The sequence below is a fragment of the Schistocerca americana genome, chromosome 5 (genome assembly GCF_021461395.2).
Source record: "Schistocerca americana isolate TAMUIC-IGC-003095 chromosome 5, iqSchAmer2.1, whole genome shotgun sequence".
Taxonomy (NCBI): domain Eukaryota; kingdom Metazoa; phylum Arthropoda; class Insecta; order Orthoptera; family Acrididae; genus Schistocerca; species Schistocerca americana.
In genome coordinates, this window is record NC_060123.1 from 441,832,305 (window position 1) to 441,976,483 (window position 144,179).

The window sequence follows — 144,179 nt, forward strand, 5'->3', positions numbered from 1 at the left end:
GGCATGCGAAACATTTGCACACTTTGTTGTCTGTAGATTGAGGAAGGGCAGAGTTTTTGTTTTGAGAACACCAACATGAAAGAAACATGTGAAAAACATTTTAACAAGAATGATTGTTGCAGTGGAATTTTTGGCACAAAAAAAATCACCATTTTGAGGTTCTTTGTCAATAATTTACCATTTTGACAGTGGAAATTTCCTGAAAGTGATAGAAATGATTGCATCTTTTGATGCACCGATGAAGGAACACTTACGTCATATTTATGATGAGGAGACTCATTATCACTACCTTGGAAGGCAAATTCAAAAACAAAGTGACTGAAATGTTAGGTAAGTTGTAACTGTATTTGTGTTGGGTCCAATAGCGAAATAACACATGTGAAGTATGGAAGGCAGTGGGAGGTGGAGGGAAAGGGGGGAAGCAGAATAAAGACTGAGTATAAAAAATTATGTGACAAAATAACAAGATTTATGCATCACCCATTATACACCCACCAATTTTTATGCAGTTTCATTAGATATTGGAAGTGTCTATTCATCCATAAAGTGCCATTTAAAATAAATGGGCACAATTCCACTCAGGTTTACTACCATTCAAATCTTCCATAAGAATGCATGCTATTTGACAGATGGCCAGCACGAACAAACAGCCTCACTCTTAAATATTTATTCTGCAACCTTTTTTGGAATCTGATTTGCCGCACTGATATTTATTGTGAGTGAAGGTCATGTTAACGATGGTTGATATTTACCATTGTCACGCATGACAGCCTGCTGCACTCATAATTTCTTTTTTTTACCATCATGCATGTTTCCATGTGCCATTTGAGGCAATGCTCTCCCCCACTTTCCTGTATCACTTTAAAGTAAATTTAACGATTTTTTAGTGGTACCGTAAAGATGTGATGTAGTATAAACATAGTGAAATAAGACACTGGAGAATAATTTTAAAATAAAGGCAAAAAAATTGTATGTTACTGATAGGATAAAGGCACCGAGCATATATGGTTCAAGTGCATCTGTTTGCGAGTGTGACAGCGCTTCTCTTGGCAGCCGCTCAGCCAACATCCATGCATTCAAACCATGCACCGAGTACATGGCCAGATGCGCTTGGATCGGTCAAGGCTGTGTACAGTCTTGGATCAGACACACTGTACAGTTCAAATGACCACATTATTTTCCCCAAGTATTACCTCCCTCAATGTTCTTTGAAACTAACAGAAAACCCTTAAATTCTTAAAAATATCCTTCATATTATTTTAATTATTTTTTTAATTTTTCTTTACAGGTATGACAACTAAGGGAAGGAATCTAGATGGAATAAGTTGAAAAATATTATGCCATCATCCTCAATTACACTCCAGACATTAGTCAAAATGTCTGGTGTTCCAGTTCCAACCACAGTCGAAAAAGTCATTCAGTTTTTAGTAGTGAGAGATACAACCGGAGAAGGACTAATGAAGGTTTTAATAGAAGTGCTGGAAGAAAACAGTTTAAAAATCATGGATTGTTGAGGCCAGTGATATGATAATGGAGCCAATGTGAAGTGAAAATCCACATGAGTACAGGTTCAAGTTTTGCAGATCAACAAGCAGGCAATGTTTATGCCTTGTGTTACTCACAGCCTGAACTTGGTCCTTGGAGACATGGCCAAATGTAGGACAGAGGCAACGACATTTTTCGTCAAAATATAGTGACTGTACACTTTATTTTCTGCATCTATAGAGAGGTGGAATATTCTGACTAAGATCTGTTCTGAACTAAGACATATGGGAGTCTCATGTTGAGAGCGTCAGACACTGGCTGGGGAAAATTTGTGAAGTGTTTGAAAAGGCTGCCAAAACAGCAAAGGATTCATCTGTCTGATCTGAAGCAATGTCTTTAGTAAATCATTCCCTCGGCCCTTTTGAATTCGTTTTAGCTCTTATGACATGGCACAACTTCTTACATGCTGTCAATGAGATCAGTTAAGTTCTTCAAGAAGGTATACAGTTAGACATTGCCCTAAAGAAATAAGTGGATTGAATGACAAGCCATTGATGGCAGATTTAGGATGGGACACAGTTTTCGACTCATTGCTGAAAAAAGCGCAAATGATTTTTTGACGGGACTGAAGGTAAGCCAGACATTGGCTCTGATGAGACTCTAAAGTACCACGAAGCCGAAGACAGATTTAGAATTGAATACTTCTCGGTGGTCATTGCTGAAGCTTTGAGTGACAAGAGATCAAAACTCAGAGAGCTGATGAATTATTCCAAATACTTTGGATTTCTCTTTCACCTGTTCATACTTTGTGACACAAAAAACGAGGAAATTGAAACGAGTTGTCAGAAACTAGTGAGTTATCTGGAAGAGGTGAACTAGCTGATCTACACACATCTGAACTTGTCTCAGAAGTAAAACTGATGCGGTTTACAATTCCTTCTACAGTGAAGACAGCGTTGGACACACTTAAATACTTAAGTCTCACTCAGAGAATGGTATGCCAATATCATCACAGCCTATCAGATTTTGCTGATGTGTCACTGTGACACCTGGAGAAATAAGTTTTTCAAAATTAAAACTTATTAAGAACTAACTAATATCTACCACGGCACAGGACCATCTCAACAAGCTCACTATTCTTTCAATCCAAAATGATGAGGTGCTTCAGCTGAAGAAAGAAGACATAATTCGAGAGCTTGCTTCATGTAAGGCATGCAGGAGTTCCATATTTGTAAGGAAACACAAGGGAAATTGTGTAATTCGCAGCTGTCAGGGTTTAATTTGCTGATTGTAAAATATTTTACTTACTGTACATGTTCTTGTGTTTGCTGAGATCTTAGTGTGATTTAAGACATGTTTATTGATAATGATAAGAATTCTACATGCATGCAAGTAAAGTGTTTAAGGTAGCCAAAAATAACAGCACAGGTTCCATCAGTTTTGTTTAACTTTCTGCTCACCAAATACTTTGCATACCCAGTGATGTCTTCTATGATTTTGTGTGTTTAAAATGAGGTAATTGACAATTTTACTTAAAGTTGTATTTAATTTTGTCAATAAAGAAAATGAGTTATTTTGAAGAAAGTTTTCAGTCTCTGATCCCCTTCCCATCATTCGTGGCCTCATCTGCCCTAGCATCAGGCCTTTACCACACACCATACAGTGTGGGCACTGAGCAGCCTGGTCAGGCTACACTGACAGGACAGTGTAGCCATGTGTCTTTGTTCACCTGAAAGCTGAGTCTTGTTTGCATCTGATTACAGCTCAGCATGTTAACTATATTGCGAGTGAACATCTTTACTCTTAAATTAAAGATATTATGTTGTATTGTGTTCTACTGAATGGATCTTCTTGGCTGGTGCAGTGACAGAGCACTTCATGTTTTGATGATTCCTGATACCTTCTTCATCACGTTGATGGGAGGGCGCGAATCCATTGTCCTCCAGGGGCACAGCTCCTTGACACTGTACTGCAGGATAGAGACAAACTGGCAGCGGCTCCATTATGCTCTAGGGAACATTTACTTAGGCATCCATGGTTCCTGTGGAGCTTGTGCAAGGCTTTATGAAGGCCAAGGAGTATTGTATACTGGCTGCAGACAATGTACACCCCTTCATGACTATCATGTTTCCCAATGACAGTTTTTCAACATGATTATGCACCATGTCACTATATCAGGAGCAAGACAGAATGGTTCGAGGAACACAGTGGCAAATTCCAGTGGATGTGCTGGTCCCCCAACTTGCCTGACCTGAATACCATAGGACACATCTGGGATGTGACCAAGTGTGGTGTCAGAGCTCATTGATCCCTTCCCAGAATTTAAGGAAATTAGGTGACTAGTGTTTGCAGATGTGGTGCCAACTCCCACCAGCATCCTACCAAGGCCTCATTGCTTTCATAGTCACAGTGTTCTGGCTGATTAGTGTACGCTGCCACCTGCCTTAACATGTCAGAAATGTAATGGTTGCTGTTCAAATTATCAGCTATGTAAACTAGATACAATAGTGTTGTGTGCTCAATAGCACACTATACCATCACTCCGTGGGTTGGGCCCTTATGATGATGACAAAAACAATTGGGGAATGTTCATTCTCTTTGGAGCCTCCACACATGGATATGTTCATCTTAAGGCTGTATACCAGGGGTCACCAAACTATTTTAACAGCCGAATAACTGACTAAATGATGAGTGCAGACCCCATCATCATTCTGTACAGTACCTAGACAGAGTAATTTAAAACTGAGCATAGTGAATTTAAAGCACATAGCAGTCAGGAGATCTCCACAGGTGTGAACACTAAATAGTATCATAAAGTATCACGGTCCACATGTTTTATCAGGCATAGTCAAGAGCCGTCGGTGGGCTGGATGAAGTGACTTCGCGGACGGGGTCTGGCCCATGGGCTGTAGTTTGGTGCCCCTGATACACACTAATTGTGACTTACCTGAAAAAATACTGTGGTGCCACTCCTGTGCCCAGTGTTGTCATACAGCGCATCACTGTCAACCTGCTTCCCTCCGCTGTCACATTAAGGGAAGCTGCAACAATCGTTACTATGCCTGGCAGCCCTTGGTGCTCCAAATGTTGTCTCTCTGTGTGGTTGTATTATCATGTGCAGCTGAGCAAACAATGTCCATTCCATTAGGTGCTAGTCCACTGAAATCCTGCATGGCATTGAGTTTGGTCCTTTCCAGGTTCACATGACACTCAAGGGATGCTGATCAATGCAAGCAGTAGTATCATGGAATGATAAATCCTAGTTTTGATAGGTCATGATCCTGATGCTGTTGAATTCTGAGGTGTGCCAATAGACGTTTTTCTCCTTAAGAAGGTGTAACACGATCCTCTCATACACAATCAAAATTGAAATGCAATTTCTGAATGAGAAACCCCCTGCGTAATCCCTTATATACAGAATGTAGATGCAATTATGCCTACCTACTTTGTGTGGTAGTGCTGAAATGCTTATCATTTGCATATCCAAGTATGTGGCACACTTTATCCCAGTTTATGTTTGTTGCATGCCAGCTTTTGGCACTGCTAACTTCAGTCATACATAATCCGTATGGAATTCCAGCAGAGTATTATTTCAAGATGGATACTCTTTATCAAGACAATTTTCATTTACAGCTTACAAAAAGAAAATTGTGCATTAAATTTTAGTATTGTTTACCGGTCTGCCTGATGCCAGGCAGATCCTGTCTCCAATGTCAGTTTATTAATTTGCTCTGTGACATTTATGTCATTATTGAAACTGATAATTATGATATTGTCTACTTTGAAAGGTAGGCAAATCATCCACATAGCCAGTAAACAGAAAAAGTATTGATACAGGAACCACCCTCCCCCCTCCCAAGTTCCTTTAATATGACAATTAGAAAGCCTAAACAACCATTTGTTTCTTGTTGGATAGGTAACATTGTAATAGTACCAGTTTTTTAAAAAAAAAAAAAAAAAGAAAGAAGAAGAAGAAAAAGAGAGCTGTGACTGAACAAAAACACCACAATATCACATAACATTGCAAATATGGTAAAACACTATGGATAAGGGGGGAAAGCAGAACATCGTACAATGTGAGACTTTTCATGACATTGGTTTAGGCATTGTGCAAGAATTTTGACACTGTAACTCTGGCACTGCTTCATTTGATTTGTTGTTAATGATATGGTTTCATTCAAAAAGAAGTATTTTCTCAGTATCTCTAAACAGACAAATAATTTGCACTGAAGCACATAATAATCTTCTATCTGCACTGTCAATTTAAAGATTTTTAGTGGAGCACATTTATTATTATACACAAAAGTCCCTTAATATAGTTTAGAACTTTATTGTTCTTGCGTACAGGTGTACCATCAGAAAGCTTGTTTTCCTATTTTTCCTCTCAAGTATATTCTGTTAGCAATGTTAATAACTGAAAGTTGGCCATAATCAGGTAAAAGAAGACAAGGTAACTAACTATGTAAATTACCATAAATATCAGACCCACTAGGTTTCTGATATCTGTGAAGACAAGAGTAGACTAATTACGGCATGCACAGAGAACTTTTAAGCCCCACTCCACACACATCTGGAATGAGAAGCAGCTCTAGTAAATGGTACAATGGGAAGCACCCCTCTTCCACGGACTTCAGAGTAGAGACGTAAATATACAACTTATATGCACCGTGTTCTGTAGTAATTAACAGAGCACGCATGTTAGTTGCTATTCTATTTGCTACAGAGAATGTGTGACAGTGCACCAAGTATAAAAGTCTACTACTTTTTTACCTTTCCACTCAGTTATGCTTTGAAACCTTCTTTCCTAGTGTACATCTCCACTGAAATATTAATTTTTTTAACCCTGAATATGTAACCTCTGACAGACACCATAACACACAAATAATTTTAGTCTACTAGCATGTTATGTATGGCTGTATTAGGCTTCTCATACAATATTTATACATTAAATAAATTAGGAACAGTCAATTTTGCAATTATGCAAGAGTTAATATACACAATATACCACAATGGAAAAATGCATAGGCTACTACAGAAACTAAATAAAACACTAAAAATAGTCTGTGCAGTGTACAGTTTGTCATTTAAGAATCACTGAGATTTCTGTTCAGTCCAACATTCCCTGTTAGCATACTGAGATTGACAAAAATGAAGTTGAAAAAGTGTCTCACTACATGTACTTCCGGTAAAAGTTGTTTTTAAATTATCACTACTTCACTTCAAGTGTAGTTGATGTCCTTTTAATTGCATATTACTGTGAACTTTTTTACCTTTATACAAAAAAATCCTTAACATTTTCCTTTCTCCATAAACTGCTATGCACAGTACATAGTAACATGTCACAGTCATATATACATAGTCTAGTACATCAGAGTTCCAAGTGGTGTAATTGATAAACACTGCATTACATACACTTGTATGCCTTTCACTGGTGACACATAATGTGGATAACCTACAATTATACTGGCCAGTGTCTCACTTGACAAGACCTAGGACTACGGCCATTCTGATGGATTACATTTATGCACACATTTAAAAACTGCTTCACAGCTGAAACTGGACAGTATGAAAAGAAAATAAGAGGAAGAGTAACTTCATGCAATGAATGCCAAGTGGTCACACACAGCATGTCAGCATATAAACTGAATCTGTGAGATGTAGTGAAAGAAATATAGTATTTGGATATTTCTGTACGTTTTTCTTCCCTGCTACTAGAGAAATTTTCCGATAACATACCGGTTTTTCTATTTTTCTAAACCATTACTATTTCACATATTGTATACCATGGGTGTTACAATTTCATTATGCACACTGATGCTTTTGCATCATATTCCTCACGTGCCAACATCTCCAGAGAATGATTTACTGCTGTTTCTTAAATAAACAAAGCCCTGCCCAAAAGAATGACAAACAAATTTCATTGAAGATCATGTAACTGCTGATATGAGGACTGGATATATTTTGTTTTGCCATTACAATCAACAGCTTTTATAAAGCACTGTACTGAGAGCAGAAGAATCCAATGAAATAGAAGTAGGCAGAATGAAATCTGGAAAGAAAAAATAAAGTAAAAAATACTGCCCTCCATTCAGACCACTGTAACAGTGTGTTCTGTGTAACCTGTCCCTTACTATTTCATAAACCGCTGAAGACACCAAAACAAGGATTACTGGAAAGTGAATACATAAAGGGGAAAACAGCTAGTAGTGTATTTAAAACTCTAAATATTTTTACATATCAAGTGTTTTCTTAACAAATAAAACTTAAAGAAAACAGGCTTTGAGTGCTCCTGATGGGAATGTTACAGTAATATAATAAAGTCAACATTTTGGAATGATTAAAAATCTCACTGGGTGCTAAATCCGACATTACGAGCTCAACAAACTATTGCCCCAATTATGTTCAGATAACAGGTCTGAAAATGCACTATGCCTGCACATTTTGTATATATGACAGTTACTTCTGTGAGGCACTGATAAGTTAATATGAGCTAACTGTTTTTCAGGAACTAATACTGACACAAAGAACATTTCATTATAGTAGTAGCTTTAATACTTCGCCAAATAAATTGTTTCTAATATTGACCACCCTCCAAAATTCTTATTTTTATCTCTCTCTCTCTCTCTCTCTCTCACTCACACACACACACACACACACACACACACACACACACACACACACACACAACACACTAAATTTATACTAGCAACATTTGAGAACTGCCACAAGACTTCCAAGTCTAAAAACTCGTCCGTGCAATACCACAGGTATCTAGTTCCAGAAATGAAAAAGATTGATGTATATTGTAACAGCAATTTTACTAACTCTGAAATACAGAAATAAATATCTTGCCTCTACATTAATCTCTTAAGGAAATTCAGTTAAAACTGATATACTGAATGAGAGGCACTGCACACTCAGTACCTGTTCTGAAACCACTACACAGCTATTTTGGATGGTTGAAATCATTAAGAATAATGTTTATAATGTGAGGATTTTTTCATGAAACATGTTCTACACCTAATAAAACAAAAATCACAAAATTTGTAATGTTAGTTTAATAAATGAAACAAATCACTGCCCATAGATCCTGCAATTTCAGTAAAATACATCCACAGCAAACTTCCTGCTGATAAAAGCACACACAATTTGTGTCAGCACAATTTTAATTGTGCTGCACAGTAACAATATTGATATTTGAGTTAATAACCGTAAATGGTATCCAAACATCTTAAACTAGAATTGGACCTACTTGCTCAATCAATACACAAACCTCTGTTCATCAGTTCACATATTTACCAACTAATACACAGCCAGTTAGTTCAGTCATCATAAAAACAATGCCATAATATTCACAGCTGGAATTGGGCCTACTACATGTAAATTCCCTCTACAACCACGATTTATTAAATGATTTATGCCTTTGTTTACAAGCTACGAAACATACCTGAGCAGATTTCAGAAAATGCGCTGCCCTTTATACACAATGAAGGTGTGCCACATGAGAGTCCCAGCACAAAATAAAACTGCACTCTACCCTTTTGAGCAATGTATGGCACAATAACAAATTGGAGTTTACACAAACTATCACTATGCTGTAATAGTATTTTCTCTGTCTCAAAGTTATGAAAATAAGTATTTTAAAGACAGCAATTTCGCAAAAAGTAAAGGAATATCATTTGATAAGCTTGTAGAATAACTTTTTTCTGAAGATTTTGGCAATTTCTACTAACAAATTTAAGACAACAAAACATACAATCTGTTTCAGTTCCAACCAAGTATTTCTTTACATGACTGTCATTTAACTTTGACAGTCCAATGAAAGTTACAACTGCATGTTAAATGCGTAACTCCTCACATGCTAATGGTGTTGACTGTAAAAAAATAATGGAAAACGGATTGCACGCATTTATTGTGGTATAAAATTCAAAACAAAAATGTATATTTACAAGTCTAATATTTATTAAATCTAAAGACATTCATCAATTTAAATTTCTTGCTGTGACTAAACATAAGTAATTAAACAGCTCCAGAAATAAGTTATATCAACACAAGGTCAAGACATTCTACAAAGCCTTTAAAACCAAAGGATTGCTAATTTTTCAACCACAAACTGCTCAGTGGCAAACAGGCACATATTGCTGGTAAAACAGATAAATCCACATAAATCTCTAGTCACATACAATACAATTACACAGATACTTTCAACGAATAAAATACATCAGTACAGTTTCTTAAAAACAAACTGGAAATGAAAGATCTCCTGTAAGTTGTTTCTGTTAATGTGTGTATGCACCTTGCCTGCCTAGAAGCCAGATAAGAGAGATCAAGTAGGTAAGTATTCACACTGGAACATTCATTCATTCGTAGTTTGACCGGCACTTGTTACGAAGGAAATAATGTTTTAATTCACAACGCCTGACAAAAATTTTATATAAAGGTGTCTTACTTACCACTACTCTTGGTGTTACACCAAGTCAGACATAATTTATAGCTGTCCATGACAAAAGGCTGCATCAATACCACAAAAACAGAAATCACAAATAATACATACTTTATGCAGCAAAATTATCAATATCATACTAATGTCTGCTCTGATAAAATTTGCCATAAACAAGGCGGACTTTACAATTAATATGGACATTATTACACTGGTAGTACATCAAGCCGCATTCACTAAATTGGTCTCTGGTGACAAACTGAAGCCAGGGCGAAATGTCAGAAGACTTAAGCTGAAGGTACTCTCCAATATTTACAGCAACAGTAGCTAAATGCACATGATCTGTAAGTGTGAAGTATTTCGAAAGATAATAAACACAAAAATGAGAGTACACAATGAATATAAATGGACAGATTCATGGAATAACATCTGAAATCACCGCTCTTTCTGTTTTACCTTATACTATACTCTCACGCGTAAATCATGATTATAATTAGCAACGTATGGGTTTCATAGGAAATTTCACATTTACAAAAGGTATGACAAGTTTAGTGTATTTCTCCTACCAGCGACAACCTAGCTTGGCAAAAAACCTTACTTAAAATATAACATGGTGATACAGATTCAGTGAAATAGTTTTCATAAAAAAAATAAACCCATACAACGCTCTTAACCTTTCCTTAGAATCGATGCATATCAATTGTCCATTGCATATCTTCTTGTCCACTCTTTCGCGTTACGGATGGCTTCGGCTTCATTTACTTTCCACAGTTCAGCAACATCGTTAGCCAACGGGTCATCTGGATTTGGAGCACTAAGAAGGGCTTGAATAGACAAAAGCACCGTTCTAATTTGAAGGGCCGGGCTCCACTTATCTTTTAGAATGTCCAAGCAAATACGGCCAAGTCTGTCAATGTTAGGGTGGTATATTTTCGTAATAAATCGAACCTTTGGCGCAGACATAGGATAATCCTCCGGTAGAAAAAGCTCCAACTTAAATAATCCTCCTTCGAACGGTGAATCTTCAGGACCGGTGACAATTACATGAAAGTATCGTGCGTTACTGTCGTCCGGCACAGCACTTATTCCTGGAACAGGCTCTTGCATCAAGCGTTGAGTTTCCTTGATAATTCTCCTAGGTAATGCTGTCATGTTGACGTAAACTTCTTAAAAATACAAGAGTTACGCCTTGTACTGCGTACAAGACAAAATGCTACCTAATCACAACTTGCCACAGCTTCTTACAACCGTAGGAATAAAATTCCGAATTCGCAACAGAGGTGAGTGTTTCTTTTTTGTCTTTGTAGCTCGTCCTGTCACAAAGATATCATTTTATGCTGTTCCGTTTTCGTGAGTCGAGTGGGTCCAAGTCACTTTGGTAAACAAACCGAAATTTTTTATCAGAGGGAAAAATTACTTATCACGGATACAGCCCAAGTCTGTAATTTATTTGAAAATTAATGACAACCACAATGCTTCTCGATTCTTCCGCTTCAATATCTTCGTGGTGAAGTTCATTGCATCTGTGTAGTTTAGTATATACTGTATACAGAGGACGGCAGGTTCAGCCGAAGTAAATATTAATATGTCTGATTGTGAAGTTGATTTCATGTGTGAAGAAGAGGAGGACTATGGCTTGGTATTGGATATTACTACATGTTGCTGCAGTTAATCATCTCGTGACATGTTAAGACAAATGAGCTTTGTTTTCATTTTCATCTCTTTTTATCTAGTCATCGTATAAACATTGTCGAATTGTTTTATGTTTTTCTTTGTAAATCTGGCAACTAACTTCTGATATTTTATAGATTGTGTCCACAATATTCTATAGTGAACGCAGTATTTCAAAAAGAAGCCAAAATAGAACGTTAAGCTGTAGATGTTATTGCTTGCCTCTCCATTAGGAATACTCCGAAGACAGCAACTCTGAGCCAGATGTCGATCTTGAGAATCAATACTACAATTCGAAAGCATTGAAAGAAGATGATCCAAAAGCAGCCCTTGCTTCGTTTCAGAAAGTACTTGATCTTGAAGGCGGAGAAAAAGGAGAGTGGGGGTTTAAGGCCCTTAAACAGATGATTAAGATAAACTTCAAATTGGTAAGTTTTGTACTAAGATTTCTCTTTGGAAATAGTAAGTCAGAGGACCAACATTGGTGTTCTTCCTTCATCACATGAACAGCTTGACAGATCTGTTAGAGGACAATTTTAATAAAGGAAGAACACTTGGGTGGGCATCTTGCTTTACTGCCTCCCATAGGAAACGACAAGGAGGGAGTCAATATATTCTTCAATGTGTGGCGTTTATGTAGAATGTTTTCAATCTAGATACTCATGAGCTGGACATTTAGTGTTAACTACCAGAAGTTCAATGCGTTTTTCAATATCCTACATGAAACTGGTGCTAGTTGTAGCTTTCCATCAGTAGCACCTCCTGTGAGAGCTTATATTTGGAAGAGCCTTTGAAATTCCTGCCCAGTTTTTGTAAATTTAGTCATGCAGGTGTCCATAATTCATTTCAGATGGCTAAATTTACCACTCCAGTTAAGTGACAAACCAAATTTGGACTCCACATTCACAGTCTGTGTAATAAAGTGCAAGCAAAAGTGAGACAAGAAAGGATTTAATGACTTACTGCTGCAGCTGCCAAGGAACAGAATGCCAGATCTTTATAAAAACCTTTGGGTGATAATTACTAGCTACCTAGTAATGTTAAACCAGTTGCTGTGCTCAGTGAGAGCAACTATGATTTACACTTCTTGGAAAAGATTTTAGTAAGATGAAAGTAATGGTGCAGCAATAGTTTGGATTGCAATCGTAATTACTCAATAAAAGATATCATCAGACACATTGCTGAGAAGACTACTTATAGTATACCTCAACCAGAATAACAAATGGATTAGCTGTTGAGTGTGGGAGGGGACAATATTCTCAGTTCAAATTTGTCTCCACACACAGTATGGCACTGAAGAAACACATAAACAGCCTTGTCTATGTGGATCCAAGCTTGAGTAAATTCTAGTGACCACTCATTGACTTTGAGCAATGAAGTCATATAGGTTGTGATCAAAAGTCTCCAGACACTCCCAAAAAAATACGTATTTCATTTTAGGTGCAATGTGCTGCCACCTACTGCCAGGTGCTCAATATCAGTGACATTAGTAGTCATTAGACATCGTGGGAGAGCAGAATGGGGCGGTCATACGTCTCTAAGTGAGAATTCCGCACTCCTAAACATCTTTAGGTCCACTGTTTCCGATGTGATAGTGAAGTGGAAACGTGAAGGGACACATACAGCGCAAAAGCGAACAGTCTGACCTCATCTGTTGACTGACAGAGACCACCGACAGTTGGGTCGTTATGTGTAGTAGGCAGACATCAATTGAGACCATCACGCAGGAATTCCAAACTGCATCAGGATCCACTGCAAGTACTATGACTGTTAGGCGGGAGGTGAGAAAACGTGGATCTCGTGGTCGAATGGCTGCTCATACGCCACACATCACGCCGGTAAATGCCAAATGATGCCTCGCTTGGTGTTACAGGTGTAAACATTGGATGATTGAGAGTGGAAAAACATTTGTGGAGTGTTGAATGATGGTACCCAATGTGGCGATTTGACGGTAGGGTGTGGGTATGGCGAATGTCCGATGAATGTCATCTGCCAGCAGGTGTAGTGCCAACAGTAAAATTCGGAGGTGTTGGTGTTATGGTGTGTTTATGTTTGCACACCTTGTTGTTCTTCATGTTGGTATCACAGCACAGGCCTACATTGATGTTTTAAGCACCTTCTTGCTTCCCACTGTTGAAGAGCAATTCGGGAATGGCAATTGCATCTTTCAACATGATTGAGCACATGTTCATAATGCACAGTTAGTGAAAGAGTGGTTACATGACAGTAACATCCCTGTAATGGACTGGCCTGCACAGACCCCTGACCTGACTCCTATAGAACACCTTTGGATGTTTTGGAATGCCAACTTTGTGTCAGGCCTCACCAACCGACATCAATACCTCTCCCCTGTGCAGCACTCCATGAAGAATGAGCTGCCATTCCCAAAGAAACCTTCCAGCACCTGAGTGAACGTATGCCTGGGAGAGTGGAAGCTGTCATCAAGGCTAAGGATGGGCCAACACCATATTGAATTCCAGCATTACCTATGGAGGGTGCCACGAACTTGTATCTCATTTTCAGCTGGGTGTCCAGATACTTTTGATGACATAGTGTACCTAAGGCAAAGATGCAGTGTTTAGGCAATCTGTGAAAGCAACAGATTATACTCACAAGCTACTGAATGCAGCATACGGTCATATTTCTCGCAGTTATTTACTTAGTCATGAATTATATCAAAACAAATTGAAGGTAATGGAAATAGTTAAGAACCAGAATTAGAAACAAATTTTCATGTCCAATAAGAAGTATTCTTATAATTTATGCGAGTAGAAAAACACGGAGCACCTTTAAATTGTATTACAGCGAAGTGCATGATGAAGTCGTATTGTTATAAAACAGCATTAATTTTACTATTAATTAAAAAATCTAACAGGAGAAGCACAGGAAAATTGTGGTTTTGGGTGGGGAGAAACTAAAATATAACAGAAAATCAGGAAAATGAAATGAATGACTGTTATGAAACGGTAGCATGAAATGTGGAGAAACCACACACTAAATTCTAACAGAAAAACCAATGCTCAGCTTGTGTGTGTGTGTGTGTGTGTGTGTGTGTGTGTGTGTGCTGACTTCCTTCCCTAATCCGATGACACCGATAACCTCGCTGTCTGGTCTCCTTCCCCAAAACAACCCAACCCCAAAAATATAACGAATATTGGAATCGATAACTAGAATTAACCTACATAGGTAATTTCCAGTTACCGATCCCAACCGCTCCATGATTCATTTGTAAATTATTTTTGCAGTTGTTGTTTTATGCTGAAACGTAATAGCATTCTGACATTTGTAATTGCACTGTAAAAGTACTGCAATATATAAGAGAAATTGGCCGGCCGGTTCTAGGCGCTTCAGTCTGGAACCGCGTGGCTGCTACGGTCGCAGTTTCGAATCCTGCGTCGGGCATGGATGTGTGTGATGTCCTTAGGTTAGTTAGGCTTAAGTAGTTCTAAATTCTAGGGGACTGATGACCAAAGATGTTAAGTCCCATAGTGCTCAGAGCCATTTGAACCATTAAGAGAAATTGGAATTGGTAACTAGAACTGAGTCTCTATATAGGTCAATTCTAATTTTAGAAACTTTTTTGCAGTGGTTCAGAGAGCAATTAAAAGTGCAGAAATGTTATTTGCGTAAATTCTTGTGCACACACCTGCTGAAAAAATTATCTAATTAGATGAATCATCGATTGGCTGCAATTGGTAACTAGAATTGACCTATATAGGAGGATTCCAACAGTTGGAATATACCGGAAGATCTACTAGTACTTTCGTGACATGTTATAAAAATTATAAAATGCAATATTGTACACCACATATTGTAAAATAAATTAATATGTAATGCAGATGTAATGTGTGAAGTCTAGTGTGCAAACGTAATGTATTACTGCAACTGTATTAATTAATTCCAGCTGTTTCATGTTCATAATTTTGGACATTTTTGCAGTAAACCTGTGGACTGTGTTTTTTTTTTTTTTCTAGATTTCTTGTTGATCCCAGACCTCCTATTAAAAAGTAACTAATATTGTAGGTACAACTTCCAAATTTTTCTTTTTTTATATAGTAGTGAAGAGAGTAATACCATATGTAGAAATCTTGTAACACTTTAGAGCACAAATTTGTTAATATGGTCTAAATAATGAACTGTGGGATGGTTGGAATCGGTAACTAGAATTAACCTATATAGGTTAGTTCTAGTTACCGGTTCCAGTATTTGGGAATTTTTGTTTCTTGTGTACTAGTCCCAAAAGCTGACGAGTGGAATTGGACACTTGAATTGACCCCAAGCTGGTATATCGTTGTAGAACCAGTAAAATGAAGCGGAGTGGCTGTGTTTACAGAAATTAAATGAAGTCCTATAGGATATTGAATATTGTGTTTAAAAGCTTTTTGAATGTAGGTCAAGAGTTGACCTGGCTACCCAAAAGCTAGAATTACTGGCAGTTTACAAGCTGACGCAGTAATTATCTTAAGAGTAGAACAGATTTATTTACCTTAGAGCATTTTCCTTGCATTTGATGTCACTGAACTTTACGTAAATTATGATAACAGAACTATTTTTATGTTTATATAGCAGACTTTGTGCATTACATTAATGTGCTTACAATAATTAATTAATACAGTTGCAGTAATACATTATGTTTGCACACTAGACTTCATGCATTACATATTAATTTATTTTACATTATGTAGTGTACAATACTGCATTTTATAATTTTAAATAACATGTCGTGAAAGTAGATCTTCTGGTATACTGGCTTTAAATTCATTCACTATGCTGTATTCTTTACTTATAATTCACTTTCCAGTCTTGTTTCTGAATTTATTTGTACACACTGTGTAGGCATGTTATGAATGTTTATTAAAAGACTAGTTGACCATGAAGTGGATAGATACATACCCAATAGAACAGTTCATGATGGGACTCTTCATGGTATACAGACACTGGAAGAAACTTTAAAACAAACAGGTTTAAAACAAAGCATGGGGCTATAAATAGATGCCGACTTGAGTTGCATAACTCCCTTGACTCAAGCAAATGTCACATGCTGTGATTTGTGGACATAGACTTCTCAGCAGTGTGGTTTCGAGTTACTCAAACATGAATGGGAATTGCAGGGGACAGTGGATGTGGAGCAAAGTACATGAAGTAGTAATGGAGAAATTGAGAAGACTGCCACTTTCATTGTGACCTATTCTGAAATACTGCCTAAACAGATTATGGCAGGTTTCCTTTGGCTTAAGGTTAAGCCTTACATAACTCACCCTGTGCAATGCTACAAATTTGGCAAACAGTGCTGAGTTGCAGAGGTGAATTGACCAATAGGAAGTGTGGAAATGCAATTCATGAAGCTGGGATTGACTTTATGTCCCAAGCAATCTGCAGCAACTGCTCTGGGAGCCACCCATTCTGGAGCTGAGACTGCCCTGTTTTTGCTGGGGCCTGCAGACTTCATGAAATAAATGGCCAAATGGATCTGCTGTCCTGGAACCAAAAAGGAATATAAGGCAGCGAAATCTCATCTTTTGGCCACTTTGAATACTTTTGTGGTACAGAAACCTGTTATCAGGGTTGATGCCTCAACACAGATGACATCCAGCTTACCATTATCTGTCAACAGCACCTATGCTGACAGCTGTACATGCCAAAGGCGTAGTGATCCAGGCAGCTACTACAGGACAGACCAGCAGCATTTTTGCAGCAAGCATTGTGAAGGAATCCTGAAAGCAGAGTGCCTCTCAACAGCCTCTTTCCCCATTGTCCTCAAAGGAAAAGGGAGCAGGGAAAGGGTCACAAAATTCAGGTCAGAAGCTGATCCAAGCACAGTCTGATATAATTCTGGAACATTTGACTAATGATGACAATGTGGATTTTGATGCTTCATCATCAGACCCTGGCAGCCCATCCACTCTCCCTCACTCTAAAAGTGCCTCAACAAGCCAGTGCAAGGATAGAGTAACTCGAAACCACACTGCTGAAATGGCTCCCATACTCCAGAGGAATACGAATGAATAAAAGACTCATCTGAAGGAATTGAGACTTCTCATACGGGACGGACCTCATTCATTTTAAATAGAATGGTGAACATGTACCTGGAGGCTATCAATTCTACAGAAAAGATGACTTTACTGGTGACGGGGTGAAAGGTAGAGTAGCAGTGCTCATCAATATCACTTTCCACTCCTCACCTGTGCCCGTAACCACAGCGCTACAAGTGATCGATGTTCAGATAGGGGCCCATGATGTGCTCTGTGTGCTTACCTCCCCATGAGCCCATTAACAGTTAGATCCTATCACATCACCTTGATGAACTTACCTGGCCATTTAGGGGAATTAAATGCATACAGTGCACCAGTGTCTTCTAACACCATTTGCCCTAGGGGTTGATTACTTGAAGATCTGACATGAGCCACAGGTGACATATTGATGAATGTGGGTCAAGCTGCACTTCAGCACTTCTGCAGCTTTGTCTATGGCTGTTGACCTCTCTTTCTGCTTGCTTGCATTTGCAGACACTGCTCAATGGAGAGTGAAAGATGACCTTCATGCTATTTGGATCCCTTTGCCGATGGAGCAGATCCTGGAGGGAAGCAGCCACAATGGCTCTGCAGGTCTAGCTGAATGTTTTACAGGCAGTTGGCTCTTTTAGAATATTGTTACAGTATCAACAACTGGGTGAATCATATTACAACTGTGAACCACCACGCTGCACATGCATTCATCCCATAGACAGCAGGAACATCTGGGAGGCAGCCTGTTACTTTGTGGGATGATGATTGTCATTCTGCAATCAATGCAGCAGGACTCCTATGCGAAGATTCAATCAGTGCTGTACAGATGTCACTCTTGCAACCTTTTGAGTGGCGTAGGCAAAGGCAAGGAGGAATAATTCAGGAGAGTAAGCAGAGGTTTTGACTAGAGATCGTGAACTCTGTTACTAGATCCATATTTGCAAGTAAAGCCATTGGGAAGATCTCGAGGCAGAAATCACGACCACAAATTGCAGCCATATGAGAGCAAGGGTGTCTCCTAACATTGCCGAGAGACACTACTCACTCAGTGGATCACTTGTATAAGTCCATTATAGCTGTTCAAAACCAGAATCCAGCTTTCCATAATTATTGCGATATGCAGTAGAGTGTTGAAGGGACTGATAACCTTGTAGGTTAGTCTCTATTATCTCCAACTAACCAATCAGGAGAGGGTTGGTTTTGATTTCCGTTCCACCAACATTGAGGAATACAACCAGCTTTTCTCTCTATGAGAGTTGGCTTCTGCATTGTCAGTAGCTCGTGATACTCCACCCAGTCAGGACCGTATAATGTCCAGAATGTTGGAGCAGCTGGACCTGCAGTCAGAGGTGGTCCTCCTTCAGCTCTCTAATGCAATTTGGATGACAGGAGACTTTAACAATTCATAGAAATAATCTATTTTAATCCTGATTTGAAAATCTGGGAAGGAGTGGACTAACGTCAGTAGTTATCATAATTTGTCTGACAAGCTGCATAGGAAAGACATTGGAGTGTATGATCAACTGGCACCTAGTGTGAGTTCTCGAAACCAAGTCCCTACTAAGTCGCTCCCAGTGTGGGTTCAGGTGGTGTAACTCAACTCTCAATGACCTAATGTTGCGGAAAGCAACAATTCACCAAGCTTTCTCCATAACCAACACCTTATTCGTGCCTTGTTCAATTTGGACAAGGCCTACAATACTACCTGGAGGCACAATATTTTTTTGCACCTCTATCGGTGTGGGTTGCATGGATGCCTACTCACTTTCGAATTATCCTTCCTTTCAGACAGGAATTTTAGATAAAAGGTTGGGAATGTCCTGACTGACTGTTGTAAACAGAAGGATGGTGTTCCTCAAGGAAGTGTTCTAAGCATCACGGCATTCGCTATTGCAATTGATAGTATTATGTCCACAGTAGGGCGTCATGTACTGTGTTCCCTATTTGTGGACGACTTCTCCATCTTCTACGTTTCCTTACATCTTGCAACAGCTTCTCAGCTGTTGCATATGACAATCAAGCAGTTGGAGGAAGAGTCTAACACCAAAGGTTTTAAATTCTCAATGGAGAAAACTGTTTGTGTCGATCTTAACTGCACCTGCTATCTTTTTAATATACCTGCTTTACGTGGGATACTGTGAATTATAAGGGCCTCACTTTTGATGAGAAGCTAATGTAGCTGCCACACTTTAAAGAACTAAAACTGAGGTGTCTCAAAGCTTTAGACACCCTTAAATGCGTCAGTCATAGGTCTTGGGAAGCTAACAGGGCACATGTGCTCCAACTTTATAAGGCTTTTGTGTGACCCCGGATGTTAGGTTTATGAATCAGCGAAGCCTTCATGCCTCAAAATGGTGAATGCGGTTCATCACAAGTGGATCTGGCTGTCAAGAGGGGTTTATCAAACAAATCCAGCTGCTAGCCTGTATGCAAGGCTGGTGAGCCTCTGTTGGCTGTTCGAAGTAATCTCCTCATGGTACGCCAAGGACACAGGGCTTTGACCATTTCAAAGTCACTAGCATCCATCTTAGTCAAATAGCCACCACAGGAATATCTGTTCTATCACCATCCACGGGCAGCAAGACCGTTTGGGAACTGTGCTAGGAAGAGCCTTGAGTTACTACTGTTAGGGGTGGGCATTAAGGCCTCACTCTTGGTCAGATGTACCCTGCAGATTGGATGGTACAAGAAGTGCAGGAAACTCTCCTTCTCTTGCGCAGGCATGACAAGGAAATATTTTTCTGCTGTGTTAAGGGGTGCATACGGATCTTGGGAAACTAACTTGTTGATGTAGCTGCCAAGGAGGCTTGTTGCCTGCCACCTCCTGCTCGCTGTTCAGGCCCGCTACAGGCTCTTAAGGCTCTTACCTCATCTGTGACCAAGACAATCGTGTGTTGGTGGGAGGCTCAGTGGATGGAAGTGAGGAGTAATAAGCTGCATTCTGTAATACCCTCAGTACAACCACGGCTTGCTGCTTTCTGACCACAAGGAGCTGAAGAAATGGCACTTACGCAACTTACAGGGGGACATTGCCTCTTGACATATGGCTTTCTCTTAAGTTGTTAGGAACTACCAGTGTGTCACAGGTGTGGGCACAGCTTTTGATAAGACAGATTTCAATTGTGTTTGTTTTATATGACAACCTGAGAGCTGATCCAGATCTCCTACAGGACCTGTTTATTTTAGCTGATAATGAGGTGAGTGTGGTTCGTGTATTAAGATTTTGTATGATGTCCGAAATTCTTCCAAAAATATTTAGTGAGAGATTTTAACGAGTTGCAGAATTCTTTGGTCAACCCATTATTTCTTGGTAGTCATCCAGCCACAGTCACCTGTCCCTTTTTTAACTGTGTCCCTACTGGTATTTTATCCTTGATTTTTATCTAAGTATTCTGCTGTGTTTCATCTGACATTTATTGAGGGCTTTTCTGATGCTCACCATATAGGGGTTATCTTCTCAATTCTTGTGTGTGAATGCAACTTGGTTTTCCAGTTTATTATTATTATTATTATTATTATTATTATTTTTAAATGAAGTGTGACCACGCATGTCTGCACACTGCTGAGCCAAAACATTATGACCATCTGCTTAATAGTTTGTTTGTCTGTCTTTGGAATGAAATACATCACTTATTCTGTGTATCAGGGATCCGACAGTTTGTGGGTAGGTCTGTGCAGATATGTGGCATTAGATGTCTACGCACAGGTCATGTAATTCCTATAAATAATGGGCCACTTACCTGCGTATGCAGATCGTGCTTGATAGAGTGACCCACATGGGTTCCACAGGTTTTACATCAGGTGAATTTGGTTGCTGAGACATCAGTGTGAGTTCCTCAAACCACTGTAGAACAGTTCTGGCTCCAAGACACTGACAATTCTACTGCTGAAAGATGACATCACCATCAGAAGAGACATCAAGCTTGAAGGGATGCAGGTGGTTTGCAGCTGTCAGCATGTTTTCGATTACTACCACAGGTCCAGTGCAAGCACAGGAGAATGTCTCCCAAAGCATAATACTGCTCCCGCCAGCATGCGTCCATGGTGCACTGCCCTTTCCGAGTTGCTATTCATTTCAATGATAGCGTTTGTGGAGACAACCAGCATTCTAGTCTAGCAAAAATGTGATTCACCCAAAGAGATGACACGTTTCCATTGTTCAACGGTCAAATCCTGATGGTCCCATGCCCACTGCAATCATAATAGGCGATGTTGTTGGCTCAACATGTGAACACATTGGGGTGGTCTGCTGCGGAGCTCCTTGTTCAACAATGTTCAATGAATGGTGTGCTCTGAAACACTTACACTTGCACCAGCATTGTGCTCTTCTGGCAGAGATACCACAGATCACAATCTATCCCACTTTACAGAGCAGACATGCCTCCGAACCCCATCTTTTGTGAAGAGTTGTGGACATCCAACCATTTAATACCTTGTGGTAGTTTCTCTACCTCTTTCTGTAAATACTCAGAGCAGTTGCATGTGAACATTCGACTAGCTTCACTGTTTGAGATACTCATTCACAGGCTCTGTATAATAATATCTGCCCTTTGTCAAAGTTGTTTATTTCAGTGGATTTCCCCTTCTGTAGCACATATTGTTGCTAGGGGGATCTCCTGTCCGTGTTTGCTCTGCCTACATACTATTATTACTGCGTCACATGCCCGCGGCACCAGCAGGTGGCATCCAACGTTGCAATAGGCCCCGGTCATAATGTTTTGGCTTATCAGAGTGTACCATTCATGCAAGGCACTGGTGAGTTTGCTCTTTAGTGCCCTCGCCCACATATTGTCGTCATCATCGTCGTCTAATTATAAGGCTTATGATTGTATGGGATAACAAGCAAAATTTGTTACTGGATTGAGACTTTTTGGTAGGGAGGACACAGCAAGCTGTCTTGGAAAGAGCATTATAGACAGGTGTAAGAATAACTCGGTGTCCCCAAAGCAAGTGTGTTGGGAAACTTATTGTTCATGTTGTATAGTAATGACATTGTGGATAACATTAGGCTAATAGTAAACTCAGACTTTCTGCATGTGATGTACTCTCTGAAAGAAGCTGTGCAGATATTCAGACATAGCTTGATCAGATTTCAAAATGGTGCAAAGATTTGCAACATGCTTTAAATGTTCAGAAATATAAAACTGTGCACTTCATAAATAAAAAAAAAAAACATAGTATACTATGACTGCAATATCTGTGAGTTGCAGTTGGAATTGGTTAACTTGTACAGATACCTGGGTGTAAGCTTAGTGTGGATACAAAATGGAATGGCCACATAGGCTCAGCTGAGGGTAAAACAAGTGGCAGGCTTTGGTTTATTAGTGAATACTGGGGAAATGCAATCAGTCAGCAGGGGACTGAGACAAATTACTTGTGTTCCCCAACATAGAATATTGCTCAAGTGTGTGGCTTCCATAATAAAAAGGACTAACAGGGGATTTTGGATGGATACAGAGAAGGGCAGCGTAATTAGTCAAAGGTTTGTTTGACACCCAAGTGTGTCATAGAGGTGCTGAAGAAACTGAACTTACAGAGTTCTGAAGACAGATGTAAACTATCCCGAGAACTTCTGCTAACAAAATTTCAAGAACGGGCTTTAAATGATGACCCTAGGAATATACAGGGTGGGTGAAAAGTTGTGCCCTAGTTTTAAATGCCCATATATATTTTATTAATGAATATTTGCATACAGAACAAGTTTCAGTTGGTTCTCATGACCATGAGAATATGTGAACTGCGCTAAAATCCCACATATTCTCCTGTGTTGTCATCCAAACAACGTAAACATATAGGAATGTCATAAGTTGATTTCTGTGGGAAAGTCACAGGTACATTTTCAAGGACAAATGAGGTCCTGTCCTCTAATTCATCCAGTGTGTGTGTGTGTGGGGGGGGGGGGGGGGGGGGTTCTGGGTCTGTTTGGTATACCTCTTCTCTCGCCAAACCCCACAGTAAATTGCAAGAGGTGAGGTCGGGCTTCTTGGAGGCCATTCTTGGGGTCCCTGCTGTCCAGCCAATATCCTGGAGAGTATTCGTTAAACCCTTTTGCGGCTCTACCAGGCGTTAATCCAGTCCCGTCTGGATTATGGGAGCCTGGCTTATGGCTCAGCATCCCCATCTGCATTACGGGTGCTGGACCCAATTCTCCACAGCGGGATGCGCCTTGCCACTGGTGCTTTCCGCACCAGCCCTGTGGACAGCGTACTAGTCGAGGCAAGTGTACCTCCACTGCGGTTCCGACGCCAACGTTTGCTGGCCGCTTATGCTGCCCATGTTCTAAGCTCGCCCGGGCATCCAAACTATCGTCTCCTGTTCCCGCGGTCGGTCGTCCGTATGCCAGAACGTCGGCCCCGGTCTGGTTGTACAATAGCGGTCCGCGTCAAAGAGCTTCTCTCTGGGCTTCAGGGTTTCACTGTTCCACCTCCTTTCCGGGCTACTTTGCATACACCCCCATGGTGTGTTCGTCGCCCTTGCCTTCGGCTCGACTTGGCACAGGGCCCTAAGGACTCAGTCCCTCCAGAGGCCTTCCGCAGCCGCTTTTATTCCATCCTGGCCACATATCAGGGCTCTGGTGTTGTTTACACTGACGGTTCGATGGTTGCTGGTCGTGTCGGATATGTGCTGACTCTAGGGGACCATTCCGAACAACGTTCCTTGCCGGATGGCTGCAGCGTTTACACTGCTGAACTGGTCGCCATCTTTCATGCCCTAGAGTATATCCGCTCCTGCTCAGGTGAGTCCTTCGTTATCTGTAGCGATTCCCTGAGTGGTTTACGAGCTCTCGACCAGTGTTTCCCTCGTTCTCGTCTGGTGATGGCTATCCAAGAGTCTCTGCATACTCTCGCCCGTTGCGGCCGCTCTGTGGTCTTTGTGTGGACCCCCGGTCATGTCAGTATCCTGGGTAACGAACATGTTGACCGCCTGGCGAAAGAGGCCACCAGTAAGCCATCTCTGGACGTTGGCCTCCTAGAGACTGATTTGCGGGCAGTCTTCCGCCGCAAAATCTTGGCGCTATGGGACGATGAATGGCGCGAACTGACAATGCGCAATAAACTCCGTGCTGTCAAGGAGACGACGGCTGTGTGGCAGTCATCCCTGCGAGCCACTCGCAGGGACTCAGTAGTTCTTTGCCGGCTCCGCATTAGCCACTCCCGGCTGACACACAGTTATTTACTGCGCCGGGAGGACCCTCCTCTATGTCGCTGTGGGGCGGCTTTGACAGTGGCCCACATTTTGATGGCCTGCCCCCTTTTAGCTGTGGTCAGGCAGACATTTGCGCTACCTGCTACGCTCCCTGCCCTTTTAGCAGACGACTCCACTATGGCTGGCTTAGTTTTACGTTTTATTCGGGCAGGGGGATTTTATCATTTAATCTGAGTGTTTCTGTTTTCTCTTATTGTTTTGTGTTGATTCTGGCCTTTGGCCTATGATTTTAAACTGCTTTTTTAATGTGTTTCTAAGTGGTTGGCTTTTCCTTTTTTATTTCTATGGTCGGCCAACCACCGTCACACTCTGTGTGGTTTTAGTTCGTTTTGTCTTTTCTTTGTCTCAGTTTCTCTTGTTCTCTATCGTCTGTGATCTATTCTGTTCCTCGTTTTTATTCTCTGTGGGTGTTCTTTGTATTTGGAAAAGGGACCGATGACCGTAGCAGTCTGGTCCCTTTCATCCCCAAAACCAACCAACCAGTATTCGTTAAGTCAGTCATGAACGATGCTGTCAAAATAAGGTGGTGCTCTGTCTTGCAGAAAAAGGAAATCTGCAACATTGTCCCACTGTGTTGTCAGTGTCCTTACGTATTCATTCAGCACCTGGTGATCCTGGTTCATGGTGTCTTACAGTATGAATGGGCCAGTGAGACAATCCATTGTGTACTGCACCAGACTGTCAATTTTGGCCAACTCTGTGATTTTTCAATTGCTATTCCTGGATTTTTCTTCCCAATAATGGTAGTTGTGTGGATTGATGAGGGCCCCAATTTGAAACACCAACTCATTGTTCCAAATAATGTGCTTGAACAAATAATTTGTTATGCCATGACAGCATTATTTCCCCGTATACCATCTGCCTGTTATAGTCCTTCTATGATAACTTCTAAGTATAACGAGGTCTCCAGAGCATGTCCTTTAACACAACATTCTGAGAATGATGGATGAAGGGCAACATGCAGATTCCATATTTCTAGATTTCCAGAAAGCATTTGAGACAGTGCCCATTGCAGGTATGTGCATATGGAATAAGTTCACAGATACTCAAGTGGCTTGAAGACTTCTTAAATAATAGAACCCAGTATGTTGTCCTTGACGGCGAGTGTTCATCAGAGACAAGGGTATCATCAGGAGTGCCCCAGGGAAGTGTGATACAACTGTTGTTGTTCTCTGTATCCATAAATGATTTGGCCAACAGGGTGGGCAGCAATCTGTTGTTGTTTGCTGATGGTGCCGTGGTGTATGGTAAGGTGTCGAAGTTGAGTGACTGTAGGAAGATAGAAGATGACTTAGGCAAAATCTTCAGTTGGTGTGATGAATGGCAGCTAGCCCTAAATGTGGAAAAATGTAAGTTAATGCAGATGAGTAGGAAAATTATACCTGTAATGTAGGGATACATTATTACTCGTGTCCTGCTCGACACAGTCAGATATTTAAATATCTGGGCGTAATGTTGCAAAGTGATAAAAAATGGAATGAGCATTTGGGAACTGTGGTAGGGCTCATATCGAGGCATACAGAAGTTTTTTCCCTCACTCTATTTGTGAGTGGAACAGGAAGGGAAATGACTTGTAGTCGTACAGTGTGCCATCCGCCACGCACCGTACAGTGGCTTTGGAGTATCGATGTAGATGTAGAACTTACACTGTGTGCATGTTGATTCCATTCGCTTGAGCTGACTGGAGTGTTGATTTATCAGGACCTAGTGTGCAAATGTCCTTCACTGCCACTACATTTTCTGGAGGTCACACCGAATGTCATCATCTTTGTGGTTTATCAACAACTGAGCCAGATGTCAATAGCTTGGTGTGATTCCTAATAGTTTCAGCATCAAGTGTGGTCTGAGGGCCATGAACACCCGTCACAATCGTTGAACAAGGGCTAGATCACCACACTTCAAACCACGAAGCAACCTGGGTGAACTCTTGTAAAGTTAACTTTCCTTCCATCTCGTCATTCACCATAAGTAGATGCTATGGATGGTCAAAATATTCTCAGGTGTCTTGTAACTAAACACAACTATATTCATTAATAAATATCAACAATCGCAAAACTTATGGGCATCTAAAACTAGGGAGCAAAGTCTCACCCACCCTGTACTACAAACCCCCTATTTATCACTCCCATAGAGATAGTGAGGATAAGATTAATTACAGCATGCACAGAGGTATTTAAGCAGTCTTATCTCCTGTGCTCCGTACACAAATGGAACGGGGGAGGGAAGGGGGGGGGGGTGTTTACATTGGAATGTACCCTCTGCACTGCCATCACTTCAGTGATTTGCAGAGTATAGACATAGATGCAAAGATGTTTATAATGGTGGTAGAGATTTGTTAGTGTAGCGTATGACATGTAAATTGTATTTGCTTTTCTTGTGAAGCTGTGTACTGGGTTCCTACGATTAAGCTAAATAATACTTTCCTTAGTATAGACCAGGCAACTATAAACACAGTGGTAAATGCTAGTTGTTTAGAACACATCACAGTGGTGTAGAGGAAGTTGAGACGAATGAGTTGATACAGGACACTTCTGGAAACTACCACAACTGGCATGCACAAAGTTTTCACTGTTCTCTTGCTCTCATCATGCAAACTATTGATCCTAGAGAAAAAATGAATAGGACTTTTACTGTAGGAAATTTAATGTAGTCTAATTTTGTGTTGTGATAAGTTTTCACCACAGACTGTCATTTTAAATTTATTAAAGAAAAATGGAAAGAAAGGTGACCTTCAAACCACCTCCCTCCCCCTCAAACCATCTAATCAGCCACCACTGGTCAGGATTTTTAGTACGTTGTTTGTAGCACTGTACAAAAATTTGAGACTACACTAATTTTCCCATATTCGACCTTCTTTTGATTTTCATTGACTAGACAGTTGTTAAGCCACTGGCTTACTCATAGAGTTACAAATTGTAAAATTGACATTTATGTAGCTAGTGACTTTTAACAGTACGAAATGAACAATTAAATTGCATTGTTTGTCTGGGCATCTTACCATGAAACTACAGTGCTTTTAAGGGTGATTTTGGATCGAATTGTAAATTTACTTAGTTTTTGCACAAGGTTTGTTGTATTTCCTTGTTCTCATGGGAAAGTAAAATTAATGGTGTTAACGTAACAGCCAACTAAGCCGATGGCGTAACAGCCCAGCAGGTGATGACAAAAAAGGTCGAATGTTGGAAACAATTTGCGTAGTCACAAAATTTTGTACAGTCCTAGGAGGGAGTGCCATGAACAACATACTAAACATCCTTTCCAGTTGGGGTTGGAGGGGTGAGCATGGGATGGGGTCGCATTTAAAGGTGATGTTTGTGCATTTTTCTGGAATAACTCATAAAGAATGTGGCCTCTAGTGAAAACGTATCCCATTTCAAAATTAAAGTACATTAAATTTCCCAAAAAAAAAAAAAAAGTCTTACTCATTATTTCTCTAAGACCAAGTTTGCACAAAGAGAGACTATTGAAAATCTCCTGTGGCATACATGCATTGTAACTTAGGTCGTTTTTTGTATGCCAGTTTGTCATAGTTTCCTGGCTTGATAAAACACAAATGTATTGCACCAGATTGCTCATCTTGACCTGCTCTTTACCACCATGGTACATTGTATGCCCCCCGCTGAAGGGACTTGTGGCTCTTTCATGAGTTCGTGTTGGGTGCACATGATGCCCCAAGGTATTGTAGCCCTTTCAGCCCTTTCCTCCTTCCAGGGCTGTATTCCCTTCCCTGTTCTTCTCTCTCCCTGTCCCCTCTCCATGCTCTATGTTCCATCCTTCCCCTCTCTTTGCTCTCTATTCCATCCTTCCCTCCTCCTGGTTTCCTTGCTTACATCGGCCTGGCTATCCTTGTGCTTTCTGGCACTCCTGTTTGTTTGTTTGTTTTTTCTCTCTTTTTGTTTCATTTTGACTTTTTTTGGTTCCCCTTTGGGGGTCTCGCCTCCCCTTCTAAATTTTCTTTCTGTAGTGTGAGCCAACTGGGGAAGGACACTTTGCTTAACATCTTCGGTGTGTGGCCTTCTTGTCTCTTCCATCTTTTCCTCGATGCCAATGTCCTATAATGTTAGATAGCATGGAAGCCAGTCCAAGTGGTGGAGTCAGTATGTACCATTATGGTTGAGCCCTCTGACAACACAGGGATGACGCTTCGGATACCTAAGTCTGAGTGGAGCATCGGAACTCCCAGCAATAGCCGCCTTGTCTGACAGTCCTTTGCTAGGTTGTGTGGCAACCTTGGAAAGAGCCTCTGATCAGTTCTGGTATTGATGTGCTACGACTATAAAATGTGTTAAGCTTCAATCCGGCTGTTCCTCTCTGGCCATCTCTTTAGTTGACAATGGATATTTTATTGCTGCTTCTTATACTCCTGCATCCTTCCCTTCCCTGGCTACACACTGGCAGGTGAACCAGGGTCGCCAGCTTAGGGTGAAACCCTTTCCATGCTACCTGTCTGCACCAGGACTGATGTGGACACTTTCATCACCACCAAGCCATTATTTTTTGTGGATACTGTTGAAGACAAGTTTGGCATAGTGGATTGTCTGAGATGTTGTCAGGTTTGCTTTTGATCAAATGTGCTTCTACCATCCAATTGGCGGCCCTTTGTGCCTGTGACCATTGTAGCAACAACTGCATGTCCATTGTGTCTATTGTTGACAATTGCCTTAATGGTCAAAATCTATAATTGTGAGTCTTACTGTTGTGCCTATCTGCAACTCAGATTCTCCGTTGTATGGGGAGTAGCAACTTTCGTTCTCATAATATTGTTACATTCCGTCCTGGATTTTCCATTCTTTGAGTTGGACCTCTTGTATTTGAATATCATCCCATCCTTGTTGCTGACGGATGCTTAGCTGACAATTGATCCCATTTCGTGTTTATTCAATGGAATTGTAATGGATGCTACCATCACCTTCTGGCATTGCAATCCTTTATTTCCTTTTACTCAGCAGCTTCTGTTGTTCTCCAGGAATCTGTTTTCTGCTGCTCACCCATCAAATCTTCATGGGTTTACACTGCAGTCATGGTTTGCAATCTCTATCCCCCTCCTAACAGGCCACCTATGCCTGATATCCAGACTTCCCAACTTCAGCAACTACCCCCTCCCTTCTTCCTCCTTTGGGTTTTAATGCCCATCACTCCTTATGAAGCAGCACTTTTCATCTAATCGGGGTCCCCTCGTAAACCAGTTTCTTGCAGACTGCAACCTTTTGAATGATGGTTCCCCTAGCAATTTCAGTGTCACTTATGACACTTCTTCTGTCATAGATCTTTCGCCCACTTTCCCTTCCCTGCTCCTTTCATTACACTGGTCACCACATTATGACCACTGTGATAATGATGAGCTCCCGTTGATTCTCTCATTCCCTTCCCACCTTCTGTTGGTCAGATTGCTCCACTGGGCTTGCCATTGCACTGATTGGCTTCTATATACCCCCAGGTTGTGTTCACCCCCGTTTTATCAGGTTTCATTGATGTCAGTTCAATTATTCACGTTGCCAGCATTGCCATCCCTTACTTGACTGGCTCCTTTCATTGCCGGTTGGTCCTGTGGTGGAGCACACTTTTTGTCATCACCATCTGTAATCGTTGTTGGGCCTTGCAATGCCGTAAACAGCATCCGTCCTCTGCCAATCTTATTACCTTTAAATGTCTTGTTGTCAAAGCCTGTTACTTAATCAAACAGAGCAAGTGGGTGTGTTGGGAACATTTTGACTCTTCTGTAGGTTCTTCTGTCCTCTCATCACTGGTGTGGGGTACGGTCCGCACCTTCAAAGATTGCCAATGGCAGTTTCCATCCCAGGCCTTGTCCTTCTGGGTGGCCTTTGTAGGGATCCATCGGTTCTCGCGGAACATGCTGCGATCCATCTTGCAATAGTGTTGGCATCAGTCTCCTATCCAGCTGCCTTCCTCCTCTGGAAACAATGGGCTGAAGCTTCCCTCTTAAGTTGTATCCCTTGTCAGGTGGGGTTCAATAGGAAACCATCTTCTGGATGGGAACTTCTTCTGTCCCTCTCCTCTTCCCATGATTCAGCCCCTGGCTCTGATTCTATATGTAACCAATTTAAACGACTGAGTCCTCCACAGTAGCAATATTTCCTCCAGTGTTTAATTGTATTTGGCTCAAAGTCATCTGATCCTCTCATTAGAGAGTCAGGTTGTGGTTCCTGTCCTTAAGCCTGCTAAGAATCTGTCATCCCTCAATAGTTACCGGCTTGTCAGTCTAACCAATGTCCCCTGAAAGTTATTTGAATGGATGGTGGCTTGTCAGCTTAGTTGGGTCCTCGAATCTTGGGATATTTTACCTCCTTAGTTGTATGGCTTTAGGGAGGGGTGGTCTCTGATAGATCATCTGCTTTAATTGGAAACCACAGTTCAGTAGGCCTTTTCTCAGCACCGCCGTCTTATCACAGTTTTCTTCGCTCTTCATAAGGCCTATGACACAGCTTGGTACTATAACATCTTACTTAGCCTCAGTGAGTGAGGTCTTTGGAGCCCCCTCCCAATTGTATTCACCAGTTCCTGTCCCACTAGTCACTCTGAGTTTGGGTTGCCAAAGTTCTTTGCTCTCCACGGACCCAGAAGAATGGTGTTCCACAGGGCTCGATATTAAGTGTCCTTTTGCTCATTGCTATTGATGTTCTCTTGGCCTGTCATAGCACTGATCACCCCTGCTCTGTATGTGGATGATTGCTTTATTTGGGCTGGTTCCCACTTGGTGGCCTCTGCGTAACAACAGCTCCAGGTACCATCTGGTACACATGTGTGTGGACACACTCACATAGTTTTAAATTGTATGCCCCCTATTAAATCATGGGTGACGCATTTGTTGCCGTATTATGATCAGTCCTGACCAGAGCTCTACACAGATGTTCAGTGCCTGACTGTGGTCCCCCAGTTCCTTTTCTTGAGTCTTCTTTTTGGCAACAAGGTAACTTGGTTGCCTCATATCTGGCTTCTGAAAATTTGCTATCTCTGTAAACTCAATGCCCTTCGCTTCCATGCCCACACCTCTTGAGGTGCGAATCATTAGACTCTTCTCTGCCTTTATCGGGCATTAATTCTGTCCTGTCTGGATTATGGTTCCACACTGCTGCTCTTGGACCTGGTCCACCATTGTGGTATCTGTTTAGCCAAAGGTGCCTTTCTCACTAGTCCTGTCTATAGTCTTCGGGTTGATGCTGCCAGCAATAATATAAAAGTTTGTATATTCTTAATGGAAAGTAAACAAATTTGCTTGTGTAATAATCTTTGCTTCTCTGGATATTCTGGAAAACTACTGCAGATACATGTCTCAGACATGTTTTATTCGATTCACCAGACCAATGACAACAAAATAAATGGAAAGCCTGCTTTACTTTAACCTCGTACAGTTTTGTGATGGCTTTGTGTTAGCAAAGTGGCTACATTTCTGGCAAAATCTTTTATTGCCCATAACTCCGTAACTAATCATTTGCGGACCTATGTTTATATGAACTTTTTTCCTTTAGTTTTACTTGTAGAATAACATAGTAAAATATTTGCCTATCTTCATGAATCACCCTGTATTTGTAGTCTTCATTGTTATTATTAAAATTGAAGATCAAAATTTCACAAAATTCTGCCCTCCCTAAGACTGATATGCACTACGAAAACCATAGATAGGATACAAGATATTTAAAAGCAGCATATGTGGATTATCTGTTCAAAATTTTAAGAATGCTTTTGCTGCTGTAAAGGTTGGCTGTTAAGACATAACGGAGTAAAGTGTTGCTATTATAATTACTAAAATTATCCATGTAATCAAGTATGGATGTTGCAGTAGTTGTTTTACATATTAATTAAATTGATATTTTCTTTCATTTATGTACATTACAGGGAAACTACAAGGAAATGATGGCACGATACAAACAACTTCTAACGTACATAAAGAGTGCAGTCACTAGGAATCATAGTGAGAAGTCAATCAATTCTATTTTGGATTATATTTCCACATCCAAAAACGTAAGTAATTCTGCATACCACACTTTTCCTCAACTATTATTTCATTGTTGTTGTTGTGGTCTTCAGTCCAGAGACTGGTTTGATGCAGCTCTCCATGCTACTCTATCCTGTGCAAGCTTCTTCATCTCCCAGTACCTACTGCAACCTACATCCTTCTGAATCTGCTTAGTGTATTCATCTCTTGGTCTCCCTCTACGATTTTTACCCTCCACACTGCCCTCCAATGATAAATTTGTGATCCCCTGATGCCTCAGAGCATGTCTTATCAACCCGTCCCTTCTTCTTGTCAAGTTCTATTCAATACCTCCTCATTAGTTATGTGATCTATCCATCTAATCTTCAGCATTCTTCCATAGCACCACATTTCAAAACCTTCTATTCTCTTCTTGTCCAAACTATTCATCATCCATGTTTCACTTCCATACATGGCTACACTCCATACAAATACCTTCAGAAACGACTTCCTGACACTTAAATCTATGCTCGATGTTAACAAATTCCTCTTCTTCAGAAACTCTTTCCTTGCCATTGCCAGACTACATTTTATATCCTTTCTACTTCGACCATCATCAGTTATTTTGCTCCCCAAATAGCAAAACTCATTTACTGCTATAAGCATCTCATTTCCTAATCTAATACCCACAGCATCACCCGATTTAATTAGACTACATTCCATTATCCTCGCTTTGCTTTTGTTGATGTTCATCTTATATCCTCCTTTCAAGACACTGTCCATTCCATTCAACTGCTCTTCCAAGTCCTTTGCTGTCTCTGACAGAATTACAATGTCATCAGCGAACCTCAAATTTTTATTTCTTCTCCATGGATTTTAATTCCTACTCCGAATTTTTCTTTTGTTTCCTTTACTGCTTGCTCAGTATACAGATTGAATGGCATTGGGGATATGCTACAGCCCTGTCTCACTCCTGTCCCAACCACTGCTTCCCTTTCATGCCCCTCGACTCTTCTAACTGCCATCTGGTTTCTGTACAAATTGTAAATAGCCTTTCACTCGCTGTATTTTTACCCCTGCCACCTTCAGAATTTGAAAGAGAGTATTCCAGTCAACATTGTCAAAAGCTTTCTCTATTTCATTATAAATTCAAAAATAACACTTCTGCTTACCGTATTTACTCGAATCTAAGCCGCACTCGAACCTAAGCCGCACCTGAAAAATGAGACTCGAAATCAAGGAAAAAAAATTTTCCCGAATCTAAGCCGCACCTGAAGTTTGAGACTCGAAATTCAAGAGGAGAGAAAAGTTTTTGGCCACACCTCCAAATCGAAACAAAGTTGGTGCATTGTAATATGAGACACAATTTAGGTCGAATAAATGACGATACAGCTACAGTAGTTTGGTTCGATTCATAAGCTTAGCAGTTAAGCTGTACCAGGTAGCCATTGCTATGCGTCAGTCGCTCCGTCCGTATTTATACGGGTACCCTTCCTTTTTCACGTGCTTCGTCTGGTTTGAATTGATTGCTTATTTTTCTTTGATCTGATAAGTGCCATTCTCTTTGTTATAGGTGTTTACGTCACTCTAAGCTGAAAATGCATTACTGTACTGTCATACATTGTTTATCGCATTCTGATAATGAGTTTACGGCCTGTCGCCGCTTGCGGCATAGCTTGCTTTTGTGCGCGCTGCCGCCGCTTACAATTTTAAAAACAGAGGAATCGTCTCATTATGGAAACAATGGCAAGAGACTGCTATTTGTTGTTACTATGCTGCTGCTTTCTTTGATAATGATCAACAAGAACCAAATAATAGACTGCGTATGATAGAAGATGTTCTGAACGAGAGTTTAGCGAAAATTTTTCTCCGTTTGAAAATCTTTGCAGACGCCTCTTTAGTACATTATATTCTGCACAGAAATTAGTCATCTTAGATTTAAAAATCTAGTCAATTGCCGTGCTTCAATTCTGACTGTATGACTATTAGGCATAAGAATACGAATATAAACATGACATGATATGTATATTCTTCCGCATTTGTTGTTGTCTCACTCTAGTTTCGTAGTTTATTAGGCAGACAGGATTTAAATGAGATAGCAGCAAATACGAAAGAATCCATGGTAAAATGTTTATATACGTATTATTCTTATGGTGAAGAGAATACTGCGTGTGATTCACAATTCATAGAAGTTCCTATTAGCAACCATCTCTTCTCACAGGTAGGAAAAAATTCAGAACGTTGAGTTGGCCATATTGAGAAACATCCCAGTCTTGCCAGTCGGATTTTCGTAGTACATTGAAATGCTGCTACATTCGAAGATGAACAATACGGAATTTGTATTTGCTTCATTGGATAATGTATGAAAATGAAGTGGTTGAAACTCGGAGCGGAGAAAAAAGCTCGTCTTCCACCTTTTTTTTTAAATTTTTTTACTGACGCAGAGGTTTTGGCGCCAGTATTTATCTTTGTGCCTGCAAAGCATGCCTGTGCAGCGCTACACATATTCGAAGGCAGAAGTTAGTTGTGGCAGCACCTACCAACATTTTTCAGAGCATCCGCTTACTTTGCACTCGATTCTAAGCCGCAGGCGGTTTTTTGGATTACAAAAACCGGAAAAAAGTGCGGCTTAGATTCGAGTAAATACGGTAGTTGGATTTAATTTTGTTGATTCTTAAAGTGACACTATTAAAGACGTATACTACTGGTAAACAAATATAGTTACCATGTATAATTGTTTCTCTTGATTTATTGGCATGCATGTTTACCAACTTATACCTCATGGTAGTTAAAAATACATCATAAATTAAACAGGTTTATTCATTACTGTTCCCAAAGAGTACAGATGTAGAGAAATACGGGATGCAGCAGAAGACTACTAAGAAACTTCTAATAAGATTGGTGAAAATTGCAACAGGAAAAGGAGAGCTCTAGTGGTAGGTAGGAGTCATGGGAGGGGTGTAAGCCAGCAGCTACCATTTTTGAAATTAGTAAAAAGATAACAAAATTAATAATGACAAGTCATTAAAGACACCTTGGATCACTACAGGTATTAGTACTGTCACAGCATGGAAAAAATAAATAATGGCCCAGAAATGTTGTAATATAAACAGCACTGTAACATACTATAAAAAAATCAAGGGATGTGCACATCTTGTAAGAGGAGCTACCTTTATGATAAGTTCTACAAAGCTGCCTGCAGAAAGAAAATGAAAATTTTCTGTGCACAGACATCAAGTTGCAGTGTCAGGTTGTCTTAATAATAAGAAAACCATCTTTGGATTACTGCCATTTGCAATAATTTGAAACATACTGCAATAAAAAGAATTGAACAAACAGTTTGCATTGAAATTAAACAATGTTCATACTGTCATTTTATACTGATGACCATAAAAGATAAACTCAAAATTGGTAATGTTTATGCAAGTATCAAAATTTACAGCACCGCTATAAAAGTGTCAGGTCTGTTGTTCCAATGTTAACTGCTTAACTCATCAACTGCTGACAAATGGAGAAGTGTCAACTAGTAAAAATAGTAGATAACAAAAGGAAGGATGCAGAAAATAATGAAACTTAGGCGACACCTCACTACAGTAATATTGCATTGATAACACATTTCTGATGATGATTCTTGATGTTGTAGTAGTAGAAGAGTTTGTGAAACACTAACAAACCTTGGAAAAAGGTGTGTTCACAGAATTGCTGGCATGTCTTTGGAGCTGCTACAGGAGATGACAATATATGAGCTTTCGGTGGTGGGGAGGGTTCCAGCTAGCTAGCCACTAGGTTGGTGAATTGGCTACTGTCGCACTGGAAGAGAACTCAACACCGTTAGCTCATATTGCCACCAGCTAAATGTGTTTTTGATGGCTCCAGTCAACCACAGCTCAGACAGCACTCACAAAGGCTGGAAAAACTGCAAGTGCAGTATTCATGAAGCACCACTATTTCTTTATCACTAAACTCGACACTAATCTCGGCTACAAAGAGGGGCTGCATGTGCCCTTAGTAACCTGTATCCTTCTTGGAAAGCATTGCAACAGAGAATTGCAGATCAGACAGACTAGGCAATGAGAGGCCTGATACCAATACCAGCACTGGGGAAGTATGTAATGGAAAAGAACTGAAAACCTCAGAGCTAAATTCAATACAGCAGTCATGGAATACAGAGGAATATCTCCTATAGATGCTGTGAATTCCCAAGCACAGCATCACCATTATACCAGAGTACCTGTCACAAATGCACTTAAGTTTTGACGGAGTTTAGACAGTTGTCTATGCAGCAACACATTTAAGCAGGTGGAAAGATAGTGCCAGTATATGAACAATGTATTGAGACTACATACCGCCTTGGAAAAGATGTCTCACTAATAATACAGGAAATTTTAGGCAGGCTTTTCTAACAGTACCCCTGGGAGGAGGAACACTCTGGAGCATTACATGCAGAGTCTCGGAGCCTATGTGGAAGGGAAAGCAAACTCACTGTGCCCGGGACACGTTAAGCCACAGCTGACGCAAGAATTCTGTGTTCAGTGGCAACTACGGTCGGTTGTGGGAAGTCCTGTTCCTCAATTGAAGGATACTTTTTTTTTTTTAAATTGAGAGAGATGGACGTCCTGCAGTGCCTCATATGTCACAAAGTATTTAATTCTGCTAAGAAGTACTTCATACAGTGTCATTATGCACATCTCCACACAGCCCATTACGAACAGATAGGAGGTGAAACAAGCAAAGAGCTTGTAGCCAGCCTTAAAAATGACATACCTGGGGATGTAAGTTTAAAAAATAGTTCTTAGGTCAGAAGTTATAGAAATAAACAGCATAGTTCATGTACTGTAATGAGTTTATACTATTCAGGTGAATGACAGTGAAGAAAACAGAACTGAAGCAGCAATTTGTGCAAGCTGCAAAGTTGCTCACATTATTTATAGTGATGAGTGGCAAGCTGTTTTCTGTGCGGCTTTTGTAAAATTGTGCATGGTAACAATTGAAGAATGTTTGTTTCAAAGGCAGCTGCAGGTAATCGAAGGGGTTTGCCTTTCAAAGCATACAGTGTTTCGTCGAATCCTTGACCTCGAAGCGAATTTAGCCACAACTCACAAAAAAAGTAAATACCTTTGTTGCATTTTCATTAGCACTTGACAAAGTCACTGATGTATGTGACAGTGCTCAACCTTCAATATTTGTGCATGGTGTCAATATGGGGCCGGATGGGGTACCATTCGATTACACTGCAACAGGACTAGATATTTTTTTTAGCTGTCGATGAATCAGTGGACATTATGAATTTGCCTCGGGCTAAGCTCCATTCTGTAGCCACGGACAGTGTGCCACAAATGGTGGGGGGTGTCATCAAGGTTTGGCTTCTCTTTTGAAAAGAAAACGCGTGAATGGATTAGGAAAAAGATATTGGACTTTTCACCAGAAGGCAGTGTGTGCTGAAACAGTGGAACTAAGTGGTGTAATGAAAGTTGCGGTCAGGTGTGTGAATTTTGCATGTCATCGTGATGTAAATCATCACCATTCCAAAGGATTCTTGAAAGATGAGGAAACATAGTGTGGGGCCATACCTAAACACAGCACAGTTCATTAGCAGCACAGTTCATTAGCTGAGTTGACGAGAAGTGCTTGATGTTTTCTTTGCCATTAGTGAGGAAATTAATCTCTTTTTGGAAATGAAAGGGGAAAAAATTAGTTGCCTAAACGATGTTAAATTGACACCGGACATAAATTTAAATCTGTCATTGCAGGGTAAAGAGTAGCTAATAGTTGACATATACAACTAAATCAGTGTGTTCATAGGAAAGTCAAGTTTGTGCGAGAGGCAGATTGGTAAAGGAATTTAACTTTGTTCAGTTGTCACACTTATTTAAAATTACCTGATGGTACCAGTTTCAGTGATTATCAAGCTGAGATAAGGCAGCTCATCATATCTTTTGAATCAAGATTTTGAGAGCTTGAATTTTTGAAATGGAAATGAAATTGTTCTGCACGCCTTTATCAGTTTCACACAATGATTTACCATCCTCGCTCCAGTTGGTAGTTATTGGTCTCCAAAATTCAACATTGCTGAAAAACAAATACTACAGCAGACTGGATTTCTTATGGTGGTATTGTTCATTACAGCAAAAAACATTTCCGAAGCCCCACAAAAATGCCACACAGATCATTTGCATGTTTTGATTTTACATATTCTAGTGAGAGCTTTTCTCTGCAATGAAAAGAATAAAAACCAAGGAACAATCTTTTCTTCAGGATGGGACACTGAAGGCTATCGTCCACATTAACACTGCAAACACTTTGATGCTTGATACTTCCACTCTTGTTGTGGAAAAAAAGTGTAATTTCAGATGCCCAACAAATGTATGCAATGTCATTTAAAATAGTTGTTTCTTATTTATTTTCTTAACTTCCCATTTCCCCAAGGTAGCATACTGTTATCTCGTAGCCATTAAGAGTAAGACTTTGGCAATCATTTGAGGTGCGGCAGGCAGGTCGAAAGTCTTGCCCTGCAACTACTATGCCACAGGCTGCTGGCCCATTTGTTCACAGCAAGTGACAACGCTCTGCAGCTCAGCACAGGGCTCTTAAGCTGGAACAGCCTGCTCTGTGTGGAAAAAAGAAGTGAATTATGACCCAATTGACATCTGGATAAAAGTGAGAAGGAAATAGTGAAACAAACGTAAGAAGTGGAACACAACACCATCACTATATAAGTTGCCACTGTGGCAGTAGCATAAACATTTAGCTGGAAAGTGCCAGACCCAAACAGTATTCAAGATGTCTAGCTTAAACTCTTCAACCTGACTTAAGACTATCAGGTTCAGTACCTTTGTTCAGCAGCCAGATATTATCCTCAAGGCCAGGCACGATATACTTTCTGCCAAACAGAGAGCATGACAAATACTACTAACAACATGCTTAAAATTATTTAATTGAATAGATAAAAAATCTACTCACAAAGTGGCTGCAAAACACACACATAAGACTGTTGCGATTGGTAAACTTTTGGAGCCAGTGGCTCTTCTCCAGGCAGAAGGGATGAAGGGGATGGAAGAAGGGTGAAGGAAAAGGACAGGAGAGGTCTAGCAAAAGAAATAGATTTCGGGAAAGTCGCCCAGAACTGCGGGTCAGTGGAGACTTAACCATACTAGATGGGAAGGAAACCACATACTTATGCACATTGTAAAGTGTTCACTTTATGTCTAAGGAATATGCTGGATATACATTTGATGCAAATAAAAATACTAGCAGAAGAACATAAATGCTAGGTGAAGGAATCTAAATGTTGCAAAGAACAACCAATCATAGATTCGGTCATTGTAGAGTGCGCAGCAAATAAAAAAATAAATAAATAAAAAATAAACAATTTCAGCTTACAATGATTATAAAAAGAATTTGACTCTGTTCCATATTATTACAGATTTGCAGATTTTGTAAAATAAACAGTTCAATCACCACCGCACTGGAATTGTGGTTTATTCATCTCATGCAGTACATTTGCGATCCATTTGGTTTGCATACAGGAGACATGTCAAAAATTTATAATACAGTTAAGGGATTTTTACATCAATAAATAATAGGACTAAAATAAATAACACTATAATGATATTTCTTGGAATATGTAATACATTCTATCCATCTCAAATTTCCAGTTCGTCATACATGAATTCAGCCACTGAGTAATAACCTTTTGGTATCAGTGCCTCATATAGCTTTCTGTTAAGTGGACCTAAATTCATCTGCGTTAACTTGTTCCCTTTTAATTTATCACAAATTCCCATGCATTGCGGTACCTGGGCATATAGTCTGAGGTGGTGTGTGGGGGGGCATAAAACATTCTCATCCGTTATGAAGCAATATCTTCAGCTCAAAAACAACAAAATAATAATAAGTTAATAACAAAGCAAATTAGGTTCATGAGAGGCATATTTCAAGGATGAAAGATTAAGCCAATTTTGGTTATTTTTAGCACTTCAAAAGTTCTCCTCTGTATCCAGTCCAATTGGATATGGGTTTATCATCGAAAATATCAACTGCTTAAGCTGTATGTTAAATCATCTGATGTACATGGATGACACGTATCTGCAGGCCTCAACAGGTCTACACTCAGACGGGATAGGAACTGAAATTGAGAGTAGCAGAGCAAAATCTGAAATGCTGAACTGTGTTCAAATGTTCCTTTACAAATGGAAAATCCTAAGGTTTTGCCAAAGTTTAAATCTTGTAACACTGCAAAGATGACCGATAGATATTAGTGTGAGTGATGTTGGTGGAAAGCTGAAATAACTATTATTGAACAAAGCTCCAGAGGCTAATGGCATACCTATCAGATTCTATACCAAATTTATGGCCACGTTAGGTTGTCTCTTAACTATAATATACCATACATTACTGAAGTGTAAAACTGTGCACAGAATTTGGAAGAAAGCATAGGTTACACTCATCTGTGAGTAGAGTATCAGAAGTGATACATTAAAGAAACATTCAATATCGTTGATTTCCTTCTGTTACAGAATTTTGGTATGTATTCTGATCTCGGATGTAATGAGGTATCTTGAACAGAATGACTCCCTTCATCCCAACCAGCATGAATTGGTTACGGAAAAAGCTGCTCATGCTTTTCCCACATAGCATCATGAAAGCCATAGATCAAAGAAATCAGTTAGGTGCTGTATTTCTAGACTTCCGGAAAGCATTTGACTTGATACTGCTCTAACTATAATTAATGAAAGTATTATACTGGATATCAAAAGAAATTTGTATCTGGATTGAATATTTCTTTGAGAAGACACAGCACATTATTTTGACAGGGAATCATTACAGATATACTGTGTGGTTATAATTAAAGTGCAATTATTCACAGAGGTTCAGTGTGGGATGCAATTATGGTACATCAGTGAAACTTGATAGTATTCCAGTGCATTAATGCAGGTTACACTGGAAAAAATTGGTTCAAATTTTGGCCAATACGTGCAAGTTTGGCACCGCAAATGCTAGAAAAACTTGTGGAAATATTTCCATATGCAATTGATTAGGAATGGGACATGGGTAGAAAAGGTTAAACAAGTGAAAAGGGCATAATGTTGATTTTATTATTAACCTTTGCTTGCACAGTTTGTTTAATATGAGCTCTGGAGATATCGAGGATATGCTGAATCTGTAAAACTACGTGATCAACAGTTGCTTGCAGCAGCTCCAGTGGTATCTAAGCAATGTCCCTGATGATGAGTGTTCTTTTAGGTATTCCCCCAGCTAAAAGTCACATGGATCAGGTGATCTTGCAGGCCATTAATCTGGAAAATCTCTAGAGAGTATGGAAGCGTGTATTAAGCAGATTGTTCAGTGGGTGAGGACATGAGGAGTTGTCCCATCCTGCTTGAAAACAGTGGTTTCCACACAGTAGTGCTCTCCCAAAGTGGGAATCAAATGTTGCACAAAAACGTCTTGACAACATGCAGACATCACAGTACATCTGACTGGGGCCTATGGTTGTATTCTTTTCGAAGAAGAATGAACTGAGAATAAATATGCTTGTGAATCCACACCACACAGTCAAATATAATGAGTGCAGTTGCTTTTTATACACAACACACAATTTAACAGTACTCTAAATTTGCCAGTGCTGTGTATTATCTGCAACCTGCAGTGTTGTAACATGTACCTCGTCACTCCATAGAATACTGCCGAGCCACATGGTCATCAATTTCGATCTCTGCCAGGAATCGAGGAGCAAATCCAGAATGTTGCTGCAGATCATGAGGTTTCACTTACTGCATTGTCTGGATCATGTGCGGGTGCCAGTGTAAAATGGACCACAAAACTTGCCGTACTGTTGACCATGGGATGGACAATTCTCGTGACACTGCACGAACACAAGCACCAGTATTTCGGGAGCACGTGCTGCATCATCAGTTACAGCAGTAGCGACCTTGTCAATAACTTCCACTGAGATTGGACACCTTAGTCTTCCAGGTGCCACACCAAGCTCACACATGTTTTCAAATTGCACTATCTTCTCCTTTAAACCATTTAATAACATTGGGCCTCTCCTCGGACCTTTCAGTCAGTGGTACTCTCTCACTGCAGCACCGTAATTGGCGCTGTTCACATAAAACGATTTCACTGACAGTGCACGGTCTGTCTTCTTGATAGCCATACTGTTCACTCGTGCTGTGGCATGTCAAATGACAGCTTGGATGTCATACTATCATATAGTGCCAGAGTTGCACCTGCTATTGGAACTAATTTTTCTGCAGTGTAAATAAGTTCCGTATAATGCATTAGCACATCTACCAAGTTTTGGTGCCCTACAATAACTACAGCCCACAATGGGCCTCTGTGTGTAAATACACTTTGATTACGACCAACTGGTAGAAGGATACTGATCAGACGATGTTAAAAGCAGCGTTGAAGAAAAACATTGTCAATACTTAGGTTTGCAAAGTCTGCCTAAACTCTGGTAGCAAGCTATCCTGTAATATCTTATAACGATTTTCAGGTGCTTCATTCTTTTAAAGAAAATGTCCAAATTCCGCAACAAGTTATTCATTTAAGGTTCAAAATTAAAGAATTACGACAGCCAGAAATAGAAATGTACTTAAATCCGACCCGAATTACTGTGATCTACAGTCGATGCTCTGTTACAATATACGAGTTTCACATTTGGTCTTCTTTATTTTCAGTGGATTTCTAATAAAGGAACTGCTCACCAACTATTCCATAGATGAATGTGAAACATGCCACGCGGAATTCTACAAAGGCCGAAAGTTCACACATATTTATCTTTCCAACTAAACACTTCACAAAGCTGAAGTTAACACAATCTGTCCGTAAATGAAACTGCTTTTGCGTCAATACCATCCAGACGCGAAATACCAGTAACTTCCTCATTTTACTCATAACGTAGATGGACACATCCAACATGACCTGTACGTCCAATAGCTAGCCAATGACTCCTTCCTTCCAGGGCTTATAACTACTTGATAGAGTGCAGGAAGTGCTTTACTCTGATTGGTTGTTCAGAATGACTAACCAATCGAAACAATCCTTAGAGTTCTATCTCGCGCCAAAACTGTCCTACGCCAATCAATATTCACAGACGCATTTTCGTCACTTCATCATGCAAATCTTAATAAAATGTTTAACAAAACCAAACGAAAAGAAAACTAATCTTGAAATGACTTTAGAAAATCATTACTCTGTGTATGTCTATTCTGGCTGCCTTCTTACAAAAGCAAGTACCCTTGGACATACGTCACAGCAAGGTAGGGAAATTACAGCTTTCATTGCAACTGGTTGCTTCACACTTTCTCATGACATAGTTACGCAATGTTTAAAATCAGATAATATTGAATCTTTACATATGTCCCACATGTACACTCTCACTCACTCTTGTATTCACACAACAAAACAAATAGTTATTAAATAAATATTAATCCTTTCTGAATTCTTTGACACGAAAATGAGAAATAGTGAATGTTTTTAATTATAAAAAATCTGCCATTTATTGAACTTCAGTAATAGTTCCAAATGATACTAAAAGACAGACTGCTCTAAATCTGAAAGTATTTTGGCTATATATCTGAGATTTTAATACCACCTTCCTTTTAATGACAAAGGGCTGTATATTGGCTTTCAACAAAATTGAATAATATTTAATACTGTTTATTTAGATTCTTAGGGAGCCTGAATATTCTGTCACTCAAACTAACAAAGGTTGCGCTTCCCATGACTAGTCTAGTTACAGCCAACGGCACCAAAGCTACGAGCCTGTACTTCAAAGTAGCTTACTGCAATAAAATGCTATTGTGTATTGACTCTCGACGTTACAGTATCCTCATCATTTTTGCAGATGGTGCAGCTATTTATTGTGAAGTTCCATCTGAAAAAAGCTGCATGAATGCATAGGTAGATCTTCATGAAGTTTCCAAATAGTGTGACAGTCTGCATCTTGCTTTTAGTGGACATAAATATAAAAGTTGTGTACTTCCCAAAATGGCAAACATAATAAAGTGCTGTTGTTGACATTGATATCTTCAGTCCAAAGACTCATTTTATGTAGCTCTCCAAACTAGTGTATCCTGTCCAAACCACTTTCTCTCTCCATAACTGGTGCAGTGTACGTCCATTTGAACCTGCTAACTGTAATCAAGCCTTGGTCTCCCTCTACAATTTTTACTCCATGCTACCCTGCATTACCAAATTGATGATTCTCTGATACTTCAGGATGTGTCTTTATCAACCAAGCCCTTCTTTTAGTTGAGTTGCGTTATGAATTTTGCTGCTCCCCAATTTGATCCAGTACATCCTCATTCTATGCCTACAATATCAATGAGTCACAGTTGGAATTGACGAACTTGTGAAATATCTGGATGTAACAAATGGTTCAAATGGCTCTGAGCACTATGGGACTTAACATCTGTGGTCATCAGTTCCCTAGAACTTAAAACTACTTAAACCTAACCAACCTAAGGACATCACACACATCCATGCCCGAGGCGGGATTCAAATCTGCGACCGTAGCAGTCGCGCGGTTCCGGACTGCGCGCCTAGAACCGCTAGACCACCGCGGCCGGCCTGGATGTAACAACTTGCAGGAATGTGAAATGGAACAGTCACATAAACTCAGTCATATGCTCAGAACTTTGGTTTTTACTCAAATATGTAGGACAAATACCGGGAAGGTCTGACAAGGTACATTGAACATAAAGCGGACATCAGTTATCTCACCAAAGCCTACTTTAAGTTTCAAGAACCAGTATGAAGTGAAGAATCTAGGATTGTATAACAGCCCTGTATGTATTGCTCCTGTACTTGTAGGGTGAAGAGATTATTAGTGCAAGTACAGTGCATACAGAAACATTTCAGCACTTTCTCCCTGTGCTCGATACATGAATGGTATGGGAAGAAATCATATTGTGTTGTACTATGGGAAGCACCCTCTGCCACACACTTAAATTTGGTTTGCTGAATATGGATATAGATGTAAAAGGAAAAAGAAAATTGACTTGAAAAAGTTCTAAAGTTCTGATATTACAATTAGAGAGAATGGCTTGCCAGCACTTACTTTCAGGGGGCATATTCCAAGTAGTGCTAACATACACATTTGGAAGGAAGGAAGGAAGGAAGGGGGGGGGGGGGGGGGAGGGACACTGTACCTAGCTTTTGGAACTGTTAGCTCCTTTCTCAGGGAAGAAGGGACAGATTGGTGAAGGTGGGAAGGACGAGCAAGTCACTCAGATTGATGTTGGGAGGAGCCCACCTGTTGATAGGGCACTTGTTTATTCACTCAGCAGTTATGGCCATTAGTTTTTATTAGACTCCAAATAATTTTTTTTTCCCCTCCAGAATGTCAGAAATTGTAAGAGTCTTAGTAAAGTCTCTGAATTAGATGTTGATAATAAAATAAATTTAAAAAATGAAATTTGCGTAATGAAAGAATTTGAGCAATTATAAATTGGAAGAGGGGGGGGGGGGGGTTACTTAAGACACACCAAAAAATGAATGATGTAACAAAATATCCAAATGCCACAATTCTGTAGGAGTACAGTGGCTTGCTGATTACAGATGTAACAAGTTATTCCTTGATTGAAAGACAGAAAATATCAGGAAGGTATTACTTTGTATTGAATTGCTAATTTTGGGCATGTAAACTGTAAATAAGAGCAATGTCACAATGCATCAGTTTATTATCTCTCAGCTATGTGGTTACCGTTGATTTAATTTGTAAATAGATTTTTAATAATACTCTTCATATTCTTCACCATTTGATGGTATGTTCTTTTCCAGAGCACAAAACAAAATGAATAGAGATTTTTGAACAGCAGCTTTTTTATTTGATGTGTAACTGCATTGAGGGATTTGATGCCAGCTGTGAAAAAGAACATCTTCTTATATTGTAAGCTATACTGCAGACAGTAGTTTAAATTCAATATAAGTTATGGTAGAAGATGATTTTCTCTTGTTATTTGAAATTTTAAAGGTGGAAGAAACTTATATCTCCTCTAATGCAAAAGTAAATCCAAATAAAAGGGCACAAATATATTATGGTGTTGTATACATACATTTTTTTTACACCATATTTTTCTTTCCCTTTTGTAACAGCTATCTATTGTTGTTGTCTTTGGTCTACACCCAGTTGAGAGTGTATTTTACTTTGAGCATGCATTCAGTTTCACATTTGGCATTAAAGATAGACGTTAACCTCTATATATAGGAATTGTTGACTATTGGATTGACTTAATATTCTCTCTCTCGCTCTCTCTCTCACACACACACACACACACACACACACACACACACACACACACACACACCTCATATCATGTTATTAGATGTGGAACTCTTAAGTTCCATCAGTCAGTCATTATAACTTGGGTGTGAAAATACCATGAGCGAAATTGTATTTGAAGTGATAGCTTTCAATTCTGTCGATGGTCTGCATCTTGATATTAGAATTCTGTAGCTGAATGTTATAAATTATTATTAATTTTTCAGTCTAATGTATAATTTAATTTACTTTCAAAGAAAGAATGATTTCAAAATTGCGTGGTTGATCATGTTTCATTATGTTGGTGCAGTCTGAATTTTCAAATGCTAGGTGCGTTTTCAACTGTTACTTATGTACCGGGTGATCAAAAAGTCAGTATAAATTTGAAAACTTAATAAACCACGGAATAATGTAGATAGAGAGGTAAAAATTGACACACATGCTTCGAATGACATGGGGTTTTATTAGAACAAAAAAGAAAAAAAGGTTCACAAAATGTCCGATAGATGGCACTGGACAGCAAAATGTCAGTGACTGCGCATGACAATCATGTATAAAAAAGGAGCTGTAATGAGAGAGAATCAGATGCGCTAGCAGTCGCAGCATGTTGACGTTACCTGAAAAGGCGCTTTTCGTGAAGCTATATTATCAGAGTGGGGAATGTGCTAGTTCAGCATTACAATCCTATCGCCATAGGAAGGGGATTCAAACGAGTAAAGGTCCGTTGACAAATGCAGCTGTGGCGAGAACGATTTCGGAGTTGGAAGCCGCGGGTTGTTTAGGTGATAGACCCCGTAGTGGCTGACCGAGCACAAGGCGTAATGCTGCTGAGACAGTTCAGGAAGAAATGGAGATTGTAGCGGGTTCGTATATGCATGGGGAAGTCAGTGCTCATGCAGTCGCACGTCGCACTGGCATTGCATACACTACTGTTTGGTTGGCACTGAGGCGTACCCTCCAATGCTATCCGTACAAAATCCATCGGCATCATGAACTGTTACCTGGCGATTTAGTGAAGCGGAGGGCATTTGCGGTGTGGGCGTTTCAAAAGATGGTGGAAGATGATGATTGGTTGAGTAACGTGTTGTGGACCGACAAAGCTCATTTCATGCTTTGAGGGTCTGTCAACGCCCACAACTGCAGAATTTGGGCTACCGAAAATCCTATAACTGTCGTGGAAACTCCATTGCATGACGAGAAAGTCACGGTATGAGTTGGATTTACCACATCTACCGTTATCGGGCCTTTTTTCTTCGAGGAAATGCGTGATTCTGGTTTTGTAACTGCTACTGTGACGGGTGAGAGGTACGCCGATATGTTACAGAATCGCATCATCCCCAGCCTGGCTGATAAACACCTGCTGGAACATACGATGTTTATGCAGGATGGCGCTCCACCCCATATTGCTAGATGCGTGAAACATCTCTTGCTCGTGTCGTGTGGTGGTGATTGTGTGCTCAGCCGCCACTTCCGTCATGCTTGGCCTCCCAGGTCCCCAGACCTCAGTCCGTGCGATTATTGGCTTTGGGGTTACCTGAAGTCGCAAGTGTATCGTGATCGACCGACATCTCTAGGGATGCTGAAAGACAACATCCGACACCAATGCCTCACCATAATTCCAGACATGCTTTACAGTGCTGTTCACAACATTATTCCTCAACTATAGCTATTGTTGAGGAATGATGGTGGACATATTGAGCATTTCCTGTAAAGAACATCATCTTTGCTTTGTTATGCTAATTATTGCTATTCTTATCAGATGAAGCGCCATCTGTCGGACATTTTTTGAACTTTTGTATTTTTTTGGTTCTAATAAAACCCCATGTCATTCCAAACATGTGTGTCAATTTGTACCTTTCTATCTACATTATTCTGTGATTTATTCAGTTTTCAAATTTATACTGACATTTTGATCACCCGGTATTTTAAAGAAATAATTTTTAATTGTACCAAATATTGGCTTTGTTGTTAGATGGAATTGCTACAAGACTTCTATGAGACAACTTTGGATGCCCTGAAAGATGCCAAGAATGACAGGCTCTGGTTCAAGACAAACACAAAGCTGGGAAAACTCTACTTCGATCGTTCAGACTTCAACAAACTTGCCAAAATACTAAAGCAGCTGCATCAATCTTGTCAGGTAACAGAGTAGTCTTGTTAAGTCTCATCCTTTCTACCTTTTTATAAAGTGATATTGTTATGAAATCATATCTTAGAGTACGATTAAGCAGGTAATGTGGTAAATCCAACACAAAAGTATCTCATTAATGCAAATAAACACAAACTTTGGTATGGTAAAGTGACATTTAAGCAGCAGAAGTGTCTATGATGTTGTACACTGTCTTGAAATTAGGGAAAAAGTCTGCTTTGTGGGTGACTGTAGGCAGAAATTGGAGGAGAGGTAGGTGTGTGTGTGTGTGTGTGTGTGTGTGTGTGTGTGTGTGTGTGTGTGTGTGTGTGTGTGTGTGTCACAAGCAGTTATTTTGTGGCGATGGGACAAATATATTCATGAGCCAGAACATTATCACCACCGCCTACCGCAATATTTAATGCTGCCTTAGAGCATTGCGGCACATGATGCGATACACAAAGTCTATAGGCAGAGCATAGAGGAAGATAGAACAGTTCTAGCGACAAAATGTGCCATTTATGGGGAAATGCAGGGCAGGTTGTTATGACCTGTTGCCTGAGAATGAGCATTTTGGAAAGGGTGAAGGTGGTTGGCTATCCACTTGATACTGTCGTCAGTATCTGTGGAAAGTGCTTGAAGGTAGGTGAGACCATGAGTAGGGGACAAAGTGCTGGATGTCCACACCTCATCAGAGATGGTGGATCATAGGACTGCCTGCTCTGTAAAGCTGGATAGTAAGCAGTCTGTGGCAGATCAGATGACAGAGCACAGTGCTGGAGCAAGCAGAAGAGTTTTCAAGTACACTGTTCAGCACACATTGTTGAGGCCTATGATCACCGGAAACATGTCACCTGTTCAGATGAATTGTAATCCTCGTTTCACCACGTTGATGCTCGTGTCAAGCTCCAGTGTCATCCAGGCAAATGGCTGCTGAAAATGTGCACTGCGCTGTGAACACAGGACACAGGCCAGTAGAGGCAATATTATGCTGTGGAGGACATTCGCCTCGGCTTGAATAGGACCTGTGATAATAATTGAAGGCATCATGACAGCTGTGGACTAAGTGAACATTGTTGCAAATGACTTACATCCCTTCTTACTTGATGTCTTCCCCAACAGCAGTGGTATCTTCCAGCAGTGCTGGGCAGGAGTGTTTGCATACTTCGTTGAAGTCGATAGCTGTGCAGGCAGTAGCATAGCTACTGGGAGGGTCACCCAAGTCGGACAGGTCTTGACTGAGGAGTCGGACAAAGTGTGTCCCACAACATAGGGCAGGGAGGCACTAGAGGTGTAGTGAAGCCAGCTTCCCTAGAGGAGTAAATGACATACAAATACTGGTACTCCATGTTGGGGTCGGGCATGGGGCTAATAATCCCATACTGGGAAAAAAAAATTATGTAAATTCAATAGAAGCTTCAGAAACTGGAAGGAAAACATGGATCAAGAGCTCGGGAAAGGAAACAGATAAACGATCTGACAGTAGCGTCATGGAGTGTGAGAACAATGCTTCAGCCTGTAAAAATGAAAGAAATAGCCAATGAAATTTAAGTATTATGTTGTAGGGCTACAGGAAATAAGATGGAAAGGAAATGGCCATATAGATAAACCTGAGTACTCATTGGTATATAGTGGACCAGAAAAAAGAATAGGCCAACTTGGAACAGGGTTCATAATAACTAGGGAATTTGGTAAAAGCAGGGTAAAATTTGAACCCATAAATGAAAGCATGTGCAAACTCGGACCAAGAGGGAAATTTAGGAATATAGCAATAGTGAATGCACATGCACCAACAGAGGAAAAAGTGGCTATAATTAAAGAACAGTTCTACGAAGATTTGAGAAAAGTATGCTGAGCAGTACCTAAATATGACCTGAGATTTTAATGCAAAAATAGGGAGGAATGAACATCCAAATGGAGTTTCTGGAAAATATTCACTACATGAAGAAAACAGTGAAAATGGAGACTTACTATGCCAATACGCAGCAAGGAATATTATGATAAAAGTACGTGCTTCCCACACAAAAGGATCCATCTGGGTACTTGTAAGTGTGCAGTGAATGGAGTAGTCAATCAGATTGACCATATTTTAGTGACTGCATGCCACTTCATGTCAGTTATGGATGTATGGAGGTGCAGAGGACCAAACTGTGAGTTGGACCACTTTGTGATAAAATCAGTCTCGAGAGAGAAACTGTCATTAACAAATGGCAACAGAACTTGAAAGAAAATGAAACAATATACTGACAAACTGAGGATTCCTGATGAAGTAAAAAAAAAAAAATAATAATAATAGAAAGTAACACTAAGCAGAAAGTTGAGCAGTGAAGAGACTGCAGTAGTAGACGATGAAAGGTGGAGCAGGATTGACAAATCCATTATAGATACTGCAGAAGAAATAATAGGCATAAGAAGGAACAGAAGAACCCAGAAATGGTTTGAAGAAGATTGCAGGTCAACTACAGAGGAAAAGAACAGGGCAAGAACAAAAGTACTACAGAGAGAAACCAGATGACATGTGGAACAATATAGAGAATTAAGAAGAAGAGCTAACAGACCATGCAAGAGAAAGAAAAGAGAGTGGACTAAGGAGAAATTTCAAGAACTAGAAGAGTTAAAGGAACAGAGTGAAATAAGGAAGTTCTATCGTGCTGTAGGAAAATAAAGAACAAACTCCAGCCAAAAATAAAGGCATGTTCCAGTAAAGACGGGAAAATAAGGGGGGAAGAACGGGTAGTGGGAAGATGGGCAGAGTACGAAGTGTGGCTAGAAAAAAACCGGACTAGTACTGGTGAAACAATAAAATGAATGCAATAAGGCTGAAAGTCACGTGGCCTGTCACGTGACTCTCGCTCCGCCTACTGCTCGAGTTTCATCTGCCTCCTGCACTCAGTCTGCCCGTGGCGTCTGTTTTAAGTAGTTGACGTTTTGTCTGTGCGTTGGAAAATGTTGAGTGTACAGAAAGAACAGCGTGTTAACATCAAATTTTGTTTCAAACTAGGAAAATCGGCAAGTGAAACGTTTGTAATGTTACAACAAGTGTACGGCGATGATTGTTTATCGCGAACACAAGTGTTTGAGTGGTTTAAACGATTTAAAGATGGCCGCGAAGACACCAGCGATGACACTCGCACTGGCAGACCATTGTCAGCAAAAACTGATGCAAACATTGAAAAAATCGGTAAACTTGTTCGACAAGATCGCCGTTTAACAATCAGAGCAGTGTCTGAGTTAACAGGAGTTGACAAGGAAAGTGTTAGGCAGATTCTTCATGAAAGTTTCAACATGAACAAAGTGTGTTCAAAAATGGTTCCAAAGTGTCTCACAATTGAACAGAAGGAACGCCGAAGAATGATTTGTTCTGACATCCTGGAAAACATTGAAAGTGATCCCACCTTCTTACAAAATGTTATTACTTGCGATGAATCGTGGTTTTTTACTTACGATTCCGAAACTAAACGCCAATTGACGCATTGGAAAACTCCTGGTTCTCCACGACAAAAAAAAGCACGAATGTCAAAATCGAAATTCAAGGCAATGATGATTGTTTTTTTTTTGACATCAAAGGGATTGTGCACATTGATTGGGTATCAGAGGGACAAACAGTGAATCAGCATTACTACATTAGCGTCCTGGCTACCCTACGTGAGCGAGTACGGAGAAAACGGAACGATTTGTGGAGAAAAAAGTCATGGATCCTTCACCAAGACAATGCCCCAGCTCACAGTGCGTTGTCAGTGAAGACGTTTTTGGCAAAACACAACGTTCCCATCTTAGATCATCCACCCTACTCACCTGATTTGGCCCCCTGTGACTTTTTTCTTTTCCCTAAAGTCAAGTCAGCTTTGAAAGGAACTAGATTTGAGACTGTTGAAGCAGTAAAAGAAAAAGCGACGGAAGTAATGTATGGACTTACCGAAAATGATCTGCAGCATTGCTATGAACAGTGGAAAATTCGTATGGAGCGGTGTAGAGACCAAGGAGGAGAGTACATTGAAGGAGATAACATGAAATTGTAAATAATTGTAAATAAATGTTTTTTCCAGCATCAGTCCGGTTTTTTTCTAGCTGCACCTCGTATTTCAAAAATACATAGCCTAGAAGACGAAGCGATAGCCGATGAGGAGGAAACACATGGAGCTGGAACTAGACAATGATGCCAATGAGGCAAGAAGGCCAACACTAAAAGACGTCTCCCAGGCTGTGCTCAAGACAAAAAACAATTGAGCCCCTGGGGAAGGAATTAATAAAAACTGATGGTGAGGCTATAATAAAGGAACTGTACACATTAATATCAGAGATATGGGAAGTAGAAGCCTTAAAAATTGGCCTCACAGTAAATGAAACAAAACAAAACAAAATATATAATAATGTCACAATTGGAGGCCAGAAGAACCCCTAAAGACCTATTCATCAATGGGAAATGCTTCAAAGAGTGTCCTCTTTTTATCTACTTGGGAGCCCTAATAACAAATGATAACATTATTGGACAGAGTATAAAGGTAAGAATACAAGCAGGAAACAGAGCTTCGTTTAGAAATGTGCAACTTTTCAGAAACAGCCTTGTTACAAGAAAAACAAAATTGCTACTATATTACTCCCTAGTCCGCCCAGTTATCGCATATGAATCAAAGGTATGGATGTTAACAGAATATGATAAAAATGTACTAGGAACCTCTGAGTGGAACATACTACACAAAATCTATAGTCCAATAATAGAGGAAGAAGGCTGGGGAATACACAACAATGCTGAATTACAAGTGTTAATACAAGGTAGGGGCATAGTAAAATTTGTGAAATTGCAGTGAATACGATGTCTGGGACACAGGGAGAGAATGGCAGAGAATAGAATTCTGAGGAAAATGATGGATGGTGTGATCCATTAAGCTAGATGAAAAGTGAGACCTACAATAAGATGGACTGACAATGTAATAATGGACCTCACCAGTATGGGAGTCCAGGGGTGTAAAAGAGCAGCAAACAACCAAGCAACCAAGAAACAGGGAGGAAGATCGTTGAAGCAAAGGCTCACCAAAAGCTGTAACACTACTGAAGAACAATAATTCTGACTTCTGGGGCTGTATCAGGCACCAGGTCCCCACTCCCACCACCATCACCACCCCTTAATTTATGGGAATTGCTTGATCTGTGCATACATGACACCTGACGCTACATGCACCTGGAAACCTTCAAGAACTCATTGAATCCATACTGTGCAGAAACGTTGGGTGGATGGACACACTGTTAAGCAGGTAGTCATAAGGCCTCTGAACAATATTTCATCATGCAACTACTTGACATCATCAGGTGGTGGTAGCTGCTGCTGTCACTGCTGTGAGGCATGACTGACGAGCTATGGAGCTATATTTGCAGGCTACAAGTTGCTATCACCCTGGGCAATGTGATACTGTCTTACGCTCTTTGGTGCACAGAGCACATGTGGTCACAGATGCTGACAGTCTACCTGGTGAGCTACAACACCTAACAATGATATTCTGACAGAATGGCTATTCCGATAAGGCAGATATGCTGTGCATTCCGTTGTAAGCAAATTCGAAGCAGGAATGTAAATGAAGATGTGGAGGCACCCACTGCAATAGTGTTCTTGCCCTATTTTGGCGGCATGTCAGAAAGAATAGTAAGAATCCTCAAAAGGCGTGACATAAAGTGTGTTTTCAGTCACCATCAGAATTGAGGAATTTATTGTGCTCAGTGAAAGATGACCTTTGCCTTAGGAAACGTGGTGTGTAGAAAATCACATGCCAATGTGGAAAATCTTATATTGGTCATACATGCTGAACTGTGCAAGAACATTGCGCTGAACACCAATGTCATACATGACTGGGCAACCTGATAACTCTGCAGTAGCAGAGCATTGCCTGGACATGGGACATCGTGTGCTGTATGAAGAGACTGAAATTTTATCCCCAGCGTCATCTTTCTGGGACTGTGTTCTTATGGAGGCCATGCATATCCATACGACGGACAGTCTTATCAATAGGGTTGCAGGTTTTCAACTAATCACCACCTGGAATCCAGCACTGGCTGCTGTTAAATCAAAACAGGGAAAATAAGACCTGATTCGTCATGTGATGCAACACATAACTGAGATTTAATTCAGCCTTTAACCATGGGAGGGTCCAGCAGCACAGTCATCGCCCATAGTGCACACGTGGGTGGCCTTTCTGCGGCTCCCAGCACGGGGGTACTAGGAGTGCTGCTTTCCCCCAACTATGAGCGGCTCGTCGCACACACTTATTCCCTTCTTCTGCCATGATAAATTTCACCACCATTGTGTGATTTTCATCAGTCGTGCCTTGCAGCAGTGACAGCAGCAGCTACCACCACCTGATGATGTCAAGCAGCTGCATCAATGAAATATTGAGTGAGTTTCACAATGCAATTCAGTGGCAAACCCGAGAAGTGTATTTGCAACAGATACATTGGGAAAGCATGAAACGTCACATAGAGTATTGCATTTTGTTTATATTACTATCAATTCAGGGTTGGCTGATGTTTGTGTGTAAGATACTGCAGTTCTTCAAAAGAAATGATATGCTAAGTCATTCTTTGATTCCATTTGGTGAACTGCAAGAAAGCACACATCTTCCCATGTTCTTGATGGGATAAGTAGTATGTTGATGTTTGCTACTGTTTGACACATCATTATTATAATATTATGACTTACCAAACGGGAAAGCGCTTTCCCGTTTGGTAAGTCACAGCACCTTTCTTAATATTTTTTTCCCATGTGGAATGTTTCTTTCTTTATATTTATAATATTATGAAGTAGTCTTGCATTCTGCAGCTGTGCATTGGCATCAGCTATTTGCAACACATGATAATTTTTGCCGGACTGAGACTTGGACCAAAATTTCCCACTTATCACAGTCGGTCACCTCTGATGATATGAGGGAAATCCAGGTTTGAGTCATGGTCTGGCATAAAATTCTGTGTATGCATGTCTAAAGGACATTGTAATGTAAAGGTGCGTACACTGTATAATTACAAACATTATAACCATCAACGATTACTATAATTCTATCAGATAAGAATGAAATAACAACAGTAGTGCCATTTTGGACTTTACATTGTTTTATTTGTGTCAAATCAGGAGGTGGTTACAACCAACCAAAAGCAATATTGTGTATATTACAGTGAAGTGACAAAAAGTCATGGGATATCTCCTAATATTGTGTATGACCTCCTTTTGCCCAGTGTAGTGCAGCAACTCAGCAAGTTGGTGGAAGTTGCGTGGAGAAATGTTAAGCCGTGCTGTCCCTGTAGCCATCCGAAACTGCGAAAGTGCTGTTGGTGCTGGATTTTGTGTACAAACTGACTCCTTGATTACATCCCATTTATGTTTGACGGGATTCATGTCTGGTGATCTGGGTGGCTGGATCATTTGTTCGAATTGTCCAGAATGTTCTTCAAACCAATTGTGAACAATTGTGGCTCAGTGATGTGGTGCACTGTCATCCATAAAAATTCCATTGTTGTTCCTTCAATAGCTGCAGATGGTCTCACAGTAGCCAAACATAACAGTTTCTAGTCTGATTGGTTCAGTTGAACCAGTGAACCCAGTCCATTCCATATAAATGCAGCCCACACCATTATGGAGCCACCAACAGCTTGCACACTGCTTGTTGACAACTTGGGTCCACGGCTTTGTATGCCTGCACTACATTCGAACCCTACCATCAGCTCTTACCAACTGATATCGGGACTGATCTGAGAAGGGTACAGTTTTCCAGTTGTCTTGGGTCCACCCAATGTAGTCACGAACATTGTTGCACCATTAGTGAAGGAACTTGTGTCGGTTGTCTGCTGCCATAGCCCATTAATGACAAATTTTGCTGCACAATCCTATGGATATGTTCGTTGTACGTTTCATATAGATTTTCTGTAATTATTTTGTGCAGTGTTGCTAGTCTGTTAGCACTGACAACTCTACACAACCACCGTTGCTCTTGATCATTAAGTGAAGGCTTTCGGTCACTACATTCTCCGTGATGAGAGATAATGCCTGCAATTTGGTATGCTCAGCACACTATTGACACTGTGGTCCTCAGAATGTTGAATTCCCTAACAATATCCGAAGTAGAATGTCCCACACGTCTAGTTTCAACTACCATCCCACATTCAGATTCTGTAATTCCCGTCAAGTTGAAAACCTTTTCACATGAATCGCCTGAGTACAAATGACACCTCCGCCAAGGCACTGCCTTTTTATACCTTGTGTACGTAATACTACTGCCATCTGTATATAAGGTGTGTCCAAAAAGGCATGAAATACATTCTTTTTAAATATTTGTTGGCAATATATTTACAAAGCTTTAAAATTCTTCAAATTTGTTACATCTAATATTTTTTCCAGCATTTCACCCACGATGATAAGCCCCCTGGAGGGCCTCGACTGGAACCTCATTTAAGAGCATTGTAACAGCCTTTTGGATGCCCTGAGTGTGGTTTCAATCCTGGGGAACAGGAAGAAGTCTGGCAGAGAGAGATCAGGACTGTAGTGTGGCTGCAGCAGCGTTGGCATATTGTGCTTGACCATGTACTCGCAGGTGCACAGAGACGTGTGGCTGGGGAACTGTTGTGATGCAGCAGTCAGGTAGTGGCAGTGTCTTTTCGCACTCGGAGGACCCAATTCTTAATCTTTCCAGTACGCTGAAATAGTGCATCACACCATTGCTTTCAAAGAAGACATTCAGCATCATTCTCGCCTTGGATTTGCTCATCCTTGCCTTCTTGGGTTTTGGGGACTCTGGGGTGTGCAATCCTGAACTCGGACACTTCGTGTCCGGGTCACCACTAATAATGTTGTCCAAATAATTTGGTTCAATGTCCATACATTCTAACAGTTCACTCGTGATCAACATTCGATTGGCCTTTTATTCGTCTGACGGAATTTTCAGCAGTAGCGTGCTGCAGACCTTTCATTTGTGCAATGCCTCCATAACAGTACTGAGCACAGAATTCTTTGGAATGTTCAGTGTCAGCTAAAAACCAGACACTCAGTCAGCAGTTCAGAATTCGAAAATTAACAAATACAATTCACATTGTCTTCATTTTTGCTTGTTTGATGGTCTTCCAGAGTGAGGATCATCATTTACCCATTCCCGGCCATCCTTAAACTTCTTCACCTGCCTCGTAACTTGCACATAACTCATCAGACTCCCTGTAGGCCTGCTTTAACATTGCACGGGTCTCGGAAGGCTTTGTATCAAGCTTTGTGCAAAATTTGATCACCAAACATTGTTCGACTGAACCAACCTCTGCGTGTCGTGACAAGGTTGCGAAACAGAGGTGCACTTATTCAATGATGATGCTACTGGTGCTTGGAGCAGTTTGAGTTTTGATGTGATGTAAAGTTGGTCTGCTCCCCACTCAACCCACTCGACCAGAGTGCACAGTGATCAATAGTGTCATGGAAAAAAGAAATATTTTCTGATTTCTTGGACATGCCTTGTATGTACATATCACTGTATGGGGCTTTTGTCACCTCAGTGTATTATATTTGGATGTACTTTAATAAAAGAATTTGTAAATAGAGTGTGGATGTGGGAGTTAGATTGCAATGTACATTGCAATCTATCTTTATAAAGGATCATAGAGGTGCATTGATGTAGGTATTGTACCCTCTTCCCCTGAGAGTGAAAATGTCCATTGCAGTTAACAATAAAGATAAAATTATAAACATAATTGCAATCTTTTATCTGGAAAAAATACTCTGTATCACTTTATGAACACTTTTGCCGCAAATGATAATTTCTATCGTCATCTAAAATATTCATATTTGCTCCTAGAACTTGCAGTATGTTGCTCCAGTCTTTCAGATCTACCCAGAAATCATTTTCCACTGTGTCTTGAAATCAAAGAACTGAAATATGCATATAGAAAGAAGGTTTTTGCATAGAATTAGTGCAAGTGTAGCACATTGGAGCTCCCAGATGTAACAAATGAAAATCTACTGATGCGCACATTGAAAGAAAACATATGCCATTTTTCAGACAGATGAAGGTGAGGATGACTTGAAGAAGGGTACACAGCTCTTGGAAATTTATGCACTGGAAATTCAAATGTACACTGCCCAGAAGAATAACAAAAAACTAAAGACGTTGTATGAACAGTCATTGCACATAAAATCTGCCATTCCCCATCCACTGATCATGGGTGTCATAAGAGGTGGGTACATAATGTATTACTGGATATCACAGTCCAAACTTTTTTAATTTCTGGTTCTTTGCACATAGCTATCTAAACCCACAGTGCATGGTTGCACTGCTCCATTTTTGTAGCTCAGTATTGAAAGAATTGGAACCCATTCACTGCTCTACAAATAGTGTCATCAGTTTTGAAATTGAGATGCAGAATGTGATGCCTGTGATGTTTCTGGATTTTGATTCAATAGTTTTAATGTTTTGTATGTAAATTTAGCATAACAGTTAATTACACTGCAATTTACTGGTTTACTTATATTTTAAACAAATTCTGGAACAGTGTCATGTTTTACATATATGTTTATGTTTACAATATTAAAATATTTGCACTCATTTTAGAATGTGGGGGTAAAATGCATCTGAGAGAAGGAGAGTTTGAGAAAGCACACACAGACTTCTTTGAAGCTTTCAAGAATTATGATGAATCGGGCAGTCCACGTCGTACTACATGTCTAAAGTACTTAGTGCTAGCAAACATGTGAGTATACGGATATGTCTTAATTGATGTATCTAAATTTTCTCCAGTTGCATTTGTGAAAATAGTGAATGATAAATACTACCTACTTTGCCCATGAAACATGGTCTGAATAATGAAGCCATAGATTTTTATTTGCAAAACCATAATACTGCATCTGTGTTGCATCTTCTAGTAAATAACCATTCTGATTTTCTTCTTTACAGGTCTAATTTGTATAAATTTTTTTGTATATGGTCTCTGTAGTTGTGACAATTCATTGTCCTTACTCCTGAAAATTTTAACAATGTTAACAATAAATTTTTCCTGCTGTTGTGTAGGAATTTTGTCTGGTTGACATAGAGAATCAGTAATGTACAGTCCCTGAGCATATTAATATGGATTCTTGTTGCTAAAAGGAAGAAGAAAATTAAAGAAGACACAATTTTCTTTCTTCTCATCACCAGTGTGAGCTAGTTGTGTTAGGTATATGGTGGCAAGTATATCTGTCTTAACGAACTGTTTTCGTCCAAAATCGGATAGCTGGAAAAAGAACCCCCCTTAAACACAGTAGCCATACAAGATGTTGTCTTTTTTCCTCTTTTCGACACTTTCAACTCACCATTTGAGACATCTTGTTGTAATACGATATAATTGAGTGAGATCCAACACTGATTAGAGTTGAAAGTATTTGCCCCCAAGACAAATTTAATGAAACAGCAGACTTAAATACGATGTCAAAATCGGAGAAATTCCTCTAAGTATAACTTCAGGAGTTTTGGGGTGCTCTCATTCTAAGTTACACAGTTCTGTTCACAGGTACCAGCTAAAGTCTTAACACTAGGGCTGTATAAGTGGTCAAATATTGAAGTTTCATCTATGTGAAGTGATTCTTTTTCTTTGAAATTTTGCAACTCATACTAAGCTTCACGCTTCAATGGAGATTTCCCTGATGATATTAAGACCTTAACCTTACTCATTGGTATTATTTCTCACTACACTCCTAGAACTGTGACAGCAGTCATTCCGACAGCTTAACACAGGCTCGTCCAAACTGTGCCCCTGGGGCGCTAGCACCCGCGATCGCCCGCAGCCAGCGCCCCGGGCGAATTCGTATGTTGTCGCAGTAGGCGAACTGTGTCGCTTAGCTGGTCATTTAAATATTTTGAACATTTCACTCCAATGGGAAAATCACTATGTCGTTGATTTAGTGCTGACGATTCAAGCATTTAAAAAAAAAAAAAAAAAAAAAAAAAACTTATTTTGTGGGAAAAACAATTGCGCGAGAAGAATTGTGGACACTTTCCTGCACTAGACAGCGTTAAAGAAGATGTGGATTTTTCAGATTATGTTGCATTCATTTGCGAATTACAAGAACGGTTTGAAAACAGATTTTTTTAGATAAGTGAGCTTCAATCGGCCTTATATATATTTGTTCGTCCGTTTTCCCTTCGGCATAGGATGTCTCACAAGTGCTTCAACTAGAGCTGATTGACCTGCAGTGCGATATCCGCCTGAAGGACCGCTTTCTAATTTTGTAAAACTTTGGGTGACTTTTACAGCTGTCTTCCACGAGAGAAATATCCTCTTTTGCACAAGCACGCGGCCTAAGTTCTCTCAATGTTTGGTTCCACGTATATCTGTGAGCGCTTTTTCTCTCTTTTAAAGCTTACTAAAAGTAAGAACCGTTCATTACTTGGCGATAAAAATTTGACCAATTCTTTGAGGTTATCAGTCTCAGGGAATATTGCACCAAATATTGACAAAACAGTTTCCTCGAAAAAGAAAAAAGTGTAAAATGTTAATTATCTTCTTTAACAATGTTGACTGTAAGAATTAAAGAGCTTTATAACCTTAATTGTATTTTTAATAAGTTTTCAAACTTGGTCGGTTAAAATTATTACGTACAAAACAGCAAACTAAGGATCAGATTTCTAAACTCTGGAAGGGGATACAAAGAGATGTAGCCCGAAGTATAACAAAAAATATTTACTTGTAACTGCTAACAGTAAGAATGAGTCACTATATCCCTTACATAAAGTTATTTCTACAATAGAATATTTATTACTCTAGTTCATTTAAGAAACTGATATATTTTTCAGAAGACGCCTCTCGTACCTATGACGAGTGTGCATGTGGAGTACTAATAGAATGAACCTGTGGGTCAGAAAAAAACTAAGATATTCTTTGATTCTTGTTTTGGATATTGTTGTCTAAAGCTTTGCGTAGTAATTCTGCCACACGAACTCTAATTGTTACCTAAACGGTAAATGGTTTGCTGGTTTTACCGCTCATCGGCTTCTTTTACAGAGGTGCGCTTCCTCTGTTACGGTATTATTTTTTGCGTTGGATCTGACTGCGGGACAGTCCACCGCAGAACAGTGCTGTGCAGTCTCTCTCCCTCTCCCTCTCCCTCTCCCTCTCCCTCTCCCTTGCTCGCTCGCTCTTATGCCGACACTAGCGACACACGGTCGCGGATGGGGCGCCGAACTACACTGCCTGGTGCCTGAGGGGTGCGGGTGCGACAGCCGGGCGCAATTCTTGGATGAGCCTGGCTTAACATGTCATTACCCCCCTAAGTCTCCAGAGACTTCTGCAAATGCATAGATTTGCAGAAGAAAATTCTGCAGTTTTTGGCCAAAGCGTTTTTTGGAAAAGAAAGAAGGGAAAAAAACACACACACACACACACACACACACACACACACACACACACACACACACAGAGAGAGAGAGAGAGAGAGAGAGAGAGAGAGAGAGAGAGAGGCATAGCAATCAAGATGGTGCCGCCATGCTTAAAATATAACTGTGTATGGAGACAGAAACCCATAGGAAACTAGGAAACAGTTTTCTATGCTCATGCCTCTCATTTGCACCAAGGGAACTGCTATTGTTAGATTATTTTGTTCAGAATACTAGATCAGAAAAAGTTTTCATAATTATAAGGTGAAGGAAGAGATTTAAAGACATTATGAAATTTTTTCACTTCGGTATTTTGGAACAAAGTTCAATAAGATTCAAAGCAGACAGCTGTACTTTGATTTCAGTTGTTTGAAATTGTTTCATTGAAAGTTATTCCCTGCTTTACAGTCTTGGATAAAACCTCAGAGTTGAGAAATAACTCTTTCTTACTAGGACAAGAAACTGATTTGCACAGTACATAGCTCCTAAGCCAGATAAATTTGGGATCAAAATTTGATTAGCAGCAGATGTAGACATTAAATCTTGTTCAATGAATTTCCATTACTGGAAATCGATAATTTCGTGTGTCGGTGGTCTGGGACATGTCTTTCAATTGCACCCCACTTTGGTGACTTGGGTGTCTCTAACCTATTCCATTTATCTGACTGGGAAAATGGGACCTGCAGTCTAATGCAGAATCTGAACCATGTGTCATTTCTGGTGAATCTTCATGTCATTGAGAGGTGAAGGCTAGGCTAAAGACACAGGAAAAAAAATCCAAAGTCTGACTACGATTTGATCCCACAGTGTTTCAGTTTTGAGGTGCAAGCTATACCACTAGACCACCAGGCCCAACTTGGAAGTGGACAAACATTGACCAGAGGATCAAACACATTCTGAATACATTTGCAATGAAGCTTATGGCATCATACCTTAGATGTGGATAGAATGTGACACCAGAAAATGTTTTCACATCTTTGCACATCACTGTTACATCTGATAACAATGGCATAATGCTAGTGAATTGTTTGGGTAGAGAAATACCAACATCTGGTGGTAGTCAGGTCCTCATCATCCTCCTCCTCCTCCTTTCCAAAGATTGGTTTCATGCAGCTCTCCATGCTGGTTTATATTGTGCAAGTCTCATCTCTGAATAACTGCTATAGCCTACAACCATTTCAACCAGCTTGCTGTTTCCATGCCTTAATTTCCCTCAACACACACTTTCCTTCATGCATCAATATGCGGTCTATCAACAGATTCCTCCTCCTCCTTCTTCTTCTTCTTCTTCTTCTTCTTCTTTTTTTTTTTTTTTTTTTAAGTTGTGCCATAAATCCCCCCCCCTCTCTCTCTCTCTCTCTCTCTCTCTCTCTCTCTCTCTCTGTCTGTCGCTTCTTCAATTCTGTTCGGTACCCCCTCATTAGTTACTTGATCTGCCCATTGTTCTACAGCACCATATTTCAAAAGCTTCTATTCTCTTCTTATCTGAACCACTTATCCCCCATGTTTCACTTCCATCAGACAGCTACCTTCAGAAAAGACTTGATAACTATTAAATTGATGTTAGATGTTAGCAAATTTCTTTTTTTATGAACACTTTTTGTGCTGTAGTCAGTCTGCATATTATAACCAACACAAGTTATTTTGCTGCTTTAACAGTAAAACTCATCTACTAAATTTAGTGTCTCATTGCCAAATCTTAACTGCCCCATCATTGCCTGATTTAATTCTACTACATACTATTACCATTGTTTTACTTTTGTAGATGTTCAGCTTATTACCTTTCTTCAAGACAGTGGCCATCCAATTAAACTTCTCTTCCAAGTCCTTTGCTTTCTGTAATAGAATTAAAGTGTCATCAGCAAACCTCAAGGTTTTTATTTTTTCTGCCTGAACTTTAATCCCCCATCCAAATATCTCCTTGGTTTCCATTGCTGCCTGCTCCATCTACAAAATGACCACTGCTTCTTTCATGCCTTTCAGCTCTTATGGTTGCAGTCTGGTTTCTGCACAAGCTGCAAAGACAACCTGTCATTCTCTGAATTTCATCCCTGCTAGCCTCAGATATTTCAGGAGTGTATTCCAGTCAACCTTGTCAAAACCTTTCTCCGAATCTACTAATGCTATAAACATATGTTTGCCTTTCTATACATTTTCTTCCTAGATAAGTCATAGGGTTAGTATTGTTTAGCATGTTTCTATATTTCTCAAGAAATCAAGCTCATCCTCCCTGAGTTCCATTCTTCTGGAAATGCAAGGGTTGTTTGAAAAATTCTTGGAACAGAATAGAAGAAAAAGTACTTACATCACTTAAACTTTTTATTTTTAAATGTATTCTCCTTGCAGATTAATGCACTTGGTCCAACAGTGTTCCAGTGCCTTGATCCCATCTCAAAAATGAGTTTCCTCCAGGCCTGCTAAATAGCTGTCAACTTCGGCTATCAGTTCTTTGTTTGAAGTCAATCTTTGCACACCAAGAAAAATTTTCCGTTTTTGGAAGAGATAGAATTCTGATGGAGCCATATCAGGTGAATTAGGCAGGTGTAACAACAGTTCATACCTTAGTTCATGTAATTTTGTCATGGTGATGGCACATGTTTTTGATCCAGCGTCAATAGTCACGACACCGACCTTGCAGATAATTTTTTTAATTTCTAATTCTTCAGTTAAAATGTGAGATCCCCTTTCAGATGACATGTGGCAAGCGTGAGCAATTTCACGCACTTACAATTGACGATCCTCCATGACCATTTTGTGCACTTTTGCAACAATTTCTGCAATAGTGACATCTTGGCCAACCACTGCGTGGATCATCATCTAAGCTCTCCTGACCGAATTTAAATTCATTTGTCCACTTCGCGACAGTTGAATATGAAGGAGCAGAGTCCCCCAGTATATCCTGGAAATTGGCATGAATGTCCTTTGCTTTCATACCTTTCTTTACAAAGTACTTAATCACTGCTCGAATCTCTCTCTCTCTCTCTCTCTCTCTCTCTCTCTCTCTCAATCTCTCTCTCTCGCTCCCCCCATTTTTTCCCCCCTCATCTTCGCAAATCACTACACAGGAACAACAGAAGAACCACATCACCACCACAGCTCTCTTCCAAGAGCATTGACATGACACGCTTTTACAGGCAACAGTACAATGAATATCGTGTAAACAAGTTGTTGCGCTAGGGCTGACCTCTCGTGGTGATTCCGAGAACTTTTAAAACCACCCTCATAATTCATATCAGTATTTTATGAGTGTGACTTAGTAAAGTGATATTTTGGCAGTATTCATACCGGTCAACACCTGCTTTCTTTGGAATTAGGATTACTACAATCTTCTTGAAGTCTGAGAGTATTTCCCCTATCTCACATATATTGTGCACCATGTGGAATTATTTTGTCACGGTTGGCTCCCACAATGATCTCAATAATTTTGTGGGATTGTTGTTTATTCTATGGGCATTGTTTCAAATTAGGTCTTTCAGTGCTTTGTCAAATTCTTCTTGCTGTTTTGTATCTCCCATCTCTTCTTCATCTGCTCTCTCTTCTCTGTTCATAATATTGCCTTAAAGTTAATTTCATTTTACAACCCTTCTAGATATTCCTCCTGCCTTTGTTGCCCCTTCTGTGCTTAGTGTACTGGCTTGCATCTGAGCTCTTGATATTCATGCAGCTGATTCCGTTTCCTCCAAAGATCTCGTTAATTTTCCTATTAGTGGCATCTATGCTTCCCTCAGTTATACATACTTATGTAGTCTTGCATTTCTCATCTAGCCATTCCTACAACACCATTTTGCACTTCTTGTCACTTGTTTTTTAAATGCTATATGCCCTTTTGCTGCATTGTTGTATGTTCTTCTTTTGCCAATTAAATTAAATGTCTTGTGGGCTAGCCAAGAATTTCTACTTGATTTTTTTTTTTCTTTTTTCCCCCCATTTGCATATTTGGTCCTCTGCTGCCTTCACTATTTCATCTCTCAAAGCTACCCATTCATCTTCTGTTTGTTCCTTACCCCTATTTTTGTCAGTTGTTGCCTAATACTGCATTTAAAGCTCCAAACAACCTCTGGTTAATTTCATACCTTCCTGCAATTTCTTCGATTTTAATCGTGCTTCATAATCAATAAATTATGGTTTTGAAATCTCTCTCACTATTATAATATCTACCTGATACTTTCAGATGTCGACAGATCTCTTCCATGTACACAGTCCTCTTTCGTGGTTCTTAAACCAAGTGTTAGTAGGGATTAAGTTATGTTCTGTGCAAGACTCTGCCAGAAGACTTCCCATTTCATTCCTTTCCTCCAGTTCAGGTTTTGCTATGAATTTTCCTTCCCTCCTTTGTTGTACTATTGAATTCCAGTCCCCCATCACAATGAAATTTTTGAATTATGTTAATAATTTCTTTTATCACTTCACATGGTTTTGGCATATAAACTTGTACTGCTTTGGTGTGTTGTGGCTTATGTCTCTTGGCTGTGAAATGTGTTAACTACACTGTTCCTAGAAGCTTACCTACAATCATATTTTTCTATTCATGATTAGACTTTTCCTTCATTACCCATTTTGGTTTTATATTTATAACACTCAATTAACGTATTCTTGCAATCACAGTTCACCAATTCCAACTGTATTCGACTTCAACCTATCCGTTTTCCTTTTTAAATTCTCTATCCTACATACCTAATTAAAGTATGTACATTTCATTCTCTGACCCATAGAACTGCAGATTTGTATAACTTAATAAGAACATCCTCCTGAATAGTCCCCACCTTGAGATCAGAATATTTTGTCCAAGAGGCTGTCATCATTATTTAACTGTACAGTAGAGCTGCATGCCCTTGGGAAAATGACAGCTGTAGGTTTCCTTTGCTTTCAGCCATACCAACATCAGTAAGAACCTCGAAAACACCACTATATGAAATTGTTGTTGTGAAACATGGAGAGAGTCGATTCTTTTATCAAGGCAGGAACATAATAAAACACTCGTTCTCAATAAAACAAAGTATTGAGTGTTTACAGGGTATTTGGAAATTCCTGTTTCAAACTTCTATGACTTGTAGAGGAGAGTGAGTACATAATACTTTGAATAGGGACCCATGTTCAGGAATGTACAGTTTCCGTTCCACAATGGTTTCAATTCAGATGTTTAATTCATCCACTTCTGCTCGGGGAATTGAATTAGGCATGATGCAGTGAAACTATTACGTATGAAATGTAATAAAGCATCCATTTATCACTTAAGCACATCTGTTTGTGTTTGTGTTGACACTTAAACATTACACATTTACATTATTCCGAAACAAAACAAAACAGGACACTGCATACCATACATACAGTATGAGCTTTGCAAACTGTCTGCTCACATGTAGAAAGCACGCAACTCACTAAATTTAGAGGGCTTGGGCTCACAGGACATTTCTTTAGAAATCATGAAAATGTTTTTTAGTGGGGGGGGGGGCGGGGAGGGGGGGGGGGGGGGTTCATTTTACAGGACCCTCATGGAGGACAGCAGTGGTAGGCATAGTTTAACCTTTGCTTCTCAATTAATGTAATTTTCCTCATCATCTGTCTCTAAAACTTGGAGAATATGCACTGAAAGCGAATGTAGCTTAAGTTGTCTCCAAAAAGTGTGACAGATTTGTGCTGTATATAAACAGTTTTAAGCACCATGTATTCAGATCCTGGTTACTTACATGAGATGATTACTTAAAATGTGGTCTGTACTCAACAAAAGCTGTAGCCTGTAAACTTAACATTCAATATGTAGGCCCCTGTAAACCCCCCCCCCCCCCCTCTCTCTCTCTCTCTCTCTCTCTCTCTCTCTCTCTCTCTCTCTCTCTCTCTCTGTGTGTGTGTGTGTGTGTGTGTGTGTGTGTGTGTGTGTGTGTGTGTGGTTTTTTTTTCTCAGTGAATTAGTGTCGTAGATTACTTATTTCACATAGAAGTTTGCGTACTGTCTCTTTATTTATTCAATGATAATGAGACTAAATGGTTCGAATGGCTCTGAGCACTATGGGACTCAACTGCTGAGGTCATTAGTACCTTAGAACTTAGAACTAGTTAAACCTAACTAACCTAAGGACATCACAAACATCCATGCCCGAGGCAGGATTCGAACCTGCGACCGTAGCGGTCTTGCGGTTCCAGACTGCAGCGCCTTTAACCGCACGGCCACTTCGGCCGGCTAATGAGACTAAATTCTTTCGACAAAGTTGTTGTGTCTTTCAAGGCCATGTGTTGACAGATTGCCTGTTTGTTTCTGGTTTTGGATCTTGCTCAACATTTAATGATTTTCCTGGTGTTTTACCAGCACAGGTGACCGGCATTGTTAAAGGTTCACTCCTCATTGCTGTTGCTGGACTGGAGCCAAGCGTGCAGGCAGTTTTTGTATGTACCGGTTGTGCCAATCCCCGAGGGCTTTTCCCTGGCTGTTGCTGTTGTGATACTCCCTGGCTTATGTCTTAGTCCCAATAAAAAGGAAGAAATCCTCGAGGCAAATGATTCTGGATACTTTTGCTACAGTGAACAACTATCGAAGGTAGCTGGGGAAAAATGATAGTGGTAATGGCCAAGAGAAAGCTCCCAGATGTTGACACAGCGGGTGTGTGTAATCTCCATCTGCAGGCTTGATTCTAGTCCACCGCTAGGAATGTAGAAAAACCTTGTGACATTGCCAAACTCTCATGCTGCATAAACATTGGGAAACCAGTTGAACAAATGTTGGCTGAAGACCCCAAGACAGAAGCCAATAGACAGTTTGTCTGATTCTTTTTGATTGGGACATCAATATTATAGAGGTGTATGTTTTATACATATTAGAATTTAACATCCACAGAAATCATTGTGGATATTGTAGCTTCATCTCTAAAATGAATGTATCAATATAGCTCAGAGTTTGTCATCTAGGTACTGTTAGATAATTGTTCCTGTACTGTGCATGAAAAGGATATGCTGTATCTGATATGATGCATTGTGTGTTCTGTTCTGAAATTTGTATTAATTGTGACTTCTGTTTGCAGGCTTATGAAATCTGGAATCAATCCTTTTGACTCCCAAGAGGCAAAGCCATATAAAAATGACCCAGAAATATTAGCAATGACCAATTTAGTTTCTGCATACCAAAATAATGATATCAATGAGTTTGAGACCATCCTCAAACAGAATAGACGGAACATAATGGATGATCCATTTATCCGAGAGCACATTGAAGGTATGTTGATTTTTCTTCTTCTTCATACATGAAAAGTACATATGTTTTGAAAATATTCATGCTGATATCATTGCTTGAATGTAAGTATTTTGTAGCATTTGATCCCTAAAAATAAATTTATGACAAAAAGCAACTTCTCTGAAGTCCATCCCAAATCCTGTATCATATCAGTAACACTCTCTCCCCTATTTGGATAATACATAAGTGGTGCCCTTCTTTGAACTTTTTCAATGTACTCCATCAACCCTATCTGGTAAGGATCCCACACCACGCAGCAGTATTCTAAAAGAGGACGGATAAGTGTAGTGTAGGCAGTTTCCTTAGTAGATCTGTTACATTTTCTAAGTGTCCTGACAATAAAATGCAGTCTTTGGTTAGCCTTCCCCGCAGCATTTTCTTTGTGTCACTTCAAATTTAAATTGTTCTTAATGGTAATTCCTCTTGTAGTTGTCTCATCAAATATTGTTCATATTTTACTTTCTTCATTTATTTGATGCAAACTGTTACATAGCCACTGTTTTGAATATCATGTTAATGTTAAAATGCAGCACCACCACACACTCAAAGATTGCATTTACTGTATGTTCTCTCAAACACCTCCATTTTCCTGCATTTAGTTATTTCTGTTTGTCTTACTGATATTGGTTAAGTTCCTTAAGTATTCTGTAGTTACACTGATAATTGTTTCTTATTTTGATTGGTTTGTGTAACACTCTCCATGTTTCATACCTCCTGATGTAGCCTTGTCTAGTACTAATTTTATTTTATCTTAATAGTTTTGTTCATTAATAGAAAGTGTTATGTAAGCATGCTGTTCCTATTTTGTGTTAAAGATTTTCCTGTCTACTCCAGTCTTATTTATTTACTGTTCAATTTTTACTTTTTCATTGCATTGCCACCACACTGTCAAAGATGTTACTGTATGTTTGTGCTTCAGTCCAGACGTGTTACTTCTCTTCCAATGTTGTTTGCAAACATTGGAAGAGAAGTAACATGTCTACTCTGTAAATCCTCCCCATGAACCATGGACCTTGCCGTTGGTGGGGAGGCTTGCGTGCCTCAGCGATACAGATAGCCGTACCATAGGTGCAACCACAACGGAGGGGTATCTGTTGAGAGGCCAGACAAACGTGTGGTTCCTGAACAGGGGCAGCAGCCTTTTCAGTAGATGATTGACTGATCTGGCCTTGTAACAATAACCAAAACGGCCTTGCTGTGCTGGTACTGCGAACGGCTGAAAGAAAGGGGAAACTACAGCCGTAATTTTTCCCGAGGGCATGCAGCTTTACTGTATGATTAAATGATGATGGCGTCCTCTTGGGTAAAATATCCCGGAGGTAAAATAGTCCCCCATTCGGATCTCCGGGCGGGGACTACTCAAGAGGATGTCGTTATCAGGAGAAAGAAAACTGGCGTTCTACGGATCGGAGCGTGGAATGTCAGATCCCTTAATCGGGCAGGTAGGTTAGAAAATTTAAAAAGGGAAATGGATAGGTTAAAGTTAGATATAGTGGGAATTAGTGAAGTTCGGTGGCAGGAGGAACAAGACTTCTGGTCAGGTGACTACAGGGTTATAAACACAAAATCAAATAGGGGTAATGCAGGAGTAGGTTTAATAATGAATAGGAAAATAGGAATGCGGGTAAGCTACTACAAACAGCATAGTGAACGCATTATTGTGGCCAAGATAGATACAAAGCCCACACCTACTACAGTAGTACAAGTTTATATGACAACTAGCTCTGCAGATGACAAAGAAATTGAAGAAATGTATGATGAAATAAAAGAAATTATTCAGATAGTGAAGGGAGACGAAAATGGGTGACTGGAATTCGAGTGTAGGAAAAGGGAGAGAAGGAAACGTAGTAGGTGAATATGGATTGGGGCCAAGAAATGAAAGAGGAAGCCGCCTGGTAGAATTTTGCACAGAGCACAACATAATCATAGCTAACACTTGGTTTAAGAACCATGAAAGAAGGTTGTATACATGGAAGAACCCTGGAGATACTAAAAGGTATCAGATAGATTATATAATGGTAAGACAGAGATTTAGGAACCAGGTTTTAAATTGTAAGACATTTCCAGGGGCAGATGTGGACTCTGACCACAATCTATTGGTTATGACCTGTAGATTAAAACAGAAGAAACTGCAAAAAGGTGGGAATTTAAGGAGATGGGACCTGGATAAACTGAAAGAACCAGAGGTTGTACAGAGTTTCAGGGAGAGCATAAGGGAACAATTGACAGGAATGGGGGAAAGAAATACAGTAGAAGAAGAATGGGTAGCTTTGAGGGATGAAGTAGTGAAGGCAGCAGAGGATCAAGTAGGTAAAAAGACGAGGACTAGTAGAAATCCTTGGGTAACAGAAGAAATATTGAATTTAATTGATGAAAGGAGAAAATATGAAAACGCAGTAAATGAAGCAGGCAAAAGGGAATACAAACGTCTCAAAAATGAGATCGACAGGAAGTGCAAAATGGCTAAGCAGGGATGGCTAGCGGACAAATGTAAGGATGTAGAGGCTTATCTCACTAGCGGTAAGGTAGATACTGCCTACAGGCAAATTAAAGAGACCTTTGGAGATAAGAGAACGACTTGTATGAATATCAAGAACTCAGATGGAAACCCAGTTCTAAGCAAAGAAGGGAAAGCAGAAAGGTGGAAGGAGTATATAGAGGGTCTATACAAGGGCGATGTACTTGAGGACAATATTATGGAAATGGAAGAGGCTGTAGATGAAGGTGAAATGGGAGATATGATACTGCGTGAAGAGTTTGACAGAGCTCTGAAAGACCTGAGTCGAAACAAGGCCCCGGGAGTAGACAACATTCCATTGGAACTACTGACGGCCTTGGGAGAGCCAGTCCTGACAAAACTCTACCATCTGGTGAGCAAGATGTATGAAACAGGCAAAATACCCTCAGACTTCAAGAAGAATATAATAATTCCAATCCCAAAGAAAGCAGGTGTTGACAGATGTGAAAATTACCGAACAATCAGTTTAATAAGCCACAGCTGCAAAATACTAACACGAATTCTTTACAGACGAATGGAAAAACTAGTAGAAGCCGACCTCGGGGAGGATCAGTTTGGATTCCATAGAAACACTGGAACACGTGAGGCAATACTGACCTTACGACTTATCTTAGAAGAAAGATTAAGGAAAGGCAAACCTACGTTTCTAGCATTTGTAGACTTAGAGAAAGCTTTTGACAATGTTGACTGGAATACTCTCTTTCAAACTCTAAAGGTGGCAGGGGTAAAATACAGGGAGCGGCAGGTTATTTACAATTTGTACAGAAACCAGATGGCAGTTATAAGAGTCGAGGGACATGAAAGGGAAGCTTTGGTTGGGAAGGGAGTAAGACAGGGTTGTAGCCTCCCCCCGATGTTATTCAATCTGCATATTGAGCAAGCAGTAAAGGAAACAAAAGAAAAATTTGGAGTAGGTATTAAAATCCATGGAGAAGAAATAAAAACTTTGAGGTTCGCCGATGACATTGTGATTCTGTCAGAGACAGCAAAGGACTTGGAAGAGCAGTTGAATGGAATGGACAGTGTCTTGAAAGGAGGATATAAGATGAACATCAACAAAAGCAAAACGAGGATAATGGAATGTAGTCGAATTAAGTCGGGTGATGCTGAGGGAATTAGATTAGGAAATGAGACACTTAAAGTAGTAAAGGAGTTTTGCTATTTGGGGAGCAAAATAACTGATGATGGTCGAAGTAGAGAGGATATAAAATGTAGACTGGCAATGGCAAGGAAAGGGTTTCTGAAGAAGAAAAATTTGTTAACATCGAGTATAGATTTAAGTGTCAGGAAGTCATTTCTGAAAGTATTTGTATGGAGTGTAGCCATGTATGGAAGTGAAACATGGACGATAAATAGTTTGGACAAGAAGAGAATAGAAGCTTTCGAAATGTGGTGCTACAGAAGAATGCTGAAGATTAGATAATGAGGAAGTATTGAATAGGATTGGGGAGAAGAGAAGTTCGTGGCACAACTTGACCAGAAGAAGGGATTGGTTAGTAGGACATGTTCTGAGGCATCAAGGGATCACCAATTTAGTATTGGAGGGCAGCGTGGAGGGTAAAAATCGTAGAGGGAGACCAAGAGATGAATACACTAAGCAGATTCAGAAGGATGTAGGTTGCAGTAGGTACTGGGAGATGAAGAGACTTGCACAGGATAGCGTAGCATGGAGAGCTGCATCAAACCAGTCTCAGGACTGAAGACCACAACAACAACAGCAACAACAACTCTGTAAACGTCTGAAGATGGCCTTGTAAGCCAAAAACCAGCTAACACAATATAAAAAAATATTGTTGAACAAAAGCAAACTGGTGCTTTTCATTTATTATAATGTTGTTCCACCAAGAACCGACAGAAGATTCTGTTAACATGTATTCAGTTGAATTTAGGGCCTTTAGATTTGACTGATTTATCATGTAACCAAAGTTTAACGGATTCCTTTTAGCACTCGTGTGGATGACCCCACACTTTTCATTATTTAGAGTCAACTGCCAGTTTTCAAACCATGTTTTTGTTGTTGTTGTTGTTGTGGTCTTCAGTCCAGAGACTGGTTTGATGCAGCTCTCCATGCTACTCTATCCTGTGCAAGCTTCTTCATTTCCCAGTACCTACTGTAACCTACATCCTTCTGAATCTGTTTGGTTTATTCATCTTTTGGTCTCCCTCTACGGTTTTTACCCCCCGTGCTGCCCTCCAATGCTAAATTTGTGATTCCTTGATGCCTCAGAATATGTCCTACCAACCGGTCCCTTCTTCTAGTCAAGTTGTGCCACAAATTTCTCTTCTCCTCAGTTCTATTCAGTACCTCCTCATTAGTTATGTGATCTACCCATCTAGTCTTCGGCATTCTTCTGTAGCACCACATTTTGAAAGCTTCTACTCTCTTTTTGTCTAAACTACGTATCGTCCATGTTTCACTTCCATACATGGCTACACTCCATACAAATACTTTCAGGAACGACTTCCTGACACTTAAATCTATACTCGTTGTTAACAAATTTCTCTTCTTCAGAAACACTTTCCTTGCCATTGCCAGTCTACATTTTATATCATCTCTACTTCGACCATCAGCTATTTTGCTCTCCAAATAGCAAAACTCCTTTACTATTTTAAGTGTCTCATTTCCTAATCTAATTCCCTCAGCATCACCCGACTTAATTCGACTACATTCCATTATCCTCATTTTGCTTTTGTTGATGTTCATCTTATATCCTCCTTTCAAGACACCGTACAGATATCTTTTCTAAATCATTTTGCAATTTGTTTCGATCTTCTGATGACTTTACTGGTTGATGAACGACAGCATGATCTGCAAACAGCCTAAGACGGCTGTTCAGATTGTCCCCCAAATTGTTTATATAGATAAGAAACAGCAAAGGACCAATAACACCACTCTGGGAATGCCAGAAATCACTTCCATTTTATTTGATGACTTTCCATCATTTACTACGAACTGTGGCCCCTCTGACAGGAAATCACGAATCCAGTCACATAAGTAAGATGATATTCCATAAGCATGCAATTTCACTGCAAGCTGCTTGTGTGGTACAGTGCAAAAGCCTTCCAGAAATCCAGAAATACAGAATCGATTTTAAATCCATTGTCAGTAGCACTCAACACTTTGTTCGAGTAAAAATCTAGTTGTGTTTAACAATAACAATGTTTTCTATATCCGTGTTGTATGTCAGTAGATTGTTTTCTTCGAGGTAATTCGTAATGTTCGAACACAATATACATTTCAAATTCCTGCTGCATATTGACGTTAATGATATGGGCCTGTGATTTAGTGGATTACTCACACTAACTTTCTTGAATATCGGTGTGATCTGTGCAACTTTCCAGTCTTTGGGTACAAATCTTTCTTCGAGTGAATGGTTGTATATGATTGTTCAGTATGGAGCTACTGCATCAGCATTCTCTGAAAGGAATCTGATTGGTATACTGTTTGGACCAGAAGACTTGCTTTTATTAAGTGATTTAAGTTGCTTCACTACTCCGAGGATATCTGCTTCTATGTTACTCGCGTTGTCCGCTGTTCTTGATTCAAATTCTGGAATACTTACTTCATCTTCTTTTGTGAAGGCATTTCGGAAGGCTGTGTTGTCAAATTAAACTGTCTAGTGGGTGAAAGTACTGATCCTTGCCATATTCCGTGACAGTCTTGATTTGCACACCCCCTGCTTCCCAAAAGAATGTCTTCGGCTTCATAAGAAGCATCTTTGTCAGCCATATGTCATGTGTGATATGCAGAAATGTACTTATTAACAGTCAGTGTTCAGTTTCTGTAAGGAAAGTTTAGAATCACCTGTGTAGTGATACCTTACTAGCCTAGTAATTGCACATTTGTCTTTAGTTTGTAGTAAATTTGGTATCATCTTTTCTACTGAAGAATGGAAGTTTCATTCTCATAACCATTCACCCGTGAACTATGGATCTTGCCAAGACTGGATGGTTTGTGTACTTCAGTGATAAAGATAGCCAAACTCTAGGTGCAACAACAACAGAGGCATATATGTGGAGGGGCTAGATAAACCTGTGGTTCATTTAGAGGGGAGGTCTTTTCAGTAGTTGCAGTGCCAACAGTCTTCATGATTGACTGAGTGTAGTCGTGTATCATCAGCCAACAAGACCTAAGTTGGTACAGCAAACGCATTGTTGGGTTTGACCTACCATTTCTCCTCTAAATTTTGCAGAAATGTGGATCATTTGGGGAAGGTCACCCAACGTGATGTACATTCCACCTTTTGTGCCTTCTTTCTTTGCACCCTTCCATTCTGGCAAAAGTAATACACTGAAGAGCCAATGTGGTAACCATCACTCTGTGTGTGTGTGTGTGTGTGTGTGTGTGTGTGTGTGTGTGTGTGTGTGTGTGTGTACGTGCGTGTGTGTACGTGCGCGCGGGTTCATTGGCGCAGCACGTAGTGGTAGTCATCAAGTACCTGTATCAAGTGGCCGCACAGCCCCAGCAGTATCATCTGTAGGAAAGGATAATTACAATGCAGAGTGATGTGGCAAACATGACCATGTGGCAGTCTTTCCTTCATGCTTCTCACATGGAATCTACGATTTTCTGTCGACTTCGCACTGGTCACACTTGGCTGATCCATGGCCACATCCTATGACATGAGAATCCATCCCACTGTCAGTGTGGTGCCAACATTGTACTGGACTGCCCCAATTTGGTCACCTTGTGGTGAGACCTAAAACTTGCTGAAACCCTATCTCTGGTGCTAGTGGAAGATGCCAAAGTAGCTGATTTGGTTTTACATTTTACCCTTGAAGGTAGTTTTTACTCCTGTTTCTGAGGTAGGGCACTTCGGCCTCATTGGCTGCCTGAGGTATTGGAGTGGTGTCGCACCATCTGCTCTGTCTCAGAGGTCCCATCGCTGCCATTTTTCATTTGCTCATGCTCTTCGTACCTCCGTAATTCTTTTTATTCTTCTACATCTGTCGTTAGATTACTGTCTTGTTGTCGTTGCTCTTTTTCCTGAGATTTTATCAACTCATTTGAGTAGTTAGTTTTGTTTTGGCATTTATCAACTAGTTTGCATTGTTAGTTTTCTTCTGTTAATGGAGAGTAAGGAACCACTGTTTGGATGCAAAGGGTGCATCTCCCATCACATATGGTATCTCGGTGGCCTCTAGCTGCTTTCTGGGTGGAGAAACTCTCCCGCCTTTGTCCTCTTACTGCTTTCTCCCTTCTACTTGCTTCTATGTGTTGGTTATATAGGTTCTCAGTTAAAGTTGGGTTCATCAGGATTTGTCTTCTGTGTCCTTCCTTTCTGAGGCCTCTTTGTGGCTTGACACATATAGAAAGGAAAGACTGATGGCCTTGTAGTTTGGTTCCTTTTAATCCCACCAATCTTGCACGTAATATTCTGAACGTAAAATAGTTCCCATTCAGATTTCCAGGTGGGAACTGATCAAGAAGATATTGTCATCAGCAAAAACAAAACTGTCATTCTGTAGATCGGAGCATGGAATGTTAGATCTTTAATTGGGTAGGGAGATTAGAGAATTTAAAAAGTGAAATGGACAGGTTAATGTTATAGTGGGAACTAGTAAAGTTCGATGGTAGGAGAAACAGGACTTGTGATCAGGTGAATACAGGGTTGTAAGTACGAAATCAGATAGGGATAAAGCTCTAACAGTGATCAGAAAATAGCAGTGCAGGAAAGGCTCTGTGAACAGCATAGTGAACACATTTTCATAGCCAACACCCACCGCAATAGTGCATGTTTATACACCAACCAGCTCTGCAGACGATAAAGAGATTGACAGAATGCACAAGATAAAATAAATTATTGAAATAGTTAAGGTAGATGAAATGTTAGTTGTGATGGGTGACTGGAATTTGATAATTGGAAAAAGGAAGAAAAGAAAAATAGTAGTAAACGGACTGGGGGAAAGGAAAGAAAAGAGGAAGCCACCTGTACATAGCATCATTTAACCATCACTAACACTTGATATATGAATTGTGAAAGAAAGTTGTATATGAGAAAGAGACATGGGAACACTGGAAAGTTTCAGATTGGTTATATTATGGTAAAAGCAGAGATTTCAAAACTGGGGTTTAAAGTTTGACATTTCCAGGGGCAGATGTGGACTCTGACCATAATATTTTGGTTGTGAAGTGAAGAGTAAAACTGAAGAAATGCTAGAAAGCTAGGGAGTTAAGATGGTGGGTCCTGGATAAATTGAAAATACCAGAGGTTGTAGACAGTTTCAAAGGAAGCATTAGTGAACAATTGACAGAAACAAGGATGTGAATACGATAGTTGAGAGATCAAATAGTAAAGGCAGGAGGAGAATCAAATAGGAAAAATAAGAGACCCAATAGAAATGCTTGGTAATACTGTATATCAAACTTCATTGACAAAAAGTGAAAATATAAAAATGCAGCACATGAAGTTGACAAAAGGGAATCTCATCAAGTCATTTCATACTCCTGATGACATGATGAATAATATCCCTCCATGCACTCCTGGTTTTTGTTTTGGTCCTCAGTCTGCCGGGGTCATTCCAGTCTTTCTTTTATGTCCTTCATCCGTCTTTTTGTTTTTTACTATGTCTTTGACTATCTGCGCATTTCATCTCTTTCTACTGAATGTCCTGCTCTCATGATATATCCAGAGTATCAGAATTTCATCTGCAGTATTTTGATCTCTGAAGATATTTTTAATTTATTTTTTCCATGGCTTTTATTTTTTACTTTTTTAATTAATGGAATCTTCAGAATCCTTCCCAAAACCCAAGTTTCAAAATAATAAGTTTTCTTGCAATCCATTTTTTTTTTAATTGTCTATGACTTCTGTCTGTATAAAAGTATGGGGAAGATCAAAGTTACAGCCATTTTTGTTTTGTTCGGTAGTGACAATTTTCTTTCCTTTATAAACTTGCTTAATTTAATCATAACTGTTCTTCCCTCCTCACTTCCTCAGTGCGGGAACTTCTTTCTGCTATTACAGACCCTAAAAATATATACACTGATGGAAAAAAATCCCAACACCACACTTAATTAATATAGAGTGATGAAATTTTGGGATTACATTTGTCTGAGTAACGCATTTAAGTAGTTAGTGTTGCAAGGTTACAGGGTAATGTAAGCATGCGAAAAGCCACTGCAAAAGTGAAATGCTGGTACATTAATAACTGGTGTAACTGCCAGTGTGTCGAATGCAAGCATGCAAATGTGTATGTAGTGTGTCATATAGGTGCCAGATGTCAGTTTGTGAGGTGGAGTTCCATGCCTGTTGCATTTAGTTGATCAATACACGGATGCTTAATGTTGGTTGTGGATAACGCTGGAGTTGTTGTCCGATGATGTCCCGTGCATGCTTGCTTGGAGACAGTTGGTGATCGAGCAGACCAAGGCAACATGCCGACACCATAGAGCACATTGTGTTACAACAGCAGTATGTGGGCGAGCATTATCTTGCTGGAAAACTCCTCCAGGAATGCTGTTCACAAATGGCAACACCATAGATCTAATCACCAGACTGACATACAAATTTGCAGTCAGGGTGCATGGGATAACCACGAGAATGGTCACGCTGTCACACAAAATTGTACATCAAACTGTTACTCCAGGTGTATGTCCAGTGTGTTTAGGCTACAGACAGCTTCGCTGCAGGTCTCACCTGGCCACCTCCTAACCAACACACAGTATTCATTGGCATCAAGGCAGAACTGTGCTTTCATCAGAAAACACAGCAGACCTCCCCTCCACTCTCCAGTGAGCTCTCGCTTGACACCATTGAAGTAACAAACAGTGGTATTTTGAGGTCAGCAAAATGCATACTACAGGGAATCTGTCTTGAAACTTTCCTTGAAATAACCGATTTGTAGTGATTTATTGTGTCACTGTGGTGCCAACTGCTGCTCAGATTGCTGCTATAGGCACAGTACTATGTGCTGTCCATAGACTGGTCTTCTTGCAACCATATCTTCCCATGACCAATGCTGCCAGCATTCGTACAGTGGCAGCATTCCTGCCAAGTCTTTCTGCAAGACCCTGGAAGGAACATTCAGCTTCTCGTATCCCTATAACACAACCTCGTTCAAACACTGTGAGCTGTTGATAGTGACACTTTTGTCATCTAAAAGGCATTCTTAACTAATGTTATCTCACAGCGTCCAATCTCAAAAGAAACTAATGCTCATCACAGTTACATTGGCTATTTAAAACAAACCTGATTTGCCTCCTCGGAGTGGTACTACTAGGGCCGCGCATATGCTACTGGCACTAAATTTCGATAGTCGTTATCTTTCAGGTGTAGAGACATGCCTACTAACTTTTGTTTATCTTGCACAACTTCTTGGTGTTCAGATTTTTTTCAATCAGTGTATTTATTGACTTACTGATTTCTTGTCCGTCCATCACCACGTGAGTCTCTGTACCTTTTGTCATAGTTTTTGCTTCTTGAAATTTGGCCTCAAGTCAGTTTTTTTCATTTTGTTTACAAATTTTTTCTGATATGCTTTAATGTCTTCTTCACTGCTTGCTGTAAGTGTTGTTTCAACCATACATCTTATGTTGAACACAATTGTTTAAAAAGTGAGATTGGCAAAGTACACAATAGCTAATCAAGGATGCCTAGAAGACAAGTCCAAGGCTATAGAAACATGTTTCAGTGGGGGGAAGGATAGATGCCACTTGCAGGAAAATGAGAGATACTATTGGGAAAATGAGAAGCAGCTGTATGAATTTTAAGAGCTCTGAGTTCTGACGGTGGTACAGTGCTCACCAAAGAAGGGAAATCTGCAAGAAGGAAACAATGTATAGAAGAGCCATACAGCAGAAATAAACTTGACGATGCTTTTGTGTAAATGGAAGAGGAATTAAATAAAAGTGAGAAAGGAGATAAGATACTGCAAGGATAATTTTATGGAGTACTGAAAGACCCAGGTCAAAACAAGGCCCATGGCATCAATATTATTACTTTAGAATTATTGAGATCCATGGCAGAGCCAAGCAAACCATACAATCTTGTGTGCAAGATGTAGTACAGGCAAAATACCCTCAGACTGTAAGAATAAAGTAATAATCCCTGTTCCAAAGAAAGCAGGTGCTGGCAGGTGTGAATATTTTTGTACCACCAGTTGAATGAATCGTGGGTGCAAAATACTGACTCAACTTATTTACAGAAGAATGGAAGACTGTTAGAAGTGACTTAAGGGAAGACCATTTTGGTTTCCAGAGAAATGTAATAACATCCTTGTCACTACGGACTATGTGACTTGACATAGAAAATCAGTTAAATAAAATAAAATCCGTGCATAACATTTGCAGGTTTAGAGAAAGTGTTAGACAGTCTTGACTAGAACTGAAATTCTGAAGTTCATTTACAATTTTTACAGAGATGTCATAGTGAGGTAGTAATTGTTAAGGGAATGAGGCAAAGTAGTAGACATCCTCGATGCTATTAAATGTGTGCATTGAACAACCAGAAAAGGGAATTAGAATTCAGGGAGAAGAAATAATAATGTTGAGGTTTGCCAAGAACATTGTAATTCTGTTATTTGTAAAGGACTAGGAGGAGCAGTTGAGCCAAAGGGACAATGTCATGAAAAGACATTAAAAGATGACATCAGCAAGTGCAATGGAATGTAGTTGAATTAATCCAGGTGATGCTGTGGAACTTAGGTTAGGAGATGACACAAAGAGTAGGAGATGAGTTTTGCTATTTGGGTAGCAAAATAATTGGTGGTGGCAGAAGTAGAGATGACATAAAGTGCAGACCGGTAATAGCAAGAAAAGCATTTCTGAAAATGCCGAATTTGTTAAGATCTAATACAAATTTCAATGTTTGGAAATCTTTCTTGAACTATCTGTGTAGAGGGTAACTTTTTATGCAAGAGATATTTGGATGCTCAGCAGTGCAGACAGGAAGAGTGTAGCAACTTTAGAAATGTGCTACTTGAAAAGAATGATGAAGACTAGATGACTATCTAATCACGAATGAGGTACTGAATGAAATAGGGGGGAAAAAGAAGTTTTGGCACAACTTGACGAAGGGAAGGGATTTGGTGATAGGACACATCCTATTACAGGAACCATAGCGGTTATAATCGAGTGTCAGGTGGAGTTTGCGTTTATGTCCTAAACTCAGTCTGTAGTGAACCTGTGCCTCTTCAAACCCCTCTTGAAGCTGTGGCTGTCAGAATAAGGATGACACAGGAAATAACGGTCTGCAATGTCTATCTTCGTCCAGATGGTGCAGTACCCCTGAATGTATTAGCTGCACTGATTGATCAATTCCCTAAACCTTTACTACTTTCGGGAGATTTTTTAATGCCGATAACCCATTTGGGATGGCGCCATGCTTACTGGCCGAGGCAGAAATGTCTCAGTTCAACCTCTGTCTCTTAAACACTGGGGCTGCCACACATTTCAGTGTGGCTCATGGTAGTTACTCGGCCATTGATTTATCAGTTTGCAACCCAGGACTTCACCCATGTATCCATTGGAGAGCACGTGATGATCTGTGTGGTAATGACCATTTCCCCATCTTCCTGTCACTGCCCCAGCATCAGTCCCACGGATGCCTGCCCAGATGGGCTTTAAACAAAGCGGACTGGGAAACTTTCACCTGTGCTGTCACCATTGAATCTCCCGCACACGGTACCATCAATGTCATGGTTGGACAGGTGACTACAACAATTGTTTTTGCGGCAGAAAACGTGATCCCTCTCTCTTTAGGGTGCCCAAGGTGTAAGGCAGTCCCTTGGTGGTTGCCGGAAGTCGCTGAAGCAATTAAGGAGAGTCAGTAGGCTCCACAGTGGCATAAGCAGCACCCTTCCCTGTAGCACCTCATAGCCTTTAAACGGCTCCGTGCCCACATTTGCCAACTTATCAAATGACGGAATCAGGACTGTTGGGAGAAATATGTCTCAACCATTGGGTGCCACACATCACCTTCCCTAGTCTGGGCAAAGATCAAACGTCTTTTTGGATACCAGGCCCCAACAGGTATCCTCGGTGTTACCATAAATGGCGTGTTATCTACCAACGCAAACGCAATTGCCGAGTACTTTCCTGAGCACTTTGCTCGAACCTCTGCATCGGAGAATTACCCCAAGCCTATCGCACACTTAAACGGTGGCTAGAAGGGAACATCCTCTCATTCACTACACGCCGCAGCAAATCGTGTAACGACCCATTTACAGAGTGGGAGCTCCTCAGTGCCCTTGCACATTGCCCTGACACAGCTCTTGGGCCTGATAGGATCCACAGCCAGATGATTAAATATCTCTCATCTGACTACAAGCGACATCTCCTCGTCATCTTCAACCAGATCTGGTGCGATGTCATCTTTCCATCGCGATGGCGGGAGAGCACAATCATTCCAGTGCTCAAACCCGGTAAAAACCCGCTTGGTGTGGAAAGCTATCAGCCTCACCAACATTCTTTGTAAACTGCTGGAACGTATGGTATGTCGGCAGTTGGATTCGGTCCTGAAGTCACGTGGCCTGCTGGCTCCATGTCAGGGCGGCTTCCTCCGGGGTCGCTCTACCACTGACAATCTTGTGTCCATCGAGACTGGCGCGTAGCAGGATGTGACATCAGCGATAACCTGCTGGGTTACACTGCGCCGCAGCACAGAACGTTATTCGCTCTGCGAACATCAAGGAGTGCGGACGCATAGCACTGGGTCTTGCTGGGCGTTGGCTTGCTACGTTCACTTGTGTTAACGTGCCTCAGCAATGCCTCTGTGACGTCTAGGTTACCGTCGTCGCTGGCGGAGCAATGTACCTGTGTATCGGAGCTTAAAAGCAATTGATATTACTTGGCTGGGCAGTTTAATAAACAGCAATTAATTGGAGGTCCAAATGTGTTTCGTGGACTTCGTCTGAACTTTACATGTGATGTACAAGCTGTGTTTGGAGGCTCAACATGGCTTACCTTGGCTGTTGTTTGGGGCAATCATGCTGACTATCGTGGCCTTGAAGCATTTCCAGATACCAATATTATTGCTTGGAAGACTTGAAGTATTGCTGAGACTACAGGACTGTTGGCTAAACAGCCTTATGGTACATTGTTTCCCAGCATGCCATTCATTTTGTCTACGAGGAAGAAGAAGAAATTAAATGCTGATGAGTATTTGTTCATATGGGCCAAAGTCGGAAATGGCAATTGTAAAATAAATATTAATGGTGACCATATGTTGTATTATAGACAATAAAAATTCCTTATCTCCTTTCCTTATCTCCTTTTTAAGAAACTATTAACAATAATCTTTATTTGAACTGGACGTAATATCTCCGACTTGGAATATTTTATCTGTGGCATTAAGTTCTTTGGCCAACATAGCGGCGCCTAAGGGCGCACGGGCCTTAGTTTTACTAGGCCCGTGATGCTGGAAAATCGCGTTAAGGTCACCTTCGGCCGCCGCTTGGCCGGAAGTTGCGGTTGCTGCTGCACGCTGAGACTGGCGCGTAACAGGATGTGATGTCAGCGATAAGCTGCTGGGTTACACTGCGCCGCAGCACGGAGCGTTATTCGTTCTGCGAACATCGAGGAGTGCGGACGCATAGCACTGGGTCTCACTGGGCGTTGGCTTGCTACGTTCACGTTTCATATCAGCGCACACTCCGCTGCATAGTGAAAATCTCATTCTGGAAATAATCAGTCATAATTTTTTTAAAATATACGTTCAATTTTTTTTAAATCCAGTTTTGTTTCTGTAAGTAAAAAAAAAAACATTGTGGGTAGAAATGTTTTGGTGGTTCAGCAGGAGCAGATACTAAGAGGTAACATAATGTAAAATTAGATACTCATATCTGTAATAGTTCCTGAGATAAGGGGTCGTATAATTTTTAAAATAGTCATTTTCGGGAAACCGACTTTAAATGTTTCATTTGCTATTAAATTGTGAATGGAGGCATGCCAGCTCCTAAAAACAGCCAGGCGCATAATCAGCATTATATGGATCCTGTTCTTGATCATCCTGCAAACCTGAAAGCTTCTTTCTTCTCCTACCTCTTACTTCTTTAGTCATTTCCTCTGTTGCACACTGGGCTTTCATGATCCTAAGTTGATCCATTCATTGGGAGGCTTGCAGTGTGTTGGCTCCTGGAGTGATACCAAGTTTCTCTAGTGCCCTAATTCTTCCCTTATCACTATCATTGAACGATGTTACAGCATCTGCATGAGCTTTGAGGTATTTGCACCATGAATCAACACCAGGTGGGCAAAGACCCTGTATAGATGTATCATCAGTGGCTAATTTTTGGGAGAATGTAGCCCACACTGCTCTTTTCATCCCGTGTAAGTCAGGTGTATTGTTTCTGATTGCTGTTCTATAATGTTGCTGGAGTTTGTCAATATTTTTGTGTGCAAGTCTCCCTTTACCATTTAGAGTCTCCACAAACTGCTTGTGGAATACCACCATTTCTGTTTACACACAGCATCCAACCTTTTAACACGAACATTGATATGAATTCATGGAATAAATAGCTGAAAACCACAGCCTTCTAGATTGAATAGTTCCAGAGACAGAGATTCTTAAGGAAGTAAGTGCAGAATGACTGGATTTTTTTAGACTTGCACTATTCAGTTTGAAATAATAAAAACTATGCTTTCAGTTGGAATTAATCAACAAATGACCCATCAAATTATTCGAGAGAGATAAAATATTATGAAGAGATAATAATTGGAAAAGATCGCTTTTTGATCAATTTCGCCATATACTTCCCTAAAGGGGCTCTGCGCTCAGGTCTGCCACCTAATCAAAGCTAGAATGCTGGGAACAGTATGTTTCAACTGTCAGATCACGTACCTCTCCTTTGCAGGTTTGTTCTAAGATCAGACGTCCCTATGGTACCAGACATGTGCACGTGTACCTGATATTACCTTGAATGTACTGTCTGCTGACCCAGATGCTGTTGCTGAACATTTTGCTCTGCATTGTGCTCGAGCCTCAGCATCGGAATCGGAGAATTATCAGCTGGCCTTTCGTGTCCTAAAACAGCAGGTGGAGTGAAAGCAATTGTCTTTCACTACTCATCACGTGGTGTCATATAATGCTTCGTTCAGCAAGTGGTAATTTGTCATGTCCTAGCCCACTGCCCCAGGGCCACACTGTATCGAGAACCAAATAGTCAAGCACCTGTTGGTGGATTGTCGCCATCATTTCCTTGCCATCTTCAATCACATATGGAGTAAGGGCAAGTTCCCATCCCAGTGGGGAGAAAGCATCATTGTCCCAGTGCTAAAATGAGGTAAGCACCGTCTAGAGATAGACAGTTACCGCCAAATAAATCTCACCAATATTCTCTGTAAGGTGCTTGAATGCATGGTGAGCTGACAGCAGTGTTGGCTCCTTGGATCTCGGGGTCTTCTGGCTCCATCCCAGGATGGTTTACGCAAGGCCATTCCACTGCTGATAACCTGGTTTACCTGGAGTCTGCCATCTGAATAGCTTTGCTCAACTTCAGCATCTTACAGCCATCTTCTTTGACCTGCAAAAGACTTATGACACCACTTGGTGACACTATACCCTTGCTACCTTACACAAGTGCAGTCTCTGGGATCGGCTCCCAATTTGTATCCAGAACTTCCTGTTGCACTGTATGTTTCAGTTTCAATTTGGTACTTCCCACAGTACCCCCATATCCAAGAGAGTGGGATCCCACAGGGCTCTTTACTTAGTGTCCCTCTCTATCGACGTCAAAGGTCTAGCAGCAGCTGTGGGGTCCCCAGTTTCACCCTCCTTGGATGCTGATGACTTTTTCCTCTACTATTCCTCCTCTAGTATGGGTATCACTGAACATAGACTGCAAGATGCCATTCAAAAGGTGCAGTCATGGGCCCTCATTCATAGCTTTTCATTTTCAGCTGTCAAGACTCACGTCATGCATTTCTATCAACATTGTACCCACAACCAGAACTTTACCTCGTTGTTGTGAAGAGTTGTTGCTTTCTAGGACTGGTCTTTGATTCTCGGTTGGTACAGATTCCCCATGTTCACCATCTTAAGTGGTTGTGCTGACTGCACTTTAAGGCCTGATAAATCTCATCTTGATTATGAGGGTCTGTCTTATGGTTCAGCATCACCCTCAGCATTGAGGATACTGGATCCAACGCACCACTGTGGGGTTCAGCTTGTGACAGGAGCCTTTGGAACTAATCCTGTGAACAGCTTACTCGTGGAGGCTGGGTCCCTCCATTATGGATCAGGCATCAACAACAACTTGTCGATCATGCTACCCATGTTCACAGCTCCCCTAAGCAACCGAACTACCGTCTCCTCATTCCAAACACAGAAATCCATCTCCCGCAGCGGAGACCCAGATCAGGGATTATGATCACTATTCCATTTGCTCTTCCACCTCTCTTCCAAACCCAATCACGTACACCTCCATGGTGCATCCCTCTGCCACAGCTTCATCCTGACCTACCACATGATCCGAAAGACTTGGTCCCTCCACCACCAATTTTTCTCCAACCTTGGAGCATCTCGAAGGTTGCTGGTGGTGTAGGCTTTGCTTATACCCTCACGGGACGTACTGAACTGCACTCCTTGTTGGATGGCTGTAGTGTTTCCATTGCTGAGTTGGTAGCCGTCTCTCATGCTCTGAAACATATTCATTCCTGTGTCGGTGCGTCCTTTCTCATCTGGAGCGTGCCCTTGAGCAGTTTGCAAGCTCTCGACTAGTGTTACCCTTGCCAGCCCATGGTCATTGCTATTCAGGACTCCCTGTATGCCCTCGAGCAATGTGGACACTCGGTGACTTCTGTCTGGGCCCCGGACCACTTCAGGATACCCGGCAATGAACTCAGTGATAGCCTGACCAAACAGGCCACCAGTAATCAGCCTCCTGAGATAGGTATTTTGGAAGCAGACCTCAGATCGTATTATGCTGCCAAGTTTTAAGAAATTTGGAATGGCTTACTCTGACTTCACCAAACTAACTCTGGGTGATGAAGGAGACTATGAATCTTGGAAGTCATCCACGCACACATCTTAGAAGGACTGTAATGTCCTTTGCCGGCTCCTCATCAGCCATAATTGGCCGACTCATAAGTCACCTCCTCTGTTGCAAGGACCCACCCCACTGTCGTTGTGCTTCCTGTTTGCCAGTGGTCCACATTCTGCTGGATTGTTCCAACCTATCCACCCTGCGACCCTCTCTTAATCTCCCTGACTCGATACCCCTGGTCTTAGGACATGATGCCTCAACAGCTGGCTTAGTTTTACATTTTATTTGTGAAGTAAGCTTTTACCACTCTCTTTAAGGAAATGCACTTAACCTTATTGGCCCATTGAGGGGTTGGCAGAACACTGTTGCCTCTTCTGCCCAGACTGGGCTGTGGCTATCTGGGCTTGGTGGTCCAACCTGGTCATCACCTTACCTGCTCTTGTACTCTTCTTCCCCCCTCTCACATGATCCATCAGACTTGTTCATCTTTTGTCTCTCTGTGCATTTTTTGACCCATCCATGTTGCTAATCTTTTGCAGGAAATTTTTGAGTGGAGTACCTGTGGTAAGTGGTGGGGGCTGAGGGATGTATGTCCCCTCATTGCACATTGCTTTTGGGAGCTTCTGGCTGCTCACTAGATGGGGCAACTTGTCTGCCTTTCTTCGTCTGTCTCCCTTTTTTGTGTTTGTCCTTTATCTCACCTTTGTTGGTGTTTCATAGACCTTTGTATTCTATTCCCCTGGCTTTTGTGTGGTAGGTTATCTCTGATCTACAGTCATTTAGATGTGTTTGCCTGAGGAAAAAGGCTGATTACCTGGTAGTTTGGTCCCTTTAATCATCCAGCCAATGAGTAACCTGTAGCTCAAGTAGAAGATAAGAATTGATAAATGAAACTTAACTGCAAAATATATATATCTGTGTGTGTGTGTGTGTGTGTGTGTGTGTGGAGCATACTGTTTGTGATGATGATGATGATGATGATGATGATGATTTCCCCTCACAATTTCAGCAATTTGTTATTGTAATTTTTGGTTCCAGATCTGTTGCGGAATATAAGAACACAAGTACTTATTAAGCTCATCACACCATACACACGAATTCACATCCCTTTTATCTCTAAAGAGCTGAATATTGATGCAAGTGAAGTTGAGAGCCTACTGGTGTCCTGCATTCTGGACAGGTAAGCTTAGCGAAACATTACTGATAAAATCTAAAGAAATGGCATAATACGGATCTACTAAGTACCCTGTAGTAAATGTTGATCGCACCAGCAAAAGTAGATTATCACAGCAGCTCTTTTTGAGCAGACTGTTTGCAACATTAACACTGAAAATATCACTACAATTTGTAAGTGCACCTAAATGTTATATTTTAGTGATTAAAATGCTGCTGCATAAGTTAAAGGTAGTTAAAAGTTCAGTTTTAGTGCATCTGCAGCTGTAAGTGTGTTAGTATGTGTGTGTTTGTAGCAACAAAGTGTATTTTGTTAAAATGTTGGTTTATTTTTATGCTGGGGTAGTGAATATAACGTAACCATGTCTCAGTCTCTACCATAGTGACAGTTAAACTATGCATGCAAACACATCTTTGCTCTTCAAACATGTAGTACCTTAAATTTTAGCTTATTCTGTAATATTTAATACACTATCTGACAAAAAATGGAGACATGCAGAAGGGGAGGAGGAAATAAATTGAAATTTCATAGGTAGAGATTGTATGTGATGGTGTTTCAGTAATAACAAAATTGAACCAAATTTACAAAGAACTTAGCAGTGGAGCCCACTTATCAGTATGAGACTGCACCCTTTCTGTCCTGGGTGCATGAACTGATTATGCTGGGAAACATGTCATATAGCTGTTGCATCCTATCCTGAGGCAGGCTGGACCGCAGTTGTTAAAATTGGTTCTCGATATCCAGAACACTGACATTGGGACAAAGTTGACATCCTGACTGATGCTGCATATTTTGTCAGAGACAGGTCTGGGGATCTTGCTAACTATGGGAGTACCTCAACATCACACAGGCAGTTCATTGAGACATGTGCCATGTGTGGATGAGCATTCCCTGTTGAGAACTGGTACCACGATACTGTTGCATGAGAGGTTACACTTTTAAGATGCAAGGTGTCCATGACATTTAAAGGTTACTTATCTGTGAGTCCTATTCTGCACTTGGTGTATCAATGAAGATAGTTCATTGGTTTGCTGTAATATGAGTTTTATGGAAAATATTCCAATAACATATACCACACAACTTGTAATTAATGCGACTTTGTTCACATTTATTTTGACTATTAGCAACATGAAGACCAGTTTGGCCCTCAAATGAAATGTTTATCTCAGGCAGGCTCTTCCAACAGCCTGTTAATCTGTATGACAGTGGCAAACTACCTAAAGTGCACTTTCACATATGAAGTCTCACAGTTTAACATCAAAATTGGCTTTCAATTACGTGGTCATTGAATACAATAAACTTTCTGATCACTTACAGAAATGAACACAGACGTGACCAGAACCGCTCGTACAGCTGTATCGTGGTACCAGTTTCCAACAGAACAAGGATTTTATTGACAGAATGAATCAGATTCATGATGTTTCTACGAGAGCTGTTCAATAAAGAATGATCATAATTTTTTATTTTATTTTACAACATACCTTTACTCATCCTCACAACTTTGATGGTCCTTTTCAAATTAGTCTCCCATGAATGCGATGCACTTGTCCCAGCGTTTCTGCCAGTCTTCAAATACATGCTGGAAACCATTTTCCTTCATTCAAAATTGGCTCCGCAGCCTTCACCACTGCTTCTGATGACTGATAATGCCTCCCACGAAGGCGTTTCTTCTTGTTAGGAAATAGAAAAAAAGTTACATGAGGCTAAATCTGGGTTATAGGGAGGGTGAGGGATGCACTTCACATTGATTTTTGCAAGATTTCAATAACAACAGTAGCAATATGTGGCCGCGCATTATTGTGGTGCAGCATCCAGCCTGGTTCACGGAAATGTGGTCTTTTGTGCATGATATGGACTTGGAATGTTTTCAGGACATCCCTGTAGTATTGTCCAGTTACTGACGTGTGTGCAGGTACAACAGGCTGATAAACCATTCCATGAATATCAAAAATGAGATGGCCATAACTTTCCCAGCAGAAGCAACCACTTTTGCTTTTTTGGGGGTTGGTGATGGATATTTCCAAACTGAGCTTTGCTGTTTCCTCTCAGGATCAAAATGATGTAGCCAAGTTTCATCAGCAGTGATTACATTTGAAAGAAACTCTGGATCTTCCTCTAATATCAGCTTCAACTGCTTGCAGATCAGCACGTGAATGTTCTTTTGTTTGGGAACCAACAGTTGTGGAACCCATCGCGCACAAACACGTGTCACATGTAATTTTTTTGTCACCAATGTGTGGGTGGCACCCAATGAAATGTTCAGTATTTCAGAAAGTGTTCTTAAGGTAATTCATTGATCCTCTCTCACGATGACAGCAGCAGTGTTGATGTTTTCTTCCGTTAGAGCAATAACTGGAGCACTGTGTCCACTTTCCTTTGAAATTGATTGTCTCCCTTTTTTAAACATTTTAAACCATCTTCGAGCTGTGCTGTAGGGAAGAAAAGACTCAGCTGAAGATTTGTTGAGATGAAAGCAGAATTTCAAAGCCACATATTGTTCCTCACGTGTTACCTCCATTGCAGCAATAGGCGATACTGAACACATCTGACCTTGCCTGCCTCTCATAGGCGGGAACCAGGTGTCTCAACATTGAAAATATTACGGCGTGTTTGTTGCACATTAAGCTAACAGAATATCATAAGATTAAATTTCAGTGCGAGAAATTATGATCATTCTTTGTATTGATGTCGTGTATTGATTGGGCACGGGCTAAAGAGTTTTGGGTGGAGTGTGCTATTTAAGGACTTGTGTATGAATGCTTTTGGGTTTGTGAAACTACATATTTGTCTGAAGAACCTGTATGTTTGAATTTACTAATTTTGTAAACTAAATGTCTCAACAAAGATGTGATTTACAAAGTATGTAGTGAGTTAATAAAATACAAAAGATCACTGAACTGTTTTGTATGTCTGTGCTGATAATTATTAATTTATAAATACGGTTGTCATATTGAAAATTATTATAATTTATGCAAGTTCTTAATTTATTAATGAAGGATGTCATTAGGTCCAGAAAAATTACAGCAGCAAAAGCATAGTGTCAAACTTTATAACTAAGCAGGTATAATGGCACAAAAGGCAATAGTAGTTTTGTGTTTCTAAACTTCAGTACCAATTATCTTTTAAAGTACTTAGTTTCAGTAAAATTTAAACATGTTATTGTAAAGTCTGGAGTCATGGATCTCCAGTGATATGTTTTGACATGTTCACATTGAATGATTCTCAGTTAAAATTCTGTATTCCATTTTGTAGTAAGATTTTCAGGCAGTAGTAACTTCTAATCAGAATGATTTCTAGTAAAATTAAATGTCCTATTGTAATCAGCATGTGAGTAATTGCAGCCTGAATAATGAGTTTGCATAAATTTACACGAAGTGCCATGTGATTAACATTTTGAAAGATTCAAGCATATATTACACATACATTATGCAGAAGAGTAAATTAAAAATCAGTACAACAGAAATAATTATTAGTAGTAGTGGAACAGTAGCAGCTGGTCCCAGCTTGCTATGTTGTAACATACAGTTGTGCTATCGGAGTTCCCTCATCCACTACCAGTCATGACCTGAAGTCACATCCTATGGCTCCTGAGGGGGCTCATGACAGTTATGTACATGCGCAGTGAGCACAGGACCCCCAGCTATTGCTGCAGTCTCTCATCTCAGACTATCTATGCTTCTTTTGCTTACTTCTCACAGTAGCAGCCTTTGATGTGCACCTGGCTATCCCCCAGGTTCTGCATGTCATTTATTTTAAATAACCTTTGGGCTGAAGCAATTTTTGTTCCTCTTCTGGATGGACCTTTATTGTAATTTTTTATGTAGTGTGGACAGACTGTGGAAAAACACCTTAAATAATTCCTACTGCATGCAGTGTTATAGATCACCTGCACACAGTACCTGCGTAGTCTTGTACGCTTGAAAGACAACATGGTAGCCAATCTGATGTGGTGAGATCTTTATGTATCCTTTTGGTAGAGGCCCCAACACCACAGAAGCACACTGGTGTTCCTGAGCTGCTAGGTCCCAGTGCATGCCACGGATGAGATATGAGTCTTCCTGGGGCATCAGGACTCCCAGCAATGTCTCTTGTGCCAAATGTTCTTTACTGTGACTGGGTGGCACCTGTGGGGAGAACACTTGACTGGAGCTGGTAGCATCAAGGCTGGTGCGTCGCACACGATGTGTACCAAATTAAACCAAAACATTGGCCATTCTGACGTGGCTATTTCATCAGAGAGGTATAGAAATTTCAATGTGTGCAGTTATAATACTACTGATTTCCCTACTCTGGCTGCCTTGTGGGTAGGAGGAACAAGTCAAATGATAGGGATGAGACAATTTATCCAGTATATGATGTATACTCAAACAGATGGAGATACTTTTACTGCGACAAAACCATTATTTTCTATGGAACACATTGAAAATAAATTTGAAGCAATTGAGTCTCTGAGAAAAATCCGCAATGGATCGTTATTGGTTAAAGCCTCCACTGCTGCACAGCCTGCAGCTTTTGAGGCATATGAATGAGTGGGTGATATACTAGTGACCAGTGCTCCACATAAAACTGTGAATATGGTCCAAGGAGTCATCTGCCAGAGAGACCTTACCCTCCAGACAGATGAGAAGCTAGGAGCTAATCTGGAGTGGCAAGTCGTATATTTCATTCAGCATTTACAAAAAGATCCCAAGGATAACCAGACATTCAGTTCTTCTGTAGTTTTAAGATGCTACTGACTTTTAAAGAAATAGTTCTATAACAGCTGTGGATAAGACAAGACACGTTTTCACATCTCCTACCAGTCAGGAACACTAATCGTTGCCAGGAAAATGTATTGTTTTTTATGGTGCTGCTGATAGCTGTAAACAGAGCCCTCTGTTTTTTAAATGGGTCTTCCTTGACTGATTTTTAATACATAGTGACTCAGTGGGCTATCTCCAGGTCATTGGCCAACATTACTCTTTACCCTGTGGTCTCTGCTATTCATCACTTTCCTGCTGAATTCAGTCATACTGACTGCTCGATTGTCTTTCTCAGAGTCACAAGTCATGTAGATTTTCCAGGGAATGAAGTGGCAGAGCGTTTTGCTAGAGAAGCAATCCCCCTCCCTCACTCACTTCGACAATCACAAGTGCTGATTTTTCGGTGCAAATAAGACCTCTTTGCACTTGAAGATGGAATTACATCTGTCTCTAACAATCTCTGCACCATCAAGGACTACTGCTACATGCCACTGCTCCTTCCGTTCCTCCTGGAAGGAATCAACCATCCTATGTTGCCTCTGCATTGGTCATACCAGGCAAACCCATAGCTTTTGTTATGTAACAAGCCTTGCAGACATTGGCTCATATCCCCCCCTTCCTTCTGGCCCTCAGTGCTAATCATTATGTTCTGAATTCCTTGCCTCCAGTATTAGCAGGCAATTCATGGACACTTGATCTGGTTTTCCACTTTCTTCATGAAAGTGGTTTTTATTCTCAGATGTAAGGTTTTAACCTATCTTCAGGGTGGTTGTGGTTGGGGCATCATCCCTCACTGCATCTTGTGTCTGTGGGACCCTTCCTCCTTGACCAGTTAACTCTTTCGTCCCTCTTTTACTGTTTTAATTGCTGTTAGATGCACTTTGCCTCCTTTTCTGCTGCTTTTGTTTACCTTTTTAGGGGTAGTACTCTATTGAATAGTGGGCACTCCTTATTCCTTGACTGTAATGGATCATGGGTGGGACAGCTGTGGGTGTGACACCTCTCATTGTGCACGGAGCCCCAGGGACACCCACCTGCTGCTCTGTCTACTTCTCTCATATCGGGGGTTTTTTTTTTTTTTTAAAAATTGACCAACTCATGTCCATTGTGTTTCAGCCTTCTCATTTTTAATGTTCTGAATCTGCTCTACAAAGCATTCTTTGCTCTGTGTTTGTCTGTGACCTTCAGTGGGCTGGCAGTGGTTGGATGTGGGCGAGGTCTCTGTCTCCTTGGTCAAGTCCTGGGAGACCCCTTGGCTACTGTGACTTCATGTCTGCATGACCCATACACTTCTCCATAAATACTAGTATTGCCTTCATTGTCTTAATTTTATAGCTCCTCTGTACTTTTGTCATCAGAACACATTCCTGGTGGACATCACTAATTTTGAAATAACTTGGATTGAGAGAGACTGATGACCTACCTTTTTAGTCTCTTAAACCTCAACCAACAAATCCTAACCAATGGCTCCCAGTACCATGATGCTAGGAGTAACATTACTGTGACTCTCCAAAACATTGAAAAATGGGACCTTTTACCATGTCACTGCCATATTCATTGACAGTAGTCATACAAGTTAGCACAGTTCATCGCTAAACACCATTCATCCGTATTCCATGATTCCTGGTCACAGCACCACTCCGATAGCATAAGTTTGTGTAACTGAGTAAATGGCAGCCTATACCTGGGGGTGAAAATTCCGTAGTCCAGATGTTGCTAGTCTCAGAGCAATGGTATGGGATGATGTAGAACATTGTAGGGAGTCCATTACTTGTTCTCAGAAGACAGGTGCAGATATAAAGGAATTACAATGTGATTCGTGCACAATATGGCGATCCTCCCTTCAGATAGTCAGACTTGGTTGACCGGAACCTTGTCGACATCAGGTCACTGTCACATCTGAATGCCTCACGTATCTGGATATTGCGTGATTCAACTGGCTGACCAAATGGGTGCACATAATGAGACCCCTTTCAAACTCTGTCAGGTGCTGATAAATGTTGTCTCACACAAGTACATGGCATATATGTCCTTCACAGTGATCACTCAACAACTGACATGGACTTGTTAGCAACACTAAACAGAAATAACACCAATGCACACTTTTTGCCATTCAACCTCTCATGGAGAATTGCAACTCAAATCATTTACATATGTGCTAATGATGTGTATGAAGTTACACTGATGTCTGACCATGCCTTTTGACTTCTTCACTTTTTTGTCATGCATCACATCTTGATGATTCTTCTGTAGATTACATGCCAGTAGCCTAAGCCAGCATTTGTGGGGGGGAGGGGGGGGGGGGGAATTAATTGCAATTTCTTGTAGAACAGTGTCACTAAATTATATGTATATCAGTTAATCAGGCAGGCGGTGAGGCAATTGGTCAGTCAGTTAGTAATTTGCATGTTTCATGGTTCATAGTAGCGACTTCTCACTATGCTATGGAGTCAGTCAGTTTCACAATTGTAGTACACTTTGCCGGAAAAAAATGTGGCATGCCAACAGTGACTCTCTCTCTCTCTCTCTCTCTCTCTCTCTCTCTCTCTCTCTCTCTCTCTCTCTCTCCTCCTTTTTACAACCCCCCCCCCCCCCTCCAACACCACACTCAAATAAACTACACATTCCACAATTCTCCTGTGGAGTAGGAGCATTTTCAAGCATGTATCAGGTATGTTTCCAGCTTGAACTTAATTTTATCATCTACGAGCCTTTTGCTCATGGCTTTACCTGCGTACTAGTTAAACATACATTGCACACAGTGCCTCCTCCTCCCCCAATTTCTGCCCATCTCCTTCTCCCATCTCTCTGCCAATACACTTATCCCCTGTCTTCCCACCTTGACCCCGCTGCCCTGTCTGCCCACACCTTGTTCCTGCCCCCTGCCCCCCCCCCCCTCCTCCGCTCTGCACACTCCCTCTCCCTCCAGATCTCTGTCAATAGTCTCCATCCGTCTCCTCCTGCCCCAATCACCTTACACCTCCTCCCCGCCCTCTCTCCATCGATCTCCTCCTCCTCCTCCTCCCCTCTGTCTGTCCGCTCCTCTATCCATCTCGAAGTCTCACCAGCAATGCACACCTGGATGAATAGCTCTGCATAACAGATTGATAAAATAGGTGACACTACTGCAACACACCTGTCATGGCAGGCACCCTACACGTCAAGGGCTGGGAAGCCTTTTTCCATGTGATGTATGGGCTGCGTTAGTGAAACCGTCGATAAGACAAACCGATAATGCTACTATTACTACTACACAAGAAGACTGTCTTACAGGGAAGCCTATATGCAGGGGCTAAAAAATGTGGTTGCCCATATCTCCACTAGTATTGGAGATCAGAGGCTATAAATACTACAGTGCCAATCCTTGTGAAGTTTGTTTTTTGTGTGCCATTTTTCGTTAAAATTGATCCAGAGGATTTACGTCACTGGGTAGACGATCAAACATCTTTATGTCTAAATACCTCATTTGTTTCTGTGCCACAACAAGGCCAAGTGATAGATAGTGTAAATAATTTCAACTTCTAGTGTTGTATTTATGAGTCTTAACAGTTATTTTGAAACATTGATTGATTGTTGACAACAGACCTCATTAGAGAAATCCGTGAGGCTGTTTTTATATGCCCAACTGTGTAAAGATCTGTCAATAAGGGATTCTAGATGGACATCACATATTATCCTTATCATGGCTCCTGTGGAGCAAGCACTTCTAGGGGACTGATGACCACAGAAGTTAAGTCCCATAGTGCTAATGTACTTAACAACCATTTCTTAAGTGTAGGTGAAAAAAATTGTGAGAATAGTTCAAAAGAAAAAGCCAAGCAGTACATGGAAGAGTCAGTTTTGGAAAAACCTAGTCAGTTTTGGGAAATCTTAGTTAGATTAATTTTCATCTAACAACCTCTTGTGAAAGAAGCAAAATCATTAAATCTTTGAAAAATAAATGTTCTGTTGGAGTAGATGACATCTCTAACAAGATATCACAACAATGTGGGGCAGTTACAGCTGATGTTCTGAGTCACAAATGTAATGCATCACTAACTCAAGATATTTTCCCAGACAGGTTAAAATATGCCAGTGTCAAGCCTGTCTACAAACAAAGGGGACACCATAGATGTCAGTAATTACCTCCCAGTATCCTTGGTTACAGCATTTTCAAAAATCCGCAAGAAAGTAATGTACTCAAGTGTGATTAGCCATCTCGACCGTAATGGAATACTTAGTAAATCACTTTTCATATGTCAAAAATGCTGTTCCACTGAGACTACAATATACAGTTGCACTGCCCACATAATAGTCTAGAAATAGTAAACTGTCACGAGTAGGAATTTTCTATGACTTACCCAAATCAGTTGAGAAATTACGTTAGAGAAATTACAATTCTATGGTATAAATGGATCAGCATGTGAGTAGTTAGTCATTTCTACACATAAGGAAGCAAGAAGTTTCTTTATGTGGTTTAACTGATTTAAGAAAGTTTCCCTCTTCATCTAACTGGGGTGAAATTACATTAGGTGTTCCATAGGGTTTGATCTTGGGTCCCCCTTTTGTTCTTGATGTATAGGAATGACCGCTCTTCTTAACTGAAACAAGAAGCTAAATTGACACTGTCTGACAATGATACGATCATTATTAATCCAGTAAAAGAAACTCCAATAGCAAATGATACAAATAATGTATTTGGAAAAGTTATTGATTGGTTTTCCGTGAATGGACTTGCTCTGAACTTTGAAAAACGCAGTACATCCGATTATCTACTCAAGGAGCACAGTTCCTTCAACAAATATAACACGTCAACAGAAGTCAATAGCCAGAGTAGAGCATACTAAGTTTTTGACTGTATATGTAGATGAGACTCTTTGTTGAAAAATTCATATTTTGGGTCTCCTCAAGTGACCAGGTTCAGCAACTTTCGCAATCGGAATAATTGCCAATTTTGAGGATATAGAAATTAATAACCTAACATACTTTTCATACTTCCACTCTCTGATGTCATATGGAATGATATTGTGGGCTGGTTCAACACTTGGGCAAAAAGTATTCATTGTTCAAAAGAAAGTGGTTACAATAATATGTGGGGCTCATAGTCATACATCTTGGAGGCATCTGTTTGAAAGGCTAGAAATTCTTACAACAGCCTCACAGTACATTTGTTCAGTAATGAAATTTGTTCTCAACAATACTGATCAGTTTAAAAACAACAATGACATTCATGCGTATAATACCAGAAGAAAGAAAGACTTTAACTATCCTCAGCTTAACCTGTCTTTGGCACAGGAAGGGGTAAAATATGCTGCTGTAAAACTTTTCAATAAATTACAAGATGAAATAAAATGTCAGACAGACAGCGGTAATAGTTTCAAAAATAAATTGAAATCATTTCCCCTGGAAATCTTCTTCTGTACCACAGATAAATTCTTTAATAGAAATAAATAAACCTGTACGTATAATATATGCATTTTGTGCCACTTAAGGGAATGGGGTAGGTAATAAAAAATTTTAAGCTACCCCCCCCCCCCCCCCCTCTTTGATTCATGTGTGCATTTCTTATGCACTTGTCATTTCCTCCTCATAATCATCACTGAGAGATTGATCAATGGAACAAGTAACTAACTACACCACTTCATTTGGCACTATCCACCATTGTCCATCTTTTTGATATTTTGAATTTATGTACATTCTAGCTATTCTTCTCTCAGCTTTTAGGATTTTTGTTGGTTCTGTTTTTCTAGGTAACTTTTAAAAGAGTTTGACTTCCTTATGTCACCTCTGGTTGAACCACCGCCTTGTAATGTTTTAATTTAATTTTGATTGTTAAGACATTTTTTATTGTATGTATACCATGTTAATTTTTGAGCTTTTTATCATTTTGTTAGTTATTACTTGCCATGCACGCTTCTTATCCAAATCGTATGTTAAAATTTCAGCTGCTATTTAAATTGTTTCACTTTCCTGTTATTTACTGTTATGTGGCTGATTATAGGTGGATCTCAGCCTTCTCAAATGATGTGTGAACTCCTGTTTCTTGTGCTGTATTTTGTAGGCTCTTTATAGTATAGTGTGATTATTGATGTCTTCTTCTTAACATAATGTTTTGTAAATATGCCCTCATTGTGACACATCCATCAAATGCAACAGAAAAAATTAAAATTAAAAATCAAAAAATTGCAGAGTAGTTATAAAATATTCAAAAGGATATTTTATTCAAATACCAGTAAAAAGTGTGATACTGTAAATTAAAAATGTAAAATAGAAAAACATCTGAGCTACGGCAATAATGGTGTTTGACATCAACAAAAATAAGTGCTTTTGGCCAGGTCATTTCTGATTCTTTACTTTTGTAAAGATTAAAAAAAGAAAACTGAGACTTAAAGAATTTGACATTTCCAGTGTTTTTCACAAGTACCTTTACAAACATTTGTGGCATATTAGACCAAAATAAAAAAGACCATATAGACATATGTCCAAAACTCCTCCATTTTACACATAATGTAATCGGAGCTTAAGGTCAATACATTAAAGGTAAAAGTCAACAGAAGTGTTTAATCACTAATTAAAATTCATTTGTGATTATCTCATTGCAAGTCACTCCACCTGATCAAGCCATTGTACTGTCAGTGGTGATATGTTGTCATGAAGTCATTTTTATATAATTTGATATTCATATACATTTGAGATTAGTTTGTCTTGAATGTTTCCTCTGTGTAGTATAGTTGACCTACCTGATGAATGTTCCATCTACCCGAGTTAGGATATTCATTTTGTGAGTAGGCAAATGTAAGGTCACATGAATGGTAATAAATATGTGGCTATATAAAAACATGTGTTCAGGTAGAATACATCATATGCTGTTCATTGTGGCATTGCTGGAATAGGCTCCATAGCTCTGCAAAATGTGGATTGACACAGATCTACAGTTGCTCATATCCCTGACCAGGAACAAAGCATTCTGCAGACTGCCTGTCAAAACAAATCCAGGTAGCGGCACATGATTATTCCTTGGCGTGTGATACATGTTGTACTACCACATGGGACAGTTGATGTATTTGAATCATCTCACACTTGTACAGGGCCCTTGCCTACCAATAATTGAACAGGGAAGATCATTTTCCTGTGACTTCTTGCAAGAGCTGCCAAATCCTTTGTTTGTATCTTCAGTCTTGTTTACAAATGAGGAAACATTTTGAAAAGATGAAATACCAAATTTTCACAAACATTTTTTTGTTGGTGGAACACATCCCATGCCATCAGTCTGACAAGTTGTTGAGCTGCCAGAGTGTTTCAGAACTCTATAATTCTATCTCTGCATGTTGAGTTGTGTTGCTGCACTCTTGAAGATGTCAGTTCCTCTAGATAACATATCTTCTAAGTTTGGTTGAATTTCATGCCATTCTGTTTCCATTTCTAGTACAGGAAATGTTGTGTTTCCATTTGAGACCTTTGGGTCCATAGCTGAAGTGTAGGAAAACAGTCTTACTGTAGGAAATGGTCTTGTCTTCATTGTCTAGTACAGTCTCTGTGTTCATGTGAAGCTCATTGTAGTCCCAGCAAGCAGCAATCTAAGTCTAATCTGTGTGTGAATGAAAGAGGTATTATTGAGCTGATTATGTTGTGTAGAGTCGAAGGTGATGCCATGCTCATATTCTACATCTACATGACTAATCTACTATTCACACTCAAGTGCTTGGCAGAGGGATCATTGAACCACCTTCAGACTATTTCTCTACAGTTTCATTCTTGTTGGAAAAATGAACACTTAAATCTTTCTGTGCAAGCTCTGATTTTTCTTTTTTTTATTATAGTGGTCATTCCTCCCTCTGTAGGTCGAAGTCAACGAAATGTTTTTGCATTCGGAGGAGAAAGTTCTTGATGGAAATTTTGTGGAAAAACGTTCTGTTGATGAGAAGGGAAGGAAGGTCCAGAAAACTGGAGATGGAATCCAGGCTCCAGGGTGTAGGACAGAGCATTTAATGCAACTCAGTAACGATGTGTATGAGTAAATGACAGAGAAAAGTTAGGAACCCAATTTGACTTTGTTCGGCAAAGGTCCACCACACCTGTCTTCATTGTAGAATTGCACCAAAGCTCCCACTCATCTTGCGGAAATAGCAAAATTTTTCCACCAGCGGCATGACAAACAAATAGTTCTATGAGGGTGGTTTGAAAAGTTCTCGGAATCACCACAAGAGGTCAGCCCTAATGCAATGAGTTGTTTGTGATGTTCATTGGACGGTTGCCTGTAAATATGTGCCATGTCAGTGCTCTTGGAAGAGCACAGTGACGGTGATGTCATTCTGTTGTTCCCAAGTAGTGATTTGCGAAGATGGAAAAAATAGAGATTCGAGCAGTGATTAAGTGCTTTGTAAAGAATGGTATGAAAGCAAGGGACATTCATGCTGATTTCCAGAATACACTGGGGGACTCTGCTCCTTCATATTCAGCTGTTGCCAAGTGGACAAATGAATTTAAATTTGATTGGGAGAGCTTAGATGATGATCCGCGCAGTGGTCTGCCAAGATGTGTCACTATTGCAGAAATTGTTACAAAAGTGCACAAAATGGTCATGGAGGATTGCTAATTGAAAGTGCATGAAATTGCTCACCCTTGCCAGATGTCATCTGAAAGGGTATCTGAAATGAAAAAATTATCTCAATGATGGGTGCCGCAACTCTTGACGCGTGCCGTCGCCATGGCAAAATTACACGAACTAATGTATGAATTGTTGCCACACTCGCCTTATTCACCTAATAATGGCTGCATCAGACTTCCATCTCTTCCCAAAACTGAAAATTTTGCTTAGTGGATGAAGATTCACTTCAAATGAAAAATTGATAGCCAGAGTTGACAACTATTTTGCAGACCTGGAGGAAACTCATTTTAGAGGTGGGATCAAGTGCATTAATCTACAAGGAGACTACATTGAAAAATAAAAAAAGTTTCAGTGATGTAAGCACTTTTTTTTCTATGCTGTTCAGAGATTTTGCCAAACCACCCTCATAAGTTGTGTAGCAGTTGTGAAGAGCATAGTATTTATAATCACTCTCAGCAATATAATGCCAGGATAGACCAAAACCACAATGTGGTCCATTCACTGTTAAGTATTTCTAGAAATGTGGAGAATTATAGATTGAATAAAAAGTGTGTGTCCTGGATTCATGCCGCCCCCCCCCCCCCCTTTGCAAATGCCTATAGATTTCATCTACGTAGAAAGATTTTCGTAAAGATTGCCATGTAATGATTTTCTGTAGGTGCCAGGAACCTCAAATATGCAATTGAGCGTAACATCAGGCACTTTACTGGGAACACTCCTCATCCAAATTTCAAGATTACTTTTAGAATGATACAGTAAGTCCTGGGTGAAGTCTTCATTTGAACAAGTAAACACAGGGGTTCAGGTGTTGCCCAAGAGGATGGGACGATTATGCACGTGTGATTGATCCTCCTCCTCTTACATGCTTGCGTCACATATGAGATGGTTTACATCTGAATTTTTTGGTGAGAAGTTACTTGCAAAGCTAATTTACAGAAAATTTCTGTGTAACTAGGCATTTTCTGGCCATTCCCTGTAATTTCCAAATTTTCGTTTGGCCTTTTAGCATAAATGTTTGTGAAAGACAAAGCTGTCAAGAAGCTGTAGGTGCTGTTACAACAATCAGTGGAGAAATGGAAAGGTAGTTTGGACAGTACAAATGGTAACAATTACAATATTTGTACTTCTCTATCAAAAGATACGATTGTTGTGTTAGAAAGACGAGCTTTGCACATCAGTACGTAACAATGAAAAATCTAAAAGCTTTTACAGATATACCATGCATAATTGAACATCATTTGGAAGTCACAGAAATTGAACAGGTACACCTGGATGGATAAAATTTATTATAATATTATTTCCAGCTTAAAATAATGAATGAGGAATGGCAACATACAGACATAGTAGAATAAAAAGTCCTGGGTCACAGTCCTCAGTGAGCTCTTCACTGAGCAGTTCAATAATAAACATTGAAACACGCAAAAAGCATTTCTGACTGTCCACAGGCCTCCCCAATGGGAAAACTTCTCAACTTCTTTAGTGAATGAGAGGGTGTACTAAAGTGAAAAAATAATAGGGAGACTATTGTACGTGTAAGTTTCAATTAATCTCCAATAGATCTGATTGAGGGCACTTTGAGTTAATGCTACCTAGCCTGTGTTTCCTTGTCACAGCAACATCCCCAATAAGAATAGGATGACAGTGCAACGATGGTTGATAATTTGTCTCTAAATCTGTCTGTCTTTCATGAAACAGATGTGTACCCTACAGTGTTTATGTGACCATGATGTCCAGATGGTAGCAATAATGCATCCCCGTCAGTCTGGATTAATTACAAATGGGAAAGTAAAATTCCACAGAATTATAAATGTTATCTCAGTTATACCATTGTGGGAGAATTTACAGTTTGAAGAATGGAAAGTGGTTTATCATGTACACAAAGTAGACGGGAAATTTAATTATTTCCAAAAAATATTTTTACAGCATTAAGAATCCAGGTTTTTTAAAATAATAGCTTAAGGAAAATGACAGTATAAAAAAGAGGGACAGCATGTGTGATAAAGATCATCCTACAATAGGAGCTTTATTTGATGTAGAGAATTAGCTTTAATCAAGGCTTAAAAATGTGCTACAAACACTGTTGCGAAATCTTTCGCCACATCATTGAAAAGGTAAAACCATGTACTGTGCACAAAAAAATTTGAAATTCTTGGAACAAGGTAGGAACACTCTGCAGCATTGCTAGGAATTAAGCAGACTCTCTAAGGCAAATGATACTTATCTCCCTAATGACAGCAGCAGTGAGACAGATGATATTAAATTTGATTCATTGACCACAACATTCAGAGTTCTTCCTAGATGTAGCTGAAAACACAATCACAGAAATCATTAAGTCACTAAAAAGTAAGAATGTGGACCTTGTTCATGTCTCGGCCAAAGTAATAAAATTCTTTGCTGACTTTGTTACCTCTGTAACCAATCAGCGCCAAGGTGTAAGCCCTGAAATTATGCAGTCGTAACAGCTACTTACAAATGTAGAGATAAGCAACTGACCTCTGCCTACGGATGCAGATTCCCCTGCCCTTTACCTACCAGCTACATCCCCTGCGTGCACCTCCACAGGCCACACCATTGTCACCCTCTCCAATTTCCTCATATGCTGCTCTTCCCCCTTTCACTTTGCTTTTTTTCACGTTACCACCATCTACCCACCTAAGATCACTGCTTGCCCTATTGGACCAGCACAGTAGCTTCTGTGAATGACATGCCTAATTTTTGGCATGATAAAGGTGATTGTAATCTCTGTTCACCTAGACAAATAGTGACCAGCGGCTCACGAAACAATCAAAAACATTTTGTAATTTCATTGACCAGAGATCCAGAGTTCCCTTTATTAATTTGTTGGAACAAGGGTTTTTTCATGCCAAAATAGTAAAATAGGCTTTGTACGGAAGAAATTCAATGATATGACTCATATGTAAGTCTGACCCGAAATTTTGTAGTAATATATATTGAATATTGCAATTTTATGTATATGGCTAGCTTGAAGTTTATGCCACTCTTCCTGGAAACAAGGACATATAAATGAGTTAATGATGATATGAATATAATAGAGGGAAACATTCCACGTAGGAAAAATATGCCACTCTCCCTGGAAACAAGGACATGAGTTAATGATGGTATGAATATAATAGAGGGAAACATTCCACGTAGGAAAAATATCATATGAATATAATAGAGGAAAACATTCCACGTAGGAAAAATATGTTTGTGTGTGTATATGTGCGGATGGATATGTGTGTGTGTGTGCAAGTGTATACCTGTCCTTTTTCCCCCCCCCCTAAGATAAGTCTTTCCGCTACCGGGATTGGAATGACTCCTTACCCTCCCCCTTAAAACCCACATTCTTTCGTCTTTTCCTCTCCTTCACCCTTTCCTGATGAAGCAACCGTGGGTTGCGAAAGCTTGAAAATTATGTGTGTGTTCGTGTGTTTTTTATTGTTTATATTGTCTCTATCAACGTACCAACGCTTTCGTTTGGTAAGTTACAGCTTCTTTGTTTTTAGATATATGAGTTAATGATGAGTTCGATTCGTACACCTCTTTTTCTGTGCTGGAAAAAAAAAAACATAACTCTTAGTGAATAATGAAATTGTGAAAATACATTTGTTTTTTCTTTTCACAAGCCTTTGGCTACTATTAATCTACTTCCGGGTTGCTATTCCTATAGGTGAAAAGAGGTAACAGACATCTGTGAGGAGTCAGAATCTGGTTTAGGTGAAAAAGTTGTCTGCTGACACCCCCCCCCCCTCCCCCCCCCCTCCCCCCCCCCCCTCTCTCTCTCTCTCTCTCTCTCTCTCTCTCTCTCTCTCTCTCTCTCTCTCTCTCTCTCTCTCTCGCGCGCGCGTGCGCGTGCGTGTGTGTGTGTGTGTGTGTGTGTGTGTGTGTGTGTGTGTGTGTGTTTTATTATTTTATGCATTATTCTCACTTTAGAAGAGATTTGCCATATTATTTGTTCTAATGACTTTTAATTTTGCCAACAGCACCATCCGTGGTCGCATAGACCAGGTAAACCAGGTTCTGGAGCTGGACAAGCAGTCACTCTGTGCTACGAGGTACTATGCACTGGACAAGTGGACGTCACAGCTTGCAACCCTGCATGTGGCAGTTGTCAACAAAATGGCGTAGGAACTACACAGTTTCTCCTTCCCTCCATCCAGATGTTTCCTCTGTGTGAAACTCGCATATGGAGTCTTCATATCTTCAGCAGTGTCATTTCACATAGTAATGATACTCTTCATTTCATCCATTGTTTCTACAGCACTGCTACAGGGCATTTACTTTCCTCCAGAATGTGAAGAAAGATTTTCTGTGATTTTTAAAATGTGAAATACTAGTAAAATGACAATTGGTGTTAAGTGAAGCAACATTAAATTATAATATGTACTCTTGCTGTGTGCATCTGTTGCTGTGAGGGATGACAGAAGCTAAAAACGTGAATTTTGCAGCTGTCACAAACAATGTGCTTTCTTCCAAAGGAGTAAAAGAAAATTATTTGTCCTTAACATGTGTTGTTACATTATGAATGACCTTTCAGTGTTTGAAGGACTCTTTGGTTAACTTTTATCAGTTAATGTTATTTATATCCCTGTGTGCAAAAATGCTGGTATGTTTGAGTGTACCAAGCATAGTTAACAGGAATTTTGTTAAATGTCTACAAAATTAAATGTGTTTGAAAAGTAACATTTAGCAAATAACCTATGTTTTGTGCTCACAAAGTGGTGAACATTTGAATAGATAGTTTAAAAGAACAGCACTTCAGCTGGCAGTGAAATTGCTATTGATGATGTTGTGTGCCAAAATGCAGGAGTGATGAAATTTTACTATAGTAGTCTGATAATTCGCTCACACACACATGTAGATGGAAACCTGCAACACACACTATTTTATCACAATGTATGGTTTAAGTATCAGCCAAACTATCAGGGATTTAACGTGTGTGCAAACACCCCCCCCCCCACCCCCACCCCCCACCCCCCACCCCACGCACACACACACACACAACTTAAATATTGTTTTATGTGTGTGATGCTACAGGGTCTAACGAGAAAAAAAGAGTAAATGTTAATTCCATATAACAAGGGTAATACGATTAATTTACAAAAAAAGTTGCAGGGAAAATAAAAAATGTTTAAAGATTAGCACATATTGTGTAACACTGTACGACGACAGACAGTAAAAATATGTACATAAAATTAAAAATGGGAAGCAGCAATCATAAAAAAACTAAAGATCAGTGACTCAATAGTTCATTATTGTTGTCTCCCAAAATATAGTCAGCAGATTATTATTATTATTATTATTATTTCATTAAAATATGGCACCTTTCCACACTGGAAAGCCCCACAGCTAAAACCCTCATCATCCTTACCTTCTCACAGACTAAAAACATAATTTTCATTTTTCTCTCCATCCCCCTTTTTATTATTATTATTATTATTATTATTATTATTATTTATTATTATTATTATCACTATGAATTCAATACTTTCATTCTTTGAACTTCACACAGGAAACAAATCTTGCCTGGTAAAACAGACTACCTACTGGCTAACTATTGACATACTTAATCACAGTTCACACATTTGTTCTTTTCTTTCATGATAATTAAAAGGAAAAACTGTAATAAATGCCTGATTTCAATTTAACATTAATATAAACTGGGAAACTGGCAAACTGTGTCTGTGGTACTCAGCAAGCTGGGACTTCTTGGATCCATGTTTAGAATTATACCCGCCAAAGATAAACTCGAATGTATTTTCTCTCTTCCTAACTAAGCTTCATTACTTCATAGAAAGCCGGCCGAAGTGGCCGTGCGGTTAAAGGCGCTGCAGTCTGGAACCGCAAGACCGCTACGGTCGCAGGTTCGAATCCTGCCTCGGGCATGGATGTTTGTGATGTCCTTAGGTTAGTTAGGTTTAACTAGTTCTAAGTTCTAGGGGACTAATGACCTCAGCAGTTGAGTCCCATAGTGCTCAGAGCCATTTTTTGAACTTCATAGAAAAATCATTTAACAGCTCTTTACTTCAAAATACCCATGTGCTACCTTTAGCCAGCCCTAAAATAATAATTGAAAAGTGGGTTAAATTTCATTGCAATAGTTTCAAAAAAAAACAATGGTCATAGCTGTCGTTTTTCTTATACTTCCTTTCATTATAAATATATCATAATATTACTATTATGACAATAGAGAATTACCTGCCACTATATATCTTCTCTGTTTGGTGAGTAACAATCCATCCATTTTGTACTGTCATCTTCTACGCTTATAAATCACAATTACTTTGTGTGTGTGTGTGTGTGTGTGTGTGTGTGTGTGTGTGTGTGTGCACATCTATTGTTGACAAAGGCCTTAATGGCTGAAAGCTTTATTTGTGACAGTCTTTTTGTTCTGCCTATTCGTTTCATAATATTGTTACAGCCCACACTGGATGAGAACAAGGTTTCAATATGGTGTTGTCTAACTTACTATTCTGCACTTGGAAGAGAAAGGAATGGAATTCATAATGATTAGAATGCATGGTTTGTTATGCCATCTGGCCAATCAGGCACAGGACTGCAGTAGCACTTGCATAGGCAAACTTTCATACCTGTGCAGAAGCATCACAATCTTTACTACTCAAAGGAAATAGATACCTGTTAACACTTTCATGGTGTGTGCAGAGTGCAAAATTTATTGCAGTGGTGTTTCAGCATGGTGATTAGGATTTCTCACAAGGGAACCTCCCCATCGCACCCCCCTCAGATTTAGTTATAAGTTGGCACAGTGGACAGGCCTTGAAAAACTGAACACAGATCAATTGAGAAAACAGGAAGAAGTTGTGTGGGACTATGAAAAAAATAAGTAAAATGTACAATCTGAGTAGTCCATGCGCAAAATAGGCAACATCAAGGATGGTTGGAGCACAGGAGCGCCGTGGTCCCGTGCTTAGCGTGAGCAGCTGTGGAATGGGAGGTCCTTGGTTCAAGTCTTCCCTCTAGTGAAAGTTTAATTTTTTATTTTCAGACTATTATCATCTGTCCGTTCGTCCGTCCGATGCGATCACTTTTTTGGGAGTGATTATCACATCCACAAGAAAACCTAAATCGGGCAAGGTAGAATAATCTTTTTACCCATTCGCCAAGTGTACAAGTTAGGTGGGTCGACAACATATTCCTGTCATGTGTCGCACATGCCATCACCAGTGTCGTATAAAATATATCAGAGCACTTGCCCGCGAAAGGCAAAGGTCCCGAGTTCAAGTCTCAGTCTGGCACACAGTTTTAATCTGCCAGGAAGTTTCATATCAGCGCACACTCCGCAGTAGAGTGAAAATTTCATTCTAGAAACATCCCCCAGGCTGTGGCTAAGCCATATCTCCGCAATATCCTTTCTTCCAGGAGTGCTAGTTCTGCAAGGTTCGCAGGAGAGCTTCTGTGATGTTTGGAAGGTAGGAGACGAGGTACTGGCGGAATTAAAGCTGTGAGATCGGGGCGAGAGTTGTGCTGGGGTAGCTCAGTCAGTAGAGCACTTGCCCGCGAAAGGCAAAGGTCCCGAGTTCGAGTCTCGGTCCAGCACACAGTTTTATTCTGCCAGGAAGTTTTTATATCAGACGTGTTTTCCTGTGGAGGAATCGGTTGACCTATGACCTTGCGATCAAATGTTTTTGGTTCCCATTGGAGAGGCACGTCCTTTCGTCTACTAATCACACGGTTTTGTGGTGCGGTCGCAAAACACAGACACTGAACTTATTACACTGAACAGAGACGTCAATGAACGAACGGACAGATCATAACTTTGCGAAAATAAAGAAAGTAAATTTTTCACTCGAGGGAAGACTTGAACCAAGGACCTCTAGTTCAGTAGCTGCTCACACTAACTACGGGACCACGGCGCTCTTGAGCTCACACTCTCCTTGATGTTGCCTATCTTGCGCATGGACTACTCAGTTTGTATATTTTGCTTATTTTTTTCATTGTTCCACACAACTTCTTCCTGTTTTCTCGATTGATCTGTGTTCAGTTTTTCAAGATCTATCCACTGTGCCAACTTATAACTAAATCTGAGGGGGGGTGCGATGGGGAGGTTCCCTTGTCAGTGCTGAATTGTCAGTGCTGCACACCATCTGACATTTCTATCACCTTCATTGTAATTATTTAATTGTTTGAAAGAATTAATAGCTTTTTGTTCAGTAGAAATATTTATAGCAAATTTCATTATGAAACAGTTTCTTGTTTTTTGAAATATGAAGGAATGCGCGATTCAGTGCTGTAGCTTTGTTCCCACAAATGTATCTTGATTGTAAGCCCATCTTTCGTTTTACCATACACAACACATGCTCTTGTTGAGATTTGAATGTCAGCTATTTCAAATGGTCTTGAGAGTGGCAAATGTGCTAATTATCTCTTTCACAGCATCCATGGACATTTTGCTTCAGACCTTAATCTCTCCTGCAGCAGCATATGGGTTAAGATGAAAACTAGAACTGAATTTTCAGCATTCTTAAATCTATGATGTAGTTTTCATTTCACCCTAAATAAATAGCCCAAGGCACATAACATAATATGCACATATAGAAAGCAATTGCTGTCATAGTCCATTGTAAAAGTTAACGTGTAACTGCATGTCTAGTGCAATATTTCATTTCAAACTCTGTCTTATTCATATGCATTTTTGAGTCAGGAACACAAGTTACTTCAAGCCAATCTAATTGAAGGAAATTACAATGAATGTTTGCTACATGTGGAACCCATTGGAGCTTGCTGAAGGGGTTGAGAACAATCTCGAGCATTAAACAGAAACAAAGAGGATGTAGCAAACAGAATTATTAAACACAAAAACTTAAACCTGATTTTATAATGTAGAGGATAAGAGGAGTGGCAGTGAATCCATTAAATCAGTAGAGCTCTCAAATAGAAACTGTGTGTGAATTCAGATGTTAATCTTCTTCTATATATATAAAACAAAGTCGGGTTTGTTACAACACTTATAACTCGAGATCTGCTGGACCAATTTTCATGGTTTTTGATTTGTTGGATTTGTCTCCGCCCCGAATAGCAGAATACATCTTAAAAATAATGAAAAATTGACGATTAAAAATTTTCATGGGATTTGATTTGTTGGATTTGTCTCCGCCCTGAATAGCAGAATACATCTTAAACATAATGAAAAATTGACGAATACTTGAATATAGTGAATATAGTGTGCCCCACATTTCGTGCAGCATGTCAAGAGCTGAATTTGCTTGAAAACGATACTCATTGGGACACGACAATCGCTGAAGCAATTATTTCTGCATCTCCAAGTCAGATACACACATTATTTGCTGTCATCATTTCGACATGCTTCCCATCGAACCCACGTGACCTGTGGAACAAATACAAAGATAACATGTCAGAAGACATTTTATATCGAATTCGTGTCAGCTCAAGAAATCCTGATCTTGAGGAGGTGAATGAGGAGATGCATAACCAGGCTTTGCTCTTGATCGAAGATATGTGTTACCTCATGTGCGGCAGTTTGTTAGTTAGGTTAGGAATGCCAGCGCCAGATCGCGGAATGAATGACGCATTTAATAGAGAATTGGAACGTGAACGTGAATATGATCCACATAAACTAATCCAATCAGTTCAAACGAATGTACCACTGTTGAATCCTAAGCAGAAGGAAGTCTATGATACACTGATTAATGCAATTGATGATGGAAATGGTGGCTTATTTTTTTTGGATGCCCCCGGTGGAACTGGGAAGATATTCCTCATGTCATTGATTTTGGCCACTGTACGTGCGAGATCCGAAATTGCGGTAGCAATTGCTTCTTCTGGAATAGCGGCCACATTGTTAGACGGATGCCGTACGGCTCACTCAGAGTTAAAATTGCCATTAAACTTTCAAACTACTGAACAACCGACATGTAACATTTCGAAACACTCCGCAATGGCCAAAGTTTTAGTAGCATCAAAAATCATCATATGGGACGAATGCACAATGGCGCACAAACGCGCATTGGAAGCACTAGACCGAACATTAAAAGATCTGCGCAATGACTCGAAATGTTTTGGTGGTTCAATGATTTTTATTATCTGGCGATTTCCGACAAACACTACCAGTAATTCCAAGATCTACTGCTGCCGACGAAATAAACGCTTGCCTCAAAGCATCAAATCTATGGCGATATGTAAACAAACTTCAACTGTCTGTAAATATGAGAGTTGCATTGTTGAACGATCTATCTGCTGATGATTTCTCGAAGCAATTGCTGACTATCGGTAATGGCCGTGTTCCTGTTGACGAATCGAGCGGTTTGATTTCATTTCCTCCAAATTTTTGCAATTTCGTCTCATCAAAAGACGAGCTTATCAACAAAGTATTTCCGGATATCATTGCTAATCACAAAAATACTAAATGGTTAAGTGAGCGAGCAATTTTGGCAGCTAAAAATAAAGATGTAGATGACCTCAATTTTGTAATTCAAAATCAAATCGTAGGTACTCTGTATTCATTCAAATCTATCGACTGTGTAACAAACGAAGAAAAAGCCACTAATTATCCAACTGAATTTTTGAACTCCTTGGATGTGCCTGGTTTACCACCGCACAATTTACAACTGAAGGTTGGCTCGGTAGTCATCATGCTTAGAAATTTAAACCAACCAAAACTGTGCAATGGAACGCGTTTGGTGATAAGAAAACTGATGAGCAATGTGATTCACACGTCGATACTTAAAAGAAAATTTAAAGATGAGGAAGTTCTTATTCCAAGGATTCTGATGATCCCAACAGATATGCCCGTTGAGTTTAAACGAATTCAATTCCCGATTCGTCTTGCCTTCGCCATGGCGAACAACAAATCACAGGGCCAATCCTTGACTATTTGTGGCCTCAATCTAGAAAATGCATGTTTTTCTCATGGTCAATTGTACGTGGCATGCTCACGTGTCGGCAAACCATCCGCATTATTTGTTCTTGCGCCTGACCAAAAAACAAAGAATGTCGTTTACCACAAGGTGCTTGAATGAAAATCCGATTAATGAATTAATCAGAGTGTATCCCAACCTGCACAACATAGTTTTCAATGATTTTTTTCTGACATGTGTTTGAAATACTTAATTATTATTATTTTTTTAATTTTTATTCTCATTCTGTATGTATTCATCATCATTTATCAAAATAAAATACTTTTATATTTCTATCTATATTAATATTATTTTGTATCATTGTATTACGTTCATCAAAGCCTAAATTAGTTCAGCTAAAAGGTAACACGACATTCATTGACTGTTAGGCGGTACGAAGTTCGCCGGGTCAGCTAGTTTTAAATATATTGTTGAACTGTAAAGAAATATTAACATACACATCAACAGGTTTAAAATGTTCTGAAATAATAATAAATCAGCTTTAGCTGGAACTGGGATCTGCAATAAATAAAATTAAATGTAAGTTACCTATATTTCAAAGAGACAGTGTGCGAACATGTGGAAAGAGTTAATGTTGACTACAAATTGAATGTCCAACAAAGCAGCTCAGCAACTTTTTGCTACTTTCTTGTATAGTACAAATAACGAAAACACTGTGGTGATTGGAATACAATAAATATTGTTCCATTTCCTGCTTATGTACAAGGTGTACAACTTTGCTTCCACCGTTTTTCCCCAACATTTGACGCTTTAATGAAACAAATTGGTTACAGGTGTATCATTCAAAGTATTTTCCATCATTGGTCACTACTTTCTCCCATCTTTTGGGCAGTCAAAAAAATTGTTCATCTTTTTAAGCGGTCCACGAATCGATCCAATTTGTGGATTCTTCATAAGATCGGAAATGTTGGTCAGCCAAGCCATGCGCCATTGATCTAAACAGGTGATAGTCAGAGGGAGCAATGTCTGGAGAATACGGTGGGTGAGGTAGGACTTCCCCCCCATGAACCATGGACCTTGCCGTTGGTGGGGAGGCTTGCGTGCCTCAGTGATACAGATAGCCGTACCGTAGGTGCAACCACAACGGAGGGGTATCTGTTGAGAGGCCAGACAAACGTGTGGTTCCTGAAGAGGGGCAGCAGCCTTTTCAGTAGTTGCAAGGGCAACAGTCTGGATGATTGACTGATCTGGCCTTGTAACAATAACCAAAACGGCCTTGCTGTGCTGGTACTGCGAACGGCTGAAAGCAAGGGGAAACTACAGCCGTAATTTTTCCCGAGGGCATGCAGCTTTACTGTATGATTAAATGATGATGGCGTCCTCTTGGGTAAAATATTCCAGAGGTAAAATAGTCCCCCATTCGGATCTCTGGGCGGGGACTACTCAAGAGGACGTCGTTATCAGGAGAAAGAAAACTGGCGTTCTATGGATCAGAGTGTGGAATGTCAGATCGGGTAGGTAGGTTAGAAAATTTAAAAAGGAAATGGATAGGTTAAAGTTAGATATAGTGGGAATTAGTGAAGTTCAGTGGCAGAAGGAACAAGACTTCTGGTCAGGTGACTACAGGGTTATAAACACAAAATCAAATAGGGGGAATGCAGGAGTAGGTTTAATAATGAATAGGAAAATAGGAATGCGGGTAAGCTACTACAAACAGCATAGTGAACGCATTATTGTGGCCAAGATAGATACAAAGCCCACACCTACTACAGTAGTACAAGTTTATATGACAACTAGCTCTGCAGATGACAAAGAAATTGAAGAAATGTATGATGAAATAAAAGAAATTATTCAGATTGTGAAGGGAGACGAAAATTTAATAGTCATGGGTGACTGGAATTCGAGTGTAGGAAAAGGGAGAGAAGGAAACATAGTAGGTGAATATGGATTGGGGGACAGAAATGAAAGAGGAAGCCGCCTTGTAGAATTTTGCACAGAGCACAACATAATCATAACTAACACTTGGTTTAAAAATCATGAAAGAAGGTTGTATACATGGAAGAACCCTGGAGATACTAAAAGGTATCAGATAGATTATATAATGGTAAGACAGAGATTTAGGAACCAGGTTTTAAATTGTAAGACATTTCCAGGGGCAGATGTGGACTCTGACCACAATCTATTGGTTATGACCTGTAGATTAAAACTGAAGAAACTGCAAAAAGGTGGGAATTTAAGGAGATGGGACCTGGATAAACTGAAAGAACCAGAGGTTGTACAGAGATTCAGGGAGAGCATAAGGGAGCAATTGACAGGAATGGGGGAAATAAATACAGTAGAAGAAGAATGGGTAGCTTTGAGGGATGAAATAGTGAAGGCAGCAGAGGATCAAATAGGTAAAAAGAAGAGGGCTAGTAGAAACCCTTGGGTAACAGAAGAAATATTGAATTTAATTGATGAAAGGAGAAAATATAAAAATGCAGTAAGTGAAACAGGCAAAAAGGAGTACAAACGTATCAAAAATGAGATCGACAGGAAGTGCAAAATGGCTAAGCAGGGATGGCTAGAGGACAAATGTAAGGATGTGGAGGCCTATCTCACTAGGGGTAAGATAGATACCGCCTATAGGAAAATTAAAGAGACCTTTGGAGATAAGAGAACGACTGGTATGAATATCAAGAGCTCAGATGGAAACCCAGTTCTAAGCAAAGAAGGGAAAGCAGAAAGGTGGAAGGAGTATATAGAGGGTCTATACAAGGGCGATGTACTTGAGGACAATATTATGGAAATGGAAGAGGATGTAGATGAAGATGAAATGGGAGATACGATACTGCGTGAAGAGTTTGACAGAGCACTGAAAGACCTGAGTCGAAACAAGGCCCCCGGAGTAGACAATATTCCATTGGAACTACTGACGGCCGTGGGAGAGCCAGTCCTGACAAAACTCTACCATCTGGTGAGCAAGATGTATGAAACAGGCGAAATACCCTCAGACTTCAAGAAGAATATAATAATTCCAATCCCAAAGAAAGCAGGTGTTGACAGATGTGAAAATTACCGAACTATCAGCTTAATAAGTCACAGCTGCAAAATACTAACACGAATTCTTTACAGACGAATGGAAAAACTAGTAGAAGCCAACCTCGGGGAAGATCAGTTTGGATTCCGTAGAAACACTGGAACACGTGAGGCAATACTGACCTTACGACTTATCTTAGAAGAAAGATTAAGGAAAGGCAAACCTACGTTTCTAGCATTTGTAGACTTAGAGAAAGCTTTTGACAATGTTGACTGGAATACTCTCTTTCAAATTCTGAAGGTGGCAGGGGTAAAACACAGGGAGCGAAAGGCTATTTACAATTTGTACAGAAACCAGATGGCAGTTATAAGAGTCGAGGGACATGAAAGGGAAGCAGTGGTTGGGAAGGGAGTAAGACAAGGTTGTAGCCTCTCCCCGATGTTGTTCAATCTGTATATTGAGCAAGCAGTAAAGGAAACAAAAGATAAATTCGGGGTAGGTATTAAAATTCATGGAGAAGAAATAAAAACTTTGAGGTTCGCCGATGACATTGTAATTCTGTCAGAGACAGCAAAGGACTTGGAAGAGCAGTTGAATGGAATGGACAGTGTCTTGAAAGGAGGATATAAGATGAACATCAACAAAAGCAAAACAAGGATAATGGAATGTAGTCTAATTAAGTCGGGTGATGCTGAGGGAATTAGATTAGGAAATGAGGCACTTAAAGTAGTAAAGGAGTTTTGCTATTTGGGGAGCAAAATAACTGATGATGGTCGAAGTAGAGAGGATATAAAATGTAGGCTGGCAATGGCAAGGAAAGCGTTTCTGAAGAAGAGAAATTTGTTAACATCCAGTATTGATTTAAGTGTCAGGAAGTCATTTCTGAAAGTATTCGTATGGAGTGTAGCCATGTATGGAAGTGAAACATGGACGATAAATAGTTTGGACAAGAAGAGAATAGAAGCTTTCGAAATGTGGTGCTACAGAAGAATGCTGAAGATTAGATGGGTAGATCACATAACTAATGAGGAAGTATTGAATAGGATTGGGGAGAAGAGAAGTTTGTGGCACAACTTGACCAGAAGAAGGGATCGGTTGGTAGGACATGTTCTGAGGCATCAAGGGATCACCAATTTAGTATTGGAGGGCAGCGTGGAGGGTAAAAATCGTAGAGGGAGACCAAGAGATGAATACACTAAGCAGATTCAGAAGGATGTAGGTTGCAGTAGGTACTGGGAGATGAAAAAGCTTGCACAGGATAGAGTGGCATGGAGAGCTGCATCAAACCAGTCTCAGGGCTGAAGACCACAACAACAACAACAACAGGTAGGACTTCCCATTTTAACGTTTCCAAGTACATTTTGACCTCTTTTGCAGTGTGGGGTCAAGCTTTGTCGTGCTGCAAAATCACTTTATCGTGTCTCTCGCTGTATTGTGGCCTTTTGTCTGTTAATGCTCTGTGTTTAGGGTTATTGTAATGAACCCATTTTTCGTCTCCAGTCACAATGCAATGCAGAAATCCCTTTCATTTTTGCCTCTAAACCAACTGTTCACAAACACACAAACGCCGTTCAATGTCTCTTGGTTTCAGCTCACACGAGACCCAAGTTCCTTCTTTCTGAGTCATGCCCATAGCCTTGAGACGTTTTAAATGGCTTGCTGTGTCACTCCCACTAATCGTGCCAATTCTTCTTCAGTTTGATGCGAGTATTCACTTAGCAATGTCTCCAATTCTGCATCTCTTCCACCACTATGCCAGTCTAAGATGTTAAAATCACCATCCTTGAAGCGTTGAAACCTTTCAAGACATGTTCTTTCACTAATGGCGTCCTTGCCATACATACTGAGAGCATTCGATGAGACTCAGCCGCTGTTTTCTTGATATTGAAACAAAACAGTAACACCTGCAAATGACAAAAATTAGGCTCGTATGCTGACATTTTCAATCAAGAACAACTTTATGATGCAGACACAAATCGACTAATGTTTGAATGAGGTTATGTTGACCAAGGTCCAAGCTAACTTCCTGATGTCTGCAATCTGTTTCTTTTGACTGCTACTTACTGTTGTCGCTACCTATCGGCAGAATGTGGAAGGAAAATTCCAGAGAAATCTAAACCTTTAGAAAGAAACCGAATAAAATGGGATGTTTTATCCTTGTCAGTCTCAAGATGAACACATGTACACTCTGTGCCTTTGCAGTGTAGTTCATAGAAAGACATTCTTTCTGAACTGAGATCTGATGTGCACAGCTGTGTTCTTCCTGCAGTTTTAATGTCTTATCACTAAGTTTCATAGAGAGTTCACTGTATCAGATTTCATTATACTCTGAAACGTTCATGCCTCAAAGATGTTGTCTTTTTGAAACACATGACAGAATTGACAGATTCAGCATTAGTTCCTTAGTAGAATTATTTTTATTGTTTCTCAACCAATAAGAGAGACCAACGGAGTGATGTGTGTGTGTGCATTTAAGACTATAGTAGAGTAGTTTCAGTAGCAATGATTGTTGAATTTGAAGAACACATATGTCTATCTCAGTTATTACTCATAAAGTATCAGTCAGGAGTGTTTATGATCACTTTCTAAATTACAATTTACACTTTGTGATGCTGCACTAAATTACAAGACCCTTCAAATTACTTTATGTGAGACGTACTGCTTCCATGATATAATGCACATAGCTCATGGATTTGACTCACAGTTGCAATCTTGTATTATTATTTGTTGACATAGCAGTACAGTCCTTTATTTGTTACATCAAACTTTGCCTATTTTTGTTGGGATTTTCACATCTCAGCTCTAACAGCATATAACAAAATTGTGTGGGGCAAATGATTTTAAATTCCCTACAAGATGATGATGATGATGATGATGATGATGATGATGATGATGATTCATCATAAAAGCATTGGTGTGACTGATGAGGAGACATGAAGTAAAGATTAATCAATTGTTTGATAAATCGTCTGAATGATATTGATGCTGATGGTATATCAGTTGTAAAATATTTACATTGTCAATACATCAGGTTTCTATACATCAGAAAGAGTCTTTCTTATTTAAAATGGGTTGTAATATTCGAAAAAGGAATTTAATATTGTTTAAATTTGCCCTATAATAGAGGTCTGTCATTGTTGATTTAACAAATTAATTAAAAAAGTTTCTTTACTTTTTGTAAAATATGATTTGGCATTTTCTTTGCTTTTAAATGAAACAAAATCAGTAGAGCTGATTACTTACATTAATTATACGATGGTTCTAAATTGTATTTTGAAATCACCAGCATTGACATTTTTTAAAGCTCTGTTTAGTATCTTAATTCAGTGTTAGCTGGAAGAGACGATATTCAAGAATAGTGTCAGTTTACATACAATATGCACACATCTTAAATAATTTTAAGATGTGCCAAAAGCTGTAGAACACTGAATTTTAAAACTGAGAAGGGTCTTCTTCTTTCTTCTTTCTCTCTCCTCCCCCCCCCCCCCCCTCTCCCTCCTACAGAAGGTCTCATTTCTCTCTTTTAAATGTAATGGTTACACTTTTTTTATGCGTATATTCTCACTTAAATGGATGAAATATTCTCATTTCCTATATTTTTGAGCAGTCCAATCAAAAATTAACCTTTGACAAGAAATTACTACACATACCATTTCTTGTTTTGCTGCTGTTGCTACGTCTGAAATTAACCCCTTTGCTGGGACATAATAAGTAACACCCCCCCCCCCCCCCCCTGCCAAATGTCTCCGTGCATCAGTATTATAATCCATGCTTCATTACACTTAGTTACTTGCGTCACACACAGTGAAGAATCAACTTCATCAGCGGCCATCCACCAATTATTCACACATGCAACACTAGATGGACTTAACTGATCAGTGGGACTCAGCAGGTTGAGACACACAACCAAATTTAGACAAGTAGAGGAATTACTGACTTGGCGATAGGTATATATGGGGTTGACTGACTGGGCAGCTATGTTATAGAGTGAAGGACATGAAAAAGTATGATCCATACAGTCCAGTCACATTAATGTGACCACTGCCTACGTTTGACGTCAAAAGTGCAATAGCCACTCAGAGACAGCAGGTGGCAGCACTAGCAGTGGAGGGTATATAAAGCATGTCAGGCAGGAGGTGGAAAAAAGTGCAGTTGTTGCCATAATGTGGGAATGGAGCAATTTATCTGATATCCATAAGGGCATGATCATTTTCTTTTGGGCTAAGGGTGGAAGAATTTCTGAAAGAGCTAAGTTTGTAAAAACTATTCATGTGCCACCAAGGGGAAAGAATACCACGCATTGCAAAATGGCACTATTCAGAATTAGACCAAGGCAACTTGATATACAGGGGCCATAATTGACAGGGGTAATAGATGGCTATGGAGATCTGTAGGGGTGAACAGATATGCAACTGTTGAGCAACTGACTACTCAGGTCAGTGTCTCCTCAACACTGCACAGTTTCTCTTGTTTGCATTCAGTGAAAGTTGTTGCGTATGGGCCTCCACAGCAGGTGCCTGGTTCACGCGCCCGTGTTGGCGTGAAGGCTGGAACTTGTATACCAATACCGCTGAGTTGCAACAGGTGGCCTTTTCAGATGAATCGTTTTATGCTCTATCTGGCAGATGGCCGTTGGCGTGCACAGCGTGAGATATCTGAAAGCAAACACCCTGCAACGATCATCGGATGGGTCCAGGGCAAAGGCGGGAGCATTATAATTGGAGGAATGTTTTTGTGTCATTCCCTGGGTCATCTCGTCATTCTGGAACTCACAATGAATCATGACAAATATGCATCTTGGGGTCTATTTTTTCTTTCTGTCCTGCTGTTGTTTATTTTGTAAGATTTGTGGTGGGTCTTATACCAGCACTAGCGAGAAGTTGCGTCCCTGGCCGATATAACAGGACGATGTTTTGCCGACCCCCAATACACCGCCAGATGGAAGTAGTATTACCTACATCCTCTCTTCTCAGAGTGGTCCAGATCCTTTGGTGCCACCTCCCTGTCAATCCAACTGCGGTGAAGATCCCCGGAATGCTTCCGCATGTTCTCTCTATTGTGCTACTAAATAAATAGCCACTCTTCTCACAAACAGGGGTACATTTTGCCTAACATTTGCAGTATTACTTTCCACAACACAACTAACAATTGCTACAGTAATACCACTCTCTTGAGTACATTCAAATGTCTGTACATCCATACTGTAGGACATGAGAGGAGAACCAGAAAACCAACTACTGCTCTTCAATTGTTCATTATGCCCTTGTTGGTGCATCATTTACTCTATGCTTCGGATTCAGGCACTTGCTGCACCATGGCATAAATGACTCTTGGATGACCAGTGGTTGTAGTACCATTTCTACTGGTCCCCTTCTCACTGGCTCCACCACTGCACCACATTCACTGCATACAAGAAAGGAACACACACAGTTTCCCTTTCCCACTACATATCCTTATTCAATTTACTCAAGAGCATCTCTTGTCGACAGCTTTCCAGTGGTGCATTGGGATGTCTATAAATATCCCAAAACACTACATATCCCTCCGCTCAGACAAGAGATCTTGTGCTTAAGTCTCTAGTTACATAAACATTTCTAATAACAATTCTATTATTATAATTATCCTACTCTTAGATCTTTAAGCTGCCTTTATATTATCTCCCCAACATAACTTTTTATAATCATTAATGGTCACTCATGACTATGTTCATTCTACTTTGTTCCAGTTTGGCAGGATTCATTCATTTTCTTCATACTTGCAATGTTATTTCTCATATCTTATTACTTTCTTTAATTGTATGGCTATCATTGCTAGATCAGCCGAAGTACTTGAGGAACATGCATAGTAATACAAACATATTACTTGTCATTAATGTTATTCTTAAGTTCTTTTTATTTGTGATCCTCTTGACCTCATAACTAATTACCCGTTTTCGATTTAAGACAATTTTACTATCTATCAACTGGATACTTGTGAGACATTTATTTTTGTATGCTTAGACATAATAATATTATTCCTCTTTAAATAGGCAATTCAATATTAACCTTCTTTACATAGGTAGCTCATCTTTCATTATTGTACTGATTATAAACTTTCAGAGTTTCCATTGAACTGACATCTAGTTCTTCTCTTTTTAGAGAACTTAACTTCCTTAATATCCACCTTCCAAGAGTACAGACTAGTAATCCAAAGCCTTTGTGCGCAATTATGTTAAGGTGTAATTGGCTCGACCAGTGCACTCAAATCCTTTCACTTCTTTACTATAAACAATTGGGAAAAAATCTCTTGTTATTTATAACCAATTTTAAGAATAATCTGTGGATTATCCTTTTAACAAAACTTATCCTCACTTTCACCAAAGACCACTTCTGTGTATCATGTTTCTAAGTACTGTAAAATATTTCTATTTGATTCAATGTGGTAGTGTCCCATATTAATTCCTATTCTACTATAATACAGGTCATTCCCTTTCTTGATGCCCCTGCCTGCACAGTATAGGTCAACCTTTCTTAAGTCTGCCTATGTGCCTTTTATTCGTCATTCCTAATTAGAGAGTACAATCTGCATTTCAGATATATTTATATCTTCCATTACATTTCCTTCTACTTTTTCCCATATTACTTTGAGGTTCCCTTTTGACTTCCATGTCTGTACTTTATTTCAGGTGTTAAGCCTTTTGCTTACAACCTTCTTCATTTTCAACTCGTAGATTACCAATTCAAAATATTACTGTTTCTTCTGCCCTCTTCTATTAATCAATTTTCTGTACCTGTACCCTATCTTTCTATTTGTCATCCTATTATTACAGTAACGTCAAATACTATTTAGTACTTTGTTTGTTTTGTCCTCTCGCCCCTTCCTAATTTATGACATCATAATTTTTAAGTTTAGTTATTGCACAGTTTAATTACATTTCTTTAGTTTGTCAGTATTATATAAACCTTTCTCCTGGGCAGTTTGTGGGTCAATTAAATAGTATGCTCTCGGGTGTGGGCTATTCATGATCTTAAATGGTCTTGCATATTTCATAAAAAATTTCTGAGTTTCTTTTTTAAGATTAGAGCTATGATGTACATCTTTTACCAACAAAAGATTGTTTATTTCAAATGTTGGGTTTATTGCTGATGTATTATAATTTCATAATCTCTTATCAGTGGATCTACACAATTGATTTTGTACTATTTTGTCTAAGTTAGTACTTTCTTCTTGCAATACCTCTAGCCATTTGAAGAATTTTAGTAGTGGTTTCCCCATAAATTTTCTTCATAGTATTTCTACGGAGACAGTTCTGTTGACAAATGGGGTAGTTCATTCAAAACCATTTGAAATTCTGGCACTAGTTTTGCCCAAGTTGTATGTCTCGGTGAATAGTGAGTTCTGCATAAACATGCTATCTCTTTCATAACCCTTTCACATGGATTCGATTTTGGATTATGTTTTGATATTGTGACCTGCCTTACATTCTCTTTAAATGATTGACTCACAAACTGTGAACCGTTATCCGTTAATAATCTCTTTCGTTTTCCTACCTCTAAAAATATTTGGGCATATAGTTTATAACTGTCTCTGTGTTAGTGTGTTTAATTGGATATGATGTAACATATTTAAACCAACACATTAATAAATCATAAATATATTTGACACCCACTTGGCTTGTTGGTAGTGGTTCATAAAAATCATGTAAAGCTCTAGATATTATAGGATGCATTGTGTAATGTGTTCCTTTATAATTTTCCTTCACCTTTTGACAGACTTGAGAGGTTAATAGTAATATTACAACTTTCTTACCTAGGTGTATAAAACGGTAAAACTTTATAATATGTTTTATATGCTTCCTTATTCCAAAATGCCCATAACCTTTATGTATAAAACAAATTAAATCATTTTTTGCACACTCAGGTACACGTAATTTCCAGAATGATATATTTGTATTAGCTCTCCAAAACAATACTTGGTTGAAGAGTGTCCAAAATTTGTCTTCTGTAGGTGGTAACTCATTTTTCTCATACTTTAACATTTTAAGATTTAACTCTTTTTCGTCTTTCATTCATTGCCTGATTTTATTAGCTAATACACGTACTTCGTCTTTCATATAGCTTATTTTCATAAAATTTATATTAAAAATTGTTCCTGGTCCAGTAGTTCTCTGAGAATTACTCATTCCTAACGGCAATCGTGATAATGAGTCTGGCATGCAATTTAATGTTCCCTTGGTGTATACTATTTGTATCTGAAACTGTTGTAAAAACAATACCAACCTCATGAGCCTCATATGTAATAAACGACTTTCCATTAAAAATATCAATGCTTGGTGATCTGTATAAATAACAGTTTCTGAACCCCAACTCAGTGTTTCAGATTTCTTTAATCTCCATACCACAGCAAATAATTCTTTCTCCGTAGCAGTATAATTCAGCTCATGTTTGTCTAGGCTGCGACTAGCAAAAGCAATGGTTTTACGTTCTCCCTCTTGCGGGTCCCATTTCCCTTGAAGTACTTCTACCACTATGCCATATTCTGATGCATCTGCTGCGATGCCAAATGGTTCGCAAAGACTTTGGTTTAAAATAGGAGCATTTACTAGGGTATCCTTTACTCCCTGGAATGCATTTTATGCATTTTCATCCCATACCCATTTTGCCTTTTGCTTTAATAGCGATAGTAGATGTGGGTTATTCGTGACTTGTATATATTGACCACAAAATCCCGCTAATCATAAAACGGAATGTAACTGATTCACATTGTGTGGATCTGGACAGTCTTTAATTGCCTTAATGCGTTTTGGATCTTGTTTAATTCCTCTTCTTCTTCTTCTTCTTCTTCCGTATCCGGATGCACCAATTATATCTTCCCTTCCCAGTACTTAGCAACGTAGTTTGCTTTGTCATTGACTTTCAAAATATCATCTTTAGTGCATGTTATAGACATATCTGGGCAAATCAATAGGTGGTCCAAGTCCTGTATTGCTCCGCATTCACACCTATCGCTATCACTGTAACCTCATTTAAATAGGTTTGATTTACACCCAGTTACTCCAGTGCGCAGCCGGTTTAATGACCTCCAAGTTGTAAAAGGTAGTTGAAATCCTGCAGATCCCTCCTCAAGTAGTTCCATTGTGGAGTGTGGCACCATTTCTTCCTCTTATTCCTATGAGATGTCCCAAGAATTTTAGTTCCTCTCGCCCAAAATGTGATTTAGTGAGCTTAGTAGTCATTCCCTTGGTATAAAATTTGTCTTGTGTTCTTGCAAGTAAATCACAGTTTTCCCCCCAGGTTTTTGAAACAATAAGTATATCATCTACGTAAATCAATAGCTGTAGTAACAACTTTCTCCCTAATGCTTGATCTAATGCTCTTATAAACACAGATACTGGTATGTTTAACCCAAATGGTAAAACTTTAATCTGGTATGAATTTCCATCATACAGGAATGCAGTATAAGGTTTAGATTCTTTAGCCGATTTTGTCTACCAGTATCCATCTGTGAGGTCCAGGGAACTAAAATAATTTGCTTTTGCAAAATGAGCAAGTAGTTCGTCAGTGCTTATGGGATGATCTCTCTCCAGTTCAGTGTGATGATTCAAGGTTCTTGCATCTAGTACTAGGCACACATCTCCTGTTGCCTTTCTGACAACTAAAAGTGGATTGTTGTGTACTTCTTTCTATATATTGTTATCTACCATTTTATCTATTTCCTCCTGTAAGGTCAGTTTTATGTCGGCAGGTACAGTGTAAGGTCTACAGAAAAAAGGTTCCTTGTTTTTAATTTTAAGACTACACACATAATCTTCTATATTCCCTGGTTAGTCTGAAAAAACATGTGAATATCTGTATAATATTCCACATAGCTCTTTCTTTTGAGTAAGGTTTAACGGTAGCGATTCGTAAGCCATTGCATACAAATCAGCTTTATTTGCAGTTTGTTGTAGATTACTTACATCCTTCTCCATTGAACTGATATTCACTATTAACTGTAAAGTAGCACTCCAATTTAGTCCTTGACAGCAATCTGTCCTAAACAAGATCTCTTTATTATAGTTATCTAGATTGCACTTAAAAGAACCACTCTGAAAGTCTATTACTACTGCATATTTCACTAACCAATCTACCCCTAGTAATGCGTCTTTATTTTAGGGACTATTAACATGGTTTGTTCAAACACCAGTTGATCTATTTCAAAAGTAATCCTTGTTTCCCATTTCACTACATTGCTCTTAATACCTGTAATACCTACAATATGTACTCCTGTAACAGGTAACTTAGGAAATTCCTTTATTCTTCCACTTAATAGCCATTCCTCCGAAATTATTGATACTTCGCTACCTGAACCAATGTAAATTTCCACTCCTTTATTTGCTTTTCTTCCAAATACAGTTGGTTTGCGTTACATATTTTCTAAATTTTCCTCTTCTGCTAATAACCAATTGTTAATAGGTGATATTTTACTTTAAGCAATGGTTTTACTTATATATGGACTGAGTATTGTTCTGTGACATCCTGGATTCTAGCCCTTGGCCCAGGATTGTTCTCATTTTTTGTCGCTATGACTAGATACCGGTTGGAACTTTCTTCAGTCATAAGCTGATTTGCTTCTCCGTCATTATTTTGTTGCATATTTATTTGCTGGTTTCAGGTTTAAACACCTGCGGGTTTATGTTATCCGTCTGATTTCTTCCCCTCTATGGTTATTGTGATTTAGACCATTATCGCTTCTTACAATATTCAGTGTGTCTAAACCTTCACTAAGCGTTAATTACTCATTCACGGTTTCCCACCCTCTGTACAATATTCCTTGTCAAGCATGGTAAACATCTAATGAGTACTTTTACTAAGTGCATTTCATCTATTGGTTCGTTTTGTCAAATGCCTTTCTGTGTACTTTTTATATGTACCCCCATGAATTATTGTATGGAGTAAGGTCTAATAACTTTAAGATTAATTTTTCCTGAGTACTTGATGACCAGTACTTCCTCTTAAAGCTTTCCTCAAAATCTTCCCAGGACACAAATTCTTCTGCATGAGCATTTCCCCATTCCTCAGCGTCTCCCATTAAATATTGTAGTGTGAAATCTATTTTCTTTAAGTCATCCCACTTTTTAGGTAGAGATCTGGCAAACACACCCAAAAAATAAATTGGGTGTACATCACTGTCTGGTTTATACTTTGGAAATAGCTTTGCTGAATTAAACCCATTTCCTATACATAAATCCTCTATTACATCTTTAGTTACTCCTGTCATAGTTTCAGTTGTCTAAGAAAGCGTAGTAAACACGTAATGAATGGAAAATATAATTTACTGTCACAAATCTGAAACAGAAAGAATGAATTTCTTTTTATTGTTGTCTGTTGCTTCCCATATCCTATCAAGTTCTTGTTTACTGTTAATTGTACCTTCCCCAGCGCAGTGATTTGAGAATTTCTGTGTAAATTGTAGAACCACTCATCTTTATACCGTCTCGAACACATGATATTCTAGATACGAGTGTGGGATGGTAAAATCTTACCTACTGTGCGTCACATGTCTGTGTGTGCAAGTTTAAAATCAATCACCAGAAGATGACTGAAGCGGCGGTCAAACAGCACCGACAAGTACGTGTCAGACAATTCATAGATGTGTTAGTGCATGTTTATGGAAGAACAATGGCGTTGTTATGCAGCTCTGTGCGTATTGTGACACTTGGCTATTGTTATGCGAAGGAAGAACAGTTGAAAAAGTAATCTTAAAAACTCTTAATCCAGCCTTGGTAGAGGCAAGACCTCTCTTTATGATTCATGAGAAGTAGAATCATGGCTATAAATGTAATTAAATTTGTTTCTCACGTTGGACAGAGTGAGTGACTTACTGGAAGTCTATATGTATGTGGAAAGTAAGAAGTTGATTGTGTATGGAGTTCAAATATGCCATTGGTTAATGAAAAGTGAAGTTCACGTATCTACAGTACTTATTTCACAAGTAGAGAGAGAGAGAAGCTTAAATATTCCCATACCTAGCATCATTCTACAGAGATGAAGTCAAGAGAGTTTTCCAGCCGCCAGCTAGCCAGCAAAGAAAATCGGCTGCGAATCTCAAGTAAGTCACCTTGTATAAAAGAAGTGGGAAGTTTGTACGTCTACTTCACGCTTTAAATCGCTGTCAAAAACATTAGACCAGAAGTGATTTTTCTCATTTATTTCTGTTTTATCTTTTACTTCTTGTTCTACAAATAACTGTAAACGTTTTTTGAAATGTTTTATAGCATCAGGTGTCCCTATTACAGCATATTTCTGTATGGACGTGATACGCTTATTTGCGTCTGAAATACTAGCTCGTACTGCATGGGATCGGGAATTCACAGTATCTACATAGCCCATCTGCTGTCGGGTTGTTATTCTGTGTACACTTTCTTGTAAATCATGTGTTAATACTTGTTTAACAACTTGTTGTACCTCTAGTGGCACTGATTCTCATAATTCATTTACTTCAGAGCTTATTTCCATTATTTTAATGTTTTGATTATTAATTTGTGCGTTAAAGTTAGTTTCTAAGATAGCTTTAATGTCTTGTATTTTATGGCTTGGTATTTCATGTACTGATTCAGTAATTTGTCCCTTAATGGACTTATTTAATTCTTCTTGTTCTGCTTTCCATCCTTCTTTTCTTGTTCTGCTTTCCATCCTTCTTTATCATTCTCTGCTTGTTCTTTAATTATACCATCTATTTTCAATCTTAACTCCTCGTTTTGCATTGCCATCTTTCTTGTGATCGGCATGCACTATTTATTATCATTCGACAATATTAACATTAAACTCTGTACTCACAGAACTGTTTCTACTTTGTAAATGTTCACGGCTCACCCTTCTGCGTAACTGTGAACTGCATGCTGATTGTAGAGCAGCTGATGCCGAAGCCAGTGCTGAAGCTGAAGCCAACGTCTGCTATTGTGCTGTGCGCTGCCGCTGACTGGACAACACAGCGCCCCACACTCGTGTAACTGCTCACCACTCTGTGTTGATAACTCCCCCCGGATCGACGTCTGCTCTATGCATTATCCAGTTGAAACATTTTGTTAAGTTTTGAACTAATTCTGTGCACTCATAATTGCTTCTAATATGGGTGCACTTTCTGCTGCCACTGTCTTCTTCTTTCTTTCTGTTTCAGATTTGCGACAGTAAATTATATTTTTCATTCATTATGTGTTTATTACTCTTTCTTAGACTATTCATTCAAAAGAAGCTCTTAATTATTTTTTATTTCTTGTTACATGCTTTATAAGGCACTGTTGTTGATCGCTAGTTGTCAGGGGCAACTTCACTGTCTTCTATTCTTTGGAGTCATAATTATGAATCAAATCAATTTTCTACATTTAATTGCTGGTGCATTCCCCTTTCACATTTACCGGGTCACCGTATGGGGTGTATTTTTTCCTTCTTTTCCTGCTGTTGTTTATTTTGTAGGATTTGTGGTGGGTCTTATACCAGCACTAGTGAGAAGTTGCGTCCCTGGCCAATATAACAGGGCAATATTTTGCCGACTCTCGGACAACCAGTGGTTGTAATACCAGTTTTACTGGCCCCCTTCTTGCCGGCTCCATCACTGCTCCACATTAACTGCATACAAGAAAGGAAAACAAGCGGTTTCCCTTTCCCACTACATTTATCCTTATTCAGTTTATTCATGAGCATCTCTTGCCAATGGCTTTCCAATGGTGTGTTGGAATGTTTACAAATATCCCGAAACACTACAATCTATCCTTGGACGCCATGTCCACTCCTTCATGTGATGGTGATTTTTTTTTTTTTGCCCCCACCCATGATGGCATCTGCTGGCAGGACAGTGCAACATGTCATGCAGCTCACAGTATACGTGCATGGTTAAAAAAGCAGCATGATGAGTTTACCGTCCTCCCCTGGCCACCAAACTCTTTGATTTAAGCCCAATCGAGAATCTGTGGTACGACCTCGATCAAATTGGTCACATTAATGTGACTGCACATTGTATGAGAAGTGTCTCGATTGCTAAGACGACTTTTTCTTCACGTCTTTGTAGATCACGCTGGGAAGTGTACATTTCCAGAAAGTGACCAAGACATACACGACTTGGGTGCAGGTGTAAGGGTCAGTGGTTTCTCATAGACATTTAATTGGACCGATTAATGAATGATTTGTTCCTTTCTCCTGTGTTGTTTTGTAGTTATGTTTAGAATGATTACACTTCCCCTAAATATTTCTATATGGTCATTAATTCTACTTTCAACTTTCTCTCTGGGCAAGGTGGCAAAGTCTTGGTCCTCTCACAAAACTAAGGGTTGGTTCAAATGGCAAAAGCATTACAGAGATGATAGATAAACTCCACTGGAAGACTCTGCAAGAGAGACGCTCAGTAGTTCGGTACAGCCTTTTGTTGAAGTTTCAATTTCATACCTTCACCAAGGAGTCAAGCAGTGTATTGCTCCCTCCTATGTATATCTCGCGAAGAGACCATGAGGATAAAATCAGTAAGATTAAGAGCCCACAGAGAGACATACCGACAATCTTTCCTTCCACGAGCAATACGAGACTGGAATAGAAGGGAGAACCGATAGAGGTACTCAAGGTACCCTCCACCACACACTGTTAGGTGGCTTGCGTAGTATGGATGTAGATGTAGATCATGCATATCAATTGGCCTCATTTTTATTGTGCTATGTTTGTTTTGATTATACCGAGCAATTATTTCTGGGAGGATATCTGTCCATTTGTATGAGCCCCAAAGACTAAAACACATCTACATTCGACCTTTTATTGTTCTGTTCAAATGTTTCGCATTACTCATCTTCAGATGGGTGAATGTTGAATAGTAATGTATTCCATACTGCTGCGTCACGGTCTTGAAACATCTATTAACTCTCCACTGTGAACGGTTTGGAGGTTGTCTGGGCATCAATTCGTCCCTGTCTGCAGTAAACACTGAAACACATCCGCAATAGTTCTCCTCTTTTTGTTTTTACAGGTAATGGCCAGGTAAATTTGGAGTATGTATCAACAACCATTAAAATATATTTGCATCCATTATTCTCATGTGAATGTTCCCTCATATCTACAAGATCAGCCAGCCATAAGTCATCCAAAGCTTTAATCATTACATGCCTATGAGGGTATGTTTTGCGTGCTGATTTGTGCAGTTCTCGAACTACTGTCTCCATATGTGTTTGATGATACCTCCCTCTCTAAGCTCAGAGACTATTGAAACAGCCTCATTCGAGTAAGCTGTATTACCTGCAGCAGCTGATGCTACGAGCAGACATAGTCGATGTATTAGCTCGCTGGTGTCGTCATAATATATATACTGCGGGATTCGATTGTTCATTTCTTTATGCTCAATGTCAGTACCATCACCGCTGCTGCTGCTGCTGCTGTTGTTTTCACCATCAGGTATTGGTTTTATATTTCTTGTTGCTCCGGCTTCTTGTGATCTTATGTACATCAGTCAAATGCAGTATTTCACAGTACATTTGCCTATCATTAACAGACTAATTTATGGTTTTTTCATGGGTTTTAGGAAAAGAAGATTCATTAAACCCAGTGTTCTCTCAGTTACATTTTTAGGCTGCATATTCAGCATGTACAGTCTTCCCCTGCTGACGTCGAATGTCCTATCTACCTGGCCAGGGGCATGATGGATAATGAACTTGTCAATGGCAACACCATCGTTATCGTGTTGTTTTGTTTTTTGCTGAGAGGTGCCTTAGAGGTTCATTAACCGGCTTAAAGGTCTCTCTTAGTGTTTGCTGTTGGTCCATATGCCCTAACCTTAGCAACTGTAATTTCTCTCGAAAGGCTTTCCATGCCTGAATGACTTTATGCTTTGTCGACACCTAGGTGTATACCAATAAGATGTCTCTTCAGTGTGAGGCTTCGTATATCTGCTATTCTTCCTTTTATTATGTGCCTGCTCCCCTTCTCAACAACAAGGGCCTACATCTGTTTTGCTCTCAATAGTCTGAACCTTTTCAGTTAAGTAGATTACTTTCTTACCGATTTCATTAAACAACTCATTTAATCCATTGATCATTCTAAGAAGAGTGTGGTAATATGTCTCTAGTTCCCTGCCCATACCTCCAACTTTATGCACGATAGCCAGAACTTTTGTTTCTATGTACAAGCGAATGTTATGTCAATATACACCCATTCTCTCGGTTTGAGAGCTAGATATGAGCATGAATTTTTCCATGGTGCAGTGTGTACTCACCTCTCTTACCAGGCTATATATATACAGAAGCTCTTGGAAGTTTCGCCTGTACCTACCTTCATTCAGTTTTCTTGTTTTATCAATAATGAGAAACCGATAATGTGAATGATTCCAACAATCGCCACATATGTTTCAAAAATCATTGAAAGACTTGTCAGTTCCTACATGTGCCTGGTAAGTGTCTTTTAAATTCAAATTGTCTTGTTTGAAGGCTATAATGAAGTTTGCATTATACGTAACTAACTGTTTCGGCACTCTGGAATATGTTTGGCTTAGATAAATTACACCAGTGCCCATATGGCGATCGAAACATATGTGTTTTCGAATTTGGTAGTTGTTTTCCACAACATCATTATCAAATATAAACTCAGTGTTTGGCTTTACTTTTTCACATGGGGGAATATAGCCGCTTCCACTGAATGTCGTGTATGTAACGCCTTTTACACCACACAGTATCTCCTGTAATAGCTGATGCTTGGGCTGAAACAATGTTTTTGAAAGTACACAAACATTTTCAAATCAGACTCAACCTACATGTGTTAGCAGCGTCATGAGGACATTAATCTTGTCACAACTGGGTGGACCTACAGTAACTCCTCATATATTATCAGGAAGGAGTATCCCGTTCTTCTTCTTCTTCTTCTTGAGGTCGTCTTTTGCGTCTTCACAGGACCAGTCACCAAGAAGAAAGTGGCAAGGATGTTTCACCCATCCTGCCACGATACTGACTACATCAGGTACTGACAAGTAGTGGGCATATATAGAAAGATACACTTGTAAGGATGCTAATAGTACGTGTAGCCATTATAGCTCTGTCACTTAACCAACTGAGCTGTATTGGCTACACAGAGAATTCACTCAGGTGTTTGAGGCAATTGTCTGTTGCTGCATGATTATAGGCAGCAATGAAAATAAAGATATTAATAACTGTAATACTTGGACTATAAATTAACATTAATACTATATTAAATAAAACACAAACACAGTTTGAGATTATATATACACATTATTTATTTAATATCGTACATAGGATGCAGTACTTCAAAAAAAAAAGTCTGACTCTTTCTTTATCTTCTTTGCACTTGTACAATATTTCCCAAATAAAGCTTTTTGAGATGCAATAACTTCCATCCATATCTCCTTCAAACTGATGGGTATCTCACAATACTTGGGTTTTTCACATGCACACTTAAGTTGTTTCTCTTTTGGCTCTTCGCTCATGTGCAAATAAAGATACTGCTCCAAATGATCAACATGTTCACGTAGAAAGTTGAAAACATCATTGTATGTGGGGTCTATGCTTGGCAACCAAAGACTCAACCTCTCCAGTGCAAAGCCTAGTGCAGTATCCACAATGCATAAGTTCATAACTGAGGCATTCTATAGATAAACACACTTGTCACCTGATTTCACAAAAGACGAATGTCCAGGTGGTGGTGGGGGGAGAGATTTGGATAATACTACTCTGTGATAATTTTCTTCTTGTCCAAACTATTTATCGTCCATGTTTCACTTCCATACATGGCTACACTCCATACAAATACTTTCAGAAACGACTTCCTGACACTTAAATCTGATGTTAACTAATGTCTCTTCTTCAGAAACGCTTTCCTTGCCATTGCCACTCTACATTTTATATCCTCTCTACTTCAACCATCATCAGTTATTTGGCTTCTCAAATAACAAAGCTAATTTACTACTTTAAGTGTCTCATTCCATAATATAATTCCCTCAGCATTACCTGATTTACTTTGTCTACATTTCAATATCCTCGATTTGCTTTTGTTGGTGTTCATCTTATATCCTCCTTTCAAGACACTGTCCATTCCGTTCAGATGCTCTTCCAGGTCCTTTGCTGTCTCTGACAGAATTGCAATATCATCGGCAAACCACAAAGTTTTTATTTCTTCCCCATGGATTTTAATTCCTACTCCAAATTTTTCTTTTGTTTTCTTTACTGCTTGCTCAATATGCAGATTGAATAACACCAGGGATAAGCTACAACCTTGTCTCACTCCCTTCCTAACCACTGTTTCCCTTTCATGCCCCTCAACTCTTATGACTGCCATCTGGTTTTTGTACAAATTGTAAATAGCCCTTCACTCCCTGTATATTACCCCTGCCACCTTCAAAATTTGAAAGAGAGTATTTCAACCAATATTGTCAAAAGCTTTCTCTAAGTCTACATATGCTAGAAACGTAGGTTTGCCTTTCCTTAATCTATCTTCTAAGATAATTCGTAGGGTCAGTATTGCCCCATGTGTTCCAACATTTCTATGGAATCCAAACTGATCTTCCCCAAGGTTGGCTTCTACCAGTTTTTCCATTCGTCGGTAAAGAATTCTTATTATTATTTTGCAGCCATGACTAATTAAACTGATAGCTCGGTAATTTTCATGCCTGTCAACACCTGCTTCCTTTGGGATTGGAATTATTATATTCTTCTAGAAGTCTCAGGGTATTTCACCTGTCTCATACATTTTGCTCACCAGATGGTAGAGTACGGATATGAGCACCATTTTTCGTTGAAATCGGTTCAGTGGGTTAGGAGGAGTTGTAGGCAACACACACACACACACACACACACACACACACACACACACACACACACACACACATTCATTCTTATAATGTGTGTGGATTTCGCTTTATTTTTGCGTCACTTTGTAAATGGATTTCAAGTTTTGTTCTATAAAAGAGGACTGATATCTGAAACCGAATAATGTGTTATGAGTTACAATATCTTGAGAGAAAATGCCTACACTATGCATAGATAAGTACATAAATTAATGATGAAGTTTTTAGTAACTAGCCTTTTATCAACTGTGAATAACTCAGCTCTATTGAAGCAGAAAAATACAGTTATTTTTGAAGTTACTTGGTACATCAAAGAAAACAACACGAAGGATGAGATAAAAAGACTCTTGTGTGTTGCCATCCATACATTGTTTGATGTGTTTGTAGTATACATTTTCTCTAAAAAAATAAATGCTCCCGTTTTTTTAATGTTTGGACGACACTTTTCCTGTTGTTCCACTTCTCAGTAATTTACATGTAATTTTTATCGAGAGCATGTCCTATGAGGTGATATTTACTTTGTCCATTAACAAACTTGATCGTTACGGAGTGATACAGCAACGGTTGTTCAATAAATGATTCTCCAGTTGTTTTTTTCAAGCCCGGAAAAGTGCCCTCAGGTGCATCAAATTTGACGTTTCTTCTACGTGTGTGAAGTTTCGAACAATTCCTGCAGATGCCAGAGCTGTAGCGAAGCATCAAAAATAGTGTCTACTCAAGACGGACGCTCGTTACGTGCAGTGTGCTGTAATTGAATTCTTGGTTGCTGAAAAGGAAACCTTGGTGAACGTCCATAACGTTTGCGGACAGTGTTAGCGATGCAGCTGATATGAATACTTAAGAGCGATGACTAAAGGGAGTTAAAGTTTAGGAAGTGCACAAGTGGAGCTCGATGATGGGCTGCGTTCGGAATGTCCTATTACAGCCATTGCCCCCGACATGATGATTTGTGTGGACGCCATTACTCGGGTAGAACAGTGTATTACGCTCTGCAGTTACCTTTATAGTTTTCAGTTAGCACTTCAAGCACATGTGCAACGAATAACACACTTGGATATTCGTACTGTATAAAAGATGAGCTCCACGAAATCTCGTAACAGGCCGCCACATTCAAAGAAAAGCCATTTCATCTCAACTGTTATAGTTCGCGGCTAATGGAGAGGCGTTTCTGTCACAGACCGCTACAGAAGACGAAACCTGGTGATCACTCTGAGCTAGAAATACAAACAAGTCACTAGAGTAGTACCACCTACAATCGCCTGAAACGGTTAATGTTATACGGCTGACTGCCTAAATAAAACTGCTCTATAACTTCTGTGTAAGAAGGAAGTAATGAACGATGGACTGTGTTAATGACCAACACGAATCACTACCTCCAAACACTCAACTGCTTAGCGAAAATATATAGCAGAACTGCACAAATGTCCATGCTGCATTAATATATGGCTACATTCCACGTACACTTGCAACTAGAAAGTTCACACACATGTGCATAAACCGGTACAATTATAACCTTACAATAAAGTTTAATATTTTAGTCGGTAATCAGTTACGTCTCAAAGCAGAAAGAGTTACTGCGTTTTAATGTCGGTACTGCAATTTCCCCGGCATAAAACTATGAACGCATAACTAATTATTTGGAATGTACTGAGCGGTCTGCGTTTAAATCGTGATAACTGAATAGAAACTACAGAGTGAGATAGCTGTAACAAAGCTGACAGGCGTCTAAAGCTAGCGAAATGAGGGATGCTCAACTACCGGGCCTACCGATAGATGGCTCTACCAGCTGATTACTGTCGTCTGTATTGTGCGCCATATTCGAATTTGACAAGAAGTTTCTCTCGGTCTGTACGGTGTATAAGGAATATCGAAATGGTGATTTCTTGTTCCGCTTTCAACTTTACGAAGCGATGGAATAAGGAAAGTGACTTACCATTTCACAGGTAATAGGACTACCGATACAATACGATAAAAATACAGACTTAGTGCGTTTGCTAATTCGATGTTTTTGAACAGGTTTCCTCTAAAGCACCCAGAGCTGCTAAAGAAGTGGATTACTTCCGTGAAGCGGAAAGGTTTTAATCCTACGTCTTGCAGTTTTCTTTGTAGAATCCATTTCCGACAAGATGATTTCGTACTGAGCTCTGGAACGTAGAAGAAACGTCTCAAACCCGAAGCAGTGCCATCAGTTTTTGACTTTCCGACGCATTTGATGCCACCAAATAAACAGCCACGACGACATGTTGTTAGGATTTTGAGTGACAACGATGCTTTACCATTTGAGGTAGCTAATAAATTTCCTTGCTATGTGTGTGCTTTTTACTTTTGTGAATTTATTTCGTACGGACACAAATGGGCTACATAGGTCTAAGCAATGTTGTAATCCAGGTATCATATTTTTGTTTTTAGCGTTCTGTCATGGAATCCGTGCTCGATTTGCCCCCTGCAGAAGCTACTGATTGCGTGGAGAATGTTGTCAATGAGAATTCTTCCGTGGAAAGCATGTCCTACTTATCCAATGCAGAAGCTGCGAATTGTGTCGAAAACGCTATTATGATGTTTTCACGCCCCAAAGTTTTTTTATAATATTTTTTCATCAAGCCTTGAGTTATTTAATTCATATATAACGAAATTATTTCTTTATTTCAGAGTGCAGTTGGTTCTTCAGTAAATGATTGTGGTATACAGTCGAAAGTAGAAATGGAAGACAAGGCGACCAAAACTTGCACTTTTTTCTCATATATTGTGCACGAATTAAAACGTAAACTGAAGTGCGTCCGTGAAAAACTTCGAAGAAAAGAGAAGAAAGTGTTTTCCACGGATGACATCATAAGTTCATTGAAGGAGAATGGGCATCATCCTGAGAAGTTACATAACGTCCTCAATCATCAGAAAAGAACACAAGTGGAATCAGTGTGCAATTTAGTGAACAATTCTCTCTCGTCAAAGGGTAATAGCTACACAATTAATGTGAAAAATATTTGCGATGGCTGTGTACTTTTATTCACCAGCAGCATATGAATACCTGCAAAAATTAATGCCTCTGCCCCGTAAATCATTTATTTTGAAATGGGTGGCAAGTGTTTTTAAGTACATTGATTTGAACCCAATTGTAAGGGACCAGTTCAGTGATTCATGTCTAATTGTAGACAGTATGGCAATTAGGAAGCAAGTAGTTTGGGACCAAGAAACTAAGCTATACACAGGTTTTTTTAGACTTTGGTGGGGAAGTGCCTCAGTCAAAAGAAGTAATAGAGGCATCTGAGGCTCTGGTTTTCATGCTTGTCTCTATTAAAGGCAAATTTAAATGCCCAATTGCACATTTCTTTATCAATGGTGTACAGGCAAATAATCAGGCCACACTGATAAAATCTACTGTAGAGAGGCTGCATAGTTCTGGCATTAGGGTTTGGTGTTACATGTGATGGCTGCAAGGTAAATGTAAGCACTTTACATTCACTTGGCTGTACTTTAAACTTTTGCAAGGGTGATTTTAAAAGCCACATCCTGTGGAAAAATACAATGTTTATTGTATCTTGGACATGTCATATGATTAAGTTAGCCAGAAATGCTCTAGCAGAAGTATCTGCTATTGAGTCTCCAACTGGCATTATTAGATGACATTTCATTGAGCAATTGAACAAGGTACAACAAGAAGGTATGACATTTGCCAACAAACTATCAGGACAACATATAAGTTATGTAAATAGAAAAATGGATGTTTCGTTAGCTGCACAGACTGAGTTCTAGCGTGGCAGATAGTATAGAGTTTTTGAGGAGGGTTGGTGATCCAAATCTTAAAGGAAGTGAAGCAACAGTAGAATTTTTCTATTATATTGATAGGATTTTTGATATTCTGAACTCCAGAAATCCATTAGGTAAAGGGTATGAGAGTCCCCTGAGACTTGACAACAAATCTTATTTGCTTGGTATTTTCAGACACACTGAAAAATACTTTTGCTTTTGGGATAATTTTCAATATGCAATCAGTCAGGCACATAGCTCTGGCAAGTATGCTTCATTTTGAATCTCCTCTGAAGTATTTGCTAACATATAAACTGTCACAAGACCACATAGGGCTCTTTTTTCCTGCATTCGGTCCAGAGGTGATTGGAACAACAATCTAAATGCATACCAGTTCAAATGTGCCATGAGAAAGTTGCTCTTGGGTAACAGTGTCACTGCAATGAATGGGAATTGCTCAAATTTTTATGTGTGTTGTTTGCCACCTGTTTATGTTTTTCATGCAAGAAACCATATAGTAGAAAGTGATGAAAGTGCTGCAGAAAATGAAGTAGAGAAGTGGTGTGCACTTCTTGATGGTAAGATTAAGTTCTCATTTTACAAGCAAAACATACCCTATTATATTGCAGGGTATGTGTCATTGCACCTGTCAAGGCAGATCACATACAAAGACTGTCTTCATATACGGAAGCCATCAGTAGTTAAATCTGCCTTAGAATGTGATGCTCTCTATGCTTTTGCCAATATGGCCAATAAAAATGCATTTGTAAAATTTTGTTAACTGGGGAAAACTGGTTGAAACAAGTGACTGCATGTACTCTGTTGTAGAATATTCAGAGAAACTGTTTCAGATGTTTGTGATTGCTGGGGATATGCGACAGAAGTATATTCAGGCCAAGATTTTGCATTGTGTTAAAAATAAAATTGTAGATTACCATCTGCTGCTCTTGGTCATGATTACCATTATGAAATTGGGACTGAGGACTTACATCAGACTCAACTTGTTTGTAAGATTGCATCCCTGTACTCCTGCATATGCTTAAAAACATGTGGAAAAAAATGTCTGCTGAGAAAATTTTAAACAAATCAAGTATAAGGCAGAAGTTAAATAAACTCATATTGTTTAATCATGTATAGCGCTCAAACTGGAAAAGGTTATCTAATGGGACATTCCATGCAGATGGGTGTGACATTTTGACAGATTTCTTAAAACTATTTTGTACATAGATTTGTGGTTGTGCAATGATGAAAGGATGAATCACATTGAAGTAAAATTAACTCTTTACATCCTGTGTAGATATTGTAAAAAAATTATAATTGTTTATTATATAAGCTTATTTTAAGATGTTCGGTGTTACAAAATATGCACTTGCATTAAAAACAGGTGATTTGTGTGAAATTAATGAAAAAATTATGTTCTGAGACTTATTTGACAGATGGCTTTCAGTGTGAGAAAATATTTCCCTCAGTAACTAAGTTAACTTGAATAGGATGGGTGTGATCTAATGGAGTATGCAGTGGCCCTATGTTTCAAACAGTAATGTTTGTGGATACTCTGCAACATAAGAGTAATAAAATTGTTACTCTGCAACATAAGAGTAATAAAATTGTTACTCTGCAACATAAGAGTAATAAAATTGTTACTCTGCTAATTTTTGTTTTAATACTTCCTAGAATGAACACAATGTTCCAATTGATCGTAAGCATTCTTATTATTTTAGAACCATTCTAGAATAAGGGGGCCTGAGCCAGGCAAAACCTAATATTGTGAATTTTGCCTTTATTTTGCTAGGAGGTCTTTCTATTATATTTTCCTGTGTTGGGGGGGGGGGGGGGGGGGGGAGAATGCAAATAATCATATGTAATTATCTTTCTAGCACTACAAAGTACAGAATACAGTGATTACAGTTACACTTGGAAATCTAGGAAATTTCAGTATTCATGTTACATGCCTAATTTTCATCAACATTTACCTTAATTACACAGTTACACTTTTTGCTGATTTGAACTGGGTACTACATGTTAAAAAGATTTTGTTTGGTCATAGTAATAAAAGCATTTCATTTTGTTAGTTCGTTTGTCCCATACGGAACTGAAATTATCAAGTTATGAAGCCAAAGGAAGGAATTAACATTAAGGAATGTTACTTCACAGAAAATATGTAACAATGGTTACACTTTATGCTAGTTAACTTTAACATAAACCATTTAGTTTTCCATTAAGAGTGAAAGCAGTTGCACAAGTCATGTAAAGAACAAAGTTTCCCATAGGGAACTAAAGTATTTTACATTTGAGTTATTGTAGACCCAAAGTATTGTGCTCTTCATATTTCTATTTAAAAAAGTTTGTAACCCAAATTCACAGATAATTTGGAATCTGTACATACATAGGTGTAGCCAGGTACTTTTCATGTGCCATGTGGAACCTTTAATTTACTGGTTTAAATATAATTTATTTCATGAATTACTTTTAATACCAACAATACCTGAATGCATTATTTACCATTTAGAAGAAGAAATATTAGTGTACAGAATAACGAACGTCATGAAAAATGCGAAAAATTGTTCTGTACAGAACTTGGAATGGCTCTTAATCAATAGCAGGTAAAAAGGCTTCTATTAAATGTTCAAAGAAACCAGTCAGTACCTCTTAATTCACCATAGAGGTGATACAGGAATAACACAATTTACTTTTTTTTTTAGAATTTCTGCTAAGTATTAAAATTGTGAAGACCTATTCAATTAGTATTTGCTTTACCAATAACCTGTAGTACAAGCACGCATATAAGCAGGTAATTATGGGAGTCAAGAATTATGTTAAAATTAAAGATACTGTCTGGTATTACTTGCTCACAAAACTGTAGTTGCTGTACAGTTTATGTGGTGTACCCAATGTGATTCCTGGAGGACATAATATTCTGTTATCCTATGGGAGTGCACTGGTAGCACACCTATTGAAAGTAAGCTTTGCTGTGGAATAGTTGTATCATACATCTGTACCAGAAAACAAATCTCCACTGTGACACCCTCATGTTCTTGGTATGCTATTAGCTATTATTACAGGAATACTCTTCACAAGGAGGAGGGACGGGGGGGGGGGGGGGGGGGAGGAGAGGGAGAGAGAGAGAGAGAGGGAGAGAGAGACGGGGGGGGGGGGGGGGGGGAGGGGGAGAAAATCATGTTCTTAGGAGCAGCAAGCTTTACAGTAGCATATGCTGTAAAAAGCATAGTGAGATTTTCCTTTTCATAATTTCCAACATTGTACACAACTTTCTTGCACTTTTATGTTATCACATTTTTCCCTTGAGAATGGAGGAGGGGAGAAAAAAAAAAAAATTTTGCGAGCTTTCATAAGAACTGAAAACTCTACTTGCGTCATTTGTTATTTTCAAAATGTTACTCTCTTTCCAAATACTGTTCTATTTCTTCAAACCAATTCCGAATTTCTCGGGTTATTACATATTATTTACTGTACATTGTCAAGCAATACTTCTGTTGTTACGGGAGTTTGTAATTTGGCACTACCTTTGTGCCACTGGTATTGGCTAGTGTACTTTTGCAGATAAGAAAATCGACTGGACTAGAATGTGCTGTCAGTATAGGACAAATTCAGACAATGTGGAACTTTTTACACTAAATTTGCAATATAATGTCACCCTTGTCTCCCACACATTGTAGCAGCCATTGGGATGCCTGTCTGGCCAGCTTCTGCAGCTTTCGCTTTCAGGTTTGTTTTCTGCTTGGGCCCTATAATGACAACCAGTCATTCCAGTGATTGACACCATGTCAAAGACTGGAACCAAGATTCACAGAAATAAAATTCCATGGTTGTAATTCATAGTGTAATTAATTTTGATCACTGACATGTTTTGAATTCAGTTTTAAAATAAAGCCATGGTACCAGTCATTGTTTGGGTGTCAGACTGGAAAATTACAATTTTAAGACACCCCAACCTTAAAATTAACAGTTGTGATTGATGTTATTTTCAACAAGTTCCTTCACTTCCTACATCATCATGGATCAGTCCAATATAATATTATTACTAGACTTAACTTCCAAATGATACAAGTCGTGCATTTACGATGAGCCTTAATGTTGGCCTTTGTTTGTCTCATTTAAAATTATTCTTGTCTTGTATCAATGGCTGAAGCACTGTCAAAAACTGGTGCTTCTACCTTATCACGCAGTTAAAATACACCATGCCACGTACCGGCGTTAAATTTCTGATCAAAGAGAGGGCCAAATTCGTAAGTGCATGTTGCAATTAGTGTGTCAGCATATATGCAGATCGGTAATGCATCACTACAGATAAAGAAGAATAATCATTTTTTCCGTTTATTCGTAAGTAATACTTTAATAGTTCAGTTGTAATTTCTGTTGTCAGTAATGATACCCCTAAGCAAACGATGTCAACATTTTTTTTTCAAGAGACGTCTTCACTGTTTTCAACACTTGATTTTCCGAATTATACCTGTAGTTAAAAGCTTTGGCAAGTAAGCTAATTTGTTGACCTCCATTGAATCTTAAATAGGGTTTTAAAACGGGCAAACAAGTAAAGTACTCATAAAATTAATAGTAAACGATTTGTAGGTCAGCTTGTCAAACTTCCAAAACACACTCGAATTTAGGAATTTCATAGCAGAACAGTCACTGTTTTTTCTCGCTAGATTAGAAACACTTCATTATGTTGATGTTTAGATATCTAGAACATCCAATATACTAGATTTATGACGGCGCAGAACGAAAAACGTTTTCATCTGTGTTTCGACACAAATCCAGATAATCAGATATGGCGGGCACTCGCTAGAGCCATCTATCGGTAGGTCCGGTAGTTGAGCATCCCTCATTTCGCTAGCTTTAGACGCCTGTACAAAGCTGTAACAAAGTTACTACAGTGTAGTGAGCTCGTGAATGACTCGTTCAAATGAAAGCTTCACTCCAGTGAACCACTCAATTTCAATGAACTGGTACTTCAAACTCTTCACAGATAGCACACTCCACACTTTTTTCTAGTTCACTCACTCTCTTCCCCTTCCCCTCCCCCGCTGCGTCGCTCATTCACCAATCACTTCAGTCATCCCACTACTGCCTGTCGACTGTCGAGTGTCGACGAATCGCGCGGAGTTTGTG

General features: G+C 39.6%; 2 protein-coding genes across 2 annotated transcripts; one reads left to right on the top strand and one right to left on the bottom strand.

The window, feature by feature from the left end:
- Nucleotides 1-8,282: 8,282 nt before the first annotated feature.
- LOC124615296 (ubiquitin-conjugating enzyme E2 N) lies at nucleotides 8,283-11,244 on the bottom strand. Its single transcript, XM_047143082.1, has one exon. The coding sequence runs from the start codon at nucleotides 11,075-11,077 to the stop codon at nucleotides 10,622-10,624; it is 456 nt and encodes a 151-aa protein (XP_046999038.1). The 5' UTR covers nucleotides 11,078-11,244; the 3' UTR covers nucleotides 8,283-10,621.
- Nucleotides 11,245-11,368: 124 nt separating this feature from the next.
- LOC124615295 (COP9 signalosome complex subunit 2) lies at nucleotides 11,369-107,357 on the top strand. Its single transcript, XM_047143081.1, has 9 exons — nucleotides 11,369-11,564; nucleotides 11,830-12,024; nucleotides 32,662-32,787; nucleotides 48,985-49,152; nucleotides 59,157-59,331; nucleotides 59,706-59,844; nucleotides 69,515-69,705; nucleotides 89,204-89,345; nucleotides 106,652-107,357. Exons 1-9 carry the CDS (start codon nucleotides 11,511-11,513, stop codon nucleotides 106,794-106,796), a joined length of 1,335 nt encoding a protein of 444 aa, XP_046999037.1. The 5' UTR covers nucleotides 11,369-11,510; the 3' UTR covers nucleotides 106,797-107,357.
- The last annotated feature ends 36,822 nt before the right edge of the window (nucleotides 107,358-144,179 follow it).

Bases quoted from the DNA above. Each gene is read 5' to 3' on its own strand.
- LOC124615295 (XM_047143081.1), top strand. From the start codon at position 11,511: ATGTCTGATTGTGAAGTTGATTTCATGTGTGAAGAAGAGGAGGACTAT. The intron at 59,845-69,514 runs GTGAGTATACGG...TTCTGTTTGCAG, and splicing joins TACTTAGTGCTAGCAAACAT to GCTTATGAAATCTGGAATCA. The intron at 89,346-106,651 runs GTAAGCTTAGCG...TTTTGCCAACAG, and splicing joins GTGTCCTGCATTCTGGACAG to CACCATCCGTGGTCGCATAG.
- LOC124615296 (XM_047143082.1), bottom strand. From the start codon at position 11,077: ATGACAGCATTACCTAGGAGAATTATCAAGGAAACTCAACGCTTGATG.